The sequence below is a fragment of the Pangasianodon hypophthalmus genome, chromosome 2, assembly GCF_027358585.1.
Source record: "Pangasianodon hypophthalmus isolate fPanHyp1 chromosome 2, fPanHyp1.pri, whole genome shotgun sequence".
NCBI lineage: Eukaryota > Metazoa > Chordata > Actinopteri > Siluriformes > Pangasiidae > Pangasianodon > Pangasianodon hypophthalmus.
Window position 1 is genome coordinate 16,234,271 of NC_069711.1, and position 108,853 is coordinate 16,343,123.

The 108,853-nt window shown below is 38.2% G+C and overlaps 11 protein-coding genes across 18 annotated transcripts; 5 read left to right on the forward strand and 6 right to left on the reverse strand.

Moving 5' to 3' along the window:
* The first annotated feature begins 3,318 nt into the window (after nucleotides 1–3,318).
* LOC113527565 (RING finger protein 223) lies at nucleotides 3,319–7,028 on the forward strand. Its single transcript, XM_026915510.3, has 2 exons — nucleotides 3,319–3,781; nucleotides 4,525–7,028. The coding sequence occupies exon 2, from the start codon at nucleotides 4,557–4,559 to the stop codon at nucleotides 5,229–5,231; it is 675 nt and encodes a 224-aa protein (XP_026771311.1). The 5' UTR covers nucleotides 3,319–3,781; nucleotides 4,525–4,556; the 3' UTR covers nucleotides 5,232–7,028.
* Nucleotides 7,029–7,196: 168 nt separating this feature from the next.
* Nucleotides 7,197–14,385, forward strand: LOC113527558 (PPARGC1 and ESRR induced regulator, muscle 1). The gene is made up of 4 exons (XM_026915498.3): nucleotides 7,197–7,345; nucleotides 8,881–11,532; nucleotides 12,097–12,213; nucleotides 12,351–14,385. Exons 2-4 carry the CDS (start codon nucleotides 8,913–8,915, stop codon nucleotides 12,419–12,421), a joined length of 2,808 nt encoding a protein of 935 aa, XP_026771299.2. The 5' UTR covers nucleotides 7,197–7,345; nucleotides 8,881–8,912; the 3' UTR covers nucleotides 12,422–14,385.
* rereb (arginine-glutamic acid dipeptide (RE) repeats b) lies at nucleotides 14,104–32,437 on the reverse strand. Of its 2 annotated transcripts, none has more exons than XM_034300908.2 (17): nucleotides 31,779–32,437; nucleotides 30,168–30,216; nucleotides 28,740–28,864; nucleotides 28,503–28,602; nucleotides 26,650–26,748; nucleotides 25,851–25,931; nucleotides 25,607–25,760; nucleotides 25,403–25,495; nucleotides 22,412–22,608; nucleotides 21,276–21,449; nucleotides 21,036–21,146; nucleotides 19,681–20,876; nucleotides 19,216–19,438; nucleotides 18,530–19,108; nucleotides 18,020–18,160; nucleotides 17,736–17,913; nucleotides 14,104–14,975 (listed from the first exon to the last, which is right to left on the reverse strand). In XM_034300908.2, exons 1-17 carry the CDS (start codon nucleotides 31,802–31,804, stop codon nucleotides 14,968–14,970), a joined length of 3,534 nt encoding a protein of 1,177 aa, XP_034156799.2. In that variant the 5' UTR covers nucleotides 31,805–32,437; the 3' UTR covers nucleotides 14,104–14,967. The 2 variants fall into 2 exon arrangements, with proteins under 2 accessions (XP_034156799.2, XP_026771285.3); XM_026915484.3 differs by having other exon boundaries at nucleotides 18,454–19,108; nucleotides 31,779–32,435.
* Nucleotides 32,438–32,719: 282 nt separating this feature from the next.
* Nucleotides 32,720–40,290, reverse strand: eno1b (enolase 1b, (alpha)). Of its 4 annotated transcripts, XM_053227477.1 has the most exons (14): nucleotides 40,144–40,221; nucleotides 39,864–39,921; nucleotides 39,616–39,710; nucleotides 38,212–38,300; nucleotides 37,911–38,006; nucleotides 36,614–36,672; nucleotides 36,454–36,523; nucleotides 36,054–36,187; nucleotides 35,013–35,235; nucleotides 34,723–34,920; nucleotides 34,352–34,553; nucleotides 33,794–33,902; nucleotides 33,491–33,549; nucleotides 32,720–33,091 (listed from the first exon to the last, which is right to left on the reverse strand). In XM_053227477.1, exons 4-14 carry the CDS (start codon nucleotides 38,294–38,296, stop codon nucleotides 33,025–33,027), a joined length of 1,302 nt encoding a protein of 433 aa, XP_053083452.1. In that variant the 5' UTR covers nucleotides 38,297–38,300; nucleotides 39,616–39,710; nucleotides 39,864–39,921; nucleotides 40,144–40,221; the 3' UTR covers nucleotides 32,720–33,024. The 4 variants fall into 4 exon arrangements, with proteins under 4 accessions (XP_053083452.1, XP_026777327.1, XP_026777316.1 ...); XM_026921526.3 differs by lacking the exon at nucleotides 39,864–39,921 and having other exon boundaries at nucleotides 40,144–40,169; XM_026921515.3 differs by lacking the exons at nucleotides 39,616–39,710; nucleotides 39,864–39,921 and having other exon boundaries at nucleotides 40,144–40,290.
* A 9,511-nt stretch (nucleotides 40,291–49,801) lies between these two features.
* Nucleotides 49,802–52,068, forward strand: ppil1 (peptidylprolyl isomerase (cyclophilin)-like 1). Its single transcript, XM_026924529.3, has 4 exons — nucleotides 49,802–50,056; nucleotides 50,298–50,452; nucleotides 51,358–51,426; nucleotides 51,776–52,068. Exons 1-4 carry the CDS (start codon nucleotides 50,001–50,003, stop codon nucleotides 51,994–51,996), a joined length of 501 nt encoding a protein of 166 aa, XP_026780330.3. The 5' UTR covers nucleotides 49,802–50,000; the 3' UTR covers nucleotides 51,997–52,068.
* A 1,586-nt stretch (nucleotides 52,069–53,654) lies between these two features.
* Nucleotides 53,655–77,184, reverse strand: frs3 (fibroblast growth factor receptor substrate 3). The gene is made up of 8 exons (XM_026912883.3): nucleotides 76,579–77,184; nucleotides 65,642–65,766; nucleotides 65,421–65,509; nucleotides 64,137–64,323; nucleotides 63,309–63,470; nucleotides 62,895–63,016; nucleotides 61,311–62,183; nucleotides 53,655–60,199 (listed from the first exon to the last, which is right to left on the reverse strand). Exons 3-8 carry the CDS (start codon nucleotides 65,484–65,486, stop codon nucleotides 59,759–59,761), a joined length of 1,851 nt encoding a protein of 616 aa, XP_026768684.1. The 5' UTR covers nucleotides 65,487–65,509; nucleotides 65,642–65,766; nucleotides 76,579–77,184; the 3' UTR covers nucleotides 53,655–59,758.
* A 4,914-nt stretch (nucleotides 77,185–82,098) lies between these two features.
* tspo (translocator protein) lies at nucleotides 82,099–84,545 on the forward strand. 2 transcript variants are annotated; one of them, XM_026938572.3, is made up of 4 exons: nucleotides 82,099–82,233; nucleotides 83,423–83,597; nucleotides 83,847–83,985; nucleotides 84,149–84,545. In XM_026938572.3, the coding sequence occupies exons 2-4, from the start codon at nucleotides 83,425–83,427 to the stop codon at nucleotides 84,320–84,322; spliced, it is 486 nt and encodes a 161-aa protein (XP_026794373.1). In that variant the 5' UTR covers nucleotides 82,099–82,233; nucleotides 83,423–83,424; the 3' UTR covers nucleotides 84,323–84,545. The 2 variants fall into 2 exon arrangements, with proteins under 2 accessions (XP_026794373.1, XP_026794285.1); XM_026938484.3 differs by having other exon boundaries at nucleotides 82,110–82,233; nucleotides 83,389–83,597.
* Nucleotides 84,546–84,980: 435 nt separating this feature from the next.
* LOC113541386 (ubiquinol-cytochrome-c reductase complex assembly factor 2) lies at nucleotides 84,981–89,120 on the reverse strand. Its single transcript, XM_026938369.3, has 4 exons — nucleotides 88,983–89,120; nucleotides 86,729–86,803; nucleotides 86,267–86,336; nucleotides 84,981–85,365 (listed from the first exon to the last, which is right to left on the reverse strand). The coding sequence occupies exons 1-4, from the start codon at nucleotides 89,118–89,120 to the stop codon at nucleotides 85,259–85,261; spliced, it is 390 nt and encodes a 129-aa protein (XP_026794170.1). The 3' UTR covers nucleotides 84,981–85,258.
* Nucleotides 89,121–89,138: 18 nt separating this feature from the next.
* tomm6 (translocase of outer mitochondrial membrane 6 homolog (yeast)) lies at nucleotides 89,139–91,841 on the forward strand. Its single transcript, XM_026938693.3, has 4 exons — nucleotides 89,139–89,271; nucleotides 89,371–89,486; nucleotides 90,087–90,210; nucleotides 91,537–91,841. Exons 1-3 carry the CDS (start codon nucleotides 89,269–89,271, stop codon nucleotides 90,181–90,183), a joined length of 216 nt encoding a protein of 71 aa, XP_026794494.1. The 5' UTR covers nucleotides 89,139–89,268; the 3' UTR covers nucleotides 90,184–90,210; nucleotides 91,537–91,841.
* On the reverse strand, nucleotides 91,691–97,211 carry si:ch73-15b2.5 (rho guanine nucleotide exchange factor 19). 2 transcript variants are annotated; one of them, XM_034310450.1, is made up of 13 exons: nucleotides 97,074–97,211; nucleotides 96,722–96,825; nucleotides 96,422–96,595; nucleotides 95,753–95,823; nucleotides 95,421–95,674; nucleotides 95,190–95,350; nucleotides 94,944–95,096; nucleotides 94,712–94,841; nucleotides 94,487–94,561; nucleotides 94,187–94,279; nucleotides 93,957–94,111; nucleotides 92,058–92,222; nucleotides 91,691–91,911 (listed from the first exon to the last, which is right to left on the reverse strand). In XM_034310450.1, the coding sequence occupies exons 1-13, from the start codon at nucleotides 97,074–97,076 to the stop codon at nucleotides 91,833–91,835; spliced, it is 1,617 nt and encodes a 538-aa protein (XP_034166341.1). In that variant the 5' UTR covers nucleotides 97,077–97,211; the 3' UTR covers nucleotides 91,691–91,832. The 2 variants fall into 2 exon arrangements, with proteins under 2 accessions (XP_034166341.1, XP_026794051.1); XM_026938250.2 differs by having other exon boundaries at nucleotides 95,421–95,677.
* Nucleotides 97,212–97,304: 93 nt separating this feature from the next.
* On the reverse strand, nucleotides 97,305–107,586 carry ddi2 (DNA-damage inducible protein 2). 2 transcript variants are annotated; one of them, XM_026938137.3, is made up of 10 exons: nucleotides 107,069–107,586; nucleotides 106,341–106,467; nucleotides 104,890–105,126; nucleotides 104,655–104,781; nucleotides 104,247–104,374; nucleotides 103,746–103,874; nucleotides 103,138–103,241; nucleotides 102,256–102,448; nucleotides 101,218–101,268; nucleotides 100,268–100,406 (listed from the first exon to the last, which is right to left on the reverse strand). In XM_026938137.3, the coding sequence occupies exons 1-9, from the start codon at nucleotides 107,204–107,206 to the stop codon at nucleotides 101,258–101,260; spliced, it is 1,194 nt and encodes a 397-aa protein (XP_026793938.3). In that variant the 5' UTR covers nucleotides 107,207–107,586; the 3' UTR covers nucleotides 100,268–100,406; nucleotides 101,218–101,257. The 2 variants fall into 2 exon arrangements, with proteins under 2 accessions (XP_026793857.3, XP_026793938.3); XM_026938056.3 differs by lacking the exon at nucleotides 101,218–101,268 and having other exon boundaries at nucleotides 97,305–100,406.
* Nucleotides 107,587–108,853: the final 1,267 nt, after the last annotated feature.

Consider the following 108,853-nt stretch of genomic DNA (forward strand, 5'->3'; position numbering starts at 1 on the left):
CAATAGATCATAGCATTCAAGCAGTCTTGTCTGTATTTGCTTTTATTCCTTTTTCTAATTTGTTTTGTTTTGTTTTGATTGCAGTCGGTTTTGATGTCTGCTTCTTAACTTTCTGTAGTGATGAATGAAAAATGAATGAAACTTTGTGGGAAGTGTAGTAGCTGTTGTGATCAGATTACCACTGATTGTAAAGAACCTTAAAGTTTCTAATACTGTTTTATTAGCTGTTGTGCAGCGACTGGAAACCATATACAGGTTTATATATTGGAGGCGTATAGATCTATGATGCTGTATTCTTTGTATGTTGGTGCTCTACTTGTAATAAATGTTAAGTAAAAATGTAATGTTTAAAGAAATAAGACTTTCATTTATTTTGTTTTATCAACAGGCTACAGATTCAGTACTCAACATCATTAAGTCACTGATGTCTAGCGTTGGGGTCATAAGTTTACATACGCCTTGCAAAATCTGCAAGATGATAATTTAAAAAAAATTATAAAAATTGGATTTTGTTTTTTATTTAGTACTGCTATAATAAGCTATTTCACATAGCAGATGTCTACATAAAGTCCACAAGACAAAATTATAACTGAATTTACACAAATGAACCAGTTCAAAAGTTTACATACGCTTGATTCTTAGCACTGTGTGTGTTACCTGGATGATCAACAACTGTTTTTATGTCACATTCTTTGCTTTTCCTCATCTTCTGCATATTTTACCCCTTTCCAACAGTGGCTATATGATGCTGAGATCCATCTTTTCACACTGAGGACAACTGAGTGACTTGTACATAACTATTACAAAAGGTGTAAACATTCACTGATGCTCAAGAAAGCAACACACTACATAAAGAGTCATGGGATGTAAACTTTTGAACAGGATGATTGGTGTAAATTATTTTGTTTAAAGTTTTTTTTTTTTGTTTAGTACTGCCCTTCCCAGAAGACAAAATAATAACAAAATATTAATTTGAAATATGTTTTCAGTTAGTATTTTTTTTTTTTATTAAGGATTTGATCTAGGCTATTATTTGTGTATTACCTAGCTAGCTAACTTTGACTACTTAGGAAGTTGTTTCAGCTCTGTAGCACAGGATGGTAAATATTAAACATGGTACTGAGAGAAATGCTAAAATCTAAAAGATCCTCTCAGATACTTCAGCCTTATCCTGAGTTCACTTCATGGTTACATAGAAAAAGCGCTGCCATTTAAATTGCGCTCATCAATATGAGGTGAAAAATTTTTTTAGGACAGAAGAAGAAAGGACTTTTTGAACACTAAAAATAATGTTCACTGATGGAAAACTCATATCAGGAAATTCAAACACAGTCCTCTCTGTGTTCAGAAATGTGTTTTGATACACGTTTCATTTATGTATTATAGGAATAGTTGGATTTTGTGCTATTCTGGCTTTGGGTTGAAATATCTCCAAGTCACAAAGTGATGAAGATTGTGATCAGGAGACAGAGACAGAGCGGGAAAGTTGTTTGATGGACTTTGATCTCATAATCAGTTCAAAACAAAAATACTTCCTGAAAAGGCCCAAGCCAGGCTCACTTTTTCTCTCACTTGAAGTTTACAAGACAAAAACAAATGTCACATGTTACAGAGACAACAGAAAGTCCACTGTCCCTTGCAAAGCTCAAGACAAAGCTCAATTCTTCAATAAATATTCAATAAATATTTAATAAGTGTTTCCTTATAAAAGGCATCACCACATAAATGATGACATATTTTTCTTTGTTAATTGACAACACATTTATTAATGTGTTTATTATTCTTAGATAATGGGGAGTGCCCACCATACAAGTCCTTGTGAATTAACCGTTACTGTAGAAATCGTAACATATTGGAACAAGCACATTAAGTTAAACCTCACAGCTGGCAATATAGCACTGCTGTTGTAGAAAATTAACATCTTCTGGCCAATCAGATTGAATTGAATTGATAATTCAAGAGAGTTGTAGTAAACATGTAAAATAAAACAATTTAAGCAAATTAACATATGCCATGTGTTTGTGAAACTTTTTAAATAATAAAATGCATAGTCCTGACTATTTAGACTAAAAGGTTTATTTTGTATTAATTAGTAAGTATAATATCATTGACAGAACTTAAAAAAAAGTCAGATATTCCTACGTCCACATATAGTAAGCATATCTTCCTATGGTTGTATGTAATATACACTCACCAACCACTTTGTTAGGACCACCTGTATACCTGAACATTCATGCAATTATCCAATCAGCCAATCATTTAGCAGCAGTGTAATGCAGTTGAAAATTGAAAAATGATTAGGCGACGTTTTTCCAATTTTCAACTGTGCAGTTTCAGTGAGTCTGTGCCTAGACTCAGATTTCTGTTCTTGGCTGACAGGAGTACAACCTGATGTGGTCTTCTGCTGTTGTAGCCCATCCACCTTACGGTTTGACATGTTTTGTGTTCTGAGATGCTTTTCTGCTCACCACGGTTGTAAAGAGTGAGTTATAGTAGCCTTCCCATCAGGCCATTCTCCTCTGACTGCTCTCATCAATAAGGTATTTCTGCCCTCAGAACTACTGCTCACTGCATGTTTTTTTTTCCCCCCGCACCATTCTGTGTAAATCCCAGAGACTATAGATCGTGAACATCCCAGGAGCAGTTTCTGAAATACTCAAACCAGCCCATCTGGCACCAACAACCATGCCATAGCCACTGAGATCACATTTTTCCCTGCTCTGATGTTTGATGTGGACATTACCTGAAGCTACTGATCTGTATCTGCATGATTTTATGCATTGTGCTGCTGCCACATGATTGGCTGATTGCTGAATGTACATGTGTAAAAATATTCCTGATGAAGTGTGTAAGAGTGTATGTCTTCACTGTAAGTGCCTGTTTTGTCTTTTATCTGGTCTCAAGCTATTACAACGCCCATTATTTCCACATACCTGACTTATAAGCTCTTGGGAAAGAAGAGGATTATTCAGGGAAAGGCTGTTGTTATTCTTGTAAGTGCATGGTAAGGGTTAGAGTTACGCCCTCATTTCCTCAAATGATAGGTTTTATTATGGCGAGTTATCAGTATTGTAGTGTAGCAGGAAATTCGTTATAATGCTGTTATTGTAAGCAAAATAATCATTTACCAGTGGGCTGTGATGTGTGACCAATATTTCTCACACAATTTTCAGTTTTTACGTACAATTAAAATACACTGAACAGCATGAAATACCAACAAACTGTATGCCCTTATAGTCAACGATAACCAATAAGAAGAGAATCTGAAGTAATTCAATAGTGATATCCTTAATTCTAATCTTAAAATGTTTGTCATTTAATCAGCTTAGTCATAGAAAAATGATATGAAAGTGCTTTGTCACTCTTATAGTGCAGGATGTTAATACCAGTGTGTGTGTGAGCACAGCCCGCTGTTTGTATTGTCTGCCTTATCAGTTCCTGAAAGTCCTTCCTTCTTTCTTGCTTCGCACCTGTTTGGCTTGACGTCTGCAATGGAATTGAGGTTACTGAATAATAGGAAGGTAAGGAGGCAGGTAGGGCAAAATTTCTCTTAGTGGAGAGGCAGAAATAATAATAGCTTCACAGTCCTGTTCATGTCAGATGTGCACACAGTGGCTAAAGTATAGAAACAAAATAGTGGACAGAAGGAGTACGCTCGTCAGATGATTTTATACAGTGAGACGGAGCTGTTTGGCCAATTGTGAAACAAAACAAGTCTACGGAATTTGTTCCAAGGGAACTGGCACAGAAAGAATTACACAACGTTTACTAATCTCTAACGGTAAGATGATGTTCTGACAGTATACGCTAAATAATATTATAGTAAATTAATAATATGATCTAATGATACAATGTTCTGCAATAACTAACTGAATTTAATTTACAATATTTTTTTATGTGTGTTATTTGTTCTGATAATATAACAAATAACAGACACACAAAAAATATTGTAAACGGTGCTGTTGGTCAACAATGCAGCAAGAACTAATTAGATTTTTTGATTTCTTTAAGCTATCATGTACTTTGTTTTACTACTTGCCAGGAAATATTCTATTTCCTGAAGGAACAAAACAAAGAACGGTTGTTTAACAAAATGTTCCTTTTAGCATAGAAACCGGTACCAATATAGGATTCATTATCTTCTTAAACATTTGTTATAAGATGTTAACAAAATATCAACTTTAAAATAATGTTTGTTCTATATGTAACTTCTGTAACTAATAATTTTACAATGAACTCAAATTTTTTAACAAAGTTATTCAACAATTAATCTGTATATGTAAATTTAATGTAAATGTAATATAAATTTGGTCAGTAAATTACATTTTCACATATATCACTGTGATCATATGAACTTCTATTTATGCTAGCTTAACTTACCATAAGGAAAGGAAAGGGAAAAAAAACTATATAATTAATCTGAGAACTTTATTCTACGAGGTCAAATGTCATTTAAAATATGAGGGGAAAAAATTGCATTTATGTTGCCTTGAAACAACTGATCAACCCACTGATCAATTTTAGGTTCCTTACACATTTGTACAGAAGACAGCAAGATGCAGGAACCTGAGGTATTACCAACAACAACGTCCAATGCAACCTCGGACATACCCGAGACAGTTCTTCCTAAAGAAGAGGACCAAGTCTGGGATGCAGCTCCAGAATGTTCCATTTGCTTCACCTCATATGATAACACCTTTAAGACACCTAAAGTTCTGCAGTGCAATCACACATTCTGTCTGGAGTGCCTGTCTCGCTTTTTAGCTGTTTCACCAGATCAGAAAGGCAAACAGATTAACTGCCCCCTTTGCAGACAACCAACTTCTGTGCCTGAAAATGGTCCACCAGCCCTGACCACCAGCCAGGAGGTTCTGGGGCAACTGCCCAGCCACCAGCAGCAAGAGGAACATGTATGGCTAGATGGAGAGAGGCTCTGCTACTCAAATCCAGGGACACCCAATGGTGTCTGCATCGACATTGGGGGTAGCAAGCAACAGAATGAGAACAGACAGGAGGAAGCAGAGAATAATAGGAACAGACGGGGGAATTGCATGGGTCTGTTCAAAAGGTGGCAGCGAATACTAATCTTCCTATTGGTGATGATCATACTGATCATCATAGTCATCTGGCCCATCCAGTGCGTCTTCAGCCGGGGTTTGACATCAGGCTGCTTCAGGCAGGACGAGCCCTTGCCGATCGTCCCTACAGCTTCAACCAGCACAGATAGGTGAATGTTTCCAGGACTTAGTTCTTCTGGTGAACCTGCAGTGAGCTTGACTTTCGGATTTAAATGCAAACTTACTCAGGAATATTCAAAGACAGTGTCATAGTCATGTAATGATTGCAATCCCAGTCTTCCACAATAATGGAGATTGCTATATCCTGGACATTATGTACTCTGCCATACAGCTTAAGCTGAAGTTTTTGGGAGTTTCATCTATATTTTTCATTGCAGTCTGAAAAATAGAAGATTAATATTGCTGCTAAAATCAATTGAGCCAAAAAATCAACACAACACAAATTGTTATCGTTAGATGAGGAGTGCTTTGGTTGAAACCTTAAATTAGTTTGTCTTTCTGGTCTAGTTATGACAAAACCTCAGTCATTTGAAGTTGATAGCTTTGCTGCTGGAAATCAATATTATAATTCAGATTTTGGACAAATTTGGAAAATAAAAATACAGGTACAGTAAATGTTGCTATATGTATTATAATGTACAGTACACATACACAAAAATGTCCTTTTTGCTTTGGATTGTACTAGAGGTGTTATGAGCATTACTATCCATTTCACTGTACTTTAAGTATGACTTAAAAAAAAAATTAAAAATAAAAATTAATTAAATAGCTACCCCCATGGAAAGGTGTACATAAAAGCAGCACATATATTCACTATTTTGAAATGAAGACAGTAAGACGGTATTCCTAGGAATGTATCTGTATTATACGCTCTACATTATGGTTTATATTTACAGCATTTATCCAGAATGACTTACAGCAGTGCTTTGTAGTCTCCATGGAAAACACCCTCATGCTAGTGCAAATAGGCCACTGTGTAAGAATATTAATCTAAGACCATGTAACTGAGAAAGTATAGTACATAGTATAGGATCTAGTGTTTTTTACAGTAGTAATTTTATTGCTAAAGTTGCAGGTTAATGCTTTTATTCAGTCACTCAGCCCTTCATTCAAGGAGGAGGAATGTATTCCATCACTTTAGTGCCAATACGAAAAAAGAGTCTTGATTTTTGTGACTTCCTTGTATTTTGAGGGATGGTGGGTCAAGATGAGCCATGCTTCAAGTCATATGTTTGAATTATATGTTACTAAGAAGTATCTTCCAGATTTAAGAACAAATACTACTGTACGCTAACCCAAGGGTACATTACTGATAGGTCATGTGATTTTATTAAATCACAATATTTTGCCTCCTGGTGTGCTCCTCCCACAATCCATGATTTCTCCATTTTCTAAAAGAAACATGCTATATATAAACAAAAGCTACCTGCCTAATTATATACTTAAATGATGTGTTAGGTAATATTACCTATCAGGGTATGTCACTGCTTTACAAATATTTATGAACGGTTAGCATGTGGAAATGTAAATGCTCCAGGTTGTGTTATGTATGTACTAAAATGTTGACAGTGTTGTAAAGATGGAGGCCCTATGCTACATAGAAATATGTTGCTATATATATATTAACATTACTCTCAGTTTTGTTATTGACTATAATGCCAGTTCCAAGTTTTCTTTGAATTTGAATCATCAAGGAAATAAAACCATAAAAATATGATTCCTGTGAAAGTCATATGACGCTTACACTCTCCTCCTCTTTTTATAATCTCTCTTTATGTTAGTTGAATTAGGGTTATTTGTATTGCTTTGGGGATAAAAATGTATTTGTATCAGACTAACAGAAACATCTCTCTTTATATCAGTTGTACAGTTTAGTTCAAATCATTAAGTATCTAGTTGTAACTAGAGTGAAGTGAAAGGCTACTAATGAATAAATGAGACAAATGTTTATAAATACAAAGTCTCTTATTAAATATTGGTGGACAGTAGGAACATAGTGACTTAGCCATTCTGTTTAATAATAATAGATCAATAAAGGATCAATTTTGTTTTTCCTGACAAGTGCTATTTATGGGTGCATAGCATAACCCTGGGTATGGCAGCACACATGCAAACCTTCATGTGACCAGAGACACGGCTCTATTTATAACAGAGCGAGACAGAGGCCCCGCATTCCCGCATACAAGGGCAGTGCGAACGCTGTGGACAGCGCCATGCCAACCTTGGGCAATGTTCAAGTATTTGGGAAATATTATTTACACCTAAAGGTAAGGCAAACAATCCAGACAAACATAATGCTCAACAACCCTAATGTCACTAAAGGAAAGGATAGCTGAGTAGTGTACAAATTTTATTTTGGTTTGATGGATGGGTGGTTTTTGTTTTGGTGGGTTGCAGCTGACCTGATCCGTGCAGTTTAATCTTGTTGTATTAGCAATGCAAGTGCGTGAAAAGCTTAACTTAAAATACATATTAATATACATATCTGCCCTGTACAGACAGCTGACACGCATTGGATTTATTAGCAACTAATGCAGTTTACTCACAAAGAGCCATATCAAATGACGCAAATCAAATGAGATAACTAATATTCAATTAAATGTGAAATCATAGGCATCTACGCCCAAGTTGAGCAAGAGGAAAGCATTGTTATCAGCATAGTATGACTGCTTTACACAATCCAAAAAGCCTGCCAAAGGCAGCTGTGTTACGGTTGAACTGATTCACAATGTAAACACTGCACCCATTTATGTGGTTAAATAGTTTGAACATATGTTGTTACTCAGGCATACTACACATACATAAAAAACCTAACAACACAAACGTTTTAGAGAAATAAAATGCACTAACTTTACAGTAACTTAACAATGCAGTTTGTCACCCATTGTTACACATGCACAACTACAGTAGTTGTTTATTATATCCCATGCAAGAGCTCCAATCTGCTGTACACTGAAGCAATAAAAGGCAATTACTTCCCCCGTTTATTGAGCATCATCATACCATTAGAATTAATTCTGAACTTTAGAACCCTACAGATGAATGTTTTGCTTTAAACATCTACTGAATTTGAATATCAACTGCTTTCACTTCCTCCTACATCAGAAGCATGTTGCCAGATTGGCACAGGAAGGGAAACATACCAGACTTGGGTCAATCCACAATTATAGTAATCAGAGAAGGGTTGCATCCAAATTATCTTTTATGCCCTTCCTTAAAACGTATTCTGAGGATTTGTTTCAGGTTTGCCTTTGGTTGGGCTTGTTCTTCTTGCCCGACAGCCCATGATAAACATCTGCCAAGCTGTGGGGACAATTTCCATGAATACAGCTTGCTCTCGAGTCACCTTACAGTCCCAGTAGACTCAGTTACAGATACGAAAGAAACACTTGCTGTAGCACTGTTATAAATATGAAATACTAGATTTTGATCTCCGCTTAAAAATGTCCATTTTAAAACATGGACATTTTTAAAAATTTAAAAATGCCATTTAAAAATGTCCATTTCAAAACAAAAAATCTATCAGGTGGTTTTAGATTTTATATTGTGTTTAGAGAACATATACAATTTAAAAATTACCTATTATCCCATTCTATTTATCTTAACTTTTACCACAATACAACTGTTTTACTTTTATAATTATTATTATTGTTATTATTATTATTATTATTGTTATTATTATTACAATTTTTACTGTTAGGTGTACAGTGAATGCTTTGCAAAGCATTTCACTGATAATTAACATACTCACTAGAAAAATGCAAATTACTGAAAAACATATACAACATTTCTCTGTTTTCAGATGCTGAATCATGCTGTGTAAACTCCCTTGTCATGGATGACTTAGAGCACAGTGTTGTAATAGCAGAGCGAGACTGGGAGAGTTTCTATGAGGAGAGTGAGGAGTGCTCTATTCAACAGGCATGGCTTGCAAGCCTGGATGATTCAGGCTTCAGTGACACTGATGATGAGAAAAATTCCACCCAAGGGTCTGTTTTAGATCTCCAGACCAACCCTGACAAACCAAATAAGGAGCCTGAGGCTGCAGCACTGACACAGAGTGAAACTGATGACCATAACGCTGAAAACACCTCAGAAGAACCTGAATGCTTAAGTTATAAGACGGACAACGAGAGATCTATTGAGCAAACTGCAGAGATCAGTCTGTATGATGTTTCAACAGCATGTGCATGCTTGACCTCTGATAGCAGTGTTAATGATGCCAATTTCAATGATCAGCAACATATTGCCTCAGATATAAAGGATTTCAGAGAGCATAATGAAAGCTGCAGTGAGCATAAATCATGTCAAGCCATTGGAGAGCCAATCACATCTTTCCCATGTATTCAGGATGCCAGGCATTTTGGCAGCTCAGAAGAAGAAACAGTTTTGAAGGTTTCAGAAAGTTCAGCAACTCCAAAAAAAGAGAAAGAACGGTGGTTTGTCACAGTAAACGACAGTCCGGTAATGCTAAGAGTAAAGTCTGGCCAAAAAAAAGGAAGAAAAAAAAAAACCTCTAGGAAGCTTTTCCAACAGATCATAGTAACAGAAAGACAGTGCTCTATCTCAAATAATAAGAAGGAAGAAGAAGGAGAAGTAACGAAAAATGAACAAATATTACAGAATGAATTTATGCAACCTGTGCAAACATGTTCTGAAAGTATTTACTTTAGTCCATGTCCTAATCATTTTTGTGAGGAGGTTATTTTAAGTTCATGCAATGACCATGAGGTAGTTTTATCTCCCATGAAAGAGCCTGAAAAGGAGGCCTTTGAAAAACACTCTATTCCAAAAATTAACTGCACCTCAGAAGCATCATCATTTATTGCTGAAGAGGAAAATATACATTGTGGTTTTAGTTTTAAATGCAAAGACAATTCAGATGTTCCTACAGAAACCTTAGAAAACAATCCTCACCCTTCTGTGAATTCTCCTTCCCTATTAGTTCCCACAGATAGTGCACAATTACAAACTGATGGTCTAGTAAATGACCAAAGCATAGCCAACGAACCCAAAAGTAACACACACGTCACCACTCCAGATCACCCAATGACCAACAATTTAAGCCATATAGGTTATGAAGACACTCAAGACAATGGCTCTAGATTCATTCTGGAGGCGTGTTCAACAACTACTCCTTTAGAAAAGCTAGAAGAGCAAGAGCAGCTAACACAAATGCAGGAAGAATTGAAACAGCCCTCCCAGGAGACACAGAATCAGAGATCACAAAAGGAAAGTCTTGAAGCAGCTGTAGGTCCAAATTGCCCAATATATGCTCTTTCATCTTTTTGGGATGAAATGGAGAAGTTGACAATAAATGATATTTTACATCTTAAATCAGCTCATAACATGTCTCCTATGAGCGGAAGTGTAATTGCTCAGGAGAGTGAAGCCCATCTTGAAGACAAAGGTCTGCTGACTTCTAAACATGATAGCGTACAAGAAAGTGGCTTGATGGATGACTTTGCAGACTCTGACTATTTCACGCATGTAGATGAGTCTAAACTAGACCGTTCAAGTTGTGAACTCTCTACTCTCTCTGATTATGATGAGGAGTTTCTACAAATACTTAACAGAAGTGGAAACCCTAGTCCTGAGCCTCAATATGTCAAAGAACAGACTGAAAATTTTAAGTCTGCATACATCCCAGGCCATGAATTCGATCCAAATAATGAAAGTGAATCTCTAGACATTATAAAACTGAGTCATCAGGATGGAATCGCACATTATTTGTATCCAGCTATAGAGGTACAAAGCTTACTTCTTACATCTAGTCAAGACATTAATCTGAATCCTTTTGAACTGGAAGTCATCAGGAAAACACCTGTTTTATCATTTGGCAATACAGCAGATAATGAATCCATGTTAACCGTTTCTGAGATTTTGACTGAAGACATTAATGGAGCTGGTTCCTCAGACAGACTCAGCAGCACTGTTGTCTCATTTCCATTCACACAGAACTTGTCTGTATGTGAGATGTATGATGATTTCTTCTCAGACTTTGAGATTGGGAATTTTCTCTTTCCTTCAACCCAAGATAAGACTATTCCCATCTTCTGTGCCTCACGCTCAGTGGTGAGAGATTTGGTATTCCCTGAGGTGGAGGAACTCGATTTTGACCCAGATTTTGAAGAAGATAATATGCCAATAAGGGACACGACTTGCTTCAGCATCCAGCCGGAAATGTCTCCTAGTCCCTCAGAAATGCCAAACCTGTGCTTTTCAATGATCCAAAGAGGAAACTGGAGTAGTCTTTTCTCTCTGAGAAGAATCAGATTTATAGGAAAGGGGAGCACCTGGAACCAGAAAATCAGCTCTTGGATTTTCCCAAAAGAAGCAAAAAAGGCAACATCACATGTCTCAAGAGCTCAACAAATAGCACCACTGATGCAAGTGGGGAACAAATCCCTCCTACAACTGGCAGAGCCGCAGAAACATGCTGTACTTATTTCAAGTAAGTAACAAGTAAACCATCATCCATTTGCAGTCTTCTTATCTAAAACTCTGTTTAGGATGTTCCGACATCAAGATATATATTTAAAGGCATTTATTATGAGGTGGTTACACACCTCACCATGAACACAAATATCAGCGCAAGCAGTAATGATTTCAGAGCGCATAATAAAAGTTGCAGTGAGGATAAGTCATTGAGAATAAGAGAGCCAATCACATCTTTCCCATGTATTCAGGATGCTGGACATGTTGGCAGCTCAGAAGAAGAAACAGTTTTGAAGGTTGTACAGAGTTCAGCAACTCCAAAAAAGAGAACAAACAATGGTTTGTCATAGTAAATCACAGCCCTGTAATGCTAAGAGTAAAGTCTGGCCAAATAAGGGATGTAAATGAAAAAGCAAGCTAGTCCAACAGAGCATAGCAACAGAAGTCCAGTGCGCTGTCTCAAATAATAAACGAAGAAAAGGGAGAAGAAATGAAAGAGGGACAAATAGTATAGAATAAAATTATGCAATGTTTCCAAAAACCTCATGTTAAATACAATATTCTAATATTTCTCTTCCAGAAAAAGAAGACTTTGTCTTTTCTATAAATCAAGCAGATATGTGCTTGGTTTGTATTGCCTTTGCTTCCTGGGTATTAAAATCCTATAATTCACAGTCTACAGACATGTGGAAAACAGGTGTGTTGAAACATCATGAACAGTAATAAATAGCCATATTGATGCTGTATATTAATAAATTAACATAAGAAGGTATTTCAGTGCATAATATGTTTACAACCTTATTCTGGTATTATAATTTCCTTCTCAATTTCCAGCTCTCCTGGCAAACGTAAGTGCAATCTCAGCCATCCAGTACTTGCGGAAATATGGAAAAGGACACAGCTGAGGATGATCCATGATGTCCTTCCAAAAAAGTTCTCAGAAGGGGCCAGTTAAAAAACAAAAAAAAACAACAAAAAAAAAAAAACAGGGTTCATTTTGCACAAATTTAAACCAGGTACAATGTAAATACACAACGCATGTGTCAGCCGCTAGGTTTTATTTCGTATGCTGTACTTTAGTTTATCAGTAGTTTGCCATTTTTGAGATGATAGCAAACAAGATATAATAAATCCATTGTTTTCTACCATTCAATTTATTGTTAAAGTAGCATTTATTCAGAAAGAGAAGATAGGTTGATATGGACCAGAAGAGCACTAGAAGGTTTGTGTCAGAAATATTTTTTCAGAAATAAGATGTGCTGAGCATAAGTACGTTGTGTATATACTTGTGAGTAACAGATTTTTGTTTAGTGCACTAATAATAATAATAATAAGAAACAGAGAATATTCCCAGAGAACATTTTGGTTTAATAGTCTGGACTTTTTACTATTGCAGGCTGAAATAGTTTCTTGTCAGTTGATCTTCTGTTCTTCCTGCTTGGCCAGGAAACATTTGAATATGTCCTTCTCTTGTTGCTTTTCTCTACAGTCATTTCAAACATTTAGAAAGATTGCACGTCTGTTCTGAGTTTTTATTTTTCTAAACATGGTGGCTATTGCTGCAGTCATAGGGAGTAACTGGGTGGTGATTTTTTTTTAAATAAACAATTCTCAGTCAGAATTATTTCAGACATTTTTGAAATTATTCTGACAAATTTCTGTCATGTAAATTATTAACGTTTAAAATAGCATTTGATTCTGAAACTACAAGCTTCAACACCAATTTAGCCCAATTACATAATATTCAACTGGATGCAGTATTAGTAAAATTCATGAAGTGCAAAATCATGTAAAAGAAAAAAAAAAAAAAGAAGACATTTGTCTTTTTAATCATCAGTAATAATTTGTTAAAGGGTGTTAAAGGATGGAAAACTTCACCCTGAAACACAAATATGTTTATATTTAAATATTTGTGATGTGTTTAATGATTGTAGTGCTAATTTGTCGGTTGCTGCTGTATTTTCTTTACTCTCGTGAGTTGTCTGCGCTCTGATGGTGCTGAACAGGAGAAAATCTTTCAACAATCTCAAGCAAAATCTAAAAAGAGCTTCTTTTCTCACTCACCATTTTCACTCACCATTGACTTTCAATGCCATATTAATGAAAAATCCAACGCAGACAAACTCAACACAATGGAGTTGACGGCAGTGTTGGCATGAAAGCTGAAGCTATGAAACCTGTTTGAGCAGAGTGTACAGATGAGGAGGTGAGAGAGCTGGACAGACTAAAGGACTAAAGTGCTGCTGCATCGCTCTCTTTAGGTAGAGATGAAGCGAGATGTTTCTATCAGCAGGTAGTCAAACTGTATTGTGAGTAATTTAGGAAACTGTTAACCGAAGTGAACAAAGACTGACATGTAGATGAAATGTTTAATTTCGTTAGAAAATAAATCATGGATGCCGCTGAAGATCATGTGTTAATTATACAGATGAATATACTAATTATAATTATAATATTAATATCCAAGTTGTTCAGGGTGGATTTTTTTTCTTTAAAAGGAGAGTGTACATGTAATGATGTGTACTATCACACAATGTTATATTTTTAATCAAACCATTCATACATTTAATACACACTTCATAAAAGGTTACTTTCAGTATTCACTGGTTTATTGTAGAAAATACTGTGTTTTTGGCTGTTGCGTAAAGAAAAAGTTTTCACATCAGTAGTTTTCGAGTAATGTGGTTAATAGCTCTAACTGATGTCCATTTGAGCACAAATAATGACACTCCACTAGTGGTCACAGCTAGCTTTATATTGTTACTTAGACATAATACTTTATCCAGAGATATATGACATGGTGTCAATTAATTACTTATTTGTTATTAATACAGTTTCATTTGTATTGCAATAAACAGTCCAAAAACTATTCTCTCTCTACTGTTATATACTGATAAGAGTGTTCCCTCTAAGATATACCTTAAAAAGAGGAGGTTAAAGAAAAGCTATGATACAGTATTTAAAGCATGCACTTACTGCACACAGGTTCTTTTGTCTTTTTGAGTCCAAATCTAACATTAAAACACTCTTTTACACATGTAATATATTATTTGATACATATACTATGTACAGTATTATAGAGTAGGTATCAATAAAGTTTTAAACTTTAAGCTGTATTGTGGATATTCACGATACTGGACAGCACCTTGCAAATACTAAATACATCTAGTGCTTTAGCACAGCAACAATATTACAATAGAGTTCATTTTTAACAGTAAAAATGGCTAAGTAATAGTCATGCAACAAAAACAAGGTCAATGTGCTTAGAAAAAAAGTTGTTATTTCATACAATACCACAAAGTAGGGCAGAGTCATAAGTGCTGAAAGGGAATAAACTGAATTCTGTACAGGGTTCCTGCAGAGAGGAACAGCTACCACCCTGAATACAGAAATCACCCCATAGTCCACAGTGTACGTCAACTATTTCAAGGCTGCTTGTCTCCCTCTTTCTTCAGACGGCTGTTGAGCAGATAAGAGAATATTTTTCATGTAAGTATTAGAACAGCCCCATCAAACCTTAGACCAATATAAAATATACAAGCCAACATAATATAGATTATACACTGCCTGGCCAAAAACAAAAGTCGCACAATCTAATATTTTGTTGCACTGCATTTAGCTGTGATTACGGCATGCATTCATCCTGGCATTGTTTCAACAACCTTATGCAACTTCACAACATTTATTTCCATCCAGAGTTGCATTAATTTTTGGCTGAGATCTTGCATTGAGGACAGGAGAGTCTAACCACTCCATAAAGTCTTCTCCAGCACATCCCAAAGACTTTCAATGGGGTTGAGGTCAGGACTCTGTGGTGGCCAATTCATGTGTGAAAATGATTCCTTATGCTCCCTGAATGACTCTTTCACAAGTTAAGCCTAATGAATCTTAGCATTTTCATCCTGGAATATGCTTATGCCGTCAGGGAAGAAAAAGTCCATTGACGGGATAACCTGGTCATTCAGTACATTCAGGTGCTCAGCTGACTTCGTTTTATTGGCGCACAATGAGGCTGAGCCTCGACCTGACCAGTTGATGCAACCCCAGATCATAACACCGCCTCCAGGGGCTTGTACAGTAGGCACTATGCATGACGGGTGAATCACTTCATGCATTTCCCTTCTTACCCTGACACGCCCATTGCTTTGGAATAGGGTAAATCTGATTTTATCAGACCACAGGACCTTTTTCCATTGGTCCACAGTCCAGTCTTTACGCTCCCTAGCAAATTGAAGTCATTTTTTCCAATTAGCCTCACTAACATATTTAAAGATCTCCGATCACGATCATTCAAGATTTTTTTCCGACTACATTTCTGCTGTAAAGTTGACAGTTCACCACTATCCTTCCAGGCTTTAATAATGCACTGGACATTTCATAACCCAGTTCCAGTGATTTCAGCAATCTCTTTGGTTGTTTTCTTTGCTTGATCCAGGCCATTAGTAACATCAGTAATATCTTTTCCACGACCATGGGTTATGTAATCTGCCATGGCTGTTTAAGAAATGAGAAGGTACACACTGCATCAGTTAAGGTTAAAAGAACTGTTGCTAGCAGAAACATATTAATCACTGCAGTAATGATCCAATCATAGGCTCTTAAGTATTTGCTTATTTAAACCCAAACAGCGACCTTTTTTTTTTGGCCAGGCAGTGTATTATCCATATTATAAAATACAGACCATACTGTGTCGAGTTCTGCTGAAGTGACTTAATTATAAAATGTTTTTTAAGAAAAATCATTAAAAATCTCTACTTGTTTCCATATTTTTGTCCTGTAGTGTTAAAATATGCAGTGGAATATAACTGAATGAATGCAACCAATATGCAAACCATTTTTTTAAAAAAAAGGGGATATCTGTATTTGTAATGCTTACAGCTGAATATGAAATTATACAACAGCACTGTTAAATTCTCAAATCTGATTGGTCAGAAGGTGTTGATTTCTAAAACACCAACACTGCCAGTAGTTCTGGCTGTACGGCATATCACGTGTTTATATGACTTGTAGGTGGACGCTCCATGTAAATGGATTTAAATGTGTGTAATTGTTGATATAGTGAGATTTTCTTTGAGGGAACATTTATTTATCATTTTTGGTAAATGAAAAAGAAGTCACCAGTGTCAGGTCTTTGTAACAGTCAGATAAAGCCGTAACAAATGTGATAGTGGAAAGTTTTGAGGGCAGAGGTCTTTGTGCTTTACATTTTCTTGCTCACATGACAAGCTGCCTGTTTGTCTTATTAACATCAAGAGAGAGGGGAAAAAAAGAAAGGCTGGTGAGGAAATGACTGATTATAACTGTTATAATTTATGTGAAAAGTTATAAATAAATTGTTTAGTGGATGCTATAAGCTATAAATTAATTAAAAGTATAATGTGTCATTCTTTAATTTAATTTTAAAATTTGCAATCCCTGACAAATGTAATAAGAGAAGTAAAACACTTTGGGATGTATTGTTATTGGAAAAAAAAGATCAACTCTGGGGTGGTTATAGTAACGCTGGTTCACTTTGGGCTGCATTACGCCACCCAGTGTTAATTATTTTTCTATAACAGCATGCCCTGACATATTTCATTCCTAACACATGAAACTCACTGACATTTTTTTCAGCTAACTTTTTAGTCCACTACACCCAGAGGCTCCCATTATACGATTGATGCAATGGTTATGTGTTGAAAGGTGTTCTCTCGCTCTGTTGTCTTCATGCACTATAACCTATAAATAATTCTACAAATAATAATAAATAGTCTAGAACATAAAGGGCGGAGGCAAACGATTGAGATAATCAAATGATAAGATGATTGAAGAGCAATCCAAGATCAATTGAAGAGTACAGACGTTCGTCTGTTTTAATTAAGATGTAGACACTAGAAAAGTTCACATACAGCAAAGTAGAAACAATTTTTTCTTACTGTTCTATGAATAGAATAAGAAAGTGTGCAATTACACCTTTCTAGAAGTACATTAATTAAAACAGACAAGCGGCCCTGGTGGTTACTGTGAAACCCTGTATATACATGCACTCCTGATTCTGCCGTGACAGGCTTGACACTGCTGTTTGAATATATCTGCACTAACCAGAGCAGAATTAAACCCAGTGTTTTTAATCTTTCTCAGCTGAAAAAGTGCCTCTTTGGCTCATCCGGTCTGATGGACTACTTTCCACTGACAGGCACATAAAGCTTGTGACGTGTGTAAATGTCAAGCTAAAGTCACCTGTAGTAGTCTTCTTGGCTAGGGAGAGGAGCGCCGTGCAGGTGTGCGTGCCCATGGAGCCACTGCTGTTCCAGTGCCAGTCTCTGTAACTCCGCTGACTGAGCCTGCATGGCCTGAAGCTGATGTGCAGCTGACATGGGACCCAGTGGTCCTGGTAAATCTCTTGGGAATGCTGCTCCTAAAAAATGGATAGAAATAGAAACAAAATAATAAGTTATACAAGCAATATGCTGTTATATATTATAGAAATAATATTGTGATATTCTGCAATCCAGGACACTCACCAAAGAGAGGGTGTCGCAGCATGTCATGTTCATGGGGCAACTCACTGAGCAGTGGGTTGGGAAGTGCACCTGGTGGGTAGGGGAACCTAGCCAGAGGGGGACCTCCTGCCAACGGCTCCACCAGAGGGTGGGGCCCTGAACCTAAAAAAATATGAGATCACAGGTACCCGAGTCAGAGGTTTTTCTACTGAACTTATATATTTCTAAAAAGCTTGTAATTTTTTAAATTGGTTCACAATATTATATAGCGTGTTTGTGTGTCAGTTGCTAGGAAAGGAAAGGCTATTGCAATTCACCTTGCAGGCAGCAGAGGCCCCTAAAAATGACTAAGTTCTCCTATAAAGATATACCTCCACCTAATGTCTATTCAGCATCAGCAATGTCAGAGGTTTGTGATTATGACTTGCCACTCTAATCAGAGCCAAGATTCTCACCCTGGTTGAGTGGGTCCTGCTGGTGCAGATGGAGGTGGGAGTGGATGTGTGAGTGCTGGTGGTGGTGTGGTGTTACATTGAGCATCTGTAGTCTGGCCACGGGGTCTACAGCAGATGCTGCCATCCTCTCAGCATGGAGTCGCTCTGCAGTCAACCGTTCAGCGTATGTTAACTCAGGCCGCACCATGTTGCGCTCCATGGCTGGGTGGTATGGCCCAAATGGGTGCGCTAGAGCCAGGGCTCCATGGCGGCCCAAATGATCCATGTGATTGTGGGATGGATGCAGAGGTGTCTCCAGCTCAGGTGCTTTCACCTCAAAGCCTGGTTTCATTCTCTCACGGATCTCACGCTCTCGCAGCTCCCGGAGTGCGGGGTCAGCTGCGTATAAGCCCTGCATGTGATAGGCCAGCAAATGGTCAGCAGGCCCCAAGGGTGTGAAGAAGGCGTGCCCACCACGATGGCTGCCGGGCGATAGAACATGAGGCCGTGCATACTCGCTGAGTGTACGCAGAGCCGGCGTATCAGGCCCGAGGTATGGAGGGACGGCGGCAACAGCTGCCGCAGGGGGGGCCTCGAATGATGGGCGTCCTGGTGGCATGGGTCCAGCCAATGGCAAATCGCCCATACGCCCCTCATGGGAAGAGCTGGAGGCTCGCTGCAGTTTGAAAGGAAGAAGTAGATTTCAGATTAGCATATTTCAGTCTGAACAAAAACTGGAAAAAATGGGTACTCTAGGGTAATAAAACAATCACAAACACTTACAGAAGCTTTGTCTGAATCTCTTTCTCTCTCCCGCTCCCTTTCTCTCTCCCTCTCACGCTCCCTCTCTCTTTCTCGACTCTGACGGGCACTCTGCTCTGCCTCTCTTCTGAGTCTTTCAGCAGCCTCCTCCCTTTTCTTGGCTAGTTTAGAGTTAGCAAGAGGGGTAAAGTAGAGGTCTGTGCGAGCACAGGAATTATAGCCTCTGTTCAGACGTTTGATGAACCTGTTAATATTATAAAATTGATTTGTCAATTAAGTAACTCACAAAAAAACTCATACAATTTAAAGAATTCCAATGGCTCCAAATGGCCCCAATCATCACTATTCAAGTCACTTAACCATGTAATAGTAATAAGTACTGCTGCTGCTTGTGTCAGTCTTCAGCACTCATCCAAAGGGCTTTATCAATTTTATCAAACATCATCAAGACTATATATTACAAGACACTACTAAATTTAAAAATACCTGGCTGACTGGCTTGCATGGCTGGGGATGTTAACCACAGTGGGTTCAGGTGAAGGAGTCCTGCGTGGAGGAGGAGGCGGGCTTTCACAGTTCTCATCTTCATCTACAGGCTCCTGTTTGATGGTCACGTGTGCTGGCCCAGCAGGTGCACTTGGTGCAGAGGAAGTGGATGGCTGTGGGCCCGGGACTGCAGCAGAAGATGAGGACAGAGTGAACGGAGCGGTGGATTCAGGCATAGGACGGTTCTGGGAGAGCAAAGCGTGAGGACAGGCTGAGGCTGGAGGGAGGCTGGTAACATGACTTTTGCCTTGATGGTTCTGGGACTGAGTCAGCACGGGCAGTTGAGGCTGAGGATGAGGCTGGGGCATAATGTGCAAGGGAGGAGGTTGAGAGCAGGGAGGGTGCTGAGCAGGTAAAGAGGCCAGAGGCTTTAATGCTGGAGGTGGAGGCAGATTGGGGTGGATCTGCAGAAATGGTGGAGGAGCAGGAATTGGCTTGTGAGAGGAGGGGATAGGGGTAGTTGGTGGGGGCTTGAGTTGAGATGCAGATGTCAGTGGCAGAGCAGAATGGAGGCTATCCCGCTGAAGTTGAAGGGGCTTAGGACCAAATCCATGAGGATGATGAGCGCTGGATGGATGATTCTGAACCTGACTTGGATGGTGGTGATAATGAGGGGCAGATGGAGGGAAAGACTGGCCCTGCCCTGGACCTGGTCCCTGGAAAGAGGAGAGCCCCGAGGGAGGCTGGGATGTGGGAGGAGCCTCCTGACCCCTTTGACTCCTCCTATGAGCAATGACAGATGGATCATCTTGGGTAATGTCCACAGGGACGACGACCCGTGAAGTGGTGGTGGTGCTGCTGGTGGTAGTGATGGTAGAAACTCCAGGTGAAGATACACTTGATTGTAAGGGTTGAGGTGGTAGAGCAGGTGGGGTCTGAGAGGGAGCTGGAGGAGCAGCTGCTATAGTGTTAACAGGTTGTTGTGATTGGCTCTGTGGCCCAGCTGGAGGTGGAGGTGGAGGAACAGGTGAGTCTAAATCACTCTCATTGGCTGGCAATGGGCTGGCGAGGCTTGGGGAAGAGCTGCGGTTGTCCTGGTCTATATCTTTAGTATCACTGCTGCCATCCTCATTAGCACTGCGGCTGTCTGAGCTTTCACCTTCACCCTCTCCTTCTGACTGGGAGTCTGGAACCTCCTGAATAAATAAGGCCGACCAACCAAATGATTTGTCTATGAAATTATAATATCCTTATGGAGCATTATTCAGAAAAAATATAAGTCAGAGCATCAGGACTAAAGCAGTCCACAATTTATATAGCTATTTCAGTAAAATGTCATCATGATGCCATCTTACTTGATTCTTGGGCCTTTTCATGGTTTTTCTTTCTGGTTCTTCTGTATCTGGTGCAGCGGTGTCTCTCTGTCTCTTAATTCCTTTTACTAAGGATGCTTCCACTTTTATCTTCTGAAATCCATTCAAAAATAAAAGGTTAATTGCCTGGAAACAATTCTTGGATCATTAAAAATTCAAAACTGAACATTAACATGTATTTAAAGCACTAATGGTCTACAACATGAAAATAAACATTATTACCTTGCCAGCCTTCCCAGCCATAGCTTTGGCATCAGCACTGGATGCCCTGGTTGCCATAGCAGAGGAGCCAGTTCTGGAGGCGTGGCCACTAACTCGGACTTCGTCGTTGCTGGGAGACAGACCTGTATCAGGGCTCCCTGTTAGCCGGTTCCGCCCACTTCTCAGGGATGACATCTAGAAGCAAAAAATGCATAATTATTTAAACTCACTGTAGTAGGCTTTATTTTAACTACTTTGATTTTGGGACTTAAACAAAAAAGCAAGACACCTGAGCATATTTATTTGTAAAAACACTTAATATCTATTTTAGGGCTGGGCAAGTTATCGCATTATTATCGCGTTAACGCATTAATTAATTAACGCCGACGATTATTTTATCGTGCATTAACACAGTTTTTTAAATTACTACTTTATTTCGAAAGTCCACTACTGCTCACTGGCTCTGAATACACATACAGACAAACAATGGGTCACAAGAGGGGTGGGATATTGATCAGTACTGGCTTGGGATGGGCGTCATCACGCATCTCAACCAATGAGAGCATTTGGGGTGGGCCTAAAACTGCTCATGCGCGCACATAAACCAGGAAAACTGGAACAGAAAAATGGAGAACGGTACCGAACTTTTACATGGACATTTTCAGTTTAAATTTCTTCCCTGACATGTTCAGAACATGTTCATTTATAAATGTTAACTTGCTGTTGCTCTGAAGGTGTTATAATGTTTGGGGCTCTGGGCTCTGAGCATAACTTGTTTTTCTATAACAAACTAGACTAAATGTTAATGCCCTGGCAGTGGCAGATAGCTTTGGTTTTATATTTAATTTGATTACATTAATGTTTAAGTTGAGATTTACAAGAAATATTTTAAATTAGAATTTTTAACTGCTACTATGTAAAGGGAATACTGCTGTAAAAAGCACTTTATCTGTTTAAAGTGTTTGCAAACCAAATGTGATTGTTATGCACAGAAGTGCACAATACACTACTTTTGAATTCATTATTTAATTTTACGCTTAACAATGTGATTAATCGTGAAAAAGTTAAGAGTTGACAGCCACTGCTGCCTAACTTAACGTTATTTTATGGATTGTATTTGGTGTTAAACTTGAACTGAAGACCACTGTTGAGCTTACTGATGCTCTGCTGCGCCGTGTCTTCATTCCCTGACGTGCACCAAGCCCTTCATCTTCGTCTCGTACAGGTTTGAACAGGTAGGGTGGGTCAGCTGGCTTGGGCATAGGTGGCAGCCGTCTATGCTTGCTAAAGTGGGCGTGGCAAGTGGTGCATAACAGGACATTGTCACGACCGCCATGATGCCAGTCTTTAGAGCCTGGGAATAGTGTTATAGTCAATTAGTACAAAACCCACCAAAGAGCACATAAATGCTATGTGAATGCTCATCAATTATGTTTCATATTTATTCACAAGTTGTTATCAAAACAACTCTTCAGAACAAATATTTTTCAAGGCCATAAAACCCAGACTTTCATTTGCTTGCTGCCTTTTTAACAAGTACTCAGGCAGTAGTAGTAGCTAAAGCCCCATAGCATAAAATCAACTCAATCAAAGAAATAAGCCAAATATAACTTTGCATGACATTTTTATTGCCTTTTATTTGTAAGGAAGGCCTTTAACTTTGTAGCACTCTATATTGGAGGAGTAGCCATGAAATCTGTGACACAGTTGGGTTTAGTGACAAATGTAACCATCACTCTGTACATCATTCTTTATGTGGGAAAGAACTATTTTATATGTGAACATAACCATATTTACGTAAGTAGGAATGAACACAAAGTGGAACAATACATGCTGATGTTAAAAGGTGCTAAATTTGGTGGTATATGCAATGCAGAGATACTAACTGTTAACAGGAAAATTATAGCAGGCAGAGAAGAAAAAAACTGAATTTTACAACAAAAACCCTAGCATATGTCGTGGACAGTAAGAATCAACAGTAAGAAACTAGTGAGGCAAAAGTCTGGTGTGAACATTACTTAGTAACAAGCAGCTTCTCTATTTTTTTTTTTTACCAACCAAAGAGCCCACAGTAAATTCACAGCTTAAAGTTCAACTAGATAAAGTCAGTGTGAAACGGAAAGACAATACTCGAAGCAGATACACAAATTTCACATCCTGCATCGTTTCCCCTTCAGGAGATATTTTATTAGTGTTTGGTCTAACACCTGCTTTAACTGAAAAAGCAGAAAAATACAGTACTTAGGTATGTCCCATATTGCCATAGTAAGATTTCAAAAACTGTATGGCTAAACTGCAGATGTTAACTCATATGACAATGTAAAAATTAATATGTTTTCACACACAGTCAGGTCCATAAGTATTTGGACAATGACAATTTTTGTAATTTTGCCTCTGTACACCACCACAATGGATTTGGAATGAAGCAATCAAGATGTGATTGAAGTGCAGACTTTCAGCTTTAGTTCAAGGGGTTTAACAAAAATATTGTCTTAACCATTTAGGAATTAAAGCCGTTTTTACATAGTCCCCCATTTTGACATGCTCAAAAGTAACTGGACAAACTAACAATTATAAATATAAGGCTTAGTTTTAATACTTGGATGCAAATCTGGAACCCATGGATATCACCAAATGCTGAGTTTCCTCCCTTGAGATGCTTCGCCAGGCCTATACTGCAGCTGCCTTCACTTGCTGCTTGTTTGTGGCTTTTTTCTGCCATCAGTTCTGTCTTCAGTAAGTGAAAAGCATGCTTAATTGGGTTGAGATCAGATGACTGACTCGGCCACTTAAGAACATTCAATTTCTTTGCCTTAAGAAGCTCTTGGGTTGCTTTTGCAGTATGTTTTGGATCATTATCCATCTGTACTGTGAGGCACCATCAGTTTTGACTGAATCTGAGCAGAAAGTATAGCTCTTTACACTTCAGAATTCATCCTGCTTCTTCTATCAGCAGTCACATCATCAATAAACACCAGTAACCCAGTTCTACTGGCAGCCATACATGCCCATGCCTTAACACTTCCTCCACCATGTTCGATAGATGATGTGGTATGCTTTGGATCATGAGCCCTTCCTTTCCTTCTCCATTCTCTTCTCTTCCTATCATTCTGGTACAAGTTAATCTTGGTTTCATCTGTCCAAAGAATCTTATTCCTGAACAGGGCAGGCTTTTTTTTTTTTTTTTAGATGTTTCCTGTTCTTGACTGTTACCAGTGGTTAACAGCTTGAGGTAAACCCTCTGTATTTACATTCATGAAGGCATCTCTTGATTGTAGACTTTGACAATGATAGGCCTACCTCCTCGAGAGTGTTCTTGACTTGGCTAGATGTTGTGAAGGGGTTTTTCTTCACCAAGGAAAGAATTCTGCGATCATCCACTTTACTTGCCTTCCGTGGTCTTCCAGGCCTTTTGGCACTGCTGGGCTCGCCAGTGCATTTCTTCTTTTTAAGAATGTACCAAATTATTGATTTGGCCACTCCTAACGTTTCTGCTATCTCTCTGATAGGTCTGCTGTTTTTGGCCTAATGATGGCCTCCTTCTCTTGCAGCAACACTGCATACTAGCAAATGCAAATTCAATGCTTTGAGATCTTTTATCTCCTTAATTTGTCATGAAATAATGAGGAAACAGGTCACAACCGGCCATGAAACTGCTTATCAGTCAATTGTCCAATTATATTTGAGTCTGTGAAAATGGAGGGACTATGTAAAAAATGGCTGTAATTCCTAAACTGTTAATTTTTGTTACACATTGTGAAATAAAGCTAAAAGTCTACACTTCAATCACATCTTGACTGCTTCATTTCAAATCCACTGTGGTGGTGTACAGAGGCAAAATTACGAAAATTGTGTCACTGTCCAAATACTTATGGACCCGACTGTATACAAGTATGATTACAGTCATACAGAAGAAACACATCATTTGCAAAATGTATATAAATAAGAGAGACTACTCTCTGACTTAACAAAAAGGAAAAAAAGCTCTACTCTTGAATTGCTTCTGATGAAGAATGAACATTTCATTACAGACACCAATACCTTCCAACACTAAGATAAGCACATAACAAGTGGAGACTACACTGTCCACAGTTACTTGGAAGAGAATATAGCACCTGCCGTAATGCTGATAGATGTGATGTACTTACTGGTGGTTAGACAGTGGCTGCAAGCTTGTCCTTTTTCCCCCTGCTCACTGTCCTCACTCTCCATATCGTCCTCACTGGCTGAACTGAGCTCCACTGCAGAGTGTATAAGAAAGACAGCAGGCATTAAATAAGCTTAGACTTACCATATTTCTCTCACCAGACCTTACGCACCAAAATGCCACTTATGTGCAGTGCAGAACTCACTAGATGAGGTGCGGGAGTTGGTGTTGGCAGCTGCTACGGCGTTGCGAGTTTTGACCTTGCGAGAGGCAGTCTGCCTACGGTGCTGACGCTGAGGTCGTGACCCTACAGCTTCAGGAGTTTTCTTCCAGTAGTAGTAGAAGGTAATTAACTCACCCTGAAGGCAAAAGTGCATTGCAAATTTTAAAAAGGAACTTTAGTAATTCATGGTTTACCTGGTAAAGGTACAAAGCAGAATTACTCCTACCGTTTTCTTACTGGGGAGCAGCTCTTTGTGGATCCTGAAGAAATTTTTGCCATACTGCCTGAGACCTTTGATGAATCTCTTCTGTAATTAATAAGAGAGTAGAGGGAACCCTTAACAGGTGCGTGGTATAAATATACTACCCTGTTCTCTTTTTAAAAGTTTTGATGTTAGGAAATCCTCTCAAGGAAATGCAAAATCTTACATAAAACTATATTTCTTTATTGTTACCATTTTGCTTTTCCTGAACATTTGACATTATTCATACTTGCTTTTAAGGTAATTAAGTGCAATAACTACATAGCAATACTGGCCCTCACTATTCAATCGGTATACAAACAGAATTATGCATAAATCGTTCATGAGCGTTTACACAAACAAAATGGTATTCAAGAAAATCCCCAAAATTCAAAAAACCTTTGTATTGTACTCCTGCTCCTGGGTGTGTGTAAATTTACACAAAAGAAGACTAACTATTGTCAACCTCAACTGACTCAAATACACATACAAATTTTATATTTTTAGACACATTGTTTCATGCATTGAGGAAATATTGAATACTACACACACACACACACACACACACAGTATATACATATATATATGAAAATCCCAGGACATCAGCAGTTTCTGAAATACTCAACCCAGCCCATCTGGTACTAACAACCATGCCACGGTTACAGTCACAGAGATCACATTTTTTCCCCATTCTGATGTTGGATAATTGAAGATCGTGACCTGTATCCTCTAGAGTATTAAGAACAAACAAGAAGAATCATACTGTTAAATCATCATTTCTCACCACTTCATCTTCTGACCAGCATTTCTCTATGAGTTTAGGGACAGGTTTCTTCACCAGGCACTGAAGAGCTTTGGCTGCATCATACTGGCTTTCATGGAGCTGAAGGAGATGAAGAAGACAAACACTTTTTTATACAACCATTCATTCCCAAACAGAAAAACACTTTAGAAATGTTGGTAAGATGTTGTATAGTTGTATCCACTGCATAAACATTATTTTACTTGATTGTTTAAACATCAGTGTAATGTAATGTAACCAGAAACAGGTTAACATAATTAATGTTAATAATTAATTTGTTATTGCATCAACAAAATGCTTTCATTACACAATGGATGCTATGATTAAAATGTTTATTACTTTTCTTTTTTTCTCATGAAATTCTACATAGTAACCAATATCTGTTGTATAATAAACACACATGTGCAACTGGTGTAATTTAGTTCATTTTGTTCTGACTGATTTTTTTTGTTCCTGAGAAAGACATGGTGAAAGTCAGCCACTTAAATTCCCAACTTATTGCTCATATTATTCAGTAGCTACACTAAAAGTAAGGGCAAAAAGTATGTAGTTATGAGAGTAAGTAATGCATGTCTGGATCCACAGATGGGTCCTAAGAGTCTGAAGGGTTAATTAAAATCAATGACCTAATGGCATGAGAAGATGAGATGTATGTTTTTCGGCAGTGGGGGTGAACATATTATATTTCACCAGGACAAAGCTTCTGACATCTCAGTAGTGGATCTATTTTCCTGATGTGCAGTACAGCATTACTTAAAAAATTCACCAGGTGACTCTCACTGTACATATAATACTGAAATGGGCTGGATTCTGTTTCAGTGCTAGAACACATACATAGTACAGCAATACAAACCAAATGTGCCTTTCAAGTCTTGCACTAAATAATGAGTCAAAATTAAAATCCAATGGTCAGTTTTCAGTCTAGTAGTGATTCCTCCTTTCCCAAAACTGGTAAAACATATGTGAGAGCTGCTCAGATTATAACACAACAGAGTGCCGCAGGAATGAACCCTAAAACCCAGAAATTAGTTGGCATATTATCACTTCCTTTTCCTTCGTCCCAAAGTCAATGGGTTTTTTGAATGAGTTTTTGGTTAAATGCCTGAAATAAGGTCTGTGGTTAACACAGGCTCAAGATATTTTCACGTTTTATTCTAGGACATAAAATACATCAGCAATACCCCACTCGTGATTTTTTTAAGCTTTTACGTGTCTTGAAAACGGCGGTTGCTAACAAGTGGCTAAACCGGACTACAGAGGTTGTCAGGGACATTAAATGTCATCATGCCGAACAGGAAAACAACTAATGCGCGTATAAACAAAGGGAATTTTATTTTTCCAAAATAATGCAACACGGACACATTGCCAAAAAGGGTGGGGGCAGATTCATCCACAAAAAAGAGACCAGTGAATCCTTATCAGGGAACATGTTTTTAAAAAGCTTAGTAGCAGTGAGGTCGAAATCACAAATTCATAGAAGTTGTGTTCATTTATGAAGATCTTGATGAACAAAACATGTAAGAACCATAAACTTTTGTTGGTCACAGAGTTTGTTTTCTGCAATAATCCAAAAGCCAATGGAAAAATCCTATTGGCTTTTTGTCGAGGGGAACCAGGGTGATGCTATCTTCCGGGTTGGCCTATAAAAATATGTCATCCCTGCGGCACTCTATACTAATTTAAACTACATGAGTGTATGTGCATATTTTACATGGTGGCTCTTACCATAATAATAACATGAAAATATAGATCTCTTGTCAAGGAAGTGTTAGCACCCCTGGTAAGTTATATTTTCAGAAGTAAAAGAAAAAAAAAAAAAAAATCAAACAACTGACCGTGTTTAATGCATTCAGCGTGGTGTCATCGCGGGAGGCTGCAAGACAGCCATCCTCTGTTGACCCTCCATCACACATCCCTGCAAACGCTGCCATGCTCCTGATTATAAATAAACAATATGCCCCAGGATAAGCCTTATACATTACAAACACTAAGTCCAAAATTCAATTACACTCACATCTATAGTCATTTGGATTTAAGTGAGTAGGTATAGCATGGAGCTATCGCCCACTCACCTGGCAGCACGCAAGTACATGAGAAGGTCACAGTCATTCACTCCTGGTGTCCAGACTAGCTCCTCTTTCTCTGTCACTGAGTCTATGCCAGGAGTAGGAAGCGGCTGCAGCTCAGGGAGTTTGGCCTGCACATGTGCAAGCAAGCACAAACATATTTATACACACATACACTCACAGTTCACTTTATTAGGAACAGCTGTACACCTGCACATTCATGCAGTTATCTAATCAGTCCATCATATGGCAGCAGCACAATGCAAAAAAAATATCATGCAGATACAGGTGAAGAGCTTCAGGTAATGTTCACATCAAACATCTGAATGAAGAAAAAGTGTGATCTCTGTGATGAAGTTGGTACCTTAAGGGCTGGTTTGAGTATTTCATACTTCAACTGCTGATCTCCTGGGAATTTCACACACTACAGTGTCTAGGGTTTACACAGAATGGTGCGAAAAACAAAAAAACATTGAGAGAATGACAGTTCTGTGGGTGGAAACACCTTGTTGCTAAGAGAGGTCAGAGGAAAATGGCCAGATTGGTTTGAGTTGCCAGGAAGGATAGTAACACAAATAGTAACTCTTTACAAGCGTGGTGAGCAGAAAAGCATCTCAGCATGCACAAAACATTGAACCTTGAGGTGGATGAGCTACAACAGCAGAAGACCACGTCAGATTCCACTCCTGTCAGCCAAGAATAGGAATCTGAGGCTATCAAGGGCACAGGCTGACGAAGCTAGACAGAAAAAAAAAATCACCTGGTCTTTTTCCAGTCTTCAACTGTCCAGTTTCGGTGAGTCTGTGCCCATTATGTGCCAGGTGTGCTGTGTGGTCTGAGATGCTTTTCTGCTTATTTGAGTTACTATAGACTTCCTGTCAGCTCAAACCAGTCTGGTCATTCTCCTCTGATCTCTTTCATTAACAAGGTGTTTCAGCCTCAAGACCCTTAACACACAGGATGTTTTTTGTTTTTCGCACATTCTGTGCAAACCCTAGAAACTGGTGTGTGTTAAAATCCCAGGAGATCAGCAGTTTATGAAATACTCAGACCAGCCTTTCTGGTACCAACATCCATGTCACAATAAAAGTCATAGAGAGCACACATTTTCTTGATTCAGATGTTTGTTGTGAACATTAACTGAAGCTTTTGACCTGTATCTGCATGATTTTATGCATTGTGCTGCTGCCACCTGATTGGCTGTTTGGATAACTGCATAAATAAGCAGGTGTACAGGCATTCCTATTAAAGTGGACAGTGAGTGTACATGCACACAAGAAATACGAATGTTACAGATACAAACATACATGTGTATAACATTAATTTAGACAAATGCACAGTTAAAATGATTAAGGCCTAATAATTACTCCTCATGATTTTCAATCACTAATCCAATAAGATATACTGGGTGCAATAATAAGCCTTTTTACACACCTGATGACTTGGACCCACTCTAATCTCCCCTTGCGTGCTGTTCAGCTGCCTAAAATGCAGAAATCCTGTTATTCCTAATGCCAACTAATCCCAATAATTCACTGCCATTTTGAAAGCAATACAAATGACATTGTAATATTGTAACATTTCCATAAAATATGAAAAAGTTCTGAACATATATATATGTGTGTGTGTATATAAACTTTCACTTTAAAACGCTCTTGAATTTTAAATTACAATCAAAGATTTAAAACATAAGATATTTAGGTTCCAAGGTTGCCAATAAAGCACTGTAAAAAAAAATACAATAAACTAAAACTGTAAGCATGTTTACAGTATAGTACTGTAATATCTTACATAGTATAGAACATCTGCTCATTTGGATGACCAAAAGTGATGTGGGATATGACTGAGGTGAGAGTTAATGGTCTTGCTCAAGGACCCAACCACAGCCATTTGGTGGTGCTAGGACTTGAACCTAGACCTTCTAACCTGTAGCTCAAAGCCTTAACCACTGAGCCACCACAACTAGCTCAGCTAACTTACACTGATTCAGCCACTTCCACCACTCAGTTAACCTGCACTCAGAGACTGCACTCAATCAATGCAAGCTTGCTGAGCTAGACATCCAAATGAGCAAATGTACTGGATTATGTTATTTTATACTATGTAATATATTACAGTTCTTTACTGCAAATGTGTTTACAGGGTTTTTTAAACTGCAAAATTTTTACAGTACTTTATTAGCAACCCTGTTGTCAGTAAATGACTGTAAAATTTACAGTAATTGTTTTACAGTGTACACTAGGATGTAATATCTGCTAAACTTGCAAGATGCAATAACTATAAAAATTCAGATTTTTTTTTCTCATGATACTCGGCGTGAGTTAAAGGACGTTATCTTACAGACACTAAACTGCTTTTGAACACACTGTAAAAGTTCGAGCTGCGCCATGACGGGCGCTTCCTCAGCGTTCCACCCTTTAAATCAGCTCGTGCTCAGTGTTAATCACAGCGAGTCATTTGCCTATCAGCAGTCTGGACGCTCAGTCCAAGTCCCGCCCATTAATCTGTCGCAGCCAATCAGCGCCTGGCGGCATCGTTCCCTCCAAAGGTTATATAAACAGGGGCTTAAACACGTAGCGTCTCTGCAAATCACTAATTTCGCAGATGGGCGAACAGTGATTATATAAAGCATAGTGTTAACAATTAAAGCCAGACGTACCATGAAGCGCGACTGTATGATGCTATTTGATCCGTTTTTACTAACGGCACCAAAACAGCTAATACATGTCCTTCCCCCGAGCATAATTTGACTAGTAATTAGGCGAATGAAACTTAACTTATAACCGCAATGTTTACCATAACTCCGATCACAAACATGATATAAGTATAACTGGAGGCTGGTTTGCATGTCGTTCTGCTTTTCCTCGTGCCACAGTGCTATAGACGGCCTTCATTTAGCGTCTGTGTGTGTAGCCGAGCGAGGCAAGCTGTCAAGTTCACAACCATCTATATTTGCAGCAGAATGCAAAAGTACTTAGCAGTGTCGGACAAACACGAGAATAAATTAAAAAAGAGACACTAGTAAAACTGAGAAAACCTACAAACCTTCGCGGGCTGAACAGGTCGTCCATGGCGGAAGCTCTTTCCGTTGTGTTTACAGTTTGTTTTCGTTCTGCGGCGGCGGCCCAAAACTATGCTATTCGCCTATTTCATACTAGCTACTCAAAATGGAGGCTAGGCTGAGGATTTTCTCCCCGAGCTCAGGCGATGACCTCAGCGTTCACGCGCCAGCCTACAGAGCTGGCGCTCAGCAGCGCTAACTGAGCATGTGCCGTCTCTAATGCAATCAGCTCCGTGTCCGCCGAGACATCAGCCACAAACCGAGCCTCGATACCACACACAATCCGACACCGCCGCTGCTGCGAAATGAAAGCGCAGTGAAATCAACGACTAGATGTATCGGTAACACTAATCACTCCAATCAACACTTCAAAATGGATGTCTGCTCAGTTCCAGTGCGAAAGAATATCCACTTCTTCTTCTTCTCCCTCCCCTAGAGGCTCAGCTTCAGTGAAGCTGCTTCACACCCGTTTAACTCGCATTATGTAATCATTTTACTCCATCTTTACGTGTTCCACAGAAGAATTTCTTACTAAATCTGCCACTTAACACATACTCCTATGGCCAAAGTTAAATCTGCATGTTGGAGCTAATAAGATCATCACTGTGCAGAAATATCTCATGTCATAACAAACCTTTAAACACATTTTAGCAGATGCTAACTGATGCTTGTCAGTTTATACTGTCATGATCATATTTCTTTTTCTGCTTTTCTATTCTTACTATCCTGCTGCTGTTACACTTCTTTACCCCATGCACCATTAATAAAAGTCTCTCATCTTACATCTTAAGATCACTAGGACATGTTAACAGGATGGTTCAGTGACACCAGTTTCTTGTCACTATTAAAGAATAAATGAATGCTCTATGGATGATTTGTAGTGAAATTAATTTTACTTAATAAATAATTGTGACATGGTGGGAAAAAGGTTTTTGAGGTCATGTTTATTTTTAATCTGCTGCAGCCACAGGATACTCTAAAACCACAGACATATACTTGACTCTTTATAAATGCAATTCTCGGTAAGTTAGTAACGAAGTTCACAGCACTGATATTTTATCAACAACCATAAATACTGCTCACATTCCTTCAGTAGATTTGTTTATCCATTATGAAGTATTTCCATTATTTCTTGTCAGAGATATAGGTACACTTTAGTTTTCTATACTGACACTAAGCATGAGTTAGATTGTCCTAATAGGGATCTGCAGGATAGTCAGTAGCTCTGTTTCAGTTCAGTGGGTTCCTGAACTTCCTCCCTGCAAAATGAGCCTTATCGCCCAGTTCCTCTTCAATTCTGTGGAGAAAAAACAGAAAACAATTACAGTATGGATGGCCAGAAAACAACAACTGACATACTGAGGAAGTGGTTGCTCATCAGTTAAGACTTTGGGCTACCAATTGGGTTATTGTGAGTTCACACCCCAGCACTGTCGGGACCATGAGCAAGACTGTTAAGCCTGAACTGCTCAGTTGTATCACATCTCAACTGTCAGTCACTTTGGATAAAAGCGTCACCCAAATATGCAAATGTAAACAACTTAATGTTTTAACAGTGTTGATAGCAGGAGGAAAAATCTTCACTCCAGGTGTATCATTTTATATTCAAATGACTATGCTAAAGACACCTGTTTCTGTCATGATAACTAGCAGGTATGTGTGCAGGTAATTGTGGTAATACGACAAAGACAGGCACCTGAGGATCTGGTTGTACTTGGCCAGGCGCTCAGAACGACAGGGCGCTCCTGTTTTGATCTATAAAAAGAGAATAAAAATACGGCAAATTATGCACAGCTTTTAAATCAACCGTGAACTTACCCGAATAACTTGTCTAAAGAAGTGCAGATTGTTGAACAACATACAAACAGCCTCTAGTTTTACCACTAAGCCAACACTTTCTGAATTGTCCATGTAAATCCCACACAAATCTTGTAAAATGGCTGTTGCACCTACACTTCATCTCTAATTGCATCTAAATAAAGTTTAGAGCACTACGTACCTGTCCAGTGCACAGGCCAACCACCAGGTCAGCAATGAATGTGTCCTCAGTCTCTCCTGAGCGGTGGCTCACCATCACACCCCAGCCACTGGACTGAGCCATCTTACAGCTACAAGGAAACAATAGGTCAACGGATCTGCAGTATGACTCAGTCACCCATAATTATACATGCCTGATCTATATAATGATTTAAATCAACTTTTACAGTTAACTAATAGTAATTTTAGTAATAATGATTTTCAAAAATGCTTACATAAATGCAAAACTAATTATCAGTATTCCATGGCCATATTAATCCTAACAGGATAATTGGATCAAAGAAATGTTCACCTGTACGCCTGCATAACATTGCAAGATTTATCATTTCTAACATCTCCTACTACTTCCAGCTTCTTCTCACAGTCTCCATATACATGCTTATTTTAATGGTCACAAGTCACATTATAGTATGTAAAAAGAATAAACATGTCTGTTGTAGCTTATACAGAAAAAGTAGGATGCCAATACCATTTTCCTGGAACCCAATAAATGCATGCAGTGAGTGAATGGTGAACTCACGCCTGCAGGGACTCTGTCACAGAGCCAATCTGGTTCACTTTGAGCAGCAGACAGTTGCAGGCCTTCTCCTCCACTGCTTTGGAAATGCGTTTGGGGTTAGTCACGGTCAGGTCGTCCCCAACTACCTGAATGTCTGTAGTGCCTGTAAAGCTGGCCCAGGCCTGCCAGTCATCCTGGTCAAATGGGTCTTCAATGGACACCACTTCAATATAGGAAAAGCAAATTTTAGAATTTAAAACTGAACTAGTAAGCAAAGGGTAAAAACATGACAACATATGGGTTAATGTTAACAATGTGAAATGACTAAAGCCCAAATGTTAACAATCAAAACAGAACAACTCAGAGATTAGCTGACTAAGGACAGGGGATACCAGGGTAATCCTGCACAAAGCTCTTGTACAGATCAGCAAGTTCATCAGAGGTGATGTAACGACTGGGGTCATCAGGTGACTTGAAGTCCAGATCATATTTTCCATCCCTGTAAAACTCTGATGCTGCCACATCCATGCCAATGACAACTTCATCGGAGTAACCTGCTTTGCTGATGGCAGTCTTTAGCAGCTCCAGAGCTTTAGCAGACACAGATATTGCAGTTAACTTTCAGCATCTTCATTTGTACATCATTCACAGAGTTACTACAACTAGCTCATGACTTTACTACCTTCCTTATTCTCCAGGATATTTGGAGCAAATCCGCCCTCATCACCTACATTGGTGGCATCCTTGCCATACTTCTCCTTAATGACGTTTTTCAGGTTGTGGTAGACCTCAGCCCCGATGCGCATGGCCTCCTTAAAGCTACTGGCTCCCACTGGCAGGATCATGAACTCCTGCATTGCCAGCTTATTGCCCGCATGGGAGCCACCATTTATCACATTGAAAGCCTTGAAGAACAAAGCAGGCAACACAAATTTTACTCCAATAAAAATGTAAATGTTTAAAAAAAATCATAAATCTGTTTCATCTAAATATACTTATAATGGATGTTTTTTTTTAAGGATATTTGTTTGGGCAGTCAATAAATGCAAAAACTGATTCTTCAAATAATTAATTCTTCATTTAATCAGCCATCCATCGTCAGTAACCAGTTTATGGTTACTGGTCAGGGTTGCAGTGGATCTGGGGCCTATCCCAGGAGCACTGGGCATGAGGCGGGAACACTCCTAGGGAAAATTTAGCATAGCCAATCTAAATCTTGGGAGGTGGAAGGAAATCCACCGAATCTAGAGAAATCCTACATGGCCACTGGGGCAATATGAGAAACTGAGAACCCTGGCTCTGTGACACCATATTACCTGCTGCACCACCATGCTGCGCATACAGTAAATTCTTTAGTCAAAAAGTATTTGTAAATTAAGCTATAAATCTGTAAATGCTTGTTTTAGGCATGGGACTACTACTAAAAGAATTTCTAGTTATGTGTTCTGGAGGTAGTCAGCATCAATGCAAATACAGAAGGATTTCAGCTTCTGCTTGATCGTGCATGGACACCAGAAAGCACAAGTAACTAGAATTACTCTTGACTGCACTGCTCCAGTGATTATTAGGTGTACAAAACTACAAAAAAGAGCTTTGGAAATTATTGTCAGTACTCATCACACCAATACTACGGGTGTGCTAAATAAAGACTTGCTTGGAAAAAGGCTGAAGTATTCCTTTAATTCAGTAGTTTCTGTTCGATTTTAATTTCTCTGCTACTCACCGGCACTGGCAGGATGACCTCTGGGTTGCCTGCAAGGTCAGCAATATGTCGGTACAAAGGGACACCTTTCTCTGCAGCTCCTGCCTTGCACACAGCCAGGGATACACCCAGGATGGCATTGGCGCCAAATTTAGCTTGAGACATGAATGGATAGGACACAGAAATTATTATAATTTAATAAGACAATTAGTAGTAGCTCATCCAAACAGATCAATGTCAATGTCAAAACTCTCTGCTTTTTATAACCATTCAGCTCGTTCAATGTGATTGTAAATCCCCTCGTTTTCACATTCTTGACTCATCTTAAAGTGTTGTTCATTCAAAGAAGCTAAGTGTGCAAAAAACTTAAACGCCATGCCATAAATGAGTAAATAATGTGCGTATTATTATAACAACTTACACTTGTTATCAGTGCCATCCAACTCCAGCATGAACTGGTCAATCTTGTCTTGCTCAACTACAGGGATTCCCTACAAAATTAAACCCAGTTCAGTTTATGTGCTTTCCAGGGGTTGAAGTCCAAGATTTCTTTTGGTACACAATTTGAAAACACTTCAAACCTGTTCAATCAGTGCAGGTGCAATTGTTTGATTGACATGCTCAACAGCCTTTGAGACACCTGAAGTACATTAAAAGCAGCATTAAACATGATATTACAATAAATCCACTCTCAGCTTCAAGACCGTATAAAAGAGGAATGCAGGTAAACATCTATGCATGAACTGATTGCATATTCCAGTATAAACCTCTGAGCTTGCATGCATTGGGTTCAATTAGTGCTCACGAATAGAGGTGAGAAAATTCTCAAATAACTAATTTAATTTAGCCTCAATCCAGTCACCTTCATTCCATCTATTCCTGCTGATGCAATTAAACATTTCAGACAAATATCAGTATCATTAAAAAGTCATTCACATTCACACACAAATGCTCATCATGCTCAACCAAGGACTGCTAAGCAAGCAATGAATTCTGTTCAGTTTTTTCAATCAAATCATAAACTCAAGTTGATCACCCCTGTTGTTTTTATTCATCATGCCATTATTAGTTCATTCATCATCCACACAACTCTCATTAAAGTTACCTGGTAATACCAAATAAGAACCACTAATGGATGCTTATTTCCAATTTATTAGACATAAAGGCTGCATAAGGGAATAGAACAAAATGAGAAGATTGTATTCCACATTTAGATGTTCTGTGTACAAAAAGATGCAAACAACTGTGACTTATATAATATATAATGGTGTAAATAATACTTTCAGAAATATTAATTCATGCATTCATCTTCAGTAACTATTTTATGCCTATATCAGGAACAGTGTGTGAGCGATGGGAAGACACCCATGATGGGATGCCAGTCCATCTCTGGGCAACACGCAAACACGCGTTCACACACTCATTCACACCATGTTCTGGGAGATGTACAGAAATCAGAGAACTTATAGGAAACTGATATAGACTCAGGATCATTGACAAACTCAAGATCAAACTGAGGACCTTGGAACGCTGAGGCAACAATGCTACACGCCGCATCACCCTTTTTAAAAATATGATTTCTGAAAAAAAAAATTATCATTTTTGTTAGAAACTTGACATCTATGGTACTTTTCATTGGAGGTGAAATCCTGTACATTACAATTTAGTCTTGCTGATCAATGAACTTTCTCCCTTGCTTCTTTAGATGCCAAATACCTACAGGAAATTACCTAGAGGCTAAGATACATCCAAGACAGCATGCCAAAATAATGGATTTTTGCATTTATAATAGGGCAATAACATAAGAGATTTGGTCCTTTTATAGCACAATTTGGTAAAGAATCTTATTTATTAATTAGTATGTCTGTGCACACACACCTTTGCCCAGATAGCATGATTTATCATTGTCCCTTAACTCCAGAGCTTCATAGATGCCAGTGGAAGCTCCACTAGGAACAGCAGCTCGAAACAGACCTGCAGAGACAATATCAATCAAAGGCATCAATATGAACTAAGAGACAACAGTATGAATGAAGATAATTAAACAAACAATATTCCTGTACTCAAAAGCCTGAAACTATCTGACGTTAGTTTGAGAACATTAATACAAATCTGTGAACAAAAGTTAATCTTAGCTCCGAACTGTCAAATAGTCTTGAGAATAATGAGGAAGACTCACCTTTCTCTGTGTAAAGGTCCACTTCTACAGTCGGATTCCCTCTGGAATCAAAAATCTCCCGGGCATGGATCTTCACGATGGACATGTTGCTGAAGAAGAATAACAAGGTAGTAAAAAGGAAATGTATATACACATTAACACTCCTCAAATGATTTATATATGATATGCATAAACTATATGTAAAGTTTTATCCCAGTGAACACCATTTGATCAGAGTATATTGAATGACAAATGATTTAAAGCTAGAACATGTGTGATTTTTGTGAGAACAATCACTTTCATTAAATGAGAAAGTAATAGTGTGCAGAACTTGTGTGTGCTTTATAAGACTCATCACTTTAGCAGGATTTTAGCTTAGCTAGATTAACTCCTACGTAAATACACTTACTGGTGTTAATTATAAAAATGACAGTGTAACAGAGTTCCTTTTAAAGAGAAAAAGACGGTTTCCTTCATTCAAAGCAGTTTCTCATCAATAAAACAAAATGGGCTTAATTTCCAGGTTTAACGTATCAGAAGAGAATCAGAAGCTATTTTTAACATAATTTTGATGCTAAAACGGAAACAACGAATACTGAAAACAAGGTCCAGTAGCTAAAACAACTCCTTAACACAGAAACATCACAAACTACTTTCAATCAAAATTTTGGTAATACCATTGTTGAGAAAAAATTTTAAGATATACGAATTAAATTTTTAATCAATGGCCATGTAATTTTATATGTACAACTTTAAAAATAAATGTGCATCTACTTGCCAATGTTTTAACCAGTGACTGATTTCAGGCGTGTTGCTAACATGTTCTCATTGAACCCAAAGCACAGGATTAAGGGCCCTGATTAGATTCAGCCCTGTCACTCACCGCTCATTACACAGAGCCTTTGTGTGCATGTGTATGTAGCAGTGACGTGGTGAACAAGTCAGCTATTTTAGGAGAATGTGGAGAGCTGAGTTACATGTACAAGCCTTTAGTCTTGCAGTGTAATTTAATCAAAATACATCCACTGAATCCTTGTGTCAACCTCTGTTTAAATCTGTGTGTATAAGGCAGTATTACAGTGAGGATCTGCCGCACTGCAGCAGTAGTCAAGTGTATTAGGGTTAACAGGATCCATTACCAGGATAAATGGAAATAAATCTTCTTAATGAAAGACACAGCAGGCACAGTGACAATGCAGGAATGCTTACGGTACTTCTCCGAGCACATTTGTAGTGTCTTGCTGGTTAACAATTATTTAAATAGTCTTTTTTTAATAAATGTAATGCAAAGAAATGTTATTAATCAATTAGAAGGTAGATTTCAGGAACAATTTCAGCTGTATTAGGCAAGGAAGAGCAACCACTGGTCTGGTTTAGAAAGAAATGGCAAGGAGCCATTTGGCAGCAGAAAGAGTCGGTTCTTACTGGTGAGCCGAGTCAAATGATCCGAATCACTGAAAAGATCCGGAATTTCCATCTAGGTTTCTGTGCATCATTTCTGCTGAGGATCTACTCCACATCTGATTCATGTAGAAAATTAGTTTATCATCCAACACATGCTTTACGTCTCAGCCACTAAAGCAAGATTTTCCTTTCTAGGTATTGTGTGATAAAAATGAACGATTAAAAAAATTTTTAAAAATGCTAAACACGTCTGGTGAAAAAAAAATCACCTGACTCCATGATCTGCTGTGTCACACTGCTCAAGGCCCAACCGCCAGACCTCACATGCTTACATTGATTATAACATTAGTAATGTCACCATGTTATAAAACATCCATCACACATTTGCATCCTGACTCTACAGTGAGAAAACACTCCTACAATGAACTTTAACAAGGATAACGGATGCAGCTGAACATTCACTTTATTGTGCGAGTAACTGTAAAATAATAAAGATAATAAAAATAATAATAATGATGATGATGTAATACTTCACAAAATGTTGTTTACCTTGGGAACAGACACGCAGTGCAGTGGTGCTGAAGGACAAGGAGGTATCCGGCTAAGTGAATGGGCTTGAGAGCCTTATTACCGCCGTCACGCGTTATCCCCTCACCCAGGATTGGCTACTCAGCCGTAGTGTCCAATCAGCGGGAGGACTCTATAAAGTATTAGCCAATCCTCGTGCAGGAGGTGGGTTTTTACCGAAATAAGCGTGGAGAAAAATAGGGGTTGACGGGGTTCATCTATCTTCTTCGGCAATACAGTATTGAATATGGACACAGAGCACATCGCCATCTGCTGATTAAATCCACTGCTCTTCTGATGTCTCTTAAGTGTACAGTGAGAAAAAAAAAAGACAAATGTTTATATATCAACACGCAGTGAACACTTTTTCAGTTACACCTACCATACCTGCACCTTGTTAGTATACAAATACTAATAAATAGGCTTCTGTAGCCCATCTGCTGCTGTGCTTGATTTGTCAGTCCACCTCTACCCTATCCATTAGTGCACAATTTCCCAACTCTAGTCATGGAAAAACCCCTGCCCTGCATGTTTTAGTGTCTTCCCTGTTCCCAACACACCTGGTTTATCTAATCAGCTAATGAATAGCCCATCCTGAATTGAAGTGGGTGTGATAGAGCAGGGAAAGCACTAAAATGTGCAGGACAGGGGGTAGTCCAGGCTTGGGAATCAGGGACCAGAGACGGGAACCTGTGCATTAGTGGAAAGAGACAACCATACAGGACAACCACTGAGCAGATATTTGAAGTGGTGGACTATTCTAGTCAAGGGGTGTAGCCACACCTTTTACAATTGGGTGGCAAGGTTAGACCTGATGCCTTTATTGGAGGTAGGAATCTAGGGTGGGACAAAATAATTATCCACGTGAATAGAAAATGACAGTGTGGCTACTCCTATCTGTGTACGGCCTGAGTCGCATCTGCATAGCACACACCTAAGCAACATTGGTTTGTCGTATAGCAAGCTACAAAAAAAGAAAATAATAATAATAATTAAAAAATAATAATTAAAAATTTTTTTTTTAAATCTTAAGATGTACACTAGCATACTAATAATGATCTGAATAAATTCAATGCTAGGCCTCCAAATAATGAATATTGTTAATATACAATAGTTTGACCAGTGTTTGCTCACCTACTTGTTTGTTGTGGATAGCGAGGCTAGAGAATAGTTCACGTCTGTGTTAGCTAGTTAAACTTGTTTGTCCCTACATGACATTATACTCATTGACAATCCTCACTGTCAGACAGTGGTTACATGGTTTTCAATATTATATATTATTATATTATTATAACACAGCCATAATATTAGGTGTGGTGCTGGTATGAGTGTATCAGACATAGTAGCATTACTGAGAAACACCTCAAAGTAACTGGGTTAAGAATAAAAGTATCCAGCCAATAGTGTTCTGTGGTCAAAAACTGTCACTGATGAAGGGGACAAGAAGTCTAGTCTCTAATTTTACACCTACAATGTAAACGAACATGGTATGCGTGTGTTTGATGAAGTGGGCAGTAAATGGACACAGGAACCAGAGTCACACACACCCTTTAGCCCAAGGATGTTTTACTGTCTATATTATTGGCTTCGTTCTCTGAAGCAGCTACTATGATGACATGCTTGGAGATACCTATCTTCCAATAGTTTTTTCATATTTCTGAAAGCCTGAACATCGGATGAGAATGTGTAAATGTCATGATGTGGTCGGTGGGTTGATTGTGGGGCAATCCTGTGCTGCTCACAAGAGTACAACTATGGTGTCTGACCTCTAGCTGACTTTGAATATGTGTTTGGTTGGGAGGGGACAAAACATTGAGAACTGGGTGGACACACAAATGAACTCATCTACACTCTCAGAAATTTGGAACCCAGTGGAATGAGCTTCATGTTTTGACAACAACTATTACATTAAAAAAAAAAAAACATTTCAAATATCAAATAGTTTCACCTCCTACAGCTTCAGAAGTGCTTTTCTGCCATAGCATTTGTCTAAAACATCCTGTTTCTCTTTAAATGTACAATTATTCTCAGGACATCTACGATTATTACTAAAGTACACTGCAATTACTTCCTTGATTCTTCACACACAAACACACCCACCACCCCCACACACAAACACACACACACACACACACACACAGGGATGAATGTTAGGTGATTTAACTCAACATGCCCCACTACAGATCTGCTGGATTCAGTGTGTGCAGTGGAATTATCACTATATTACCCTGGTAATAACACTGCAGTTACACACTGAGTCATATTTTAACAGAGTGAGTGCACATCAAATGCAGACGTATCATGAGAAACTACATACCATCGGCAGCTGGTATAGAATATAGTGTTTGTCATCAATGTCATACACTGATTATGTCACTGATTATTATGATGCCTTCCTTGCATAACTAATTACCTAGACAGACAGAGAGACACAAGATCTGAAGTTCAAAAAACATGCCAAGGGCATGTAAGGCCAAGTGAATAAAAGGATAGGGGCTGCTTTGTTTAGAGACCAAACATTTTTTTCCTGTTATTTAACCATAAAAAGGTTAGAAATGTCCATTGTTTTTTCTCTCTGTCACATAGAACAAGTAAAAAAAAAAGTAGTAAAAATAATAAGATACTGATTTGTCACTTTAAATGTTACAGTATCTAGGGTCAACAAACATTTTTTTTCCTGATAGCTGGATGTGTTTATTTTTCATCACAGACCACACCACACATTTTTCCATACAGCTACCCAGAGGAGAAAGTGATGAAACAAACTGAGGGACAGTGGTGTGTTTGTGAGAAAGAGAAGCCTGACAACTCACTTAGATCAGGAATCCCTCAGGTCAAGTCTCCCCATGAATCCTCTCTCTCTCACTCACTGTGTGTGTGTGTGTGTGTGTGCGTGTGTGTGTGCGCGCAAGTGGATTAAGTGGTGCTGGAGCTTGTTTTGTTGTTCCTCCATTGCACGAGCCCTCAGGAGGCCACTTTCGATAGCCAGCTGATCCCAGTGTTCCACCTCCCTCCTGCCGCTGAAACTGACATCTGGGAGCTCATTAGAGGAGGAAGGAGAGGCAGTGAGCTGTCTCCTGGGTTACAGACCTGAAGTGTGTCTCTGGGTAAAGTCCCTACTAGTGGAAACTCAGATCGTCCATCCAATTAACAAAACATATGATTCTGGAAAATACATCTCACTTCAACATATCAACAGAACAATTTTTCATTTATGCAAAGTAACTTACTCGGTTGTGTGAACAGAGCGACAGAAATGATATGGGCTTAGTGGATTCTGACAGACAAAATATAACATTGCCTCGAGCCGTAGGTATGAATAAATTATTGTACTAACACATGCCCTATAGTAAAAGAAACCTAGAAACTTAGTAAGATATCTAAAATCATAACTTCACTAAATAAACACAAAATATATCTAAATACATAAAGAATCACAGCATTATCTGCATGCTGTGCTTCGTTCTATTAAATGAGCAAAATTACAAGCGATATATTCATATACCCTTTTGTATTATGGGCTTAAATCTGAACCTCATTGCAAAATAAAATGGATTTCACTCATGTTCATGTTCATGCTTCCTTTGAGATTCAGGTAAAACATACTGCAGCTATCTTATAACAAGGGAGTAATCTTCTTCAGAATAAATTCATTATATTGTATAAAAAACTGGGAACAGAGAAAAAGTTAAAATTTTATGAGCTGAGTTTGGCATTCACGTCTTTTCTTTTATTGTTCTTCCATTGCAGTTGTTCACATTTCTACAAACTCTTGATTTTTTTTTTAAATCAAATGTACTGCTTCCAGAGCTTTTAAACAGCACATACACAGGATTTGGAAGTCAAATCCTAGACTTTTGCACTCGGATATGTTGTAGCTTGAGCTTGAGAGAGTGAGTAAGGGGTGTGGTTTCTTAAAGCTTACCTCATCCACCCCAGTGGACTTCTCTGGTAACCTGACGAATCACAGGGCGCTAAACACACCTGTGTATGCATGGAGCGCAGCCATTGGCTAGCGTATGAAAACGACACCTGGGCAGGGCTCCAAGGTGTACCTGAAGACCCAGATCTTTTTGTAGGCGCAGTTTCTTCGCTTCAGGAGCTTAAGGAGATTGTGTTTCTCGTAGTGCTTGAGATTCCACTTCTATTGTTCTGCTGATTTGTTGCACCAGCAGCTCTCCTCAAATAGGCTGGTGAACTTTCGGTCAACATGGAAGGAGCAGTTGGCCCTTCGGCAAATGGAAGGAGCAGGAAGTAGACTCCTTTGGTTAAATGGGCATAGCAAGGCGACACAATGGCATTTCTTGTTCACGGCTGCATCCTGAATGACCACCTCAAGAATCAAAATGGTAACTTACATACAATCAATTTTCTACTATTTTTGATTTATTTAAAAATGATTGATCTGACTTAATAGATTTAAAGTAGACAGAAATATAGATGCTTAACAGATTAACTATAACCCCCATGACCTGACAAACCTGTTGGGTCGGTTCAAAACAAACAAAAAGAAAATGAGAACTTATTTGTTTATATACTAAACAGGAAATATGCAGCATCTATATCAAAATGCAAAGTTATAACATTATAACAAAGCTAGTACATTTTATTAGGATAGACAAATGAAGCTCTAAAACATACGTCGTAGTGTTTTCAGTTTATATCACTTTTTGCTCTGTCCCCAGTGTCCGATATATTTTGGTGTCTTCGCTCTTTAAAAAGCTTTAAAAACACCAGCTTGTTCTATCATGTTTTATTATTAGCATTAGTTAAGTGGCTCAGGAAACAACTGTCATAAACACTCTTAAGTAGATGAGACTCAAAATTAGAGAGATGCATGTTGTATGTTCTTTATTATTCAGATGAATGCTTGCCAAATGTGTAGTATTTAATTTGGATTAGTATTTCTTAGTTTAACTGTGTTTGGTGCAGGCTGAGTTTGGTTTCATGTGTAATTCAGATATAGAGGTCAATCAGGCGCAGCCTCAGGTGCAGATGACCAAGGTGCCATTTTAATAAGCGTGACTAAGCACTTCCATTGCCACTTCAGTGGCCTGCTGTAAATGCTGTGTTGCATGCCACAGACAGGTTTGTTTTGATGAAGGTGCAACCAGCAAGGCTCTCCCGAGCTTAGACTCTCCCTTGTGATTTCTCTGAGGTGACAATGCCTTTGGGACACTTCAGAGCGTTAATTAGTCAGGGGCAACTTTGGGAAATGAGCTGGTGTGATCTTATAAATATTACTGCATGTTTTTTTTTCATAAGTGCAAATAATGGGAGGTCATTAATACTACAGTCAGGAAAGGATGAGAAATGCAGCACTAGAAATCTGAAATTTAAGCAGAGGTTTATGATTTTAGTTTAGTTTTTAGTTTAGTTTTTTTTTTTTTTTTTTTTTTTTTTTTTTTCAGTTTTGGTGCAATAAAATAATTAGCTAATGGCAAAGCATTTTTGCCTTAATTATCACTGATTCCCAACAGCTTCAATTAAAACATAAATTATATAAAATATTTTATATAAATATATTACAATAAATTTTTTTGAATATTCCAAAAAAAAGACAATTAAGTGATGCCTGAATGACCATAACAGAAAATATATCTTTTGTTCAAAAAGTTATTTGTATTCTGAAAAGGAACATAAACTGAGGATACCTAGAACTATAAAAGAGTGAGCAATCTGAGCCTAGATGGATATTTAACAAGCACATAAATGCATTGCACTGTTGTATAATGACTATAGTGACAGTGGGATACTCCATTTATTTACATATTCTGCGTGCATAATGATGGATTTTGGGTTGGCAATTTTTATACATTTCCTAATCCCAGTGATTTACCAGAGACCAGCAAGAGAACAGCAAGATGATAACAAGGATGGTCATCTCCATCTTACGAGGCAGTTTTGGATGTCATAGAATTCTCTAATACTGCCTGGTAATGATGCAGATGGCCCTCTACTCGAACAACTCCACGGAAATACAGTGATGTTATATGCTATATGCTATATCTCACTGGAGATTAAACTAACCCATGGTAAGATGATATTATTATTATTATTATTATTATTATTATTATTTTATCTCTGCTCTTAGTGCACATCTTACCTGACAGTGCTGGGCTGATCACTGGTGTTCTAACACTGTCTGGTAATGATGCACACTGAGAGCAAGAAACATGAGTATCATCCATTGTAAAGAATTTTGTCATTTATTATACGAACATTTACTTTCAGGATAGACATTCTGAGACTGAAAACTGACTCACCAGCTAAAAGCAATATGCATCACATGTAATCAGTTGTAAATATATTTTTGCAAAAGGCAATTAAGTGATAAGAGTTGCTATTGCACAATACATACATATAGCACCTCCTAAAATAGTGATAAAGCAAATTCCTTGATAGTCTGAATATTAGAAGAGAAATATGTCCTGTTAAAGATGAGACTGGGTGTTTTCATCTCACTTTCATCCAGCTTTTGTCATGAGATTTAAAATTCACTACTAGTTTTTCAGCCCCACCCTGCTGCACTGAAATACTGAATGATCGATTCAATGGATGGTGTTGGAAGGACCCCCTCCCCAAACACACACACACACACACACACACATACACCTACTAGTGTGCTCTGTCAACCTGTGATTGGTCCTTTAAACCCCACCTCTGTGGCTTATTGTGTTGGTGACACATGAGATGTGTGTGAGAAAAAGGGTTCCTTTTTTATTCTCTGTGATAAAGGAAAAGGAAGTTATTACTGTCACTGAAAAGATGTATAACACAGTTTATAGCACAGGGTTATAGATGCTCGACGTTAACGTCTACATTATCAGATGACAGTTTTAGTTAGGTTTAATTAAGCATAGTACATGTGACGGGTTCACAAAATATAGATTCTTTCCTACTGCACACTCACAAACAGGGAAAATCGTAGATTTAAATAATTCCACTAAATAATTCCAATTCAAATTCACGATGGACAGGTGCCACATAAAAGCATTTAACAACCATGTCATGTTCAAGGTAATGTTTGCCAAGGGCCTGCTCTTAAAGTGTAGTGTAACCAAACCTTTCTTTACTTTATCCCAACCCCCCACCAGCAGCACCACTTCTACTGTTCTATTCACATTTATAAAGCTCCCATGAATCTTTTCTATCCCTCATTGTAATCATGCTGCCTTTATATGGTCTGCTTTTTTGCCACATCTAATTCTGGCTCTGTCTCACTTTCTGTCCTTGTGCAGTTTCACCACAAACCCTGATTCTTCTCCAAGCTCTTCACTCCTCCTGTGTGCTTCTATAAAATCCTCTGATTTGCGTCTTACCAGGCATGTTTAGACGTAGGTATTCTCTCTAATACTGCCTGGTAATGCTGCCAATCACAAGGAAGTTGATCATCATGACCTTCCTTCTTAATCAGTACAGGAAAACTTTAACATATGCATGTTAAACTTATAGCTCCTGTTCATCTTCTGATCTGATATTTTATCTGTACTGTCATCACTAAATGAGGTGAATTAATGCAAATCCTCTAATGTAATTAGTATCTGCAATAAATTTTATTCATTCAAATGTGTGTGTGTGTGTCATTACATTTTCTATTACCTGCCATGTATTATTTCTAAACACAGTGTAATAGAGAAATCACAGTTCATATCCCAGCACTGCCAGAGAGCTTAATGGACCCTTGATCGAAGTGTGGTGTAAAAAAGGGTCAATTAAGCTGAAAAATTTAAAAATTAAGTGGCATTAAGCTGTCAAGCCCTTCATTCAGCAGGACCATTAACCTTTGAATGCTCAGCTCTGTGCTAAACCGTATTCTAGTTGTAAATCACTTTGGATTAAAGCATCTGCCAAATAAATAATTCTAAACTGCAAATGCAGAGCAAGTAGAGGCCTACTTACTTTTATCACTGAAAAGACATCAATAAAACCACTCCCTGATTAAACAAATCTTCTGAGCTCCCAAAACAAGGTCATTTTTTCCCATGACAAAATCAGGTTAATAAGAGAGACCGTCACTTGGCTGTCATACTGTATCTATCAGCATATTCTGTACCTGCTTGGCAGGAAAACATGCTACAGCCGTTAGTTTCCTTGTTGTTATGGCTGATGGAAAAGTACAACCTCAAATAAAATTTAGATAAATCAACATGCCTATATGCAGGGGACTGATGTCCATTCGGCTGTCATATTTGATTGTAACTGAATTGATTTAAGATCAAATTATGTTTGAGAAACCAGTTGCAGTTGCATAGTAGACAAGTTTTTTTTTTTTTTTTTTGCATTTTCTGTGAAAATGCAGAACCAATGCAAATCTCGGTAAGTCACCTTCCCTCCCTTTCAGCCACACCATATGAATTTGGCTCCTTTTAGTTCACAAGTAACCCCAGTAAATGGAACAAACTAACCCATAAATGGGTCCATAATGCAGTAAAAATTAAAACATCTAATTTCTGTAGTTGTTATTACACACTGCCTAGCACAAAAACGAGCTTCACTGGCTAATAGTGAAATCTGATGCCCCAATGACTATGCTAGTGGAAGTCATACATAAGATCTGGTTCTCAGTCTTATCCTCAAAGGGCTGCTGTGTAAAGCTACTTTAACCACAATTTTACATCGGCTTCAGGACTGAGTGGCTATTGCTACTGTTCTACTATGGTGAACTTCACATATTCATGCATTTTGGACTGAAATTGCAGTACAGCAACAACAGCGAACAATAGCAAGTGGTGTTAACAGAAAGATAGCTGGCTAACGCTAGAGATAACTCTAAGGTTGATGACTATCTTTTCATCAATTAGTATATAGTATGGTCACTGTTATAGATTTAACCAAGTACTGTGTCTGTATATGAACTGAACCAATACTAAAGCAAATACAGCTATAAACCAATTTAAAAGTAGAGAAAGCACACTGTACACTGATCACAGTGTGCACTGCCATGTTGATTTGAATTGGCTGACTGACTGACTGACTGACTGAATGAATGAATGAATAAATGAAAGACCTATTTAATATATTAACAAAATTACATGCTACAAAGTAGGCTAGAGATGCAACCTTTTATTGCGGCCCTCAGTTTGAGAGCCACTGTTCACAGATGATATGTTTTTGTAGACATTTTTACATATCCACCCTTTTTTGAATACTTGGTGACAAACGTAAAAACGTATGTCTTAGGCAAACACACTGTGTTTTTCTAAACTAGCTAACACAGTGACTAAACTAACAGGAAGTCTCCATCTTAACATCAGTACAGTAACTGATCGAATATTTATCAAATGTTTATTTGGAAACAGGGGTGGACTTAGCACTAGGCAAAGGTAGGCAAACCCCCAGAAGCCAAGGGCCCCATAAATATGCAAATTATATATATTTTTAATTACTAGTGCTAAATAATGTATGCTAAAAGTATAAATATTGATGTTAAAACACTGAATAGGGCCTCATTGTTTTATTTCGCCTAAATCCATCCCTGTTTGGAACTGATATGTAAAGTGGCCTCAGTTTGGTAATGTTAGTTAAGCTGCAGCTAAAAACCCTCATGATGGCACTGTAATTTTTTTCCATGATAAAGTATTTTGTTTGTGTTTCTCGTTTTGCCTCAGGCTAACTTCCCCTGTGAGGCTAAAGGCGGTTAAAACCTTGTTCTTCCTGTCACACTTCCGGTCCACTAGATGGCAGCACACAGACACCAGTCTTCTCTTTCTGACCTGATACGCAAAGAAAAAGCCGTACTCAAGCCATTTCCTTAGCACGTTTTGTGGTTATTTTGAGGTTAATTCGGTGTGTTTTTGTGAACGCGTTGTTGTGTGTTCAGTTTTTAAGACCCGGAAATGTCAGGAATCCCGCCGGACTCATGGCAGCCCCCTACAGTGTCGCTCGAGACCTCGTGAGTGGAAACACTTTATAATTCTGAATGAATGAGCTAATGACTAGCTAGCCTGCCTACAGGAGAGGCTTTTTATAAGCCGTGTTGATCCTGTTTCAGTCTCTGTAGCGCTAATAAGTGCTAGGTGAGAGATGTTGAGGGTTTCTGTGGAGTTAAGGATGATATTTAGTGTATACTATGTAAAGACAAAAGGTAGAAAGGCATGTGCAACATAACATCATTGTGCTACTGTGGTCTTCAGTATGGGAACCATCGTGTTGGAGTTGTACTGGAAACACGCCCCTAAAACCTGCAAGAACTTCGCTGAGCTGGGCAGACGAGGATATTACAACAACACCAAGTTTCATCGCATCATTAAAGACTTCATGGTGCAAGGTGGCGACCCAACAGGAACTGGTGAGCCCTGACAAAGTGTTCAAATGACTGTTGTCATCGTTGCATTAACTGATATGAGAGAGAGAGAGAGATGGCTGAGGGTTCGATTCCCGCCTCCGCCCTGTGTGCATGGAGCTTGCATGTTATCCCTGTGCTTCAGGGGTTTCCTCCAGATACTCCGGTTTCCAAAGACAAGCATTGTAGGCTGATTGGCATCTCTAAGTGAGTGTGTGTGATTGTGCCCTGCGAAGGGTTGGCACCCAGTCCAGGGTGTCCCCCGCTTTGTCCCCCGAGTCTCCTGGGATAGGTTCCAGGCTCCCTGCAACCCTGTGTAGGATAAGCGGTACAGAGGATTGATGGAGTATAACAGCAGGCTGCTGTCCTCATCCTCTGTCTTTTCCTCCACCGCTACCCCATTCATCATCATCATCATCATCATCATCAACATCAACATCATCAAGTAGCTGTTTGTGTCAATGCAATCATGTTTTTCAGGTGTCTCCTTCAACTAAAAAATGTTATCGCAAGAGCAACACACTCTCATTAAGCACACTGCAAGATCTGCAAGAAAGAAGTTGATGTCTTGACATTTCTAATTTATACCAAATAGCTTACAAAGGCATGGAAAATTATAAAATATCAGTGTTATTAAACACTGTTATTAAACATTTATCTATTCAGAAATGCACCTACTGCCTTTCCTTTAAACATTTTGTCTGTTTATGCCAAACCCATGTGAACTATATTGGGCATAAATGATAATCTGTATTGTAGCTATAAAAAAAAGTCTCATAATCTACAATGATATTGCATTACAGCTCTGTTTGTTTCCCTGCTGTCAGTATAACTTAAATTCATACCTCAAGACTGTAGCAGATAATATCAGACAGTTAAGTAGATTAAAAAATCTTTTATTGTCATCTCAGGCCGTGGCGGTGCATCTATATATGGAAAACAGTTTGAGGATGAACTTCATCCTGAGCTGAAATTCACAGGTAAGTAAGAAAGACCATAGTTTATGCAACTTGCTAATGCTAAAGGATTTGTCATATTAGAAGACGTGTGGTCTAAGAATGCATGTTACATTAGAAATTAAAACCTTTTTGCATATAGCACTTCAGAAGGAATTAGGCTGTTTATGTGAGCACACCATCATGGGCTCATGACTTCATTCAAGAATTCACACAAATCAGCTTGCCTGAATAGGTAATGTTAAGTTAGGATTTAGTGTGTGTAGTTTTAGTTACAATCTCACTCATATGAAATCCGTGCCATGCACCAGTTCTTTCTCTTACTGACTTTACTGCAGTGTTGATCACTGTCTGTTTTGTGGTGGTTTTTTAGGTGCTGGAATCCTTGCTATGGCTAACGCAGGCCCGGACACAAACGGGAGTCAGTTCTTTTTGACTCTGGCCCCTACACAGTGGCTTGATGGCAAGCACAGTATATTTGGCAGAGTTTGCCAAGGCATCAGTGTTCTCAATCGAATTGGCATGGTGGAGACCAACAGTCAAGATCGCCCTGTGGAGGAGATAAAAATACTCCGGGTGACTCTACCTAACTGACACGTGTCAAAGTTCACTTATAATTTTGTACAGTTTTTTTTTTTTTTTTAACAATAAACCAATATTTTGTAATGTTTGCAATGTGTGATTTGCATTAGGCTTTTTTTTAGGGGTAAAATTCTTATGTATACTCTTCTGTGTCTGTTTTATTCATTATAAGACTAATCCGTGTAACAGATGTACATAAATGAAATTATACAGAGGCCTTTTTTTGTATTCTAACTAGATCCACAGACAGAGGGATGATTTTCCTATTAATTGGTTGGATAGAAAGCTTAAATAACAGACACTGGATGAACTATTGCACTTACCAGTCTAGCTCCTGTAAATGAAAAAGCAGTTCTCTCTTTCTGCATCTGGATATTTCTCTAAAAATACAAAGTCTCCATATATTAATCATTAGAATATAGACCACTTATAATAAACACATAATCATGTGCTGATAACGTCATGGTCGTTTCTTACCATCATGCTGCTGTAACACTTAAAAATAAGGGATTAATGAAAGTTTATCGTATCTTATCATACAGGCATACATATCACAAAAGCAAGGACATGGCCAAGTCTTACAAAAAGATTCTGTAAATCTGAAGTTGATCAGAAAATCTTAAGGCTGCTTTTAACCCTGAACTGCCGAGCTATATTTTGCCTGGATACTGTTCTGAATCACCTGTAAGTTGCTTTGGAGAAAAGTGTGTGTCAAGTCACTGATAGTATCCAACCCCTTCACTACTGTAAGCATTTCTGTTAATCTACCATAGGCTCCTTAGTGTCCAAAAGATGACGTGTCTTCATAAGGTTATCATGACCAAAGCTTAGACTTGCTATCTTGAACCGGCTTGACCAGCATCAAAACGGAGCCATTAACGCCAAATAGCTTAAAATGCAAATGAATACGCTCTGTGTAGAATAGTAATGGATTGGTTGAACAGTGATAACTAGGATCTGTGAATAGATAGAAATTATGGTCTCTTTATTTGTGCTGGCTCAAGATCACCAGTTGTTTTAGGGCTGATAAAAGAGAGAGGAAGAAGAGAGATCTTCAGAGATTGACTATCAGATGAGACGTGTGCAGTCTTGTACCATTGTTCATTTCTATAATCTCCACTATACTATGCATCATAAAATATTACTGTGTTTAATTAATATTTAGTAAGTGGGACAGGCTAATTTCACCTGCTATTATTGTGTATCTACACAACTGTGGTAAAAAAAACTGACACTTGGATAATTCTTATAATAATATACTGTACATAAATACAGGTGGGACACACACACACAAAACCTACACCCATCCCTCACCAGAGGCAGTGTAGTTTTATGGACCAAAACCTATGTTCCTTCTCTTCATTCTTGTTCATTTTAACCTGTATAGGATTTATTAATTAATTTTTTACTAAACTGGCATCATCTTCAAATGAATTTATGGTATGAACAAAAATATACTGTATGCTCCAAAGAAATTTAACAGTACAGAAGACAGAACTAGACATACATGTCATAAAATCTAAAAGCTTGTGTGTGTTTGTACTATGACTATGTTGTATAGTGTGTGTGTGTGTGTGTGTGTGTGTGTATTTGATCATTACCCTGACGGCACAGTGGGGTTTCTGGTTTGAGCCTAAGCTCAGGTTACTGTCTGTGTGGAATGGTACATGTTCTCGCTGTGTCTGTGTTGGTTTCCTTCAGGCGCTTTGTTTTCCTCCCACCTCTCAACCCATGCCAGTAGGCAGACTGGCTAAGCTAAATTAAACCCAAGGTGTAAATGAGTGTGAATGTGTGTGTGCAAGATGCCCTGTCATGGACTGGCTTCCCATCCAGGGTGTATTCCCACCTCACACCCAGTGTTCCCGGATTAAAATCAGGCTCCACCACAACCCTGATTCTCTTTCTGAGGATACTGAGGCCATACTATCATCCTTTTTCAAGCAAGTGTCTAAAAATGTTCATATACATTTATGAAAACCTACACTCATCCTTACAAAAGAAAATTATTATTATACTGATAGTATAATAATATACTGAAATTATATATAATATCCTGAACCTGATAGTAACAGTGTCACTGGGTTTAGAAAAAGTGATGAGATTTTTCCCACTAAGCAGTAACAGGTTCAACTAGCATTATATGTCATGTTATAACATGTCAGCTTTGGAAATTATTACATAAAGTTATACACTTAAGTAATGATAATTTAATTCATTAATCTTTACTAAACTCTTCATCCTGGTCAGGGTCATGGTGAATTGTGGTGGATATGGAGCCTATCTCAGGAACACGGGGCGTGAGGTGGGGTTACACCCTGAATGGGACACCAGTCCATTTCAGGACACCACACACAAATTCACTCACTCACTCACAACTAGGAGCAATTTGCCAAACACTTTGCCAATTTACCTGCTGGCATGTTTTTAGAAAGTGGGAGGAACTTGGAGAAGCTTACTCAGACACAGGAAGAAGATGTGAAATGTCACACAGACAGTAATCCAAGCACAGGATTGAACTTGAGACCTTGTAAAAACTTTTGCAATAAATTCCAGAAATTCATGAGGTGGTTTTTAATTGCTTTTAGTGGAAGGCATCAGAACTCTCAATGTAAAAGCTTTCAGATATACCATATACATGTGGTGAACTGTTAAGAAGACTCTGTCTGAGAATTAAATGCTAAATTCGAGTCTTCTCTAACCAAATTTAAAGACAACAAAAAACAGACTAGATGAAGTAAAGCACAGTTGCATATCGCATGCATTGACGTATCTGATTAGATTATCTCAGTGTATGAAGCAGATGCACATAACAGTTCTGCATTACATTAACAGATACTCACCTCAGATCAGTGCCTCAGTTTACATACAGCCTGCAGTGGTTCGGCAGATAATTATTAGAGAGGACCGATATCACACTCTACTTATTTCTCAGGAGAATGCTCTGTTTTCTGAAAAGGTGGACCTTAAGGCAACAATATAGGCCTTTATTAACTCTATGAAAAAATAGTATATGATGTTGTTGCATTTGCACCGGTTTTTGGTGTGATACTGAATTCTATCAGCCGATACTTGATACTGTGACATCCTCTTAATAACTGCGACTCTCTGAAAGCTTCTGCTGCTAAGTTCTATAAAACTTCAAAGGTGTGATGATGAGAAGTATTTCAGTGCAGAAAATCAAAATCACTGCTTTGTTGCAGTGGAAAAGTGTGGAAAGGCATCGGCTCTGGCAGCAGCACTTGGTGAAGAAGTGAGGGCTAACAATTTTTTCTACCAGGGAAACCCAATAAAAGAACCTACTAATCTTTCTGTAAAGTTTTCTGCAAAATTACAGTTAAGCCTTGTGCCATGTTTGGGTCAAAATGACCTGTTTTAAATTTCTACTTAAAGTGGAACTATAATAAAAATGTTTTCTTTTTCCCAACATGAAAAGTTATGGCTCATTTTCCCTACTTAACATGAAAAAGGACACGTTTACTTTTTGCTGCATCTGCTGTACATCTATTGCTATGTAGTGAACAGAGCATAAGGGTTAAACGACAAACCTTTCAAACCTTTAAGGCTGTTCTATTAATAGCATATGACACTGTTTGAGGACAACGACTGAATATGGTTTCTTGAATTAAACAGGACACAAGATCGAAAACACACTGTTGTGATCCAGTTTCTTGAAGTGACTCTTAAAATGACTCATCAGCACAAGCGTTTCTTTACAGTTCCAGTTTTAATATTGACATTACATTGAATCACATTCATTTTATTGTACAAGCCTTTCTCTTCAAAGGTTTATACGACTGAAAATAACATTCAATATGGGGCATGCCTGCTCTGCATTGTAAGGAGGAGGGAAGGGTTGGGACTGCAACTACGTCAGACTACTGAAGATCTCATCTCTGTGGACAGAGACGACAATGCATTGTCCATCTAACGAAATGAATTCCGGTGCTCGGACGGTTCTTCCTACAGTTCAACAGCTGTGGCAAAAAGTAGTGTGTTGTGTAAACAAACACAGGAGAAGCTGACTGCCACCGCATACCCATATATATGTTATGTACGCACACAGAAATACATACTTACAAGAAAATGTAAATACTGTATACAAAGAAACCAACTGGAAAAAATCGAATTTTCAAGACAAAACAGTAACACTTTTTTTTTATCAGTGAGGATAGAAACATCAAGTGTAAATCGCCTGATCTGGGCGTTTTACGAGTCCGTCTCTGTGTATTACATTCATACAGAGAGTAAGACTGTTCACAGAGCTTTGAGCCCAGCAAGCTCCACTAAAGAGTCCATGCATGAGCCGCTCTCGATCGCTCTTACTCAGACACATTTGGCACTCATTCACATTAATGCGCAGGACATCACAGTCAGTGAGCTCTGCCTAAGCCTTATTAAGACAAAATATGAAGCCAGACTGCCAGTAAGTCATTCAGTTTTCAGTTAGATTTCCTTCAAAATTACCTTCAGCTGAAAATTTATCTCAGGCTTGGATGAAAATAGAATTATATGCAAATCCCATTTATGACATTGCATTAATGGAGAGGTACATAGTTGTTTTGACGAAAACAAGTCAACAAGGAAAGTCTAAACAAAGATTGCAATTAAGACACCTGTAAATGCTAAATGAACATTCAGCCTTTCTTTGTAAAATTTGAAAACATATCCTTTTTTTTTCTTTTTTTCTTTTTTTTTTTTTTTTTTTACAGTGGGATTCAATATGCAGTAATTCAGTATTATTGTTGTCCTATTTCTATTGTCAGTGCAACTAGCCTGGGTCTAAAGTGTAACCCATAATATATGAAATTCACAGCGAAGAGCTACTTCATTGACCCTGATGGAATAAAAAATTATGTTAAAAATGGAAAATAAAAACATTCACAATCCAAAGAGGTCTCACACAATCAACATAAACACAAGATTCTAAGGTTTCCTAGTGTACCTTAATTTTCCTCACAATTTAATAACAATTCATACTTTTTTATGGCACAATTAGGTTATCTATGATCCCACATATGTCACATTTAATACAAATACAACTCCCCCTTCCCCGCAATGCCTGGATTACACCCAACAGCACATGTGTATCAAGGCCTGAGAAAGACAGCAAAGCCAGTGCTGATTAAGACCTCTTTGAAAGGTGATGAAATCTCTTCGTACCCCACACACAGATCATCATTTTTCACAACTTAGACAAACACTGATATGACCCCAGTAGCTGTTATTGCAAAATGTTTTTTCACACAACAATACCAAAAATATAGATGTTAAAACTAGATTGACTCTCTTAAAAGTGTTCAAAAGTGTCCAAATAGTTTATCATCGCATTCTTAGAGTACATCACAAACACTGCAATGTACCTGTGTGAGTGTATATTACATGTTGATTTTGTTTGGCTTGACCCCACTAACAGCCATACTGGAGCGAAATGCAAGGCTCTATGAAGAACAATCGCTTTGAGCTCGAATAACTAAAGCTGTGGGAATGTTTCTCAGGAAAGTAATTCTGAATTAAAAATCAGAATACTTCATTTTAAGTACTGGAAATTTAGGACAAATTTGTAACACAAGGCTAATGAGGTTTACCTATTTCCTCTCATTGGTCCAGGAGAACATTGTTTTGACAAATGCATCAACAAAAAAAACTGTAAATAGATCAAAGTCGGAAAGAATTTGGTAATGACGCTCCATGTGGCTCTGCTCTCAGTTCAGCATGGCTGCCAATTCCAATGTGAAGCACTGCGTCTACATCCCCACCCAGCTAAACAAACAAAAAAATGTTTCCACCTATTTTCCAAAGTTTCATATACATACCTAGCACTTTCATAGCTGAGTGGTAAGTGTATTTTTGGGCTATGTCTATAATCATAATATTTAAATGGGATAAATAATGGTTATGGTTCAGTTATATGAAGTACAGAACACTTACTCACTGTTTTTTTGAAGGTGGAAATAATTATATATAAAACTGTGGTACATTTGCACGTTTATGAAATGTGTAACTATACTACAGTTATACACAGTTCTTATGACAAAATGAAATTTTGAAAAATTGGTGGAAAGAATTTATCAGGAAGTAAAGACCAATGACTTGAATAAAACAAGTAAATATTTTATGGCCCTTTTTTCCCCCAACACAGATTAACCCTAATCTTATAGTAAAGTCAGAATCTCAATTGAAAAGCCTTTTTACTTTTGGATTAGTCTTATTCTTTGTGCAGAAAACCTTCCTAACAAAATTCTTGGTGCTGTAATCTTCATATATATGAACATCTGGTAATTGCAGAATTTGAGCCATCATTCATATTAGTCTTTTTCACAGTATAGTGTAACTGCAAGGCAACATGTATAGTAGGCTACCTGTTACTATAGGTGGAACAGACAAACATGAGCCCTGACTGGAATTCTGCCACTAACAACAAAACATCCAGATTCAATAAAGTCAATAAATGCAGTAAAAACTGAAAATCCTGAATTGGCATGTATAAATGGGAGGCAATGTCTAAATCATCAACATTTTAGCCCTGGATAGCTTATCATTTTTGTGTAGTGAGTTCAGCTGTATTTTATTTTCAGCTGTTGTAGATAGTTAGCCCTCAAACTCCATATACACCATTGGCACATGATTATATTCAGTATTATATTCATCTGTTTGGCACAATATGTCCTTAAAATAGAATTATTCCATATGAAACTGCAGTTATAAATACAATGTAACAGTGACATGACATGTAACAAAGCTGGATTCTATCGTCTTCGTCATCGCCTACGCTATCTTTAGAAGACAATTAATCTCATTGACATATATGTTATCTACTCTTACTTATAAGAGTCAAATAACAAAATTAAACAAATCCATAAATGCATAAATATGCATAATAAAATTAAATAAATTAATATAAATAAGGTTTGCCTAATCAAGGCTCATGGAATGACTTTTTTTTTTTTATAAAAAAATAATGAAAGTCCTTCCTTCTGCATATGCATGGCTATGATGCTTTGCACAGTTTTTCCAAAACATAGATTTACATAAATACATAGTCTTGGATTTGCACTTCATTAACACTTGAATGTGAATCACCTATGAGTGATTACTTTGGGGTTGTGGGAACAGCAGTAAGACTGTAATCTCTTAGACTGTAATGTCTTTTACTATTTCCTAATCTGTACTTTCAGACACAAAGAACTTTCAAAGTGTAGATTATGTTAAATTAAATGTATTGAATGTTTAATTTAAAACAAAAAAAGTTAAAGTTTTATGCTCTATAATGTAACATACTATAAAATTTAATGATAGACTAGATGAATGAGTAAAAGTGTTGTGAATAAATAAGCTTTTAAACATGTAGTACTCTGTATTACCTAAGCTGAAAATACAGCTGTTTACAGAGCAGCTTCAGATGTGATCCGGAATTCAAACATTTCCTTTTAGATTATTTTAAACACTTTTCTTGTAAACCTGTAAAGGTATAACTCTGAGGCTCAGTTTAGAAGGAGGGGCTTGATTACAATTTGATGGTCACTGGACACCAAATCAGTTATGGGCCACCTTTAAAAATTGCATGAATTTATATAACGTACAGCTGGTATATTCATTTCCGCCTTATTGTCCACAAGAAGTAGCTGGCATAAGTGCAAATGTGTTGAAAATATGAGTGTGAGGATGGAAACTCCAACTAAATGGTGAGAGGGTAGTAACACCACAGAGCTCCTTTGTTTTCTACTCTTACCCATAGCATTCTTTTTTTCCTTCAGTCTTTATCACTCATTTTGTCTCACAGAGGCAGGTCGGTGCTGTTGTGGCGGGTCTTTCGGGACGTGCCATCATCACGAGGCAGGGCTTTCTGCAGATTGGACATGGCTGCGGTTTTCTGCAGGTCGATCACAGCATAACATTCACCACGGCGGGAGGGAGGCATTACTGGGGCAGCAGCCATGCCACGCTTCATTGGAGGCGGTCTCTGTGGCACTTGAGTGCTGCCCCCTCCGTGTCCTGGGCAACTCGAGGCTCCAGCCTCCAAGTCCACCTGGATGTAGTTGAGCTGGCGAGAGGGTGGAGGGGGCAGGTGGCGGCCATGCTGCTCGCAGGCTGCACTGCCAACTGTGCCACGCCCCGCCCGATGCCGGCGGAAATCAAAACTGAAAACTCGGCCGCCCCTCTCAGAGGGCTGAGGATGAGGAGGGCATCCGTGATGCAGATGGGTGGGAGGCTGAATCTGTTGGGAAAACAAGACATGGTTTCAGACATGCTGCAGAACTCTGTGTGTGTGTGTGTGTGTGTGTGTTTTATCCATACATTTTCTCTGTAGGTGGAATAATATAAAAACAGAAAACTTGCCTTTGCCTCAATACAATCAATAAGAAACATATCTTTTAACAATTAGAATTATAATACATAGCTCATGCTCAGGTCATTTGGAAGTGAGAATCGTTTTCAGGAGGATCCCCAAACATGCTGAGGAAATTTTTGTTTCTCTTGCCACAGGCACCGAAGACAAAAGGGGGTTTCAAAAGATCAGAAGAAATAAAAAATGTAATACACTGCAATGTCACTGAGATTAATTTTTTAATTTAATATGATTTTTTAAAATGTTTTTTGAACATTTGGTGTTAAAATTTAAATGTAGGAATGCTATTTTTATAATATTATTATTGTATTACTATATTATAATAATATTTGGGTATATTAATCACATCCAACATCCTTTTTATACAAAAAGACATTTCCTCTCTTTGATGCATGTTGGTTATATTGCTATAACTGCAATGGAGATGATACGTATTGGCTATTTTAAAATAAATACTACAGTTGTATTGCTATACCCAATAGAGATAACCTGGATCAGTAGGACATTCTTTGCTAAGTAACTGAACAGAACATCTAAGTGATAGCTGTTAGATCTGGATTGTATCCTAGAGTTGTTTTGAAGCAGGATTAATAGTCAGAATATGGTCTGACTAATGTAAACTCACAGCTGTTGGTGAATGCATTTCCCCACTGTCTGAGACAAATCAGTGTCTAACAATGAATCTCACAGCCTGTCTACCTCTCACCAAAATGTTTTGTTCTGTACCCAGTATAACCCCTTGCCATTGAATCATTCAGCAGAGATGGTGAGCCTGTCACTATGTTTTCTGTCTCTCCGACAGCTGGTGCTGTATTACAAATAAACCATATCTTCCCTAAAGCGATGTGTTGCTGATCTTTACAGCAAAGTTCCTGGGGGATCTCTGCAGCAAGAAATCTGTGATCTGATATGGCGTAGCACTGCTACTGTAGTAAATTTAGCATTAGATGTTGCAGGTCCTTTGTAAGCGTTTCCCCACCTGTTCTGTGTTGACGTAGTTCTGCAGAGCATCGCGATGAATCCCACCACTGCCACCACTTTCCTGATGATATCCATTCGGGGTTCCTGGCCCCTCTGAGTATTCATACTCATCAAAGTCCTCCTCCTCTTCCTCCTCATACTCATCATCTTCCTCATCTTCATCCTGCTCCTCTTCTTCATCACGCTGAAGAGCACGGTACTCCCACACTGGTGGCAGTGACGGAAGGTTCTCGTAGTTGAGCAGCGCAGAGCGGCGATGACCCCCGCTGTAGCCCTGCGGCGGCAATGCCGAGGCATGTGTATGGGAGAGTGGCAGAGAGTGTGGGTGTGTATGTGGGTGTGTTTCTCCAGCTGTGCTGCTGCTGCTGCTCGAGCCCACAGACTGCGACTGGGAGGCACTGCTGGGGCTCAGCCTCTGCCTGCGTGGCCCTCGAAGACCATTAATGTTCTCATATGTTAGCTGGCTTCCCGGGCAAGGCTCCATGCTGGAGTGCCGGTGCATATGATGGTGGTAATGGTGGTAGGAATGTGTGTTGCACATGTGAAGGGGCGGAGCCTCGTCTCCCTCGGTTTCTGAGCTGCCATCGGGTGCTCGGAGAGGGTGAGAGGAGTGCCGGTCTCTGTCTCGCTCCAGCAGGTGGCGCTGTGCCGGCGTCGGCCCCAGCATGAACTTCACCTCCTGAGCCCCTGGCTGGAGGAAGAGCTGAGGGTCCTTATGAGAGTCGTCCATGCCGCAGCAGTGCATGCTGGGTTGGCTGGGTTTGGTGGATGCCTCGGTGAAGGCAGGGGGCCGAACCTCGGGCAGGGATCGTACACAGTGTCGGCTCGAAAGCTCACTCTCCATACTGACCGTGTTCACATACGTATGTGTCTGCGGAGAGAAAAAAGTAGTACAAGCCTGTGCATGTATGTTTATTAACATAAATATACCTGTATGAGTGTATACCATGCTAAGCAATTAATGACATCACAATTTCTTAGGTGCAGGATGCCACAGGGTTTTATTTGCACTGCTGCAAAATATCATTTGACGTCACTGTCTTTAAAATACAGTCTTTAAGGTATGATAAAACATTTTCCGTTCAGTCTTAGGCTGCACAAGCTACAGTTTATTGCATGAGCCCTGACAAATATGTTGCATGCATGCCATCTTTAAAGAAGTTCTTCATATGTCGCACCACTTTACTTCCCTTATCCCATATCAGAGGGTACTGATCCTGCTTCTACTAGCTCCTACTCCTGCCATCCTGTGGCCAATGGGCTCCTGCCCCTACTTCACTAAACCTGTCTCCTTCATCCTACAGCTGAATTTGTGGAGATATACTGACCTACAGATTCACAAATAATTTTCAATACCAAATCTGGAATCTTCTGTGTGATAATGAGGTGCACTTGCCACATTTATCACACAGGACAGAGGCACCCTACTGCTTTGTTCAAACGAAGCCAGGAGAAAACAGAAAAATCTAAAATGTGATTATAGATTATGATCCTACTTTAACACAATGAAGTGGTATTAATTAATTAATGGCATTGAGGGAATGTGTATGTCCGCACTGTGTAGAGTGCATGTTGGCCTCACCTGGTCGTCCATCCCCATGAGGCTGTGTCTGTGGTCATCGGTAAGGGAGGGCTGTGATGAGTCTGCGCTTATAGGGTACCCCGGGTATCCATTAGGAAACGTCTGCACTGGGAACCCAGGAGCTACACACAGATGTTCAGAGTGGTTATAATGAACAGTGTAAGGTGGTATTGCCATGGAATGCCTAAATATTAGCTATAGATTTGTAGTAAATTTCAACAGAACATGTGAACAGCAAAAAAATGAAGTGTAACAGATCCACAAATATTCACATTAGATGTGTTTGATGGTTCACATGCCTTAATATGTTCATGTTAAAGCTACGTCTGCCTTGCATAATCCTAAATATTTAATGTTTTTATTTTATCATCATGTGTGTATGTAATGCTGTCTGTGTATGTCTGTGTAGCTCACTGTTGGGTGTTTGAGGGGTTCGAGGCATCTCCATTTCCGGAGTGTGGCCAGGCCGGGTCATGATCATGGGCTCCTCCACCACATTAATGCTGTTGCACTGCATCAGCTCCTGCAGCAGGTTAAAGATCTCTTCTGCCCGAGAGCACTTAAATGCGAAGATCCCTGCAGGAGAACAGAGAAAGGCACCTTCATCTTTCATTACACACTCACAGTCTCACAGAGAACGAGTAAAGAATGTTGAGCAGAATAAGTAAATGCAGGCCTGTATGTTTTAACCAAACCTCTACAAGAGAATTAACATGACATCATGTTTCTATAAGAAGAACTGGAGGTTTTCTACACCTGAGAACACCAAATGGATCAGTCCATTTTTCATTGTTTATTACTCATCCTGTCACTAGGGGGCAGTAGAGCAACAAACGCCTGTACAGTGTATAGTACTGTAGTTATGAAAAACAGCATCTACCATAAAGAGTGCTGGAGATCAAACTCAACTACAAATTAATTACAATCATTCTACAATCAATTCATTGCAAACCAATTAAAGTGACCTAAATACATTCAGCTTTAAGAAATGTGGGAAGCGTAAGCATCATTTCTCCCACAATCTGACCAGTCCAAGAACAGAAGAAAATAGCACTGAAATTGAGTCTATTAATTCAATGGACATTTAAATGTTCAATCATTCAATAGTCATACACAAAGCTGATTCTCTGGCTGTTGTGATTTCTATGTGTTAGGCAAGTTAATTATCCATCAGCTCAATATCTAATCGAGTGTAAATGAGAGAAGGCAAGTGCTCAGTCCTCTGTGGATTAGTGAACTCACCCTGTCCTGTCTGACAGCGCCTCCCGCTCTCGAAGGAGAACAGGTTGGAATCGTATCCGTAACGGCGCAGACAGAGGTACGGCCACCGGATGGCATCACGCTTTCGTGTGTGCAGAATGAGCTCGGTTTGGGTGAGCTCCATAGTCCCCGATCCCAGCTCGTTCCCTTCATCATCCACATTTGTCACCTACAGGTTATTTACAGATCAAAAACACAATCACTGTAGAGTGTAGAGCTCGATTTTTCCTTCGAAGCACAATAAACTAAGGCTAACTGTTGTCTTTGTTGTCTTGTCAATTGTTGTCTGCAAGATCTAGGTCTTGCTTTGGAAAAGTTTATTTTCCCGGAAATAATAAAACTTATATCTTTCTGTGCTGCTGCAAACATCCTACTTTGTGTGAAGGCCATGATTCAATTCAGCTCAATTCAGCCAAATGATTCAGCTTTAAGCTGTTTCTGGTTGTTAGTGTGGGTAACATACTTATTTTATGTGATATGGGTGATGTACATTGTATTCTGCCTACCACAGCTTTTTACAGCTTTTTTACCATAGCAGAGAAGAAATCACACCGGCTTATCCCTACCAGTAAATAAACATAGTAAATAAACATGTACTCACTCACCCACCTCTCTTGAACCTGCCCTCACTGTCCATCAACTGTCCTGCTTTTAGACATTTTTGTAGAAGTAGTAGTGCTGACTTAGGAAAACCGATAGAGCTGGTGATGCATTTCAGGATTCGGAGTCAGTCATTATATTACACAAATACTGCTCTACTAAGACAATACTGACAAGGAGTGTATTATGGGTGGGCTACAGGAAATACAGTAGTATGTAACCTGTGGGCCTGGGTATTTCTGACACCTGTGTTATAGTCCAAGCCTAACTCTTTTTAACTAATGACATTTGCCAGTTAATGGCAGTGTAAGAAAAGTGCTAAAGCTGTCATTTTTATTTTAGATTTACATTTGGCTCATTTGACACTTTTATCCAAAACAACTTACAGTTGAGACATGATAAAGCTAAACAGCTAGCTTAAGAGCTTGGAGGTGCTGTTATTTTAACCCATAACCTTCTGATCAGTGTCCTTCACCACTGAGCCAACGCTTCCCTCCAAAAGGCGAGAAAGTGAATACAGACGAAAGTGAACACCGGAGAATTGTCTGCTGTGGCCAATAAAAGGCCAAGACTCCACACTGAAAGATCTCTCCAGGGCCTTTTGACACTAATCTTTTTCTCTGGACATGTAATGAAACATCGTGTGCTAGTAAGTACTGTATGTACCTTGAATTTGGTGGGGTGGTTGTCTTGAATGGCGTCTCTGTATAGACAGCTCCAACAGCTCCCCATAGCTTCAGCAGGTTAGCTGAAACCTTTTTAACGTGGTGAGGTTATAGTTAAATACTCATCAGTTTTCAGTATAAGCATAAAATCATTCATTCCATTTTTTTCCCCACTTTAGTTAGAACAGCTTACCAAAGTGTGTAGAGGAAAAGAAACTCTACCTGGTGCAGGCCATCAGTGGGAGTGATGCTACCGTCAATCCCAGAATTCTCTGCTGGGGGTCATGGTGGAACAGGGGTGTGCTGGTATGAGCAGCAGGTCCCAGTGCACAAACCTTTCATATCTCCTGACAAACCAAGAAAAAAGATTCCTCTGAGAATTTTGTCCTTTTTTTCCAGAAAGCGTGCTGTGATTAAGATACAATAATGGAAGTCAATCTGTGCTGTATTCCCAGGCTCCCACAGGATCTGAGGTATAATTACTTTACATGACATTTCTGTCTTGCAAATGTGAACAGGCTCTGCCTCTTGATAGTGGAGAATAAATATATTCTATTGCTTAACTCTAACGTTCAAATATCACCTGTCAGGACCTCTAGCCCATCATCTACTGGAAGACTGGTGCTGCTAGTTCCTTAAAGGTTTCTGTACTTTAAACAATTAAACTCATTGTATTTTACAAATGCAAAACTTATGCAAAAACTTTCTTTTATGTCTTCTCTCATATGTCATACTCTAAAAAGTGAATTAATATATGTGAGAGTAGAGGTAAATAACATATACTCATTTTTCTAATGTTGCTCTAATTATAATCAGAGGCCCTTATACAGGGAGTTGCACTTATAACTGCACATATACATATCGGTTAGTTCTGTAGCAAGATGTTTGGATCTCAAAATAGCTCCAAATGACATCAAAACAAGTCTCTATTGTCCTAAAAAAAAAAAAAAATTCCACACATTTAAGATCCATTCATAGATTTCTGGGTTCTATTTCCAGTCGCCAAAATGTCTGAATGAAACTGGGCACTGACATCTAGTTTCAAAATAAAGTTACTTGAGCAATTTAGGTTATGGGTTTCAGACACTAAGTATAACAATGCAAAAGTAAGAAATAAGCTTGAAGGCTTAAAATGATATGGTTTCATCTGGCAGTTCTGTTATTTAAAGATATTGAGCCATACACTTTTGACCCTTCATAAGATCAAAGCAGAACTTTTAAACCAAATACATTTATACTTTTAGTGCAAAACTCCTTACATTTATTTATAGGATGTAACTTACACGTTTACAAAATTAACTAATTGACTAACTTAAAAAAAAAACCCTTATTATTCCAAGGTTTTGGTTTAGTTGTAGCTTTTTGCGTACAAAAATTTTGGTCTGGTGAAAAATAAAACCCATGCGTTTAATGTGTCATCAAATGATATTTAAAACAGAGAAAAACAGCACTTTCAGCTTATTTAACAAGAACACAAAAAAACATACTGACAAGTTCTAATGCCACAATCTGGAATCATATTAAAAAAAAACGATGATTGCAAATCATTCTGACAAATGAGTCTGAAAGGTGTTAAAATTGGTATAATAAGAAAAATGAACATATGGAGAGTGAAGCTTTAACATTTCCATTTTTTTTAAAGCTGTAAAAGTAGGATTTGATTTGGAGATGACAGGAATCTTTCCTTTCCTTGTTGCTGGGGTGGTATCCTCGAGGGTACATCTTTTGTAACTTTATTATGTATCTTTCACCTGGAAACATGGATAAAGAGTACCTTTAAAATGATTTTAAAGTATAGAAATGGACTGTAATTAGTTTTTAGAGTTAAGATTTACAGATACAGCTTTCTAGGGTAAAAGATACATACTAAAGGTTCAAAAGGCATACAGCTGATGGTATCACCCAACTCACAAGGAAAGGTGCAGTTTATTACCCTTTTTTCTGAGAGTTTATAGCTACCAGATGAAGGTATAACAACAGATGAGTACAAAAAAGAGTGATAGTATGGCAGTGCAGCTTTGTTTGTACCTTCTAACCTAAGTGTCAGGAATACTGTAGTACTGATTTTTAACATGAAATCAGGGAGCAGATTAGACTAGATTAGATCACAAGACATTGCATCAATAAAAAAATCCAACTCTTTCACAATATCCCAGTTCCTGTAGTGTAGAATAGTAAGGGCAAAAGCTCTGAATGCATTGTGGTCTAACTTATCTACTTCCTTATTATAGTCCAGCAAAATCATCTTATTGGAAACTTAATAATTCTTTACTGAAAATCGAATCAGTAAAAATAGAGATTACATCCCTCATGAAGTATTTTTTTAAAAAAGGCTAATACAGAAAAATTATATTGCACTAATTGGGAACTTTTTAAATTTGAGGCCTCTAAATATTTAAGACGTGTTGGCAGTCATCTTGCTAAAGTTCTTAAAGAACAGGAAGATAAAATCATATTTGGAATTACCTCACTCCTAAACAAAGGGTCTAATAACTTTTCAGATATAGATAAAATAAATATGGCAGAATTACAAAGCAAAATAGACAACATCTATAAGAAAAAGCTGAAGGAGCCTTTATAAGGTCTAGGAAAAGATGATTTGAGGAAGGTGAACAGAATACCTCCTACTTCTTTAGACTAGAAAAAAAATCAGGCTACGTTAAATACTATTCATCAGTTAAAAATTAATGATAAAATATCAAAGGACCCTAAAGAGATTTCAGAGTTTTGCTCTACCTTTTACCGTAAACCATATGCGTCACAATATGATGCTAAAGCCTCAAATGATTTCTTAAATTCAGTGGGAGAGATTTAAAAAATAAATAATTTAGATAAAGCTATGTGTGAGCAACCTATTAGTTTAGAGGAAATAACCAATTCAATTCATAACTTAAAAAATAATAAGTCTCCCGGAATTGACGGTCTAACCTCAGAATTTTATAAGTTATTTGCTCAGCAGCTAGCCCCTTTTCTTCTTTCAAGTCCAACCTCCCATCTACCATGACTCAGGGGTTAATTACCCTTATTCATAAGCCTAAAAAAGATTTGACGATTATTGATAATTGGTGGCCAATTAGTCTCTTGAATAAAGATTATAAATTAATTGCCTCTATATTTGCTGAAAGAATTAAAGATGTATTAGAATATATTATAGATGAAACTCAATCAGGCTTTATGAAAAACAGGCACATTTCGAATAATATACGGTTGGTTTTAGATATATGAGATTATTCATATTTAATTGATGAGAATAGTTTTATTTTATTCTTAGATTTTCGTAAAGCTTTTGACACTGTGGAACATAATTTTTTATTTTCTGCTTTAAAGGTTTTTGGGTTTGGTGAGTTCTTTTGTGCAGCAGTTGAAACCCTGTTTAATAATGCAAATTGCTCAATCAAACTCAAACATGGAACTACCTCTAGATTTGATTTAAAAAGAGGTATTAGAAAGGGTTGTCCTATTTCTCCGTATCTTTTCCTGCTTGTAACCCAGTTGTTATCTGTGCATGTTAAAAAAAGTATTCTTAAGGGTGTCTCAATTGCAAATAGAGAAATTATTATAAGTCACTTAGCTGATGATACGACACTTTTTTTGAAAAATAGTGACCAAATTCCAATTGCAGTTAATGTTATTAATAAGTTTTCTAGTGCCTCTGGTCTCTATCTCAATATTAGTAAGTGTGAACTAATGGCTGTTAAAGACTGTGATTTAACAGATATTTGTAACATTCCTGTAAAAGATAGTGTTACGTACTTACGAATCATTATTGTTAAAGACCAGCTGAAAAGATGTTCTCTCAATTTTAACCCCATAATTGATAAAACTAAAAGAAAATTCAACTTCTGGCTTCAAAGAGATCTCTCCCTAAAGGGAAGAGTTCTCCTTACGAAGGCTGAAGGTATAGCCCGACTGACATATGCCTCCTTATCTTTGTATCTTGATAACCATACTAGTAAAAATATTGATAGAATGCTATTTGATTTCCTATGGAAAAATCGGACAGACTATGTTAAAAAGACTGTGACTATGAATACATATGAGAATGTGTATTAATGTGTATTAATGCCTTAATTTCTTAGATTTCACCACTATGAACCACACCTTTAAGATTAATTGGATTAAGCATCACTTAAAAAACCCACTTCTGTATAGAATTTTATTCTTCATTATGTTTCTTCAAATATTGGTGGTCTTAATTTTGTTTTGATGTGTAATTATAATATAGATACAATTCCAGCTAAGTTATCTGCCTTCCACAAACAAGTGGAATGACCTATGACCTAATGACCTATCTTGGTCATTAATATATAAGCATAATTTTTCTCCGCATCGTTATTTCATCTGGAATAATAGAAACATTCTTTACAAACATAAATCTCTTTTTCTTAAGAACTGGTTTGACAACGATATTAAATTGGTTAGTCAGTTATATAATAAAGAAGGTACACTCTTTTCTTATGATGAATTCCTTTCTTATTATAGTATAGACTGTACCTTCGAACCTAAGTGTCAGGAGTACTGTAGTGCCAGTTACTCAATGCCAAAATGCCAGTTACTCAAAAAGAATTTGCAATTGTTATTGGTTCAATCCCTTCAGGTACTCACATGCTATTTAAAGCTATTGATATAGACCATTCTCCCGATTCAGTGTCTTTTGATGTTACTAAATCTTATGTTGGTAAAATTTGTTTTTCATTAAATCCCAAAAATAATAATAGAGCTATCCGTACTCTTTTCCAAAGAGAAATTGTTACTGTACCTTATGTTTTGTCTCATTGGGTCTCTTTATTGAATGGAAAATTGATTTGCTGGAGAAAAGTGTGGTTGTTACCACAGAAATATCATCTTAGAAATAAGATTAAAGAGGTTTCTTATAAGCTCATTCATAGATTTTATCCAGCAAATCATTATTTACAAAAATTTAAAAAAGGAATAAATGCAAATTGTATTTTTGTAATGAATATTGGGAAACTGCATTGCACTTTTGGCACTGTACATACTCCGTTACACTGTGGTGTAAGGTCCAAAAATTTATTAGCGAAAATATTCAGTGTTTAAGACCTTTTTCACTCCTGTGGGAAAATGTACTCTTTGGCTTTACTGACTATCCTGACCAAGAGGAACAGTACTTTTACTTAATTCATTTATTTATTCTATTGACCAAATTTCACATTCATAAGTGTAAATTTACCAATAAAAAACCCAATTTTATGGTTTTGTTGACTGAAATATGTATATATATTGCCAGTATCAGAGACTCTGTGAATAACAAAGCTATAAGAACTTTGAAAGTTTGTGAATTTTACAATATATTTATTTGATTTTATATATACATACACGTGTATCTATATCTTGTATTTTGTTTTATACGTTCCTCCCCCTGGCAACTGTTTTGTTTGTTGTAATTTGTCTTTCCATCTTTTTTTCTTTGTCTTTTCTTATTTTTAATGTTGTTGCCTTGATAACATATTGTATGTTATTGTTCCTTGAATAAAATTAAAATAAATAAATAAATAAAAAAAAACTTATCTACTTCCTGATCCCAGCAGCCTCTGACCCTACTACTCTAAACCTATAAAGATGGCCCCAGTCATGAAGTAAAATCACAAAGCAGGCCTGCTACTGCTCCAGACTGACACAGTCCCTGTGCAGACGTGCATGATCATGCAAACAAAACGGGTCGTAGTAGCAGGTGGCAGTTTCTTTAAATGTGCGCCAAATCTGCGACTGCAATCACGCCTTCCAGTTTCATTCATGTGAGTCACAGTGTGTAGTTGTTTGGGACGAAAACTGCATCCCATTGCATCCTCAGTTACATAGTCCAGTCCAGCTGGAGTGGCAGATGATCTCGTGGCAGTGCATGCAAAGCCTACATCTGTAAATGTTAATAGCAGAAACATGGGCTGTCTGAAATGTTCATGTCTGTGTTCCGGAGTCTCTGAGTAGCTAAAGTGTGTGCATGCTACATGCATGCTGCTCGTGCTCGCGCAGAGATGTGGGCTGTGTGACTGCCACCTGCAGCAGCAGGTTCACCCCGCGCTCGGAATGCGAGCAAAGCAAGGCAAATCCGAGCTCAAGGTTACGATTGTGACAAGTTCTAATGCCACAATCTGGAATCATATTAAAAAAAAACGATGATTGCAAATCATTCTGACAAATGAGTCTGAAAGGTGTTAAAATTGGTATAATAAGAAAAATGAACATATGGAGAGTGAAGCTTTAACATTTCCATTTTTTTTAAAGCTGTAAAAGTAGGATTTGATTTGGAGATGACAGGAATCTTTCCTTTCCTTGTTGCTGGGGTGGTATCCTCGAGGGTACATCTTTTGTAACTTTATTATGTATCTTTCACCTGGAAACATGGATAAAGAGTACCTTTAAAATGATTTTAAAGTATAGAAATGGACTGTAATTAGTTTTTAGAGTTAAGATTTACAGATACAGCTTTCTAGGGTAAAAGATACATACTAAAGGTTCAAAAGGCATACAGCTGATGGTATCACCCAACTCACAAGGAAAGGTGCAGTTTATTACCCTTTTTTCTGAGAGTTTATAGCTACCAGATGAAGGTATAACAACAGATGAGTACAAAAAAGAGTGATAGTATGGCAGTGCAGCTTTGTTTGTACCTTCTAACCTAAGTGTCACGAATACTGTAGTACTGATTTTTAACATGAAATCAGGGAGCAGATTAGACTAGATTAGATCACAAGACATTGCATCAATAAAAAAATCCAACTCTTTCACAATATCCCAGTTCCTGTAGTGTAGAATAGTAAGGGCAAAAGCTCTGAATGCATTGTGGTCTAACTTATCTACTTCCTTATTATAGTCCAGCAAAATCATCTTATTGGAAACTTAATAATTCTTTACTGAAAATCGAATCAGTAAAAATAGAGATTACATCCCTCATGAAGTATTTTTTTAAAAAAGGCTAATACAGAAAAATTATATTGCACTAATTGGGAACTTTTTAAATTTGAGGCCTCTAAATATTTAAGACGTGTTGGCAGTCATCTTGCTAAAGTTCTTAAAGAACAGGAAGATAAAATCATATTTGGAATTACCTCACTCCTAAACAAAGGGTCTAATAACTTTTCAGATATAGATAAAATAAATATGGCAGAATTACAAAGCAAAATAGACAACATCTATAAGAAAAAGCTGAAGGAGCCTTTATAAGGTCTAGGAAAAGATGATTTGAGGAAGGTGAACAGAATACCTCCTACTTCTTTAGACTAGAAAAAAAATCAGGCTACGTTAAATACTATTCATCAGTTAAAAATTAATGATAAAATATCAAAGGACCCTAAAGAGATTTCAGAGTTTTGCTCTACCTTTTACCGTAAACCATATGCGTCACAATATGATGCTAAAGCCTCAAATGATTTCTTAAATTCAGTGGGAGAGATTTAAAAAATAAATAATTTAGATAAAGCTATGTGTGAGCAACCTATTAGTTTAGAGGAAATAACCAATTCAATTCATAACTTAAAAAATAATAAGTCTCCCGGAATTGACGGTCTAACCTCAGAATTTTATAAGTTATTTGCTCAGCAGCTAGCCCCTTTTCTTCTTTCAGTTTTTTGTGAAAGATTATCTAAGTCCAACCTCCCGTCTACCATGACTCAGGGGTTAATTACCCTTATTCATAAGCCTAAAAAAGATTTGACGATTATTGATAATTGGTGGCCAATTAGTCTCTTGAATAAAGATTATAAATTAATTGCCTCTATATTTGCTGAAAGAATTAAAGATGTATTAGAATATATTATAGATGAAACTCAATCAGGCTTTATGAAAAACAGGCACATTTCGAATAATATACGGTTGGTTTTAGATATATGAGATTATTCATATTTAATTGATGAGAATAGTTTTATTTTATTCTTAGATTTTCGTAAAGCTTTTGACACTGTGGAACATAATTTTTTATTTTCTGCTTTAAAGGTTTTTGGGTTTGGTGAGTTCTTTTGTGCAGCAGTTGAAACCCTGTTTAATAATGCAAATTGCTCAATCAAACTCAAACATGGAACTACCTCTAGATTTGATTTAAAAAGAGGTATTAGAAAGGGTTGTCCTATTTCTCCGTATCTTTTCCTGCTTGTAACCCAGTTGTTATCTGTGCATGTTAAAAAAAGTAGTCTTAAGGGTGTCTCAATTGCAAATAGAGAAATTATTATAAGTCACTTAGCTGATGATACGACACTTTTTTTGAAAAATAGTGACCAAATTCCAATTGCAGTTAATGTTATTAATAAGTTTTCTAGTGCCTCTGGTCTCTATCTCAATATTAGTAAGTGTGAACTAATGGCTGTTAAAGACTGTGATTTAACAGATATTTGTAACATTCCTGTAAAAGATAGTGTTACGTACTTACGAATCATTATTGTTAAAGACCAGCTGAAAAGATGTTCTCTCAATTTTAACCCCATAATTGATAAAACTAAAAGAAAATTCAACTTCTGGCTTCAAAGAGATCTCTCCCTAAAGGGAAGAGTTCTCCTTACGAAGGCTGATCAAGATATCAAGATACTCTTTGTATCTTGATAACCATACTAGTAAAAATATTGATAGAATGCTATTTGATTTCCTATGGAAAAATCGGACAGACTATGTTAAAAAGACTGTGACTATGAATACATATGAGAATGTGTATTAATGTGTATTAATGCCTTAATTTCTTAGATTTCACCACTATGAACCACACCTTTAAGATTAATTGGATTAAGCATCACTTAAAAAACCCACTTCTGTATAGAATTTTATTCTTCATTATGTTTCTTCAAATATTGGTGGTCTTAATTTTGTTTTGATGTGTAATTATAATATAGATACAATTCCAGCTAAGTTATCTGCCTTCCACAAACAAGTGGAATGACCTATGACCTAATGACCTATCTTGGTCATTAATATATAAGCATAATTTTTCTCCGCATCGTTATTTCATCTGGAATAATAGAAACATTCTTTACAAACATAAATCTCTTTTTCTTAAGAACTGGTTTGACAACGATATTAAATTGGTTAGTCAGTTATATAATAAAGAAGGTACACTCTTTTCTTATGATGAATTCCTTTCTTATTATAGTATAGACTGTACCTTCGAACCTAAGTGTCAGGAGTACTGTAGTGCCAGTTACTCAATGCCAAAATGCCAGTTACTCAAAAAGAATTTGCAGTTGTTATTGGTTCAATCCCTTCAGGTACTCACATGCTATTTAAAGCTATTGATATAGACCATTCTCCCGATTCAGTGTCTTTTGATGTTACTAAATCTTATGTTGGTAAAATTTGTTTTTCATTAAATCCCAAAAATAATAATAGAGCTATCCGTACTCTTTTCCAAAGAGAAATTGTTACTGTACCTTATGTTTTGTCTCATTGGGTCTCTTTATTGAATGGAAAATTGATTTGCTGGAGAAAAGTGTGGTTGTTACCACAGAAATATCATCTTAGAAATAAGATTAAAGAGGTTTCTTATAAGCTCATTCATAGATTTTATCCAGCAAATCATTATTTACAAAAATTTAAAAAAGGAATAAATGCAAATTGTATTTTTGTAATGAATATTGGGAAACTGCATTGCACTTTTGGCACTGTACATACTCCGTTACACTGTGGTGTAAGGTCCAAAAATTTATTAGCGAAAATATTCAGTGTTTAAGACCTTTTTCACTCCTGTGGGAAAATGTACTCTTTGGCTTTACTGACTATCCTGACCAAGAGGAACAGTACTTTTACTTAATTCATTTATTTATTCTATTGACCAAATTTCACATTCATAAGTGTAAATTTACCAATAAAAAACCCAATTTTATGGTTTTGTTGACTGAAATATGTATATATATTGCCAGTATCAGAGACTCTGTGAATAACAAAGCTATAAGAACTTTGAAAGTTTGTGAATTTTACAATATATTTATTTGATTTTATATATACATACACGTGTATCTATATCTTGTATTTTGTTTTATACGTTCCTCCCCCTGGCAACTGTTTTGTTTGTTGTAATTTGTCTTTCCATCTTTTTTTCTTTGTCTTTTCTTATTTTTAATGTTGTTGCCTTGATAACATATTGTATGTTATTGTTCCTTGAATAAAATTAAAATAAATAAATAAATAAAAAAAAACTTATCTACTTCCTGATCCCAGCAGCCTCTGACCCTACTACTCTAAACCTATAAAGATGGCCCCAGTCATGAAGTAAAATCACAAAGCAGGCCTGCTACTGCTCCAGACTGACACAGTCCCTGTGCAGACGTGCATGATCATGCAAACAAAACGGGTCGTAGTAGCAGGTGGCAGTTTCTTTAAATGTGCGCCAAATCTGCGACTGCAATCACGCCTTCCAGTTTCATTCATGTGAGTCACAGTGTGTAGTTGTTTGGGACGAAAACTGCATCCCATTGCATCCTCAGTTACATAGTCCAGTCCAGCTGGAGTGGCAGATGATCTCGTGGCAGTGCATGCAAAGCCTACATCTGTAAATGTTAATAGCAGAAACATGGGCTGTCTGAAATGTTCATGTCTGTGTTCCGGAGTCTCTGAGTAGCTAAAGTGTGTGCATGCTACATGCATGCTGCTCGTGCTCGCGCAGAGATGTGGGCTGTGTGACTGCCACCTGCAGCAGCAGGTTCACCCCGCGCTCGGAATGCGAGCAAAGCAAGGCAAATCCGAGCTCAAGGTTACGCGCTAAACGAGCTATTCAAGAGCGCTGTGGCGCCGCTGCCGTGGCCAGAGAAAGCCTACATGAGCAAAGGCAAACATGCACCATCAGGAGGAATTCAGGGGTGGGGGGTATGGGGGGAGAAATGCAGAACAAATCTGTCTCCAAAATGGCATTGCTTAAAACCCAACGCAAACATCAATAAGGCAGGAGATAAAGACAGAAATACGATTCAGGCAGCAGCCATGTATGAGCTCGAGTCGTCCATAGAGAAAGCGCTGTATAGTAACACAGTCCTACCGTAAGCCTACTACAGCTGGATGCTAGTGACAGCCGCGGCGGAAATACTGCGGGCTACACACACACACACACACGCTATGATAAACAGAGTCCCGCGAGCGTCAGCATCAGTATGAGCATCAGTGCGGGTTGAATGTGGAATGTGGAGGCTGCTGCAGAAGCGGTGGAGCTGCACGCAGGCGCTACTCACATGTCTGGCAGCGAGCAGAGCGCGGAACGAGAGCGATGGAGCTGCGGTGCGGGTCCGCGGTGCTGCACACAGGAGGCGGGCTGCTGGCTGGCTGGCTGGCTGGCTGTCCCTCGCTTCCGTCACTTACAATAATCCTTCCAGTGAGCTGTTTTTGTTTTTTTTTTTTTAATTATTATTATTTATTTATTTTTTATGATTTTAAAAAAAACTGGGTTGATAGAAAAGATTAGAAAGGCAGTTGTTTTTCCCCCTCAACGCCCCCTTGCTGCGGCACGGGCCTCTCTTTGACATTTGCCGAGCGCCGGGGTGAGAGTTCAGCCAGCCAACGAGGGCTGATGGAGCGGCAAGAAGGTAGAGACGCTGGAGGACCAGCTGAGGCGGAGCGCGCGCTCACCGGCACATGATGACGCGCCGCCAACCGCTTACCATCCGCGCGGCCACCTACCTACACACACTGCTCCATTAAACACACTCCAAACACTGAACACAACATCCCGCCCTTTCACACGCTGCATGCTCCCAGACATCTTTCACCACCCAGCCTGTTAGTCAAATGTTTTATTTCTTTTTTTTTCTTTCTTTCAGATTTACACAGGTGGAACAAAAAGGTGACACTGCCCCTGAGTAGTTCATGCACATAACAAGCTAGAACACAGAGCTAACAGTTAGTAGCACTTAGATATTCATTACCATTCAACAGCTGTTTCACACTCAGTCACTAAAGACAGAGAAACAGCTCTGAAGTGTACACGATTGCTTTATCAGTGATTGTGGCCTATACACACTGTATTTCCCATTGTTTTCTGTCTACATAGTAATGCTCACTGTCACTGCTCAGATCGCCTTCAAGCATCTGAGACAGAAAGTGAGTATTTGAAATGGTCAGTTAGTGCCATAAATCTCCCCTGAAAAAGAGCAGAAAGAATCACACTGAGTCTAGAAGCTTAATCCAAAAAGGTGTTTATTATGCCTAAGAAATAATGAGAATATATTCCCAAAGAATCTGATACAAGTGCGATTCAAGTAACACACTGAAGTTAGAACAGAGATCAAAATGTAAAAATATAACAGATCCAGAATAATGCTGTTAATAAGAGGGAGAATAAACTATACGTAAAAATTCAACTTCAACACCAATCTTAAATACATTCATTCTTTTGGGGAGCAGTAAAATCACACAAAGCCACTTCTCATGCATGGAGATGCTCCTTCCAGCGGGTGTATGAGATCAGGTATGAGTGTAAATAAGACATGGAGGTAATGTATGACCTGAATATGTGTAATATAGGTTAAATATGAAGGGAGCTATAGCAGATGCCCTGAAAAAGGACAAACTTCCTTTTTTCAGTTTCATGATTAAAAAAAAAACATTTTTAGTACAGATCCACTTTAAATTGAAATAGATAATTTTGACTTGGTTGGACAGAACACAACCTATCAGACATTCTCTCCCTACTACCAAAGTACCAGTGTAACACACATCCATTTGCTGCTGTTTCAGTCATTAATGTCATCCAGTCATTTGGTTGTGGAGCAAATCAACTCTTCCAGTGGCAGAGATGTAATCTAGCAGCTGTAGTAATGCCTACCATAATAAGAGAAAATGTATTGTGCGAGACCTGGTAGCTCAGTCCTGTCACCCAGCAGACAGAGTTTAGGCCATGGAGGAATGCCACACTCTGCCCACTGGCCTAAAATTTCTAAGATGCCCTTCCAGAATGTATTTACAGCAGGCAGTTTCCAAAATACATGGAATAATCTACCCTTTTATAAATTAGTGCTGAGTGTAATTAGGAACTGAGTCTGGTTTCTCTCAAGGTTTCTTTCTCATTTCATCTCAGGGAGTTTTTCCTTGCCGCTGTCACCTCTGGTTTGCTCATTAGGGATCTAACTCTGCAATTCTGTATAAATGCTTTGTGACAGAGTCTACAGGGTGTCCCAAAGGTCTCCATACATATGGGGAAAGTAACACTTCTTAGCAAAATGTCTTCCAAAGTTTTTAGTTTATATTTAGTTTAGTTATTTTGTATTTGTATATATATATATATATATATATATATATATATATATATATATATATATATATATATATTTTTTTTTTTACTTAATTTAATTTTTTTTAAGATAACCTTTAAGAATGCCTTTGACAAAAGAAAAACATATTGGTGTTTTATATTAGCACAAATATCATTTAAAGAAACACATTCAAAGTGCAATTACATGCATAACACCATGAGTGGGAGAGACAACTCCATGTGTGTTTACAAAGAAATGTCAATCATGTAGAGGATGTTTTATAAATAAAGTTACATTTTGCTAAAAAAAGTGTTAATTTCCCCTACGTATGGAGATTTTTGGGACACCCCGAATTGTTATGATATTTGTGCTTACAAAGATCAAGTGCTTGTAATCAGAGTGGAATACATTTGAAAATGTGCGTGATCAGATAACTTATTTCATTTCATAGTTTAGGTGATTATAGTTTTTATACCACTGAACAATAGTATAATTTACTGACTGCATGCAGTTATAACATTATAACCATCACTATGGTTGAGAACATCAGGGTGGCTATTTTTCTTTCTTTTTAGATGGAACATTGTACTGAACAATACAAAAATAAAACAGAAGGTGAAATATAAAAAGAATAGTTTCAACAGGCACATAAAAAAACTCAAATAAGCAATTTTAAGTGAAAATATTAAAGAAAGGCAACAAGTACATATTGAATCACAACATCATATACCTTTTCCTGATATTTTGTACCTTGCACTGTTATTTACAGTTGAGGTCAAAAGTTTACATCCCCCTTTCAGAATCTGCAAAATGTTTATTATTTTACCAAAATAAGAGGGATCATACAGAATGCATGTTATTGTTTATTTAGTGCTGACCTGAATAAGATATTTCACATAAAAAATGTTTACATATAGTCCACAAGAGAAAATAATAGTTGAATTTATAAAAATGACCCCGTTCAAAAGTTTACATACCCTTGATTCTTAATACTGTGTTGTTGCCTGAATGATCCACAGCTGTGATTTTTGTTTACTGATAGTTGTTCAAGAGTCCCTTGTTTGTCCTGAACAGTCTGCCCGCTGTTCTTCAGAAAAATCCTTCAGGTCCCACAAATTCTTTGGTTTTTCCAGCATTTTCTGTGTATTTGAACCCTTTCCAACAATGACTGTATGATTTTGAGATCCATCTTTTCACACTGAGGACAACTGAGGGACTCATATGCAACTATTACAGAAGGTTCAAACGCTCACTGATGCTCCAGAAGGAAAAAACATGCATTAAGAGCCGGGGGGTGAAAACTTTTGAACAGAATGGAGATGTGTACATTTTTCTTATTTTGCCTAAATATCGTATTTTTTCATTTAGTACTGCCCTTCAGAGGCTACAGAAGATAGTTACATGTTTCCCAGAAGACAAAATAAGATAAATTTACCCTGATCTTCAAATTCAAAAAGTTTTCACCCCCCGGCTCTTAATGCATGGTTTTTCCTTCTGGAGCATCAGTGTGCGTTTGAACCTTCTGTAATAGTTGCATATGAGTCCCTCAGTTGTCCTCAGTGTGAAAAGATGGATCTCAAAATCATACAGTCATTGTTGGAAAGGGTTCAAATACACAAAAAATGCTGGAAAACCAAAGAATTTGTGGGACCTGAAGGATTTTTCTGAAGAACAGCGGGCAGTTTAACTGTTCAGGACAAACAAGGGACTCAGGAACAACTATCAGTAAACAAAAATCACAGCTGTGGATCATTCAGGTAACAACACAGTATTAAGAATGAAGTGTATGTAAACTTTTGAACGGGGTCATTTTTATAAATTCAACTATTATTTTCTCTTGTGGACTATATGTAAACATTTTTTATGTGAAATATCTTATTCAGGTCAGCACTAAATAAACAATAACATGCATCTTGTATGATCCCTCTTATTTTGGTAAAATAATAAACATTTTGCAGATTCTGAAAGGGGTATGTAAACTTTTGACCTCAACTGTAAATAACTGGCATTTAAAGGAGTGTTATTTTTCTGTAATCATTACATAATATTACATTACCTGATGCAATCTGGATTATTTATTAGACTTTCATTAATCTGATTACATTGTTTTTTATTGACTGCCTCAATAATTCACTCATTGCATGTTGAAAATATTCACAACATTGCAGATTTTGCCATTTTTAAAAATCCTTTCAAAGGAAATCATACAAAAAGTAATGTGTAATTCTTGAGTGGTTTACTTATGGGAAGGGAATTCAGTACAACCCATTTTAAAGACAAAAACAGTATGTGCAAATACCACCATAAATCATTCAAATTCAAAAATGTTGCCCTTTAGCAATATGCAAGTAATCTTGATGCACCTCGAGCAATATTTGCAAATTTAAGAAAACAGACAGATAGCATTAAAGGCTGTAATGTGCATTAGACGTAGGTCCTGGATAGTGGTACATAAGTTGTAGCTTAAATGCCCAAGGCAGTGACATACTACGTATGTATCTATGGTTGTGTGTTCATACAGATTGAAGCTGCTGAGCACCAGACCTGCTGAGACAGCCAACCCCCAGCACCTCCACCCCCAACTGATGTGCCAAAAAAGGTAAAGGTGCCACCTGGCCCAGTTCTTTTTGTGCTATAGCTCCAAGCACACCAAGCAATTACAAACACAATACAGCAGATTCAGGTGTGCTGGGAACTGAAAGACCAAAAATGTGGGCCTTAAGCATTTATTAGGAAACACTGTCCTTGAAGCACCAAAAAGTAGGTCTGTGTAGTCCTCTGGCTGTGAATCTGCTTTACTTAACTCAGTGAAAAAACATCCACTCTCATAGAAATAGTTGCTACAGCTCTTCTCCTTTCTTTAACACTTGGATTCTTCAGGGATTAATCTAGGATACTTTTAAGTAATACCTTTACCTTTGTACAGATCAGCTTATCTCAAAAGGCAACAAAAGGCAGCTTTACCATAAGGTACTGTAATTAATCTACAGACATAATCTCTACAGGAAAAAAAAAAAAAAAAAAAGCTGTGTAACTGTTGTATAAGTCACATGAATTTCTCAAATCAACATGATTTAATATCCTCTTTCAATTAAATGTGGTTGAAAACAATCAAGTATTACAACATATTTCTCTTGAATACTTTGTTCTGTTCCTTTTTGTAACAAAATTATAAAGAAAATCAAATAAAACTAATACACTACAGTATGGTAACATGTAATTGGGGAAATATGTTTTTACTGTTCTGATATTACTTGTTATAGGCTTATTAAACTGTAAACATGTGAGTAAAACATGTGAGTAAAACATGATTACTAAACTTTACCACTAAAACGAGAGGAAGAATTTATGTGCTAAAGAGTCAGTGATATTAAATATTACTCTAAACCTGATGGTGGATTATTTTCCTACAACATGTCTTCTATTCCTTGCTTACACAACACTGCACTTGAACTTCATATTACACCACAGTGGAAACATCCGCTTTCAGTTACGAGCTTATGAAACTGAAGGGGCGTGGCTCTGCACGTTTCGTAAGTAAACACGCCCACTGCATTGTTATTTAACGTTTCAGGACGTGTTTAACCCCACGCACAGCCTTCACCCCGTCTAGAACAACGACACACCTGGTATTTCAAGGTAAGACAAGTACTAATATGAGCTGATATGTGCGTGATTAAACAGGTTCTGTGTTCTGACAGCGTGCTTACTTCGTAACCAAGCCCAGTAGTGTGCATGGAAACATTATACAAATATGGCTCGATGAGGTGTTATAACATTAGACTGTAGATACAAATCATATCCAGAGCAAAGTGCTCTAACAGGAGTTTGAACAGATAATACAGGTTTCTTTCAGCAGGGGTGACGGGAACTAGATGCAGTTTGAATGTAAACGTGTTGCCAAATAAACCAATGGTTCAGTTTTTACACTGTAGTGCCATACTACAGCAGAACTTCTCACATCATGTGTTTACAACAGAGCTATCTGTTGTTTTCCTGGATGCTTCTAATTTTTGCCATTTCGACTTATATATATATATATATATATATATATATATATATAAATGTAAAAAGGGTTGTTGATTGCAGTGTTTGGATAAAATAAGTCACTTGTTCTTGCTCATCAATGCATAACACACTAACTATTAAGCCCTTTTTAAGATGAGTAATGTTTAATAGTGGTGATAAGTAATTTTGGTTCTTTTTAGTGAACACTCGGTTCAGCTCACAAACACGAACCGACTCATTGCTCGTTTTGTTCTCGTCAGAACTGGCTCTGTGTCGCTCTGGTGTGTCAAACAGCTCAGATGATTCACTGGATGCTTTTCATTCATAATTGCACTGGTTTATGCAACGGCTCTTATATCATACATGCGAGTCGGTTCCCAACGGATCACTTAAAAGAGCCGATTCAAAGAGTCGACTCATTCGCAAGAAAACACAAAAATGTACATAAAGTGTGCAGTCTGTGGAGTCGCTATTGCTGGAAACCACAGGGACCAAAGTGACAAAAAGCCAACCATTATTCTGCTTCATGCACCATAAACCTGTAGCCACTGAACTGATGTGGTTGTCTTGGTTAACTCTAGTTACATTTTAATCTTGGTCACCTGACTTTACTGTTGTACATACTGCCACACCCCCTATCCTATAAAGCCCGGCTTTGTCTTTATGTGTGACTAAACTTTTAAATATGTTTTTAATGTGTTTAATCAAAGGAGAGTTTAAGGGGTGGTACATCTCCTGAAGGTGTCTCTGACAGTGTGTTATACTTATTCTTGCCTCTTAAAACAGTCATATAAGAATTTTCTGCATCTCTTTGTTGGAGCCATGTGGACGGCCATGCTGGGACTGACCGCCCTACCACATGTTGGTGGGATCTGTGGAGCCTTTATCACAAGAAGAGAGACGAAAACGTGGTATGTCTCGCTTAACAAACCGTCATGGAGGCCACCCAACTCTGCTTTTGGAGTAGTATGGACAGCTTTATACACTGGCATGGGGTTAGTACATCAGAGTCAGTTCTGTTAACTTACCTTTATAATTTGTAAATATGGCTTTTAATGTAATATAATGTATTAGGTGCTGTGGAATGCTGTTTATTGGGCCAATATTGGTTCAGGTAAAGGTTGTTTCAGTGGAGAAATGAGCTAGAACATTAGCTTTCCAGGTAGACTTGATGTAGACAGTGTCACCTGTACTTTTTTCATCCACTTGTTTACTATATTACTATATTAACACTGTTGTTTCAGGTATGGTTCATACCTGGTGTATAAAGAGCTGGGAGGCTTCACAGAAGATGCTATGGTCCCACTGGGACTCTATGGCCTGCAGCTGGCACTGAACTGGGCCTGGACCCCTATCTTTTTTGGGGCACACAAGATCAAACTGGTAAGACGGCATGCGTTTCTTAGCTCAAGACAAGCTTTCATTCATCCATTGCAGGACAAAAATCGCACTCACACATGAGAAATGAAACTGTCTGATATTAATTGCACACTGTAAACCACACCCCCTGTTACTGATTGATGTTCCTCAATTTTTGCCCCTGCAGGCACTCATTGAGCTTGTTGTGCTGACGGGCACAGTGGCCGCCACCATGGTGTCCTGGTACCCAGTGAACCGCACTGCCACACTCCTCCTGACTCCATACCTGGCCTGGCTCTGCTTGGCCACCTCCCTCAACTACTGTATCTGGAGGGACAATCCTGATACCAAAGAAGACTAGAGAGGGCAAATATGTAATTAACATGCACTAGTAGGCACATTATGACTCTTCATGGCCATTAAAACAAATATGCCTGTAACCATATTCAAGCGAATATATGAATTAAATCATGGCAGCTGCTTGACTAATGAAGTTCTCAAGTAGGAGAATTAATATATACTAACATTTAGCTCACATCTCTGTTGGCTTTTTAAAATAAAATATTTTAATATGTTTATATCAATATGTAATTTCTCTGTTAATAACTTTTGATTTCTTGTTAGTAAAAAAAGACAATCCAATCCACCCACACAACTAATGAACATTTAAGCAAAAAAAAAAAAAAAAAAAAATCCACTACAATTTTGCCTGCATGATTGATTTTGTATCAATTATTCATTTAATGGTTTGTATGTGTTCCAAATAAAAAAAAATGTTGGCCGACAGAGTCTGTCCCCTGCCACCCACCAAACTCTTAAACTTTACTATAGTCATATCACATTATGAAAGGGCGTGTTTCCAAACAGAGTGAAATGACCCCTATCTCATATTAACACACTGTGTTTTCTGGTGTGGGCCAAACTGCCAGTGGGTTCACAAGAACATATGCAATCTACACCACGTGTTGAATTCAAGCCTGAAAGCACTTGTTCAAATTTAGAATAATTCAGCCTCAGTGTAAGAATAAACAGATTTTACTAATTTATTTTTGTACATAAATTATGCATATTTAGTGTAGCTACAGGACGTTATTCTGGCATCTGTGGAATACAGTGCATCTTTAATTGTTTACAAGTTATGGGCATTATAGATTTTAAATAATATGAATGAATTGTTGTTCATATGCACATACAGCAGATAAGAATGAAAATGTAAAATACAAATATATTAATAAAATGAGAGTAATAAGTTTCATAACTGAAAATGTGCTAGGGTGAAGATTATAGTGCAAAATGTCTACTTTTCCGGCTTTTCCACAGATGCATCTTCTGGCTTAGCTGAGAATCTCTGCATTAGAGTTTTCCACAATCCTTTCTTTTCCTCATCCATCTGTTGCATAGTTCCTATAAGTGATTAATACAATAAAATAATAAGAAAGTCAGTTCTATGAAATGCTCCATTACAATAGGTTAAAAAATGAGCGTTGTTCGCTGTTCAACAGTTTTTTTGTAGACACGTGTGCAACCGATTCATAAGACTGGCACATTAAAAGAGCAACTTTGAAAAACTAATTAATTTTCAGCTAGAGAAAACAAGAGCCTGGCATTGTTGCCAGAAGGGCTGGTTTGAGTACATCAGAAACTGCTGCTCACCTGGGATTTTCACATGCAACAGTCTCTAGAATTTACATAGAATGGTGCGAAAACCAAAAAACATGCTTTCTGCACACTACAGTTGTAAAGAGTGGTTATTTTGGTTACAATAACGTTCCTGTCAGCTTGGCCATCCTCCTCTGACCACACTCAGCAAGGTGTTTCCGACTGCAGAACTGCCTCTCTCTGGATGTTTGTTGTTTTTCGCACCATTTTATTTGAAAGCAGCCTTTCTTGCACCAACAACCATGTCATGGTCAAAGTCACCGCGATGATATTTGTCCACATTTTGAAGTTTGAACATTAACTGAAGCTCCTGACATGCATCTGCATGACTCTATGCATTGCACTGCTGACCGATAATTGGCTGACAATTGTATGAATAAGCAGGTGTTCCTATTAAAGTAAATACGAATATCATTTACATTAAGCACACTCATTTATGTGGATTAAGTGTTAAGTATTTTAGAGCCACTTTGTAAACAATGTGCCTTTTACATTTTAAGATGAATCATAATAGTACCATCCCATTATTTTTACATTTGAATGTTCAGTTACATTGGCGCTATTGATTTCACTTCAAACATTACCGTTAATGTTAAAACAACGTTCAACTTTTCTTGTAGATTAGTCGTTTCTTAAAATTTCTCACCTGTTCCTAATAACATCCGGCACTCTTCTACTGTCACGCCAGTAAAACTTGTGTCTTTTGCTCGAGGAAACTGAAAAGAGAAATATTCATCCACACACATTTAATCAAGTGAGTACTGAAATGTGGCAATGAAAATATACCTGTTATTATACAATCTGTACAGTCAGCTATAAAAATTAATAAACATTTTGGGGTAAAAGATCAAATAAATCACTCAGAAATACACACAATGCTCTTTTACTGGAACAATGACATTTTAGACATTTCTGGGGCATTAAAACAGCAAAACTTATCCCTGTTGTTAAACAGGGGAGAAGATGTGTTTTTCAGACAGTTACAGTTATATTTCAGTTGCTGAAGCAAATAGAATAACTCATGATAAGTTAGCATTTGGAAAAGTAATCCATTGCTTTTAAAAATTTCATAAAATGCTGCATTTTAATATTCTGACATCAGACTCACCTTTTCTTTGTAAACATTGCTGTTGATGCGCGCCAGACTTTCATACATTTGATCACATTTTTCTGGGTCAGAGATCTAGAAGAAGAATATACATCCTCCATCAAATATGCTTCAGATCACTTCAGTTTTTAAATTTTCTTGCCATAGGCATACTGGTTTGTCTTAGTGTGTTAACTGTGGTATGATTACTTTTTCCTGAATAGCTGTATAAATTTACAACACATCACTTGGTTGTGTAAATCATATTGTTTACATGGCATATTTAATATACAGTGTATTTTAATATATAGAGTATTCAGACCTATTTATTTTTTCCTCATTTTATTTTGTTACAGCTTTATTCTAAAATGGATTAAATATTTTTCATCAATCTTCAAGAAGTACACAATAATAAAAACCATAAACAGTTTTCACAGTTTTGTAAATTAAAAAAAAAAAAAAAAAAAGCTAAATATCAAATTCACAAGTATTCACAAGTACACAAGTACATGAAGTTGAGCTCATGTGTCTCACTTCCACTCACCATCCTTTAAATGATTTTGCAACTTGATTAAGGTTAATCTATAGTAAATTCAGCTAACTGGACATGATTTGGAAAGGTTTACATAAACATTAGTTTATATAAAGCCTCATAGCTGACAGTGCATGTCAACAAAAACAAGTTACAAGTGCCAAAAGAGGAAGACTCCCGAAGAAGGACTCTACTGTGGTGCTGATCTGGGGAAAGGTACTGATAAGTGCTGAGGTTTCCAAACAACAAAAACAACAAGAAAAAAAAAAAAAAAAACAACAAAGAAAAAAAAAAAAAAAACGAGGTATGCTATATGGTCAAAAGCATGTGGACCTGACCATCACACCCATATATGTCCATTCCAAAACCATGGGCATTACCACAGAGTTGTTCCCCTCATTGCTTTTATAATAACCTCCACTCTTCTGGGAATGCTTTCCACTAGATTTTGGAATGTGGCTGTGGGGATTTGTGCTCATTCAGCCATAAAAGCATTAGTGAGGTCAGACACTGATATCAGGTGAGGAGGCCTGGGATGCAGTTGGCAATCCAGTTCATCCCAAAGGTGTTCAGTGGGGTTGAGGTCAGGGCTCAGGCCACTTGAGTTCTTCTACTCCAACCTTGGCAAATCTTGTCTCCATGGACCTTGCATTGTGCACAGAAGCACTGCCATGATGGAATAGGTTTGGGCTATTTAGTTCCAGTGAAGGGAAATCTTAATGCTACAGCATACAAAGACGTTGTCAATTGCTTACAACTTTGCGGCAAGAGTTTGGGGGAAGACCCACATATGGTTGTGATGGTCAGGTGTCCATATACTTTTGGTCATATAGTGTAGCTCAGACCCACCAAGTCTCTTTCTAGTTCTGGTCACCCAGCAAAACTGAAGGGAGGTGATAAGGATCATGAAGATGAGAGATCCAGCCAGAGAAACAGCCATCTCTGCAGCACTCCACCAATCAGAGTGCCCAGAGTAAAAGGCACAAGATGGCTCACTTGGACTTTGCCAAAAAGCACCTAAAGGTCTCTCAGTCCATGAGAAACTATATTCCATAGTCTGACGAAACCAAGACTATACTCTTTAGCTTGAATGCCAAGGGTCACATCTGAAGGGAACCCGGGGCTTCTCATAATCTCACCACTCTGATCACTATGGTGAAGTGTAATGCCTGAAGCAGCATGGACTGGGAGGTCTGCCAGAAACAACGAAGTAGATATTCTTGAGGAAAACCTGCTTAAGAGTGCTCAGGACCTCAGATCGAGGTGAAGTTTCACCACCAAGACAATAGAGTAGTGACTTCAGCACAAGCCTAGAAACGTCCTTAAGTGGCACAGCCAGAGCCTGAACATGAACCAGATTAAACATTAAAATTAAAATATTAAAATAATCTTTCACACACCACCCAGCTTCTTTCCAACACCACTCAAGCAGTAACTTCTTGACACGCCAGGGAGCCACAACTGCACAGAAAAGTCAAACTTCTAACTCCACATAAACACTCAAGGACAAGCACTGCAACCATTCGGGTGTCAGCCATAACAGCGTTAGAGCTAATTACACAACAAAAGTAAGCTCTTAACACATTCCGCTTTAGTTGGATATAGAAAAGGTTTTATTTTAGAAGTACATTATTATTAACACCTGAATTTTACCTGCACTATCAGACATAACATATCTGAATGCAACATTAATGACGGTTAATACACTTTGGTTAAAAAATGTTTATAGCTACCTGACATTACCTGAGTGTTTTCACCCTCTCTGAATGCACTGGCCACCTTTTGCCGTAAAAACGTCCCCAAATCTCGACCTTTTTTCGATTCGTCTCTCGGCCATTCTTCACACAACTTGAGAAAGCGACGGTACCTGGTGGCGGCCATTTTCAGACTTGGGGAAAGGCAGGACCCACATTTAAAGTCAGGATGCCGCACTGGGACAAACCAAATCGCGTTTTTGCGTTTAGTAGAAACGCTGAGACGAGTGCACATTTTGTCCCAAACGTGTTTCCGTAAGCTCCGAGCTCGCCTCATGGTGTGTAGAAATAATCAACGGTTTAGTATAACTATAGCTACGTCTGTGAATGTTTTCCTTTTGAAATTGCTTGTCTTAATTTTTGTCTTATTTTAAAAGAAATCACCAGGGAAGATGGCGGGTGCTGGAAAGAAAAGCGAAGCAGGAGCTCCAGGGGTTGTGGGATGGATCAGCTCCGCATATCGATTTGCGACCGACAGGAATGATTTCAGAAGGTAGCGCTGGTTAACGTTAATCATCTGCCTAAGTGGCGTAATTACACATCTGTGTCCTTGTGTGCATGTGTGAGATATTCCGCCATCATCACCTCGTCATGTAGCTAGCAGTCTGGACCACTGTATGAGAATGACCTTGTCAGTTACAGTGCTGGAGGTGCTAGCTGCTAGCTGGGTTTGGTAGTTAAAGGTCCTGGTATATCCTGCATGTTACCAAATATCATTCGGCCTGGTTAAATGTCAAATAGCTTACTTATTGACCAAAAAAAAAAAAAATTAATAAAATAAATAAATAGGTAACCAAATGAGCATGACCTCTGACCCCATGACATCATAACTCCATGGTTTATTGTCCACTGAAGAATACATGGAGATATGTATCACCTGACAGCAGAGGCTCATTACATCTAAACACCCTGACCCATAACACTATGTGCTAATATCTGAGAAGCAGATGTGAAGTTTAGTAAACCTAAATGAAGTCTGTGTTAGTTACAGTATTACAATTGTCAAAACAACCCAACCAAGAGTGAGTGAAAGTGTAATGATGATAATAATAATAACACCATTGTGTAATTTTGATACCCTGTTTCTCTTTAGGAATCTTCTGGTGAATCTAGGTTTGTTTGCAGCAGGAGTTTGGGTGGCGAGGAATTTGTCAGACTTTGACTTGATGTCACCTCAACCAGTCACATAGTCCTGGCCAAATCATGGGCTTTTGCAGGTGAGTTCGAGTCAAACGCCTTCTGCTTATAATATGGCACAGTACTGAATATTTTCTAAACCGAAATCAAGGTGTATATACTTTAAATCTAGAGCATGTAGGATTTTTTTTTGTTCAAATAGAAAAACAATATTACTGATTCAGAGAAGGAAAAATAATACTCTATAATCTGAGGGTCCTGAAATACTGAGAGTCACTCTGATAATCCTGTGATAGTAATTCCCAGTCAGCACTGTGCCATGGATGTCACAGCTCAGGAAATTTGTTACTAACTGAGATACATCACACATTAGTCCTCCCCATGTTCAGACATGAAAGGAGTCATTTATATAGGAACTGGTAGCCAGATAGAGAGAGAAAGAGCACAAGAGTCAAAAAACAAACCAAACAGCAGAGAGAGAGAGAGAGAGAATGGTGATATAAGAAGAAAAAAGAATTCAGGAAATATGGGTTTTTAGCTTTTTTTCTTGCTGAACAGTTAAGGTATTTATTTGTTCTCTGATGATCTAGTGAACAGTGGACGATTTATCCATGTGGAATTTGTATCACAACCCAGGTGTGAAGTTGTTCAGTTAGAGAACTCACTAGAGAACTGGCTAGTGAATAATGGGTGATGATTTTTTCTTTGTATTTTTGTATTCAAACCTTGTTTTGCTGGTCAAGAGAACAAAATACATCAGAGTAGACAAAACCTATAGGAAACAACCAGATGATACCCTTCATGAATTAGCACACTAATGCACTGACTTTACAGAGAACTGAGAGATTTTGCTCTTTCACCTGGTACTCACTGACTATAACAGTCATGTTTATGTGTACAATAAAATATGTTCATTTTGCTTCTGTAATATTGAGAAAACAGCATTTAATTATATTGTCAGAGTTGTGAGCATTTGGGCCATGTCCCAGACCTTATACTACTATACAAAATAGATTGTCAGTACACCTATTTAGTCAGTACACTACTTGGCGTTGGTGTGCATTGTGCAGGTTGGGTCTCTTCCAAGGTGTGCACTCACAGCTGTTAGATTAATCCAAGCATTGACAAATAAAATTCTTCTGCATGTAGCTGGCAATACTTTTCTCTACCCTGGCAAAAATCTTTAAATACTGTATATAGTTGTAGCTATTTGTTGATGAGTGTGCCTGCAGTCATAGCCATACTGGTGAGCACACTCCCCATTAATGTGATGATTCAAAACACTATACAATACACATGAGACACAGCAAAATGTTCACACTCTGATAGCACATGTTTGTTGCACCAAATTATGACTCTAAAGGCTACAAATGATCACTGTCTTTTTTTTTTTTTTTTATCCCTAGGAGGAGAGGACCAATTTCTTCTGAATAAGAACAGAGCTTTCTACCAGAGGCAATGATGGGGCAAGATCAGTGGACACTGAATAGAAAACAGCCAATGAAGCATTGTTAAAGCTCTAGTACACACTTTTTAAAAAAAAGAAAAACAGTGAACAGCTGACTTTATTACAAACTTTATTTACTATAAATAATGTTTCATGTATAACTTAAAGTTCACAATCTATATGATCTGACGTTCTAGCAGGTTTAGTCATACAAGTGGATTCAAAAAAGTTACATATAATACTTAATAAAAGTGTTTAAACATTCTTGGTCTCTGTATTAGCCATGGTGCAATTCTGTGAAGATAAAAGTTGGAGCCAGGTCTCTTTTTCCATCCTGCACCAAATATTGAGCTTGAGTTAAAATTTATAAATGGCTCAGAAAATATCTGTAATGTATTATTCTGGTCAAACAACGAACAGTACAGCCAAGTTACTGGATCGTATGGGTTTTAGCCGAGATCAATGCTTAAAATTAATTACCGTGTCTGTGCAGTGAGTATAACAGCAGTAGCAGCTCGTAAGTGGTTTTGGGTGAGATGGAGCAGGAAGGCATCAGGTGGCAGTCCCAACATCTTAGTCTTTAACTCCTCTACACGAACATTGGCAGGAAACACTGCATGATCTTGAACGCTGAATCTGTTGCCACTGATGTATTGGTATGGCATACATATCAAAGAGAGTCAATACAGAACAATATTTAAGCTGAGAATAGGTCATTAAAACAAAAGCCATTAAACTGTAATAAACCTCCCACCAACATGCATTCAAAAAATTCATACTGTTGAATTCTCAAATCTGGTTGAAAGGTGTTGATTAATTTTCTATAACAGTAGCACCAACAGTTTAAACCATCACAGGTTTATAGTAACTGACTCATTGTGATGGTCTATATGTATTACACATACACTATATACACTCACTAAACACTTTATTAGGAACACTTGTACACCTGCTTATTCATGCAATTACCTAATCAGCCACTCAGGTGGCAGCAGTGCAATGCATAACATCCAGCAGCTTCCGGTAATGTTCACATCAACCATCAGAATGGGGGAAAAATAGGGATCTCAATGACTTAGACCGTAGCATGATTGTTGGTGCCAGACGGGCTGGTTTGAATATTTCTATAACTGTTGACCTCCTGGGATTTTCACGCACAGCAGTCTCTAGAGTTTACTCAGAATAGTGCAATAAAGAAAAAAACATCCGGTGAGTGGTAGTTCTGCGAACAGGTGCACATTGATCATGACTGAGGTCAAAGGAGAACGGCCAGACTGGTTCGAGCTGACAGAAAGGCTACAGTAACTCAGATAACAACTCTGTACAATTGTGGTGAGCAGAAAAGCATCTCAGAATGCACAACATATCGAACCTTGAGGCGGATGGGTTACAATAGCAGAAGACCATGTCGGGTTCCACTTCTGTCAGCCAAAGAACAGAAAGCTGAGGCTGCAGTGGGCACAGGCTAACAAAAATATGATGGTTGAAGACTAGAAAAACGTAGCCTGGTCTGATGAATCTCGATTTCTGCTGAGGCACACAGATGGTAGGGTCAGAATTTGGTGCCAACAGCATGGACCCAACCTGCCTTTTGTTAACAGTCCAGGCTGGTGGAGGTGGTGTAATGGTGTGGGGAATGTTTTCTTGGTACAATTTGGGCCTGTTAATACCAATCTCTTGAAAGCACAGTCTATTTGAGTATTGTTGCTGACCATGTGCATCCCTTCATGGCCATAATTTACCCATCTTCTAGTGGCTACTTCCAGCATGATAATGCACCAGGTCACAAAGTCATCTCAATCTGGTTTCATGAACATGACGATGAGTTCAATGTTCCTCAGTGGCCTTCCCAGTCATCGGATCTGAACACCTTTGGGATGTGGTAGAACAGGAGATTCACAACAAGAAAGTGCACCTGAAAAATCTGCAGGAATAGCGTGACGCAATCATGGCAACATGGATCAGAATATCAAAGTAATATTTACAACATCTTGTGGAATCCATGCCACAAAGAGTTGTATAGTGTTCCTAATAAAGTGCTTGGTGAGTGAATGTGTGTGATATATATATATATATATATATTACACACACACACACACACACACACAATATAGCAAAATTGACAGGGCTTTGTAATCTATAATCTAAGGCTAATAAGTTAAACTGAGTTATTCAGCAAACAAAAAGTCATAATGCTTAACATGTAACTAAAATTGTACAAGAGGAATAAAACACATGCCGTCATAGGAAAACAATCAACTTCAGGGTGGTAACAGCCTTGAGCATCACACCACCCCACACTGATTATTTTCCAATAACCGCATGTCTCGTAGTGTTTCATTCCATACTTATGGTAGAATACAAAGTAGTCCTACGTACTTCTTGACTGAGAGGAGCAAGAGGTCATTGAAGAGATGCAGGTAGATGTCTGTGCGAGAGACCAGGGAGCCTGAGGTCTGATTACTCTTGACCATCAACTTTTTCAAGGGTCCCGCTCGAATCAGATAACGGCCACTTACGATCAAAGGTACTGACTGGTGGAAAACAAGAAATATAAACAAGTGGAACAAATTTTGGGGGAAAAAAATACACTGATTCAAGATTCAGACCTTGACACTGGCAAAATCCACAAGCTTTTCCAAGCTAACCAGTTCCTCTGTCCGTTTCATTTGCTGGACGTTGCAGTCACACTCCACTACTACCTACATGACACAGAATATAATTAATTAGCTGTGATGGACTGGGTGTGTTCCTGCCTTGCACTCACTGATCCCAGGATAGGCTCTGGGAAGATAACTAAATGATTGAATAATTAATTCATGGACCACATTTGTAAAGTCTGATTAAGTATTGTGCTTTTGGTATTATAGATGTAAACTAATGGCATTATTAGAAGATTGAAGGCATACCTCTCGTACAGCTTCAATTGCACTCTTTAGGTTGGGAATGTCAGTGGAGTGTTCGTCGGTCCTTTTAAGGATATTCTGAACCAGTGACAAAAGAACATCACTTCTAGCAAGTTGTGCTGATAGGTACAACAACAACCCCCCCCCATGCTCATATGGTACCCAGGTGTTTGAGATTTTCTAAAATGTGTTAAACTTCCTTATGTTCCTGTGTTTGGAAAAGCCCACCTCTAAAATAAGCCTTAATCTTGTTATCCTTTGGAAGGGAAGGATCAGGAAGGACTTGAGTGTCTGTCTCTGGCAAAGTGGGTCCTTCTCAAGCTTCTTTAAGGCCAGCACAAATTTCCGGTTTTCTTCTCTGAAAACAGACAGCAACCATCACACAAGAAGTAGTGCAGGTGTTGATAATGGTTTATATGATAGGGATTCTTGAAGTGAAGACAGAATGAGTAGGACTAACAAAAGGTTTGCAATAAGGGTCTCCTGATACATCATGTTGGTGACATAGGGCACGTAGACTCGACGAAACTTTGATTTGTGATTCAGTACAATGTCTCCAACCTTACACATCACCACATTCTGCCCCAGTCGAGTCTCCAGATCCTGAAGAAATCTAACAGTACAGTAGATATAGATTAGTGAGGCACTTCTGATGTTATGAAAAACACAGCTATGGTAAATAATGTAATGTACGCTTGGCCCTTACCCCTCACTGACCCTGCAGACTTCCTTTAAGTTGGAAAATAAGACATGATTCTGCACGGGAGTTAAAGTTTGCTTCAGCTGAGCCGAGGACTGAAACAGTCCAACTGCCACTCGCAAACTCTTCTGATATGAAGCCTCTGACACAATCAGTTCAAACATGGCCTATGCGAGAAAAGAAGCACCCTTTATACATTTGGTGATAACTGCAGACAAATGACTAATAAAAACCTACCTCCTGATGGCGAATGTCTCTGGCTGTAAGTGTGTGCAGCAAGTTTTGCCTCTTTACTTCGGGCAGCTGCTGCCACAGGGCGTATGGTGCCACATGCAGTCCTGGCGGGCTTGATACACAAGTTGGGCTTGGTGCAGCAGGAGAGGGCCCGGCAGATCGACACCGTGCTTCCACAATGCCTGCCAGTTTTTTATGCTGCGCCTTCTGTAACTCGGCCTTCATACATTTCAGCCAGTACTCCTGATACAGAGGCACTGCTACAGGGCAAATGCAATGAGAGCAAATGTTATACTGTATTCCGCAATAATGATTTTAAATAAACTTGTACTTACAACCAGTGATGTATTTTATGTTCACTTCAAATGTTTCCTCTTGAATTTTGTCCTGAGTATCGGTCATGGAGCTTTAAATAAATAAAAATAAAAACGAAATAAAAATAAATAAAAAAACATAACACATGTTCAATGACCCAGTGCAAAGTTTGTTAGCGGGACAGAAGGATCAAAACAGCTGCAAATTTATACATATTCTTAACCCTTCAGCACCTTGGCAATACATCAAAAACATATTGATATTTTACTGCATTGTGCTCACTAACACGTGTAATCCATAATCATTAGGCTCAAATAAGTTCCTCACTATAAACCTGCTTAGTGTTTGATAAGGAAAAGTGAAATTAATCTGACAAGGCTGAAGATAATTGGTTTATTTACAGCTCATTCTCCACCATACATCTTTTTATTTAAGGAGAAGAACCACAGAACAAACTGGAAGCATGCCGACTGTGTGACTAGCCAAAAATAATTTCACTTGAATTCATCGTCCATACCATCCAGGGCTAGCTTAAAATGATTCAAGTGTGAGTAATGATCAAGTTTTCATGAGGTATATCAGGAAGGCTGTAGCTCGTCTATACAAACCAGGTTACAGATCTACATTACACTTCTACCAGCCTATTCTTCAACATTAAAGACCATGAACAGTTTTAAAGACCTTCTTACCGTTTGTCCTCATCTCGTGCACTGAGCAGAACAGGGGAATCTGGCGCGAGAGTGAGACTGGGGTTTTGATCCTCTGCATTGAGGAGTGATGCAGTCTGGAGAAAAACCCGCTGAAGACTCCACGTGTCTGCTCTCGCAACTGATCTCAGAGCTTCAGCAATCCCACCTGAGGCGCTGCATGCAGGAAACAACAGGTCTGTGGCCTGGAAGTAGTCTGCCACTCATGTTCACATTTAATACTATCTAACAACACTGTAGGTATGAATCATTAGAAATAGGGGTAATAGGTAAACAAGTTACCCAAAAACTGTTTCTGGTGCTTGGGAATCCTCTTGAGTCGTTATGAAACGGTGTTGCTCCATCTCAGACCGTGGAGAGTCACAAACTGGAGCATGGCTGTAGGCCTAGGGAAGAGACCCAGCTTTACACTATCTTTATCTAATGCAATATATATGTAGATTTTTTCTTCAAGCATCATCATGTCAAAATAGCTCAAATAAAAGAAAGTTTTAACATTAGGTTAAGGATTTATTAAGCAGCAACACAAATGTTTGCTGTCACATGGGGTTCTGGCTAGTTTTTGTGTGCCCTTGTGCTCACACACTCTATACAGGTAGGTCTGATTTGCAGTGGCCGACTTCCTAAAACCTACCATTTGGTCTCACACCAATTTAAAGCCGTGAAGATGGACCTCTGACCTCTCTTCCCTGCTCACTGACAGCAAGTCCTCACTCGTCTGCTGCAGATTTGACTCCTCAGGTGTGGCTCATTGATTGACATCACACTTCACACAATTCAGCCTGTTAACTACAAGTGCTACTATCTATCAGATTCTACAATTTTTGTGAAATATTACACAAAGAAACACACTTGCACTTTGGAGTTATAAAGAAACACCTTTTCCTTTATTTGGTTTTTAAATTGTATACAAGTTGAAACTAAATCATCCAAATGTGATTTTGATCTGACACAGCTGAGTCAGAGACTACCTTAAAAAAATGACAAAGGTTATACACGTCAATCAAGACAGCTAGACAGAGCAGAGCAGCCTGGATTTCCACCAAACATTATCAGAGTCATGAAAAAAGATAGGAGAATGAATTGAATCATACACACATCAGCAAATGTCATGTAATTATGTGCTCTGATGACAAATCAATACTGAAACCCAAACAAGCCTCCGGGGTCCCTACCATTTCATTGTACTTTTCTAATTATTTTTATAGTTTCACACCAAACTATGCTAAGATCATGTTTCATATCAACAAAAAAAAATAGCATCAAAGACTATTGCAAAATCCCTGAAAAGTAAAAGATAGATGACTGGTGATGAAATATGACTCACATAAGTTTCCTGACTTACTGGTATTACTTCTCTTCCTCCCACAACTGATAATTTCCCATTCATTATATATAACCTCATTCTGACTGGAAGGAAAAAAAATAAAATACTGGTGAAGATAGTTTTCAACACTAGCAAACACTGGGGAGTATAGTATATGGTTTACAAGGCAACCAATTCAAACATGATAAAACACAACGATCAAGTTATACAGGATTGGCAAATATAAAATGAGCAGAAAATCAGAGAGAAATAAAAGATACAGTATTTGGTAATTATTGCAAATTCAGTAAAGGAGCTCCGGCTAGCGGCTGTATGATTTCGTTTTTGCGTTGGCTTCCCAGACATGGGTTAAGATGCATGTTCTAATTTGCAATACCCATGAGGGTTCACCAGCAATTTTCTATTTTTCTTTATCTAAGTTTAGGCTTAACATTCCTCTGGGGACCTGTCTGCATTTTTCATAATACAACAACCTTTACATACAAGAAATATTCTGCTTAGGTTGCTATATACCAGGTACATGCAAAAGGTGACATCCTAAGACAGATGAACCAGTTTGTTTTACTAAATTCTCTCGCATATTCAAGAACCACCCAATTTTATTTCCAAAATTTATTTAAAGAGCAAGGTCTGGTTATCCATAGTAGTTAGAGAATAATGGTGAAAGAAGAGACATAAAATTACTCAATTTAAAACCATTTACTGTTGAGCTTCACAGCCGCTATAATTAGAGGCATTGTCATTCTAATTAAAATGATTTTTATGTCTTTGCATGTCAAAAGGACACGTACACACAAGTAACCATCAATAACACTATGCAAACCCACTTAAACCAGACAGCAGTTAAAAGCAGTAACCCTTTCAGAATGGGGGTGGGGGACTTCAGATATCACTGTTATTCTTGCAGATGGCCTAGACAGTTTCTTCCGAAGCTTATTATAAATATGGGAACATATAAACTGATTTAATATGACAAACAAAACTAAGCACAAATAAAGGAAAAGGGGCATCAAAACAAAGAGCTCAGAATCTAAGTTATGTGGCAAATATGCCTGTAATGGGTCTAAGTGGGCACAGTGATCTTCCTGGCCAGCAGCACCAGTAGCGCAAGTTCTACACTGCCTTCAGCCTTTTCGAGTGCTTCAGCTGCCTCATGAGACGAGAACCCCGCTGCTTGTATCCTCTGGATGTGCTCTGCAGGGTATTGTCCCGATAACGCTAATGGGGAAGGCTGGATGGAGTCTGCAAGAGGGGGAAGAGCCAACCCAGGACTTTGTGTCGATGGATAAGAGGATTCTACAGGCACAAGGTTGGAATTGTCTGCTGAGGAGCCAACTGCTACAGACAAGGGCTGCTGCTGAGATGGTTCAGCTGGAGGTGCTTCCTCTGGAGGTGCTTCCTCTGGAGGTGCTTCCTCTGGAGGTGCTTCCTCTGGAGGTGCTTCCTCCAACATAAGGCCTTCCCCATTTTCATCCACCTGATTTCCTTCAGGGAACTCTGTCATATCTTCCTCAATGCTAATATTTGCAAACCCCTTAGTCTGATTGCCTTCTTGATTTTGAGAGCTTACCGTCAGTCCTTCAAAGGTACCATCCTCTTCTAGAACATCACATTCAGATTTGGCAAACATTGGTTTGTTGGCTGTGGCAGTGTGAGATGATGAAATAACATTTGGGTTGACACCTGCATAATCCTTTTCTGTTGGATTATGGTCCACCTCATCAGTGTCTGGTCTTGGGGTGGTGGTATGAGTGGCAGATAGAGGGCTCCAGGCACGAGCCTGAGCATTACTGTTGGACATCAGAAGCTTGTGAAGTTCCTTCAGGGCTTGAGCCAGAGAGGGGATACTGTCGTTCTCTGACTGGTCCCTTTCCGAAGTCATTTCACTCTTTGAAACAAGCCTAGTTTCCATATTCTTCTCAAATTCTGAGTGGACAAGAGGGTCTTTAGATGAACTAGATGGACCTGGAAGGTTGTGGTGATTCATTAACTCTGAAGGTTGATCTGTTTGAGCATTTACAACATCTTTCATTATGTTGCCTGGTTCTTTTTCTTGGAGGTTATCAGGAATGTGAACACTGATTATATTTGGATCAACAGAATCTGCCATGTCTACTTCCTGAAGGCAAACATCATTCAGGGAACCAGTCTGGGAATCAGGTTCTTCTGTTTTTTGTAAGGTAATGCCTCCCCCTTCATCTGAATCTGCCACAGACTTTCTACAAACTACAAATTTAGTCCCTTTATTGTCATTTGACACAGTACTAGAAAATGGTTCCTGAGCAGGGAGAATGGGTGATGCTGCTGACTGAGGTTGGATACCATCAACCTGCCCATTGGGAGGATTTTGAGGAGATTCTTCCATTTTTAAGGGCAGGGATGAGGCAGACATTGGGTGGTGTTCAGTCATGCCCTGGGTGTCAGATGAATGTGATTCTGTTTCTCCCTGGATTTGAGATGGACAGAATGATGCCTCTGATGGCAGGCTCTGGCTAATGGAGGCTGGAGCAGACTTTGAGCGGTCTAGTGTAAAACTTCGACTAGGACTAGTGGCAGATGAGGAGGTGGTTGGTGTATGAACATATCTGTGAAGCGGGAGTGGTGGGGACTGTGGTGAGGTAGTTTTTCCATCTGCAGTTTCTAGCAAGGAAGGTAAGACAGTGATTATGTCTACATGAGTTATATACATTTGATTACAACACTGTAAAAGCATGCAATAGAGTTAACATACATAGCAACCCATGCATGGAATTGTAAACAGGCATGTGTTAAATTTTATTTAATTACACTCAGCACTCAAGGGGTCTTGCACATGCCATGTGTAGAATATTGTCTTGAAAATAATCAGCAAAATGGCCAGCACATTACTCTAATTCACTGATCTTAAGTTCACTTTACATGAACCATCAAAGTTCATACCTTGCTATCGTAATTTTCTGGACTGTTCAGAACATTGCATATAAAATTTAAATTGATGGAAATATTCTGTGTGTTTGTCAGAGACAGAAAGAAACAGCCAGCATTAAAATAAAACTAAATTCTTTGGTTTTTTTTTTAAACAACGACCCTGATTTCACTTTATCTCTATACCTTTATTAACTTTGTTGTTTCAAACTCTCTATTCAAAGCTAATATAAACCAGTGTCATACAACAAAATATTATGACCGACTTGTTCAACTGATTTGAAAATGTATTTGCTAATATTTAAATAAAAATAATACTTTGTATGTTGGCAGTGAGTAATTGTGTAAATCACACTGATGGTAGAAAGGTATTTATAAGTATTTGGAAAGTAAGGCTGCTACAAATATTTCCATAAATTCATGTATGCAGTGAAAACAAGACTACTTTGGCGAGTACTGTGTTAAATCTCTCCCTTAGCAATCAGGGTGTTTATGAGAATCTGCATGTAATATTTCAATAATGAACAGCCGTGTGTGGCTGTTGTACCTGTGTAGGCAGGGCCCTGTTCAGCTGTCTGTCCAATGCATCAGTGTTGTCCTGCACATGGTTAGAGCACACACCACACACAGCATGCAACAGGAGGCAGAAAATTAGGAACCACACACATCCAGAGACAGAAAGGAGTTTGAGAGGTAAAGGGAGAAAAAGTATGTTGAATAAAATCTCGTAATGTGTTTGTACAGTGTGACCCCAAGTGGCTTTCACGCAGTCCTTTTCATGGTGAACATGTTATAGTGGTTACAATTTCATCTCAAAATCATCTAAAATGTTTTAATTGAGACAGTGATTACACAAACATGCAACAGACTATTAATGTCATGTTATGATGCCAATATAAAACTGAGGAAGCATATCTACACAAGTTCAAATTTCTTTTTGCCTTTTGCCATTTTTCCACTGAGATTCTGTCAGGATAGCTCAGGTTTTAGTAATAGCATCGTGGGGGAAAAAATATTCTCTCACACTGTACATCACTTGGTGAGCTGGACACATTACTAGTGCTGCACAGCAAACAATCCAAAACATGCTTCATAAATCACCATAAACCAAGCCATTCCCTGGATAAACCTAATAAATAAACCTGAATACTATTTTACGTTGGTCTTATATATACGTCTTTATATTCTTAGGTTTGCGCATGTAAATGTCCCTCTTTCAATTCGGACCACAGGTTTACAGTAGATAATGAGACAATTATCATGTGCTTGTTTTTATGAATGTTGCCAATAATTCTGGACAGCACTGTATAATGCACTCAACCTTTAAATAAACTCTTACTATAAACAAATATTAAATGTTAAAACCAATCCCTAAAAAAATTTAATCCCATGAAATAAACAAATACGCTGCCTTCAGTTGTTTCACATGATCAACAAAAAGTGTAATATTCCTCTTTTTAAACCGATGCACTCTTCTCTGACAGATATACTGCAGCTACCTGTACTCTGTATCCATGTAAAGCCCATTAACCAGTCTACTTCAGTGTACAGGATTCTAGATGGTATCTCTATGCATGCAGCTTACCGCTGTCCTGTACAGATCTTTGTAATGCCTCTGCAAGCTCTCGGTCTGCAATCTCCTCTGGTCGGGTGTCCTCACGCACTTCTGGCCCATAAGCCAGTCTGGCACAGTCAGGCAGCTCACCCTCAGGAAGGAAGCGTGTCTCTGTCCCCGTTGTCCCGATCAGCAGGACACTCTTCTTAAGGTCAATAGAGCACTGAAAAAAGCATCCAGACAGAAAAACATACGGCATGACAGTAAACAAGTTACTAACCTTAAAAGGTTGTATTCCAGGTGGAATAAAAACGGCAGATTCTAAAATTGTGTGGATTAAGATGTCATACTGACAATAACATTGTGAGGCAGGAACCATTTCAGGGGTGCATTTATTGGAGATATCACAGTCAATTTTAGTTTCTGCTATTAGGGTGGAAATAATAATGAATGTTCCTGAAGACCAAACATAAGCTTCACAGAGTGTCTAGCCCTATTACCCAGATTTAATTATCTGACAGTTATTTATCTAAACAGTTACTGAAATTTCTTTAAGTTAGAGCATGTCTGTGATTTGTTTTTTGTTTGTTTGTTTGTTTTTTACATTAATGGCAAGTGAAGAACATCAGAAAGCATGTAGGTCTCCTTCAGGATAGCTCGTGAACTTCATTTTTAGTTCCACAAAAGGTTCTGGAACCTCGGTGGGAAAGTCACCCATGTAGGAGTCAAAAATAAGTAACCTAAATAACAGTGATTATGTGCAAAAACAGTAACAACGAAAAGAGAAATGTGATCATTTTAAAGAACCTAAAGTCAACACATTGTATACATAAACTCTGTTTATTGGATTGAGTGCAAAGTAAGTAGCACTTTGGTCCCCCTTTAATTAGATTCCTGAGTGTGAAAGCAGACCTGGTGTCTTTTCAGCATGTCAAGGCCTAGCAACATGTCCATAGGCTGATCTTCCAAAATGGAGAAGGAACAAGGCAGGAAGTCCCCTTCAATCTGTACCTGAGCTGGAGCACACAAGAACACAAAATCCAAAATAAACCTTAATGCACACCTTAATGAAAAATATACAAAATATACAAAACATAAAGACAGGCAGGACAGAATGCAGTGTACAAACAGTACACTGAAAATAATTCTGCTTACTTACACCAAAAAAAAAAAAAAAAAAAAAAAAAGCTCCAATGTTCATGTTTCTTTGTAGTAAAAGTATCTCAGTAGAACATTTTGAAGGAAAAACTGAAAAAACTGGCTGTTAAATGTTCTGATCACATATTAACAGGTTTAGAAGGATTTTTTTTTTTTTATTTGGGACATTTTATGCCACAAGCATGTTTGTGACATTGTTTAAATCCAAATCTTACTCTTGTACATGCAAATATGTTTATGACAGAAAAAGAGGCGGGTTCTTTCTGGCATTATAATCTTCACAGCAACATGAAGAACCTGGACCTACTTCAGAAAACATCCTGTAACAACAGGTTTACACATCTCTTGAACCTAAGCCATACCCAAATGTACTCTGCCAATGATCTTCTGCGTGCCCACACCCTTAGCAATCCCTGCCCAGCGCCGGTCTACCAGACGCATGATGTTGCAGCGCTCTGCACAGGCTTGACTCATGATGGTCATTTGGGCTCCTGACATGAGAAAGAGAACGTGTTTAGTTACAGTCTTACAATATGTTAGTGACCCTGTAAAGCAAAGCACAGTAATATGGTATATACATTTACCGTAGCAAGTAGTGATTTGATTAAACAGTAGATGCAAGGAATTAACCCTACACTCACACTAACAAGCAACAAAGTGACTTTTTTATGTAGGTATGTGACCTGTGTAGTTCTTACCTACATGTTTATGTGTTTTGTCTACTACTGTCATGTTAGAGCTTGACAAAAACATGTCCAAAAGCGACAAACTTTAAGCAACATGAGTGACTTGTTTCTTGGCAGGGTGAAAGCAGGGTTCAGGATTCATCATCCTTCATTATGGATAAAAGATCACTAATTTACCTGAGTCAACAAAGGCTTTCACAGGGTGTCCATTAACCTTGCAGTTGATGTAGAGCATAACCACCTGTCCAAAACTCTCAGGTGCCTCTTCCATAGCAATGGTCATGTTTTCTTCAATATTATGTTGCCTGAGAACATACAATTAGCGTCACGCTTTACCTAGGGCTGACTGACCATGTCTACATACACACACAGACATACTCACACCATAACTAGCCATTTCATAAATGTGTATTTTGATCCATGAAACAAACCAGTCTAATTCCATTCAAGACACAGCATGTACTTTAACTAAACTACAATTAGGCAGTTTAGGATGTTTATCTTATAGCACTGGAAAGGTTTACAACACATTATGAGTTTATACACTAGAGCTCAACACACACACACCCAAACCCCATGTTGTACCTGATGTCCTCCTCGATCTTGGCCTGAGCCTCCAGGTCAAAGGGGTCAGAAGTGAGAAGTCTGATTCTCTCCTGCTCTCTTTTGGCTCGATCCTGCTGCTGCTCCTGCAGCACTTTCGTGAAGCGCTCTGAGAGAGACAAAGTGAAAAATGTCACAAACAGTCAAAAATAAGGCAACATTCACTGACCGCAATGACTAAAGCTGTCATCTTCTCTCTGTAATCATCTGTACTCACCGAGGTCACCGCTCAACAGGGCCTCAGCCAGGGGCGGGTTACGTTCCTTCAGCAGCGACAGCTCATGTGGATTGGCGAGCAACATATCGCGTAACAGGGCAGGATTGTCCAGTCCCTGAGGAGAAGAGGCAGCATGGGGTGTTTGGGCAGCCCTAGGATTTTGAGCCTGTGTGGTGGAACGATGGTTCGAGGAAGTGCCGGGAACTGAGATGGAGCTAAAATCGATGCGGGGAAGCCCTGGGGGAAAAAATGATTCCAAAAGCCATGTCTAATGCTGTCTTCATGTGCTATCAGGATTATAGTCATTACAAGTTGCCACCATGAAAATTGCACATTGTCTCTTCACCTGTAATTACTAGTGGAAGCTCCTGAAATAATTTTGATACTTTCTGACTAACCTTTCATCATGGCATAAGAAAGGACAGTTTCAGTCATCAACAGTAGTTCACTCATTTGGGAATATTACTTTCTGTAGTCACTATTTAACACATAGACATGATTGAGTTTCCATCCGTTACTGCTGTTTGCATTTTTTACATTTTTACAAAAGAAAAAAGGTAAAAAGATAAAAATAAATCAGCCTAGCTAACTAATATTTACAGTCTAATTTAATGCAAAGACATTAGTAATTGTGAAATGACTTTTGCAAATGTGAAAGAAAACTGGTCAAAAAGTACACTGAACACAGCATAAAACTTAAAATGAAACCTCCACTCTGAAACACATCAAATATGTTTCTAATAATATATTTGTATTGTGCTTTGCGGTTCTAGTGCTGATAAGTTGGTTGGTGCTGTATTTTAGTTATTTTAGTGTTTTTAGTTATTCCTGTGAGAAGTTAGCGGTGATCTGCCGGGCTGACATGAGGACCCTGCATGAGGACCCTGCTAGAGCAGCTACGGTGGTGTTTAATATAGAAGAAACAATCTCAAAAATAGGGAATAATGGTCATGTTTCACCGTTAGTGCCTAGAAACAATGAGCAAGAGCTTCTTTTCTTTCTTACCATGTTCTAGTGACGTTCAGCATTGGAGAAATCCAACATTAGAATCAAAGACTTAACATAGCATAACATAGCTGTGCTGAGTTACAGCAGAGGCTCGGCTAGTGAGCGATCCACAAGATGAGGAGTATGATGGCATGGATGGCGGTGTTAGCATGAAAGCTGAAGCTTTAGAGCCTGATCTGTTTGAGTGGATGAGGAGGTGATGAGGAGGTGATGAGGAAGTGGGAGAGACTACTCATTAAAGCTCTGCTGCATTGCTGTCTTTACATAAATCTGAAGTGAAAGATAATTACTTAATTTTGTTACAAAATAAATCTAGGATGCCACTGGAGATGGCAATACACAAGTCTTTCAGGCGGATTTTCCCTTTAATTTCTCCATTAATAACACATTTCAGCAGAAAGCCCAACATGTTTGGAGAGCTGAAGTGCAGACTGGAGGTGTACCTGGGAAGGACGGCTGAGGCGCTGGCCTTCTCTCAGCCTGTCTCAACACCACCACATCTCCATCCTTCAGGCCGTAATTCCCCAGGGCTCGGGTGAGGTCTCTCAGAGGCTGCTCTACATGAGAGATCTACAGGAAAAAAAACAAAACAAAAAAAACAACGCCTTTAAGGTTAGATATTTCCTCAAGCAGGACACAGCAGCCACAGCAAACCGAAAGTAAACAGCAGACCGCTAAGAGTCTCACTAAAACACACACAGTTTCTCTCTCTGTTTTAACAGCACGCTTTGGCTCGGGTCTCAGACTAACATTTACTCTGTCAGAGACCTTTAAAAAAAAAAAAAAAAGAAAAAAAAAAAAAAAGAAAAAGCACTCACTTGTTTACTGTTTGTTTGTAAACAACGCGCCTGTTATCGAGGTTAGCGACGTTACTAGCTCAACTGGTTAACCAGGGCACCAGGCTAACTAGCATGCTGCCTTAATGTCACACCCAGCCAAGCACAGCAACACAAATTTCACATTTTCTCTTCAGTTTTTTAAAAACTGTAACCTTTTAAGTAGGCTTTAACCCTGAGTTAGCGACTTTAGCACTATTAATAGCCCGGCACGCCGGTTCCCTGATGTGTGCTAACTGCTACAGTTACAAACTATCCAGTCAAAGCTAGCTGCGCTGCTAAACCGCTACCTTTACTGACTGTACAATGATTTATTTCTTTTTTACGCGGTTTACCTGAATCTCTCCTGCGGGTATTCCTGATTCGAGTTCACAAAGAGCCAAAAAATCCCTGAGTTCAAGCTCTGGAGAGACTTCGAGGGCGAAGGTGGTCTCACCGCGGTCCCTCAGAGCGCAGAACACCGTCAGCAGCATCGCTAATAACAGCAGCAGCAGCACAGCCCCGGGACACGAGCGTGCTGATTCAGCGCCTCTCTCTCTCTCTCACACACACACACTCTCACTCTCACACACACACTCTCACACACACTCTCTCTCTCTCACACTCTTCACTTTCACGCCGCTTTACACTTAGCTTCTCACGCAGCACACACTGTGTATGGACACAAACAGCGGTGTAGTTTACTTCAGAAGCCGTTTTCCACACACTCACAGAATCCACCTGCTTTCCGTGTGAACACCGTCAACTCAACTGAACCGCGATATAGTGCGCGACTTCACGCAGCGCTGTGGAAGCGCGCTGATCTACAGGCCATACGATATCACATGATGTCTGTTCGGATCACTTGTAAATCAGAGCTGCGCAGTGCATAGCGTTGCTAACGTGGTCGTGAAACCGGAAGTAAAATATCACGCGCGAGCACTAAAACGCCAAAACACGAGCCGTTAACTCACAGCTTTAGATCAGCTTATTTAATTTCCATTCATCTATCATCATACTCTCACTTCTGCAAAATAAACCTGTGTGGAATGAGAATTAAGAATGTAGACTATATAGATTTTAAGTGTACAGTATATTATATTAGTATTTACACATTTCCCAAGAGTTATAAACATGTGTTTACATAAAAACTAAAATATATCCAGTTATTACTAACTTTATGCTATTACATGCTATTATATCATAATTATTTAAATCAGTAAAGCAAAGCAAGGCAAACTTGCAAATGTTGCAACTATATACATTTTCAGTATATATTAAATTATTTACGCATTTTCAGAATGTATACATATAGTTACATTTAAAAAACAAACTAAAATATATATCCTATATATTTAAACTAAATATATATGCTATTACATGCTATTATATCATAATTATTTATAACAGTAAAGCAAAGCAAGGCAAACGTGCAAGAATGTTGACTATATACATTTAAAATTACACACACACACACACACACACACACACACACACACACACATATATATATATAATGTTTACATATGTACTAATTAAATTAAAACACATTGCAAATACAATTATGTGCATTATGTATCAATTAAGTATAAAGCCAGAATTGACAGTGAAAAGGTTTTGATTTTCTGAATGTGATATCAATACTTTTCTAACTTGTGTATTCAATCTTTCCCTTTCTAAATGGCTCCAGCTTCTTCTGTCTGCCCTGAACAGCTTTTGTATTCAGTTGTAGCCCCTCATCTTTACACAGCTGTAACTCTGCCAGATGCCACAGCCTTCTTCAAATCAGGGTCATGACAAAACCTCCTTTCACATGACTTATGATATTTCTGTTGAATTATGTTTCGGGTTATCATATTGTAGGATGCACCCACATTTCATTTTGAACATTTTGGAATGTTATTAATTTTTTTTCCCTAGAAGAATTATAGTAAAATATAGGTAAAATATAAGTGCATGCGGAGTACAAACTTTTGTACTCAGCTGTACATTGTCTTAGAAATTAAGCAAATATGTAAACTATTATTTAACTCAGGTTTCACACAAAGAACAGATAAAACGGTAACTTTTTTACTGCTCGTTACGTTGAGAACTTAACATTAGTCTATTTATCATTTGTTTGCATTCAATTCCGAGTTAAA

Bases quoted from the DNA above. Each gene is read 5' to 3' on its own strand.
- LOC113527558 (XM_026915498.3), top strand. From the start codon at position 8,913: ATGGATGACTTAGAGCACAGTGTTGTAATAGCAGAGCGAGACTGGGAG. The intron at 11,533-12,096 runs GTAAGTAACAAG...TTTCTCTTCCAG, and splicing joins ACATGCTGTACTTATTTCAA to AAAAAGAAGACTTTGTCTTT. The intron at 12,214-12,350 runs GTGTGTTGAAAC...CTCAATTTCCAG, and splicing joins TACAGACATGTGGAAAACAG to CTCTCCTGGCAAACGTAAGT.
- tspo (XM_026938572.3), top strand. From the start codon at position 83,425: ATGTGGACGGCCATGCTGGGACTGACCGCCCTACCACATGTTGGTGGG. The intron at 83,598-83,846 runs GTTAGTACATCA...CTGTTGTTTCAG, and splicing joins GCTTTATACACTGGCATGGG to GTATGGTTCATACCTGGTGT. The intron at 83,986-84,148 runs GTAAGACGGCAT...TTGCCCCTGCAG, and splicing joins GGGCACACAAGATCAAACTG to GCACTCATTGAGCTTGTTGT.
- frs3 (XM_026912883.3), bottom strand. From the start codon at position 65,486: ATGGGGAGCTGTTGGAGCTGTCTATACAGAGACGCCATTCAAGACAAC. The intron at 63,471-64,136 runs GTGAGTTCACTA...GTTCTCCTGCAG, and splicing joins GCGCTGTCAGACAGGACAGG to GGATCTTCGCATTTAAGTGC. The intron at 63,017-63,308 runs GTGAGCTACACA...ATCTGTGTGTAG, and splicing joins AACCCCTCAAACACCCAACA to CTCCTGGGTTCCCAGTGCAG.
- si:ch73-15b2.5 (XM_026938250.2), bottom strand. The intron at 95,678-95,752 runs GTAAGTACAAGT...TTTGCCCTGTAG, and splicing joins CATAAAATACATCACTGGTT to CAGTGCCTCTGTATCAGGAG. The intron at 94,842-94,943 runs GTTAGTCCTACT...GTCTGTTTTCAG, and splicing joins ACCCTTATTGCAAACCTTTT to AGAAGAAAACCGGAAATTTG.
- ddi2 (XM_026938056.3), bottom strand. From the start codon at position 107,206: ATGCTGCTGACGGTGTTCTGCGCTCTGAGGGACCGCGGTGAGACCACC. The intron at 103,875-104,246 runs GTAAATTAGTGA...TTCTCATGTCAG, and splicing joins GAAAGCCTTTGTTGACTCAG to GAGCCCAAATGACCATCATG. The intron at 102,449-103,137 runs GTCTGCTTTCAC...TGCTTTTTTCAG, and splicing joins ACATGCTGAAAAGACACCAG to TGCTCTATTGACCTTAAGAA.
- tomm6 (XM_026938693.3), top strand. The intron at 89,487-90,086 runs GTAGCGCTGGTT...GTTTCTCTTTAG, and splicing joins GACAGGAATGATTTCAGAAG to GAATCTTCTGGTGAATCTAG.
- LOC113527565 (XM_026915510.3), top strand. From the start codon at position 4,557: ATGCAGGAACCTGAGGTATTACCAACAACAACGTCCAATGCAACCTCG.
- rereb (XM_026915484.3), bottom strand. From the start codon at position 31,804: ATGGACGACCTGTTCAGCCCGCGAAG. The intron at 28,603-28,739 runs GTGAGTGGGCGA...ATTTATAATCAG, and splicing joins ATGTACTTGCGTGCTGCCAG to GAGCATGGCAGCGTTTGCAG. The intron at 22,609-25,402 runs GTAAGTACATCA...CACTATTCCCAG, and splicing joins CAGCCACTGTCTAACCACCA to GCTCTAAAGACTGGCATCAT.
- ppil1 (XM_026924529.3), top strand. From the start codon at position 50,001: ATGTCAGGAATCCCGCCGGACTCATGGCAGCCCCCTACAGTGTCGCTC. The intron at 50,057-50,297 runs GTGAGTGGAAAC...TGTGGTCTTCAG, and splicing joins ACAGTGTCGCTCGAGACCTC to TATGGGAACCATCGTGTTGG. The intron at 50,453-51,357 runs GTGAGCCCTGAC...TTGTCATCTCAG, and splicing joins TGGCGACCCAACAGGAACTG to GCCGTGGCGGTGCATCTATA.
- eno1b (XM_026921515.3), bottom strand. From the start codon at position 38,296: ATGTCCATCGTGAAGATCCATGCCCGGGAGATTTTTGATTCCAGAGGG. The intron at 33,903-34,351 runs GTGAGTTCACCA...GTTTCCTTGTAG, and splicing joins GTGACAGAGTCCCTGCAGGC to CTGTAAGATGGCTCAGTCCA. The intron at 33,092-33,490 runs GTGCCTGTCTTT...TTTTCTCCACAG, and splicing joins AAGTACAACCAGATCCTCAG to AATTGAAGAGGAACTGGGCG.
- LOC113541386 (XM_026938369.3), bottom strand. From the start codon at position 89,120: ATGGCCGCCACCAGGTACCGTCGCTTTCTCAAGTTGTGTGAAGAATGG. The intron at 86,337-86,728 runs GTGAGTCTGATG...TTCTCTTTTCAG, and splicing joins GCAATGTTTACAAAGAAAAG to TTTCCTCGAGCAAAAGACAC. The intron at 85,366-86,266 runs GTGAGAAATTTT...AATCACTTATAG, and splicing joins CCGGATGTTATTAGGAACAG to GAACTATGCAACAGATGGAT.